The 141,697-nt window shown below is 40.9% G+C and overlaps 10 protein-coding genes across 16 annotated transcripts in view; 7 read left to right on the top strand and 3 right to left on the bottom strand.

Moving 5' to 3' along the window:
- Positions 1-15,199, top strand: part of prkci (protein kinase C, iota) — a 32,463-nt gene extending 17,264 nt beyond the window's left edge. The window contains exons 4-18 of the mRNA XM_067606308.1: positions 58-108; positions 865-950; positions 1,564-1,701; positions 1,850-1,904; positions 3,153-3,208; positions 4,137-4,313; positions 5,977-6,074; positions 7,421-7,507; positions 7,622-7,757; positions 7,880-7,967; positions 9,864-9,989; positions 10,479-10,558; positions 10,933-11,022; positions 13,051-13,166; positions 13,291-15,199. Of these exons, the coding sequence (XP_067462409.1) occupies positions 58-108; positions 865-950; positions 1,564-1,701; positions 1,850-1,904; positions 3,153-3,208; positions 4,137-4,313; positions 5,977-6,074; positions 7,421-7,507; positions 7,622-7,757; positions 7,880-7,967; positions 9,864-9,989; positions 10,479-10,558; positions 10,933-11,022; positions 13,051-13,166; positions 13,291-13,378 (1,472 nt within the window). The 3' untranslated portion in view covers positions 13,379-15,199. The remainder of the gene's footprint in view (positions 1-57; positions 109-864; positions 951-1,563; positions 1,702-1,849; positions 1,905-3,152; positions 3,209-4,136; positions 4,314-5,976; positions 6,075-7,420; positions 7,508-7,621; positions 7,758-7,879; positions 7,968-9,863; positions 9,990-10,478; positions 10,559-10,932; positions 11,023-13,050; positions 13,167-13,290) is intronic.
- Positions 15,200-20,840: 5,641 nt separating this feature from the next.
- Positions 20,841-57,849, top strand: skila (SKI-like proto-oncogene a). 2 transcript variants are annotated; one of them, XM_067606306.1, is made up of 8 exons: positions 20,841-21,253; positions 23,622-24,906; positions 44,154-44,249; positions 45,046-45,131; positions 47,255-47,397; positions 50,185-50,576; positions 51,256-51,486; positions 53,080-57,849. In XM_067606306.1, exons 2-8 carry the CDS (start codon positions 23,785-23,787, stop codon positions 53,338-53,340), a joined length of 2,331 nt encoding a protein of 776 aa, XP_067462407.1. In that variant the 5' UTR covers positions 20,841-21,253; positions 23,622-23,784; the 3' UTR covers positions 53,341-57,849. The 2 variants fall into 2 exon arrangements, with proteins under 2 accessions (XP_067462407.1, XP_067462408.1); XM_067606307.1 differs by having other exon boundaries at positions 20,841-21,257; positions 23,626-24,906.
- A 6,111-nt stretch (positions 57,850-63,960) lies between these two features.
- nadkb (NAD kinase b) lies at positions 63,961-74,546 on the top strand. Its single transcript, XM_067606305.1, has 12 exons — positions 63,961-64,138; positions 65,726-66,019; positions 66,130-66,213; positions 66,863-66,992; positions 67,863-67,971; positions 68,335-68,420; positions 69,130-69,232; positions 69,387-69,616; positions 71,799-71,898; positions 72,027-72,184; positions 73,377-73,459; positions 73,552-74,546. The coding sequence occupies exons 2-12, from the start codon at positions 65,727-65,729 to the stop codon at positions 73,709-73,711; spliced, it is 1,536 nt and encodes a 511-aa protein (XP_067462406.1). The 5' UTR covers positions 63,961-64,138; position 65,726; the 3' UTR covers positions 73,712-74,546.
- Positions 74,547-75,187: 641 nt separating this feature from the next.
- Positions 75,188-87,157, bottom strand: sec62 (SEC62 homolog, preprotein translocation factor). The gene is made up of 8 exons (XM_067606304.1): positions 87,083-87,157; positions 83,136-83,244; positions 82,120-82,225; positions 81,048-81,249; positions 80,202-80,297; positions 80,023-80,083; positions 79,795-79,914; positions 75,188-78,546 (listed from the first exon to the last, which is right to left on the bottom strand). The coding sequence occupies exons 1-8, from the start codon at positions 87,116-87,118 to the stop codon at positions 77,996-77,998; spliced, it is 1,281 nt and encodes a 426-aa protein (XP_067462405.1). The 5' UTR covers positions 87,119-87,157; the 3' UTR covers positions 75,188-77,995.
- Positions 87,158-87,623: 466 nt separating this feature from the next.
- samd7 (sterile alpha motif domain containing 7) lies at positions 87,624-96,184 on the bottom strand. Its single transcript, XM_067606303.1, has 9 exons — positions 94,880-96,184; positions 91,484-91,625; positions 91,039-91,162; positions 90,683-90,807; positions 90,491-90,572; positions 89,639-90,315; positions 89,425-89,540; positions 89,224-89,334; positions 87,624-88,629 (listed from the first exon to the last, which is right to left on the bottom strand). Exons 2-9 carry the CDS (start codon positions 91,584-91,586, stop codon positions 88,393-88,395), a joined length of 1,575 nt encoding a protein of 524 aa, XP_067462404.1. The 5' UTR covers positions 91,587-91,625; positions 94,880-96,184; the 3' UTR covers positions 87,624-88,392.
- Positions 96,185-97,478: 1,294 nt separating this feature from the next.
- LOC137193436 (apolipoprotein D-like) lies at positions 97,479-103,229 on the top strand. 4 transcript variants are annotated; one of them, XM_067604666.1, is made up of 5 exons: positions 97,479-97,584; positions 101,952-102,085; positions 102,257-102,378; positions 102,665-102,753; positions 102,865-103,229. In XM_067604666.1, exons 1-5 carry the CDS (start codon positions 97,560-97,562, stop codon positions 103,104-103,106), a joined length of 612 nt encoding a protein of 203 aa, XP_067460767.1. In that variant the 5' UTR covers positions 97,479-97,559; the 3' UTR covers positions 103,107-103,229. The 4 variants fall into 4 exon arrangements, with proteins under 4 accessions (XP_067460767.1, XP_067460769.1, XP_067460770.1 ...); XM_067604668.1 differs by lacking the exon at positions 97,479-97,584 and adding an exon at positions 97,630-97,860; XM_067604669.1 differs by lacking the exon at positions 97,479-97,584 and adding an exon at positions 100,483-100,876.
- Positions 103,230-104,183: 954 nt separating this feature from the next.
- Positions 104,184-110,224, bottom strand: LOC137193435 (apolipoprotein D-like). Of its 3 annotated transcripts, XM_067604663.1 has the most exons (6): positions 110,105-110,199; positions 105,735-105,840; positions 105,456-105,589; positions 105,166-105,287; positions 104,679-104,767; positions 104,184-104,575 (listed from the first exon to the last, which is right to left on the bottom strand). In XM_067604663.1, exons 2-6 carry the CDS (start codon positions 105,814-105,816, stop codon positions 104,334-104,336), a joined length of 669 nt encoding a protein of 222 aa, XP_067460764.1. In that variant the 5' UTR covers positions 105,817-105,840; positions 110,105-110,199; the 3' UTR covers positions 104,184-104,333. The 3 variants fall into 3 exon arrangements, with proteins under 3 accessions (XP_067460764.1, XP_067460766.1, XP_067460765.1); XM_067604665.1 differs by lacking the exon at positions 105,735-105,840 and having other exon boundaries at positions 110,114-110,224; XM_067604664.1 differs by lacking the exon at positions 105,735-105,840 and having other exon boundaries at positions 110,105-110,214.
- Positions 110,225-113,550: 3,326 nt separating this feature from the next.
- apoda.1 (apolipoprotein Da, duplicate 1) lies at positions 113,551-115,901 on the top strand. Its single transcript, XM_067604662.1, has 5 exons — positions 113,551-113,738; positions 114,135-114,269; positions 114,717-114,838; positions 114,935-115,020; positions 115,220-115,901. Exons 2-5 carry the CDS (start codon positions 114,156-114,158, stop codon positions 115,453-115,455), a joined length of 558 nt encoding a protein of 185 aa, XP_067460763.1. The 5' UTR covers positions 113,551-113,738; positions 114,135-114,155; the 3' UTR covers positions 115,456-115,901.
- Positions 115,902-116,915: 1,014 nt separating this feature from the next.
- On the top strand, positions 116,916-125,325 carry LOC137194417 (COP9 signalosome complex subunit 9). Its single transcript, XM_067606295.1, has 3 exons — positions 116,916-117,127; positions 119,431-119,503; positions 125,115-125,325. The coding sequence occupies exons 1-3, from the start codon at positions 117,032-117,034 to the stop codon at positions 125,150-125,152; spliced, it is 207 nt and encodes a 68-aa protein (XP_067462396.1). The 5' UTR covers positions 116,916-117,031; the 3' UTR covers positions 125,153-125,325.
- A 4,888-nt stretch (positions 125,326-130,213) lies between these two features.
- Positions 130,214-135,939, top strand: and2 (actinodin2). The gene is made up of 6 exons (XM_067604661.1): positions 130,214-130,354; positions 130,942-131,033; positions 132,516-132,560; positions 133,180-133,343; positions 133,865-134,767; positions 134,996-135,939. Exons 2-6 carry the CDS (start codon positions 130,961-130,963, stop codon positions 135,410-135,412), a joined length of 1,602 nt encoding a protein of 533 aa, XP_067460762.1. The 5' UTR covers positions 130,214-130,354; positions 130,942-130,960; the 3' UTR covers positions 135,413-135,939.
- Positions 135,940-141,697: the final 5,758 nt, after the last annotated feature.

Below are 141,697 nucleotides of genomic sequence, written 5' to 3'. Positions count from 1 at the left end.
GATTTAGATTAAATGAAGACTTCCTAAATGTAACGGTGTCTTTGTTTTTCTTCCCAGTGTTCCCATGTGTACCAGAGAAACCTGGCATGCCTTGTCCGGGAGAAGACAGTGAGTTAAATCTTGTTTTTTCATGCTTCGGTTTTTCCTAATTTCGTCAGCTGGGGTCCCAAAGAAACCCACATTTAAATGATATCTTAAAGGGATAGATTGACATTTTGGGAAATACACTTAGTTGCTTTTTGGCAGAGAGTTAGATGAAAATATAGATACCATCCTCATATCTGTCAAACTTTTCTTCTAAATTTGAGTTACTTAAGCAAACTTCTTTAGAAGATTTCACTTTAGCAAACATGTTCAACACTATGTAACGTAAATAGATGTTTATTGGCTGATGAAGATGGTGATTTGGATAAAGTGAGGATTCCTTTTCATGGTGACATTAACATGGTGCCATTGATTTTAGTTTAGTTTGGTATTACAGGTAAGAGATATAGATAAAATCCTATAGATGTAACTTTCTATTGTGATATTGATATTTATCTGATTATAGTCAGTCGAGCAAATTAGATACTCGACAAATCAAGGTATTTCATCACATTTATACAAAAAAAACCGCACAAATTTCCAAAATTTCCTTCCTCATTGATTTGCAACGTTGCCCAAAATTGTCTCATCCAACTCAGAAATATTAAAGGAGAGCTACTACGGTAAAAATGGGATGTCTGACTTTACATATATATCATCAAAATGAAATGGAAAATTGAAGTTCCTGTTGAATCAAAGTCGCAAAATTCTGTACACACACAAATACACAAATGCAGACACACGCTGGTAAAGCAGGGCCTCCTTTTCCTCTCTCCACAGAGTCTATATATCGGCGTGGAGCCCGGCGCTGGAGGAAACTCTACTATGCCAGTGGCCACGCCTTCCAGGCCAAACGCTTTAACAGGGTGAGACATCACAATGAATTTAGTTTATCTGTGTTTGTACTGTAAAGGCCCTGATAGACTTCAAAAACTGATAAAGACGCACTCATGGTTCTACTTCCTACTATAATGGGGCGTATAGACGTGTTCACACATTTGCTGCTGGTGCGTCCATGCTGTTATAAAATTTGGGTATTCCATGTGGTCATGATGGGCGCAATTTACATCATGTAGACCCTCAGGACTAAGTATAAGTCGAGCTTTAGACCCTTCATATATATATTCAATCATCTTTTTCACATATTTTCCATGATGAGTGTTGAAATATTGTAATGGAGAACATTTTTGCTGCATTATCTGCAAAACCTCATCACAGTGCACATTTCAAAGCATTGGTATGTGTATTTAAAGGAGAATGAGGCATTCACTGTCCATGGTAGTTTAGCATTTTATTGATTAATGGCAGAATGACGGATGCTGGTGACACAGAACAATGGCTCTGGTAGGATTTGTTTCTAGACCAGTAAGAGTACACGTTTCTGAAAGCACCTCAGCCGCTGCAGCATCTTTCTGGAATATAATGTGTTTTCGTTCGTGATGATAACTTTTCTCCATCCGCCCCTCCTCCCTCGAGCAGAGAGCCCACTGCGCCATCTGCACTGACCGCATCTGGGGTCTCGGAAGACAAGGCTACAAATGCATCAACTGCAAACTGCTGGTGCACAAGAAGTGCCACAAACTGGTCACAGTGGAGTGTGGCAGACCGATGATCCAGGTGAGGGCTGTGACTGACGGCATTAATTCATTAGCTTGATGGCGTAAAAGTGGATCATTATCATCATCTATGACTCACACTTCAACACATTTTAAGATGGTTTTCTGTTTTGTGTGCCGTGTGTAATTTAATGAATGTTGTTGTCCAGGAACCAATCATGCCCGGCCAACCACCGAGTCAATTAGACCAAACTGAACAGCCAGGTAACACACACACACACACACACACACACACACACACACACACACACACACACACGGTTCTTTACATTGTAATGAGAAGTCAAAAACACTGAAAGCTCCTTGCCTGCTAAAAAAATAAAAATGTGTTGGTTTAAAAGCAAATAGATGAAGAAAAGGCACACAGAAACTCTGCCTTCTGCCTTGAACTGTTGATAATATTGATGATATAACTGTTGATGTATCTCTGAAATATTGGTGCAAGTTTTAACTTTTCGCACCCAATGCTTTTTGAATCTTTTTAATTACACTCCCACACTCCTGAGTCTGTTCCCTATGCTTTTTGACATATTATGACTAATTGCCTGCAGCTTTTGACCGCTGCTCTTTAAAGACGAGGCCAGAAATATTCTATATTTTTGTTTTACTGTCAACAAATACCATGAAAAGACCTGAGCTACTCTGTTCCTGATGTAAAGACGTAAACTTCATGAACATACTGTATATTTTAATTTGTAAAAAAAAAGAAAAATATATAGAATATCATCAGACTAGAATAAATGAACTGAGCTCGGGAGCTTGTTTACACCAGTGTAGCGGCGGCCACCCAGACTACAAACTGGTCTGCTGCGTTTGGGGTTTACCTACAGCACCAGACTTAAGTCCAGTCAGGTGGCTGAGAAGCTGAGTGGAATGAGAGAGCTTAGCATCGTTGTTGCTATTGTCGGTGAGACAGTCGAAAGTCCTCACAGGCCACCTGGGAAGTCGCGAGGTGCCGTCATGGAAACGCTAAGATGCAAATATGTTTTGTTAAAGCCTTTTTTTTTTTTTAATATGCGTCCACATTTAACTAACATGACTATTATAGCTTAAATAATGTTTATATTGTTTATAATGTGAGAAGATGTGTTTCTTCCCTTTATGTGTCTACAAAATAGAGAAACATTATTTTAAATATACTATATATCTTATGTATATATCTTGTTTTGTTATATTGTCAACAAGGATGGATATAAAGGGTTTTTGTTTTTTTTCCCTAACCAAGCAGAGAGAAATGACTCTGGCACTGCAGGGCTGTGAACAAAGCGTGTGACTGTCTCTCACCTACTTTCTCTCCTTCCTTTCTCATCTCTCCTATTTTTTTTTTCTTCCCTCTCCTGCCTCCCCCTCTCCTTCTGTTTGTCTGTCACTCTGTCTGTCACTTTCTCCTCTCCTCTCCTCTCCTCTCCTCTCCGCTCCCTCCCTCGCTCTCTCTCTCTCTCTCTCTCTCAGGCCCTCAGAATAAAGACTCCAGAGAAAGCTTGACTTACGATGGAGAAGAGAAAGAGGTGAAAGAGAAATCTTTTCAAATGCCTCTGATGTGTGACTCATAGTCTGTCAATCTGTCATGTTGTCTTGATGGATATGTGTGCATATTATATTTAGAGAGACAAATCTGTGCTGTTTGTGTAAGCAGGAGGGGGAAAAAAAAGGAGATCACCTGTAATATGCTTTTTTTTTTTTTTGCCATCGTATACATTAGGGTGATCCTTCTTACACCTGCTGTGCATGTGTGATATAGAGAGCATGCAGACGTAGGCACCCTTGCAGTGCTGTGGGTATTGATTTCCTTTGGTGGAGCTAATAAAGTAACCTTTTATCACAGCTCTTAACACCAGAGGCTGATTAATGGCCAGAGATGTAGTTTGGGGTTGGAGGGGGGTTGTTAGATGGAGCAGGAGAGCTGGAGATGGATAAAGAATGGATCTAGTTGGACACAGATAGACGGAGATAAAAGAGAGCAAGCCAAATGATCTTATCTACAGTTCCATGTCTGACTCTGGGGATGGGGGTTGTCAGGTGAAGGGGAGGTTAGATGGATAGGTAGTGGAAACGGTTCACTACAGAACAGATTACAAGAGAGGAGGGAAAAAGAGAGGAAGATAGGTGAGGAAATGGTGAAGGCGGTAGTTGGCTCTAAAGAGAAGTAAGATCGTAATACAGCGATCAAACTGAAGCAGCATAACGGAGTTTAATAAAAACAAGATAGTCGTTACTATGATTTACTGAGCTGGGAGCGGTTTAAACTCACCCGAAGGAAATCACCCGTTTGCACAAACCAAATCACCTCTTAAGCAATGTGTGTTGTTGACAACTTCTATCAACAGTTCATGGGGAAAAATGATCTTGGGAAAGGTTGTGTGTTCATCGCATTATGAACTGTTTGTGTTCCACTCTCACTCTGTCCTTCCTTTCTTTCCTCAACTGCAACCCCAGGCACGGAGCAGTAGAGACACGGGGAAATCGCCTTCCAGTCTGGGCCTGGCAGACTTCGATCTGCTGAGGGTGATCGGCCGGGGCAGCTACGCCAAGGTGCTGTTGGTGCAGCTGAAAAAGACAGAACGCATCTATGCCATGAAAGTGGTTAAGAAGGAGCTAGTCAATGACGATGAGGTGAGCCATACTGAGCCTGATCTACCGTCAGAGATGTTGTTCTGACAGTTGTTGGTCAGCCTTTGCAGGGCATCAACACAGATTTATTGGGTTTTGATTTAAGGGTTATAATACCTTACAGCTGGAGTGTGGGACTTTTACATATAAATGAATGTCTGTTACATTCAAGCCCTTGCCAAACGAGTTCACACAATGCTGATTAAGCGTATCTCTGCCAGGTAAATCGCTGTTTTTCACTGTGTACCAGAGTTTTTAATCTGCCGTCTGTGGTGTCATTCCCACGCTGGCACACTGGTAACAATGTGTTTTACGTCAACCAGCAATGATTGGTTTGCCAGGGCTGAAGGGCACCCATAGAGCATATGCACCAGAGACTTCTGCTGGCCAACTTGAGGGATAAAATAATTGAATCGAGCTTGACTTTCCAAATGTTATCAGGCAGAATGGATCAAATTCTGAGGGGGTTGTGATGCTCAAAACAATTTATTCACTGTTTTACAGCTGCAACAAGAAACCTTTAAAACATCAAGAAACAGCTTAAAATTAATTGATATTAATTAAGAAGTTTTCTACACAGTTTTTGTATAAACAAACAACATATATCTAACATGTTTATTAGTGAGCTTTAGAGATCCTGGAAGCTGATGTTGTGACTTTTGGGCAGAGCATTCTCCAGTCTTTATGCAAAGCTAAGCTAACCAACTGCTGGTGGTAGCTTCATATTTACTGAACATAATTGGCAAAGTTATGAGAGGCAGAACTCAGCTCAAAGGTCTGAAAATACACGTTCCTCAGTGATGAGGTTTGAAGAAATAGTTTCGCAACAACAAACAAAACTGTATGTTTCCGCTGCTGTTAATATAGGCATTTGTAAACAGGAAATTATGAGGATGTTTCATATAGTCTTACTGATTTGTTGTAATTTAGTGAGGCCACCTACTCTCTGAAGAGTTAGCTGTATATGCCGTACCTGGTTAAGTAGAAAAACTGTCCCTTTAAGTCTGTATAGTGTGACAATAACACAATACCTCCATCTGTTTAGATGTAAGAGGGTTAGTTAATAGTGAAGTCATTAGTCGTCAGTCACTGCCATCTATAATTAATCTAATTAGCACAATCAATGGGAGCTGTTATTCATAGCACAACGAACATTTGTCTCACGTGATTGAACATCCGTCTTGTGTATCTGGTCTGAAACGCTTTGAGTTAAGTTGACAGACCTCTTCGAAGCCATCAGTCTGTCTAAGAAGGTGTAGATAAACCATCATGTCATCAAAAATTGATACCGGCGTACACATGTAACAGCACAGCCAGCGGCAATGGGAGTAGTTAGCCTTGATTAGACGCACTTAGCGTGATTGACAAATTGACAAGTGCCTCTCGATCAATGGTGAAGTGTTCTGCTGTCCCTGCCCTGTCAGCGTGAGCAGCATCCGTGTCCAGACATATTATCATCTCGCCATCGATAGAGGCCTGCCTCTGCTTCTACTGGCTCAGCCCTTTTTCTCCCGCCACTGCCCACCGCGCACATGAGCGAGCCCCCAGCTTCTGAAGATAGTCGATTAAGCAGTGTGCTTATTCAGCTTTTATAAGTTCAAGGGTACTCTGTCAGAATGATCTCTGATTGACATTTGGGTGTGTCTTTTGTGTGTTTCTCTTCCAGGACATCGACTGGGTCCAAACAGAAAAGCACGTTTTTGAGCAGGCCTCTAATCATCCCTTCCTGGTGGGCCTGCACTCCTGTTTCCAGACGGAAAGCAGGTGAGAACGGTCCTGTGTATGAATCACACGGTCTCCTCGACGCTCGGGAAAAGTCGGCAAAAATGTGGAAAAATAATCACATTGTGAAAAATTTCACAAAACATCCTTTAGACATATGTTGGGGGAGTGACTGTTTACAGAAGTACTGTACTTACTGTCATAACAAGTCATACCCAAATGACAAATTAAGTATTGATCCATATGAATATTTCAAAGACGTGTATGTCCTGAACTATGATGCCTGTTTTTAATGGATGGTCCTCCAGCATTTTAAAGTTACTGCAATGAACTTTTAACCAGTTATGAAACAGTTTCATAATGCATCTGATGTCTCTATATGACCTACATAAGCAAACGAGACCAACAGAGAGAAGATTTGCTATTTCTGTATAGTTATTCTAAATGCACGCCACTGGGTCGGATTCCCCACAAAAGAGAGAAAGAGCACAAGTAAGCTGAGACCAGCGGTGGTCGAGTGAGCTAGAGAGCGAATGAAGAGAGGGAGCGACGGTGTAGTGAGAACAAAGGATTGAATCTGAGAAAACGTTATTTTCTGTTTGTTTCACAGCAGTTACGTTCTGAAACACAAACACGCCCACACCTCTGGAAACAAGAGAGATTGATCCGACATGTGCAGTAACCATTCAGCTACCAGTGCGCTACAGTAGCATCTTCTTTTCACTCACTTGCACAACAAACGCTGGCAAAGATCTTTTGGACACAACGTGGTGGTGCTCATGGGAAATACAGTCTTCGTTCTGAGAAAAAACTACCGCTTTTGTCCCCAGAGGCTGCTAAAACCAACACATAATGAAAGTTCCTTGTAGTGTGAGTTTAATATTGCACTTTTGTAAAGTTGTGGAACTTGTGAGAGACACTTTAAAAACAAGTAAAAAGAACAGAAGCCGACACATCCTGACTTTTTATCCCTAGTATGGTCGATCTCCAGTCAGAATTGTTTATTTGTAACGTAGGCTTTCTGTTTAAAACAACTTGGGCCGCAAACCCAAACCAAAGTAACCTTGATGACATTATGATTATTATGATTATTTTCTTAGACTTGACAAAACGGCAGAGCCACAGAAGACAATATACAGCTGTTTTCTCAGACTAACAACTACTTCTTATGACAAATAAACTGACCCTCGTGTAAAACCAGCGGAGTTCCCCTGGTTTAAGCTCAGGGGAAGATTGTGGGAATGTTTGATGTTATGGAAAGATACCCATCATGGTAAAAGGGTTGAGACAGGATGCTTTGTCTCCAGTGTTATGAATTATTAAACAAATGATTGATTTAGTTTTCAAGGTAAAAACATAAACTTTATAACATTTTCCTCTTTTCACAGACTCTTCTTTGTTATTGAATATGTGAACGGTGGAGATCTCATGTTCCACATGCAGAGACAAAGGAAACTCCCAGAAGAACATGCCAGGTAGAGTCTGGCTCTCCCTCAGACTTAAAACTCACATCTCATTAAAGAAACAAGATTCATTTCATCCTCTGTTTCTGTTCAGACAACATTTTAATAGTTCAATCTCTCTTTCAGATTCTACTCAGCAGAGATCAGTCTGGCGCTCAACTACCTCCACGAGCGGGGAATCATCTACAGAGATCTGAAACTGGACAACGTGCTGCTGGATTCTGAGGGACACATCAAACTCACAGACTACGGCATGTGCAAGGTGCGGTTCGCCAATTAACATACGATTCGGATAAAAAGCACCTGCAGAGCTGCTCGAGTGTCGGTTTACAGCCGTCAGAGATGATCTCCAGAGCTGATGATGATCACTTTTTGTTTTCACAGGAGGGTTTGAGACCAGGCGATACAACAAGCACTTTCTGCGGCACCCCCAATTACATCGCCCCTGAAATACTCAGAGGAGAGGATTACGGTGAGAATAACGACACACAAACGCTTATCCGAAGTTCTCTCCTGTGCTTCGCTATGATACAGTATACGATGCATTTGTGCAGTAATATCCGAGATGCTGCTCTCAGTTATGATTATGGACTTTGAAGTGGTGCATTATTGGAAAAGTTGTCTTCAATGGAGTACACATACTGCAAAAAAACAACAAAGAAGAAATGAGGAAAATAAGATAGAACTGAGGTGATATAAGAGCCAATAGAAAATGAGTAAAAAGCCTAAAAAATTAGCTAATAGAATAAACAAAGACATAAATTATCAGTGGAAACAATTGTTCCTCAATCTGAATGTGTGCTGTTTCTATCTGAATGTATCAGTATAATGGTTGAAAACAGTGACGTGGTTAAGGATGACATAGAAACGTGTATATGTTAAAGTTAGATTTATTACAGCCATTAAGAACAAATATTAGGTGCAGTCACAAGCGCTCAGTGAAATATGAGTTTCTACATCATAACCGAGTGCTGCAAATACAAGTATTTATAAAGACAAAACAATACAAACAGGAGAGGAAAAAAAAGAGCTCCCTGGTTACCAAAAGAGGTATCATAGCAACAAGTTCCTTTTGTTAAAGGATCATACTAGTGTTTTGCATGTTTAAGCTCATCTAACGTTCTACAAATGAGTACAATAGGCCTTTTCCACAGAAGACATTTTGACATGTCACAGTAAAAAAAACACAGGTGTGAATAATGAAAATAACAATGGTGCGATTTCATTTAGACGCTTTGGTTTCAGGGTTCTGGTATTGTGTGTGTGTGTGTGTGTGTGCTGGCTCACTGTCATAATAGAGCGGAGCCATCGTTGGTGTTATTAGTAACGCCTGTGCTTTTCTCACTGATAAGTCAAAATATCTGATGTGGGAAAAAAAGACACTAGAAAGGGCAAATCATATATTATTTCCACATTAAATGGCTTTATATGCATGGGCATCGGTTTGCTTCTTCATTACTAATCTTAAAAGACAAACTGATAGTCTGATAAATAAAATAATTAAGCTAATTACACTTAATGGTTTTGCTTTGGCTCTGTCTACACACCCAATGATCAATCTTTATCTTCTGAGATGACTGATTAATTTATCATATAAGCAACCAACCTCTTATGTTTGATAAGGTGATGAAAATTAATTATTTGGGCTTATTATATGCACATTTTTTACATGTACATATAGTATAGAGGGTTTTTTTTTTCACCTATAACTGTGAATCAGCTCAAAGGTCCGAAAGTCCACCTTCTCCAGTGCTGAGATTAGAAAAAAACGTCGTCACAAAAATGTTAAAATCATAAGGACTATTGTTTTAACCAAAGTTTCTGCTGTCACCGATGCAGACCTTCTTAAAAGCAAAGTAAGCAACTTCATGCATTACAATGTGTAATGTAGTTAGATGAGCCAGAAAAAAAGATGATGTCAAGCAAAAAAAGGTAGTTTTTCTATCACTGCAGATATTACCACACATATTGAAAGGCTGCGTATATTTATTAAAATGATTCAACCTTTTGAAGTCACAGTGTATCTGTGTACATTTTCAGGATGTTTTATCCCTAATGGCTTGTTTTTAAAGGGGTAAGCAGTAATATATGTATGTGATTTGCACTCAGTGGATGAAAACATGCAAAAACACTTGTGTGATCTTTTCCTTGTTGAACTGGTTTACTAATATTATTACCAAAACACTGGTATTCTTTACAAAATGGTTAACAGTAACGCACACTATGTGTGATTTAAAATAAATGGGCTTAAATATTTAGAAGTACTTTCATATCTGCTTTTGGTTTAATGTAAATGTAACATCCTTGCTGTATCTATGTTGCTGTATTTGTTAGAAATATGATTTGAAACATCCGATGTGTCTCTCAGGGTTCAGCGTGGACTGGTGGGCGCTGGGTGTGCTGATGTTTGAGATGATGGCGGGCCGGTCGCCCTTCGACATTGTCGGGAGCTCTGACAATCCAGACCAGAACACAGAAGACTACCTCTTCCAAGGTAACACACACACACACACACACACACCACTCAGGATTATAACTAGAGGGAAAACATCACGAAGGAAGCAGATAACACCTTCACATCGACACCTTTCTAACGGGGACTTCTTCTACCGAGCTACATGCCATCTGTTACGGGGAAACGTGTGAATACATGAGTGTTTTTGTCTGTCGATATTTCTTTGTAAATACAGTTTTGAAATGTGTCAGTGTTGCCTTTAATGTGTCGAATAGAAGGGAATTACTTGACAGACAAAATCATATTTCAATACACTTCTGCTAAAAGCCGTTGACACCTCATTGAAAGGTTGTTGTGTGTGTGTTCAACATGCGTTTATCCCAACAGGGTTGAACTCATACCTCCAGCAGTGTCACAGTAGTAGCATCCTCTGTCATTTTTTTAGCCTCAAGGGACCGTCTATCTCACCCTCTCCTCTTCTTGTGTACCCTTCCCCCCCATCCCTCCTTCTCCTCTCACCTCCTGCAGTAATATTGGAAAAACAGATCAGAATCCCCCGCTCGTTGTCAGTCAAAGCCGCCAGCGTCCTCAAGGGATTCCTCAACAAGGTAAGAAGGGGTCAGACAAGCCTCGATCAATCTTAAACAGTGTTGGCTCCCTGCAGGCTCCTGAGAATGACATTATTATGGCCTCGATTAGAGTCAAGGTGCCATCTCTCTCATAGTCTTGCATTCTTCTTGTTCCCTTCCCCCTCCCTCTGTGTGTGTGTGTGTGTGTGTCACTCTCTCTCACACACACACACACCTTTTCACCTGTTCATAATACTTTTCTTATTTTAACTCCCCCTCCCCCTTCACCAAAATCCTCTCCTCTTTCTCACCCTCTCTTCCTTTTTTTTTGCCTGTTGCCTGACTTGTTGTCTGTCTCTCCCGCCGTTATCTCTTACTGTCTCTCACCCTCCTTTCACCCTCGTGTCCCACAGGATCCCAAGGAGCGTCTAGGATGCCACCCTCAGACAGGCTTCGCTGACATCATGGGCCATCCTTTCTTCCGAAACGTCGACTGGGACCTTGTGAGTCATTCACTTTTATTCTCTCTGTCTGTTTCTCTTCTCTTCTCGCCATCTCTCTCTCTCCACCTCCTCCTCCTCCTTCCTACATATCTCGATTTCTTCACTCGCTGATCAACTTACTCATGATTTTGATCATAATTTCAAATGAAGGAAATCAGCACTGGTGCATTGCCAAATAGGTCAAAAGCAATCCATATATTGATTGCGGAGAGAAGGAAAAACAGAAAGCTGCTGCTAGACGGCAGGAGGTCAAATCTAAGTGCACGGGGTCGACCTCCCTCTCTTCCGCCCCTGCAGGCGTAGATGCCCTGTCAAAGCTGAGGGTTATTAGCGATGAGATGAGAGTCCTGTCCTTGTGGCCGGCAGGCTGGCAGGCAGAAAGAAAGAAGACTGAAAAAACAAACAGGCCGAGCAGGAGACTGACAACGGCAGATAGGCTGACTAAGAGACGGGCCGAGACGGGAAGCCAAAGGCAGAAAGGAAATGAGTGGCGACAGATCACCGACTGACAGTCACAAACACGGAGGAGCTTTTACATTTGCTACTTATTTTTCTCACAGTGGAAAGATTTTATCAGCGCGAGTCGTTTTGAGTCATCAGATTTTAATATTCGTGGTTCATAAGGAAGTCATTAACCTAATTTCAGATTGTTTTATTATGACTTCCTTCCTAAGCTTCAGTGATTTCCTCGTAATCAAAGTCGTTTGTTTACTTTCTCTGAAGCTGTGATTTGTTGGCTTTGCTCACTTGTCAATGTGTAGTAAACATATATAAATGTTAATGCATTAAAACTCTGTGAGTTATGAATGTGGAGCAGGGTGTTAACATCCGAAGGAACAACCGGGTCTTTATTTATCAAGCGTTTCGGAAATGACCTAGGATAGGAATAGGAATAGAATAGGATAGGATTGCATCCCACTGAAAGTTTAACTCGCACTAAAAATACTTGTACCTCGGTTATTTATGAAGCTTCCTGTTCTCAGTCACAGCAATAAGTAGTAAAATATGTAATTAGAGAGTGAATGACATTCTTGTTTTATGACACCGGAAGTGTAAAATGAAACTAATGTCCTGTAGGTGTCTTGTAGTAGCTGTGACGGCGACTGGCATTCAAAAGACTGACAGGCTGGTCTAGATATAGTTTATGTATATTAAAAGAAAAAAGCACTTAATTTGAATGACAAGCTTGTTGTGTAGAGTAGATGCTGTCTGTATGTTAATAAATATAAATTATATATATAAAAATAAATCCTTACTTTAATTTCTGTGTCAACTGAGTCAAACTGGTAGCTTGTTGGTTCAGTCCAAAAAAACCCCCTACATTATTTTGATTTCCCCAAAAGGGTCTGAAACTCTGTACACGTGTGAAGGATCGGACACGTTTTATCTCTAGAGGCCGACAGACAGACATGACCTCAACAAATGGACAGACAGACATCAGCTGGTGGATGAAGTGACAGACAGACAGACAGGGCAGCTCGCCAGGGATCACCATGACCTCTTTTTCCCTGTTTGGTCTGGAGCAGGCACCTACCAGTCGGTCTGAGTGTCTGGAGGGATCAGCTTACACTTCCCCTCCCCCCCCTCCACCACCACCATCCTTTCCTAACACATGCACATACACATTACCCTGAAAGTTTGCCCTACACTGCTCCTGTCTGCCTGCAGGGGGAGCAGTTGTTGGCTGGCAGATGAGTATTGTAACAATTGAGAGATGTGAGAGAGTTACCTTTATGCAGTGCTAACTGCAATGAGAGGCAGAGGTGTAAATGCCTCTTTAGTGACTATTTTAATATGGCTTTGAGCTTATTTAAAGGAGACTCAGTCACAGTTTTTATTGATGGAAACAGATAGAAATCTTTGCCCAAAGAAAGATTGTGGTGGGTTTTCAATGCATTTTAAATGACTCCAGTCCAGATTATAGTTTACTCTTCTGTCTGAATGTTCAAAAACTGATCACAGGTGTTTTTACTGACAGAAAAGCCATTTTTTTAATTTTCCCACCTGACTCCTGCGTTGTTTTTCCAGCTGGAGCAGAAGCAGGTGGTCCCTCCATTCAAACCCAACATCTCAGGGGAATTCGGACTGGACAACTTTGACGCCCAGTTCACCAACGAGCCCATCCAGCTCACGCCTGATGACGAGTGAGTTTCCATTTCATGAGCTCTTTTTTTCATCTTATTATGATCAATAAAATGTGAAATTTTCAGAGTTGATGCTGCTTTTTTTTTTTAAAAAAAAAAATCTATATCCTTTTTTTCATTGTAGTGACGTGGTGAAGAAGATCGACCAGTCTGAGTTTGAAGGGTTTGAGTACATCAACCCACTCCTGATGTCAGCGGAGGAGTGTGTGTGAGGGACACGACGTCTGCGCTCATACACACCACCCATACACACTCTCATGCACGTGTTACGTGGCGTCTCAGTGTCTTCAAGCTGCATAGTTACGAGACAACCCGACGACATCAACCTTCTGTTCGAGGGCCCGCACATGCACAGTAGAACGCTTATTTGCCAAAACCAGTCTCACACTCTGCCATTTATAACCACTTGCCCTTAAGCCTACCTTCTTTCTTAATTATTTTTATATCATGTAAATCTGCACTGATATCAATTTTCTCATCGGGGGCCTCTTTAAATGTAGCTTGATGAGGCTACGGAGTTCTTCCAAGGTTGCTGTACAAGGGTCCGGGAGGTGATGAGGCACGGTCCCTGTCAGATGAACTGAGCATCCTCTCCTTCCAGCTGGTGGGGTGTTTTCAATGCATATTTTATTTGTATATATATATGAAACTACTATTGAGGATAAATGTTAGACAAGGCCTTTTTAGCTTCAAGCCACAGTTGGACAAAACTGACATCTTAATCATCATAAAGTCATTTTGGAATTAGCTTTGTCGCAACACCCCCTTCCTTCTGTAGAGGAGAGAAGAATCATAACACTAGCCTTTTAAAAAAAAAAAACAGAAAAAGATAAAAATCTATATATTTTTCTCATGTTTTATTTAACAACATAGCAGTCATTATATATGTTGTCCCAAGTGTTAAATGTCCAGCCTGAGGAACAGAACCAAAATAAAAAAAAAAAAAAAAAAGGGTTCAAGTCTTCGTTGTTTAGATGCAACATCTGGCAAACAAGAAGGAGTCTGCATCGAGTCCCTTCTCCCAGAATGAAGGAACTTTAACAGCAGCATCCAACCAACACTAATAACTCTCAAACTGTGAATGAAAGAGCTCGCTGTGCTGGGAAATGGGCTGGAAGAGTAGAACATGATACCTGAACGCTGGAGCACAGGTTTAATTTTGCTGTGCAGACCATCCGTGAAACAGACATTCACACAGGACCAAAAAAACATTTTTCTGAAAAATGTCTTGCTGGTATGTATTAGAAGGTACAGTAAATGTAAGGAAGATGTCCTCTTCTAAATAACAGAAATGATATATTCTGATTTTTTTTTTTTTTGTTGCTCATTTTTAATACTATGCCTTTCTGAGATGTATGGTCTGTTTTCTTTTTTTTTTTCTTTATTTTGTACTTTATCCATTCCATGTATGTCTTTGGTTGTAAATCAAACCACACGACATAATTACTGAAACGAGAGCTCAGTTGGAAGTACGAAGCCACAATACTGTACAGTTTTGGTTCTGAGATGTGGCTTGAAAACTGTAAAGTGTCTGCTGTGCTCCTTTTTTTTTTTTTTTTTTTAACCATATCTAACACACACAGTTCATGTTATGAGTTAAACTGCTGAATTAATACTGCTTTAATGCATATACAAAGCTCTGAGGAGCCACTCTTTACCCCCCCCAGACTGTAACAACACTAAGTGATGGTGCATGAACCTCCAGACTCGTCTCCAGTCAAAGCCTCTTTCTACTCGGAAAAAATGTTTTTGGGCTCACATGGTGACCGGAGGAACACGTTCATCTGTTACACACACGTTATTTTTGCTTTATTGTTACTTTCTTTGTGAATCAGATTTAGGTCTGAATTTTCTTTTATCACCGCATTGATTCCAAGATGTTACTGGGTGAACCCAATGGAAACACTATTTGTTGTATTTGTTGTATTTTGGGGGTGAAAACCACCCGGAGGACTCTGCTGACCTTTATTATTAGTGTGCAAAGAAAAAACACTGACGGTAAAATAAACATTTTATTTCTCTCCTTGTGGTAATATGCGTTTGTGCCAGTGTGGGTCTGTCATTCATTTAAAAGGACACAACTAGTTTTACACAATGCTCAGTAGGAACTTTTTCAGGTATAAAAAAATTACCCCGATGATGTAATGGTGTCATCGGGGTTATTTCTGAATTAGTTGTGGGACTTCAAATATTTGATAAACTGGGGGTGTAGATTTTGAAAGATAAGGGCGTTTTAGGAAGATTCTGTTGAGTTGCATCATGGGAACTGTAGGATCCAAATGTCATGATATCTCGGCCTCGGCTGCACCAAATTTGACCATCCTTTTTTGAATGTTAACTAATATTTAATTAAGATGAACATGTGCTGCATAAGTAGAATTAACTAGTTTTAGTAAATTCAGTTTGCTGATTTTATTTTGAATATAAAAACCTAAATTATTTTATAGTGGAAAAAGTGTTTGTTGTTGGGAGACACTGAGAATGGTAACTGTCTTTATGTAAATTACTTGAATGAAACCAAATCTAATGTCCTTAAACTTCCTGCTAGAAATTCTGTGTATTGTACTTTGAGCTAAATGCTAACATTTGCATACTAACGTGCTCACACTAACAATGCCAACGTTTAGCAGGTATAATGTTTACCCATGTTCACAATCTTAGTTTGGTGTGTTAGCATGCTAACGTTTGCTAACTGGCACTAAACACAAAGTATAGCTGAGGCTGATGAGAATGCCGTTAAGTTTTGCAGGTATTTGGTCATAAACCAAAGTACTGGACATTTTAACATGATGATGGGATGATGAGGAAAAGTTAAGGGATCATCAAAGTTATCAAATTTTCATTGTAAGCCATCCAATAGTCAGACTTAAAGTCTCAAAAGCCAAAACAAATTCTTTTGGGACCATTGCCAAACTTGGAGCCAAATCCAATATTTTAAGTTTTGCGATTCAAAAAAAAAAAATACTGTGAACTGTCAGCATACCATACTGGAGCTGTTTTACAGACAGTCAATCTTGCTAAAAAGTGGAATTTCTTGGCAAAAATGTTGCCCTGTTAAGATCGTGCAAACACACGTCTGGCTGCATTAACTCGCACCATCAGGCTTGTGATAGATTTACTGCTGAGGCCAGACCTGAGCTGCCAGACCCACATGGGTGTCTGGAGAGAAGGGAATTAGGCTCAAATTGTCAAGCCTGAGCTTTTCCACTCCAGCTGCCTGCCTCCCTGCTGGTCACGTGACTCCAGCCCCGGCTTTTAAAGGCCCTCAGCGTCCTCCGGGGGGGTGAAAAGGTCATCGACACCAGACCTCTCCTCTCTGCCCTCACACAGTGCTGAGCGTCGAGAGGTGGGGGGGGGGGGGGGAAAGGGGTCACAGAAATGATGATGTGTCAAAAATAATAAAACAGATTGATTTGTGTGCTGTAATAACTCTCACAATGGCAGATAGAAAACCATTGTGTGAAGCTTATTTCACATCCTGCTCCACTAAACCTTTGTATTAACCGAACCAGATTTTGTGGAAAATTACTCCCCTTGCATGCCCGCACGAGACAAATACAGCATCGCCGCACGCAGGACGAGGATAAATGTCTTTGCATAATTCTGTATTCCCACGACGGTATGTTTGACATTGTTCCTGTGCCCTCTCCGGTGGAGAACCGGGGTACAGCCTCCCCAGGCACTGTGGCTCCACATCACCCTTGTGGAAGACACAGGGAAGACTAACCTTCTATAATTAATGATGTAAAACGGAGGAGGATCCGAAAAAACATCCTGTTTTAATTGCTCTTATCTTGTTGGGTGTTTTATTCCGTCCCTGAAGGGATTAATTAAGCTGCAGAAGAATCCTACTTGCTGCTAAATGCAATCTCTTAGTAAAACACACACTGCACTTTAAGGTGCTCTACTTGGCATGATCTGAACACGCTACGTCTGCCGCTGATCTCGACTGTAGTACTCAGGTGATGAGTTGTGATTTCCAGCATCAGCAGTTAAGTATACTTGTTCCACCTTCCCTTTAAGGTAGCTACAAATTAGTGTGTAAAACTTAAGTAATTGTAATAATATAGTGGTGTCATCTTGAGTAAGAGTGTAATGAGAACATATGTTTCATTAGCAGACACTTGAGATGATTCATGAGCACTGCTTCAGAAACACCTACGTATTTAAATGCATGGGACTTACAGGTGGGAATGATTGCTTTAGAAAGTACAGTGATTACAACAGGAGAGAAACACATGACTCATTTATGCACGTGTAATAAAAAAAGATTTATAGGTGAAACCCAGCCTCAAGAGTAAAGAATATATAAAACGAAAACCCTCTTTGCAAGGAGGAAAGACTAAATAAATACTTAATGAAAACATATTTTGAATCATCATGGCAATCACTCTCATAAAGGTGGGTTAAACAGTATTAGATTGAATGTCAAGTAACAGCATTTGGAAATCCCCCTGTGTGCTATATGTATCATGTTTGTGTCAGACGGTAAGGTTTCAACTGCTGCTCCTCCTTGCTGGTACAGTTTGTGTGTGTGTGTGTTGTTTTTTTTTTTTTTTGGGCAGATTTATTTTTAAAAATTTAATTCAAGTTTGTTGTTACACAGTGCAGAGAAACATAAAAAAGTGTGTTGTGGCTCCTAGGGGATGGTGCACAGGGGAGATACCAAAAAAAAGAGTAAATATGCATGCAATTAAAACATAAAACAATATAAATGTGCAATAACAAAAGAAGGAAACATTATATACATTATATAACACTATATGTAGGTGTGTTTAGGGGAAGAGAGTATTATTAGTTCTCTCCCTCCTAAGTTTTCAAGACTGTTTTCAAGTCTATCTTAATACATTACTCACATACCAGACAGTACTTCTTTGTTGAAAGAGGTACTGGTCTCTATAATAATCCCCCCTCCACATAATAGCAGTGAAGTAATTGGTTTTTTTTTCTCTCCTAAAGCCAATTCTGATACCTAAACTCAGGATATCTGCTCATAACAAATACCAATCTGATACCGCTGGCCTCTTTTTTTCCCCCAGATTTAAAATCTGTGTAACATGTAATGTAGATTGCTGAAGTCTGGCTGATACCTGATCCACTTAATAAAGTCAGCATCAGGGCCTCGCTCCACTGTAAGAGATGGAGAAAATGCATTTCAAAGTTCAACTGAAGTTAACATGAGGCTTTAACAGTCTGAGTTAGTCATACCAAGTGGGGATCTTCCATAGTTTTAGTGTTTTACTACTGAATTCCCTGTTTGTGTTTCCCCAGACTATGGATACGACCACAAAGAGGGAACTATGTACAAAAAACACTGAAGTTGGAAGATTCCCACTTGATCTGTCTTAAAGCAGACTGCTGAAGTCTCATATGAGCTTCAGCTAAACTTGAAATTGACTTAACTGTGAAATTCGTCCCCCTGTGTCTCTCACTGGATTTGCATTATGCCAGATTAGAGGACGAGTCACAGCCACAGTAACTTTCAATGTAGATACACCATGTGAGTTTTTATATAAAGACATACTTGAAGAACCTATCCTTTAAGCATTTTTTTTGACAGTGCACCTGCAATATATGCACGGATGATTCAGTCGGTTGTCTTGTGTGATGCACTAATCTGATACACTGGATCCGTATCGGTGCCAGTAAACACCTCGGCCATGATGGGACCAGTCTATATTAAATACAGTTTCTTTCTCGTTGCATCATAACATTCAGTGTGTCCACTATCTGACTCTGTTTTTTTTTTAGTGACTTCATGTTAACATACATTAAAATAATTCCATGTGGTCTGGTGCAGATTGTAAATTTGGGTCAGAATCTGGACCGGTGCTTCTCTAGTCTCATGCTGAACTGATGCTCACATTATGTTGATCTTTAATTGCTGAAAAATGCTTCTCATTGATGTTCAACATGATCCACTGTTGCAGCAAAACTCTGATTACATCATTTGTCTCCTTCCTGTTTACACACAGTTGATGATGACTACTCTCAAATGAGTAATGAGTTATTTTCCTTGAAAACACAACATCTGCTTTTTTTTTTATTTTTATTTACTGTGACTTCAAGACGAGAGCTGATGCAACCTGCTGACAAGCGTCTGAGTGCAAGAAAAAAAAAAAACTTTGCTTGACTGTCCATCCTGAAACCGTCTGACACCTCCGACTGTGCGGTGAAGGTGTTTGACCTCAGACCAGCCACTTCAGCAAGCATCATTACCCCAAATTACAGATACATCCACCGACTCGACTCATGACATATTTCAATATCTCGCATTGATTTCAGACAAGATGTATGAAAACGACTGTGAGGTGTCTGCCCCCAGGGTCTACTCAGTACTAAGTCCAATAATAGTTAGACAGAGTCTCGGTTAATGTAGAGGCTTATCAATGTGTTAGTCTGTTACACACTGTCTGCGATTCCCAACTCCCCCCCCACCCACACACCCAACACTGTTAATGCTACCTCATCCCTCAGCTTTTTTTCGTTACCCCTCATGAACAATCAGCGCTGGTCACATTATTGCACATATGAGATTAATTTACTCCCTGCAGTACACAGAGTGATGTTATTACAGGAAAATCAATGCCCCTCTTGTTGTTCTCTGGGGCTGGACAGGGTGTACGCACATCTGCTCTCATAATACAACTGCTGACCTTGCTGTCAGAGAGTGAGCCAGAGAGAGGCTGCGGCGAAACGGCCGACGGTGTTGTTTATCAAAAGCTTTATCAAGCCTCTCTGCTCTCACAGACGTGTGACATCAGACTGTGGGTCAGTCAGCCAGCCAGATGAAAAAAAAAAGAAAACAAAACAAAACAGTCTGTTGGCAGAGCGTGATAACCTTTATAGATTAAGACTTCAGCCAAGAGTTATAGATGATAGTGTACATTCAGAGTAAAAGTTCCTGAAAGAATAATATCATAATCTCTCAGTCCTGGTTTGCAGTTGACCTCCTCATACACAGATTTTTATTAACTCCCATCATCACTTAAGGGCTGAATAGACCGCCTGAATGACCTCTTGACCTTTTTGCAGGAGGATGGCTCCATAAAAAGAGTGGGGGAGGGAGAGCTGTGGAAGAAACAGACACCCCCCCCTTTTTTTTGCCCTTTTTTGTCAGTTAATGTCATCCAAGGCCATGTCGATAAAAATTGACCTACAATGTGTTTCAAGCCAAAAAAAGACAGGAGCATAAACATGAATAGAGGTATAGTAATATAATCGTAATAACTTTATTTATATAGCACCTTTAAAAACAGACTTTACAAAGTGCTTAGACAGACAGAACAAAAGCCAAGCACTCAGAAAGCAATAAAAACAAACAGAAGGAGCCAAAACAAAACAAAAGCAAGACAAAATTAAGATAAAGTTAAGACAAGAGACGCAAAAACACAGTAGAGAGAACACAAAAAGATAAAAAACACAGTAATAAAGATACAAAGACGGTAAAAAAAAAAAAGATGACATCACATAACAGGAAGTCTATAAAAATGGGTTATAAGAAGTGATTTAGAAGAAGATACTGGTTAAGTTCCTAAAAAATAAAAATCGAAAGAAAAAAAATCAAAGGTAATATTGGAAATATTGTACAAAAAACATGCTTAAACTGTAGAAGGAATATATAATTTCATTCGCAGACATTCACTCTACATACATATATATATATTTAAATTGAAATAAAGCAAATGTTAACCTATAATGGACCTTTAAAACTCCCCTGCCAAAGCCCGCTGTTGACGTCTATCTCCCTCCTTTCTGCTCTAAGCTTTACCTGCTGCTGGAGGAAACACATCTCCAGACAGACAGACAGACAGACAGTCAGATAAACGACAGACAGGTAGGCAGGCGGTCAGACAGATAGACAGATAGTGAGACAGGCAGGCAGGCAGACAAACAGGCAGATAGACGACAGACACCCCCGCATAGTTTCCGTCAGCCGGGTGACGTCTCCGCCTCTCAGCCCGTGTGCAGTGTGACGTTGCGGGGCTGTAGTGGAGCCTCTAGCTGCATCTTGTTGACGGTCCGCCAGGCTTTTCCAGTACTGAGAAGACCCCGGGCGAGTGAGGACGACCGACAGCAGCGATCAGGCAAGTGTTTACAGGATTTCTAACAGCTTTAAATCGACATGTTTTAAAACGAGTTGAGCACGTTTTTTTTTTGGTTGACAGCGGACCTTTAAGCACGGGACGATTAACGGCTGAGTTTGAATTACTGTGTTTTTTTTAGTCGCAGCCGACGGAGGAGGAGAGGCGAAGCTAACTTAGCCTGCTGTGTCGCTCTCTATCTGGGGTTAGCCTGCTGTGATGTTAGCGCTTTCGGTCCGCTCGTTTAGCCTGCTTTTATCGCTCACTAAGCCGGGGCTTCATGTGAGCTTTTACACCGGCGGGATACGCCGCTCAGTCACTCCGGACGCCGCTGTTTATCTCTCGGTTTGCCGTGTGAGCCGAGGCAGGTCAGTCCGCTTGATTATCGCTCTCTTTGCCGGGGCGACCCGGGGTAAGTTAGCCTGCCTCACAGCCCGCTACGCTGGTTAGACAGCTCTAACAATAGCGGACTTTACCGGGGGTAAACTGGGGTAGCTAAGCTAGCTAGCTAGCGCAGTTGGTACTGAACGTTGAAGATCGCTGTTTCCCAATTGATTTATAGACAAATACGCACATTTAATGCTTTAACTTTATGTTTTTATAGATGCTTGTAGTCAAAACGTAACCTTACTCATAATTTAAAATAATGTCACCGGTTTATTAATGTGTTACTCAAAGCGATTTGACCGTTTGGTGTGCTCGGTATAAGGCACCGTAAGTTACCTGCGTGTTTGACATACGGGCTAAGCCCCCGGTTGTAAGTTAAACCCCCCGTCGTGCCCTCACACCAAACCCGGTGTGTGTAAACGCTTGGACCGCGGTGCCTCCCCAGACCAGACTGTAGTGTGTAGACAGTGAATGTCATTATCAGCGCTGTCTGCATACCAGTGCCGTCGTGGCGAGCCAGCAGAGAGAGGAGGCGAGGTACAGTTTGCAGACTGGGAGAGGAGGAGGGGGGAGATACAGAGCAGCAGGAGCATTATTATACGCGGTGTCCTTGCAGCAGCAGCAGCAAAAAAAAAGGATACCGGGAGTAAAGGGTGACACTTGGATTCATGATTTTTTTTTATAACGGCTGTGAGATTGTTTACAAGAAACAATGTTATGTCGCTAAGCAATGCGGGCGATATAATCTCTGACATACAAACCGATCTGGGGGTTTTAGCAGGCAAACCGGAGTCCCGTAATACACTGAGCAGGCTGCCTCCCTCATTTATTGGTCGCTGATTTGATTTTGCAGTGTTTTTTTTCAATCGGCCCACAGAGATATTTGCCATTAAAAAAAAACGCCCACAAACATCAACCCGCTTCGGAATCGAGCTCAAGGTTTTGCACCGCAGCAGCAGTCGGCGGAAAAAACGGAACATTTCGCAAAAGCCTGCAAATCTGTGGTCAACCAAACAACAAGCTAAACGTTTTTTGTTGTTGTTTTTTGTGGCAAGCTTAAATCCCCATTAATACAGATGTATAAATCTAGAGTATTTCACTTCAACATCAAATGATACTGTATAGATGTTGCATTTTCAAGCTGAAGTGCATCCAATCATCTCTTGGTGTCATACTGCAGCAGTAGCCATTATCAACTACATTGCGTTTAATTGGGAAATACCTGCTAAGTGTTGTTTACCTTATTACGGTCGATTGAGTAATTCCGCAGTAGAGCCAGAGAGTAAAACAGTGGGGAAACACCGCTTTCCACACTGCTGTATGTCAAGCTGTGAAAGGACCGAGAGAAGGGGACGACTGCTGTTAACGCTTTTATCAATTGTTTTTCATGCAGTTGATGGGGTCAGCGTGGGGTAAGCAGACCTAAGGGGAAGGCACAATATGGTTTGGAGGGGTACTTTCACTTGCAAAGTGAAATGTTGTGGACCATTGTGTATCAGCCTTAAATTAACAATGTAATAGAAGAGGGGCAGGGTGGTTTGTTGGGGGGGGGGGGGGGGATTTTGCTTGTTGGGTTGTCATGTCTGGTCAACTGGTTTCGCTTGTTAAAATTCTCACTTTGCGCTGGAAAGTTTGTTTCAAAGACCTTTGGTGAAAACCTTGATGCAAATTTCCCCTGGGGTTCAATTACAAGGGCTGAGAAAGCCTTGTGTTTGTGTGAAGTATGGTAATGGCCATTTGGCTTAGTGGTCCATGCAAACAGCCATTAACCTCTTCAGCCCCCAGCCGGGACAGCGGCCATAAAACATTTAAACTCCTTATGGATATTTCATGCTCAACAACATTTTTTGATGAGATAATTTTCTGTTTGTTTATTCCCCTACAGGAAAGCAATCTATTAGCAATTGTTTAGATAGCGACTGAATGATTTTCCCCCACCCAATGTTCCCGACTGTTTTCTAAATTCCTGTTTTTTCATTCTTAGGAAGCAGATCAGAACATAGAAAACTTCCGTCACCATCATGCATGTGTCTAACTACCAGAAGATTTGTGTCATTTGAAAAGACTTAAGGAGGAAAAAAAAAAGACTCAGAGGAATACAAGAACTCAATCAGCAGACAGAAACGACAATAACACAGTGCTTAGACATGGCCAGCACCCAGACCAGTTTGAAAACCCCTTTCAAAGACTTGACCTCATTCAAGGGCAACATGAAACGGTTGTACAGAGAGCGACTGGAAGACGCGCCCATCAAGAAGCGAGTGATGGCGGAGATTAACCTGAAGCGTCGCAGCTTGGATTCCTTCCCCAAAACTCCCAAGGTGAAGAGGGAGCAGATCGACGACCTGCGCGTTGACTCTGACATGGACGTGGAGGGTCGGGCTGAACTACACGTTGTGGGCTCTGCTAAAGCCCTGGACCTGAGCCCTGGGCTCAAACACACACTAGCTCAGTTCACCCTCAGCAGCCAGAGCTCCCTCGGGGGCCCAGCTGCTTTCTCAGCCCGTACCGGCCACGAGCATTCCCCCGCCGGCATGCCTCCTCTACCCTCCCCTCCTGTTCTGGGAGGGGGCCCTCTGCTGGTTCCCTGCGACAGCTCCACTGAACTCACCCACTCACTGCTGGAAGGAGAGTCTATCTCCTGCTTCGTCGTGGGGGGAGAGAAGCGGCTCTGCCTGCCCCAGGTGCTCAACTCCGTGCTCCGCGACTTCTCGCTGCAGCAGATCAACACTGTGTGCGACGAGCTCTACGTCTACTGCTCACGTTGCGACGCGGAGCAGCTGCACATCCTTAAGGTGCTGGGCATCCTGCCGTTCAACGCACCTTCCTGTGGCCTCATTACACTGACGGATGCACAACGTCTGTGCAACGCTCTGCTGCGTCCTGGGGCGGCTTTGCCTGCCGACCCCAGCGGTAAGCTGTCGGCCCAGGGCCTGCTGAAGGAGAGCGAAGCCAGCTTCCAGGTGGAACACCAGTGTCTGGGGAAGTGCCAGGGTCTCTTTGTGCCCCAGTTCTACACCCAGCCCGAGGCGCCCTGCATCCAGTGCATCGAGTGCCATTTGCTCTTTTCACCACAGAAGTTTGTCATGCATTCACACAAGTCACCTGATAAGAGGACCTGCCACTGGGGCTTTGACTCAGCCAAGTGGCCCTGCTACCTGCAGCTTGCCAGGAAGTACCAGGGTATGCCCGAGGAACCCAAGCTCAAGCAGCTCCTGGACGAGGTCAAAGAGAAGTTTCACTACCAGCTCAAGAGGTCGCTAGACAAAGTAAGTACATCTCTCAATTATACTTTGCGTGTTTGCAGGCTATAAAATGTCAGTCATCATCGTGCTGATAAGAAAGCAATTGAAATGGTGATTTATTATGTTAGATAATGTGCTCTGAATGTCTCCGGCTGGGTCATTGGCCCTTCTTCTTGTCTTTAATACTCTAGTCCCGTGTTGTTGTGTATTCAGCAGTTTGACTAGACTACCTCACCGCTGGTGTTTTCTTAAACCTGCGTTGACCTAGTATGTGTGAGAGAGGTCTGGGACAGGTGGTGACATATGCCTGCTCAGGTCTGATCAGACGAGGTTAGGCCAGCTGGCCACAGCTGAAGGGAAGTGCATCATTTGTCCCCTCGGGTCACCTGGAGGTCACTGGGAATGTCACTGAACAAAAGGCCAATATACGAGGCTCAGGAAGCACCTCTTTAACTCCTGCATTGGAATTACACGCTAGCAGTTACCTTTTAGTTTGACCTTTTAACTGACTTTAAATAAAAAAATAAAATGTCTACTTTGCCCAATTTGTCTTTTTACAAATTAAGAAAATGGAAATAAAAGCTGGTTCAACCCAAAACTTCAGAAATATTATATTGAATGTGTCAGAGAATTGTTTCAAATTGATAGAACCTGTTAAAATCTTTAAGTTGCTCGGCAAGAAGGACAGATACAGGTGCTTCTTGAGTTTATAAAATGTCTAAATGTGGTACCACTGATGGATCCCAGTCCTCCTCATTAGAGGGGTTTTGACCCTTTTTACCTCCAGGCAAACCTGAAAGGGAAATGACTCCATTGCATTACTGGTAGTTATGACTGAAGGCCAGAACACTGCAGAGTCTTCCAAAGAGGATGATTTTGCCGATTCTTTTTGTGTTGTGTTTTTGTGTCAGAGCAGTATCTAAGGCACAAGGGCAGCGAGCCTATTGAAAAGTCAGCATTCAGAGGGAGGGAAAAGCTCTAGATTGTTTCCAAGCCATTGACTGGTTTATGTCTCATGACCTCCCTCTGACCACAGTGGGCTGCCATTTTTGTATTGTTTTCTGGGTAAAGGTGGGGTTGTGTTTTTGTCTGTTTCATGGGTTTGTTCAAACTCAAATCCACCAGTGCAGATAAAGTAAAAAAAAAAATCTTTAAATGATTGATCATTAACCAGCAAACACACATTTAGAAACAGAAAGAGGCTCAACCACAACCTTTGGTAGGCAGATCTAGTTTTGATTGTAGTACAGCCGGCAGCGGAATAAGTGAGAGACTGCGGAGGGTAGAGAGGTCGCAGTGTGTGTTCGGAGTGTTTGCAGGTGTGAGAGTGTGCAACGCTTTAATACAGAGCACAAATTAGTCGTGCATGTGAAATAGAGAGATGCCTTTTTTATTTTCCCCCCGTCTGGTTAACTTTGGGTGTGAATTTGACGGAAATACCGCCTGCTGTCTCGTCTAGCGTCCAGACCGCATTCCTGTCTCGCCTCTTCCCAATTGTCCTCCTCTTCTCCCTCCGCCTCGGTTTAAGGTATGCGTTTTGGAAGATTCAGACATTCTTTCTCAAAGACATAGACATTTCAATACCGCAGAGGAAACATGAATGCAATGTCGGGCACGTACAAACATCAGCTTACACAGACCACAGACGCAACACATGTATAAAAACATATGCTTAAAGAGTCCCACAATTTTTGGTGTGTGTGTGTGTGTGTGTGTGTGTGTGTTTATGTGCTAGACGTTGCCAACCTCAGTGTGTGTAATGAGCTGTTAACTGGAGGCTAGTATGACGCATCTTGGTCTCTTTCTGTCTCACACTTTGCCAGTCTCTCTGGAGCCTCTGTCTCACCACAGTTTCAGGTGTTGTCGTCTCTCTGTGGGGTCATTTCTCAGTTTATGTGTTTTTGTTTTTGTTACTTCTTTTTTTAGTATCGTCTCTTTTTTTTTTTTTTTTTTCCACATCGTTCTGCTCTTTGCGTGACTGTGACTTTATCGGAAATCCTGTTGTCAAATCAATCGTGGAAGTGAATTTTTTTATGCAACAGCTACATCTGTGACACACACTGTCACAAATGGTCAAATTCCTGGAAAGACAGTTGCCTGCGAGTCTACAGGAAGCAGGTGATTTTGGCATTAAAAGAGGATGCCACTCCACCGCCCCCCCCCACCCCCACCCCCACCCCCCTCCTCTTCATCTGAGCGGATGTACGAGTGTGTGAAAGGTCAGTAGCCAGAGAACAAGGTGAGCTGGCAGTGTCCTGCTTCGCTCAGGACACTTGTGTTCCCTTCCAAAGAAGCTACTCTCTGTTTACATATGTGTGTGTGTGTGTGTGTGTGTGTTTGACTGAACAGGAAGTGAGGCAGACGGACATGTCTCTCACCCTGAACATCCTCCAGACTCTGTGTCCAGCCGCCTCCACTGCACTGGCTGTGTGACTCATACTTTCCACATCCCAGTGGATGTTAGTGGAAGAGCAGCTTATAGTTACACACACTTCTTAGAAAGATGGTTCGGCGTGTTGGTCTAAACCCTAACTGCAGATCCTTTTCCCAGTGGTCCTTATTTACACACAGTGTCAGTATGCACATTTACAAGCAGTTCATAGTTTTACCAGAGAGCTCTGGGACCACTGGAGGAGAAGAGACACAAACAAGGGGAGCCTTCTGGAAGTTTTTTTTTTTTTTTCCGCACTTTCTCCAATGGCTACTAGTCCCATATCCTGTTCAGAGTGTTTGGTTTGAGAAGGTGCAGTTAAAAACTCCAGGACTTGCTCTCTATAAACAGCGCTTTGTGCCCACAGGCACAGCTTCTCTGTCTACTGATCCCTGCTGTGTAAATAGAGTTCGCTAGACAGACGCCACCAACAGACAGCAACAAGCTGATGCCTTATCTCAAGAGTTACTTCAGTGTCCACCAGACAATGAGTTCATTCTACCTTTAGGGGTTGTGAAAGGCACACGTACTTTCCGCTGAGACATGATCGTGTATCGTCATTTTCCTTAGGTGATTTTTTTGTTTTCTCTGACAAAGACGGGAAGAAACAGAAATTCCAATTCGATGGTCATCCCCACCACCTTGTGAAATAACCGTTGCTAGAGGGACATTCTGTTTATTTGGGCTGCGTATTGACATGGCATGTCATCAGACGACTTCTAGTGTATTACAAAACATCTGAATGACAAAATCCCCCACTTGTACTCACATCAGGTCAAATTATATTTTAAAACCGATTCCATTTTGCTGTTTTCAAATAAGAAAAAAAAAAAAAAAACCCCAAACCATTATGACCTGATATTTTAGGCATATTCCCCAACCCTTGCGACATGGCAGAGCAACATAGCGAACATGGCTACGTGTTGCTTATTTGCCTCAGCCTTGTTTGTATCGTTGTGCTGGCCCAGAGTCAAAAGTGTCAGACGGAGAGAACAGCCTTCCTCTGTCTGTCTCCCTGGCCAGGCTGACACAGTGGCTGCGGCACAGACGGCAGACAGCTGCATCTCTCTGGCTTCCTCTATTTGCTATTTGGAAACCAGTGACTTCATTACCGCAGACCAGTGCAGCTGCACTCTCTGGCTGTCTCCTGGGCTGTGTGCTCTGTCTGTCTGTCTGCTTGTCAGTCATTCTCTTGGGCTGTATCTAATTGGATTTTGGCGAGCGCGCTAATCGTTCACTGTGTGCTGCCTTCGCTATCCGCTATCTCCTCCACCTCTCCCTCTATCTTGACGTCCATCTTCCATCTGCCTGCTTCTCTCGGGTTCATGTCCTCACACATCTTGACGTATGGCCTTCAGTCTGCTCTTCACTCTTCGCTAACCATCATCCCTTTCCTCTAACCCAGACGGTTCTGCTGTTAGCCACATGTGTCTGTAAACAGTCAATACCCCCCGGGCCCCAATCAGCGGACAGTAACAAAATAAGCAGCCAAATGACCCGATAAGTCGATCGTTACATAAGCAATAAGACCACTTGTGTGGGTCTGCTTGGTGGATGAGAGGAAAGCCAGTGACTATTGATCGGGTCTCCAACCTTGATGGATGTGGCGAGTTGCCGGGTGACACGGACACCGAATAGAGGAGGAGATGGACCGAAAGGGGGAGGCAGGAGGAAATAGAAGAAGAGTGAAATGAGGAGAGTCAGTTACAGAGGCCGCAGCCGGTGTTGCGTAAGTTTCCGTCTGTGTTCAGACATGTGCAACAGCCTCTCAAGTTAACCTCACCTCTGCATCTGCTGTCGCCTTTTGTAATTTTTGTTACTCAGACAGGCTGCCAGACTTAAGTAGCGTCAAGCAGACACAGGAAAAAAAGGTAACTGTTGTCAGAACACAGACCACGTCTGGAGGAGATACTTGAGCAAATGAGGTAAGGGCAGACATGAGAGGTAAAGAGTATGAAAAGAAGACAATGACAGGGCAAGGTAAGGACAGGTGGCTTTTGTCTCGGTCACAAACCGCTCTTCGCTTGTTTCTTATTCTCGCCCTTCCATGAAACAAGCCTTATTCACACAGCCATTAGGTTGTTACAGGGGGGCTCGGGCCCCAGCTCTTCTTTCCTCGGTTGAAAATTAACCTCCCCAAGACCTGAGCTGAACCACACATCTAGCCTGGAACAGCCCTCTTAGCCGGCCAATCACATACCGACTAGCTCGCATTTCCCCAGCCTTTTCCTTTACCCCCCCCCCCCCTCAACCCCACCCCAAAACACCCATACACATATTTCTATGTCTGTTTGTGCATTTCCCAAAGAACAATTATCCACTTATACTGAATACACAGCAGCTTCTTTGAACGCTGGCCCAGAGTAACCTACAGTCTATCACGCCTGTATGTAGTTCGGTGTGGGAGACTGTACGTGTTCCCCGTGCACAACAAGCTGTGCCTTGGCCAGTGTTTGCTGCCTGTTGTAAAGGGCTAAATGGGGCCCCGCAAGGTAGGAGGGGCTGAGCCAAGGGGCCTCTGGTATGTCACCATCAGGTCAGTGCCAGTATCACAGCTCCATAACAGCATTACAGCACACTGGAGGACCGCAAAATTCATTACTTCAGTCTTTTTCTTTCAAGAATCTTTACAATTTTCTTAGAACCAACATTTGGAAATGTTACAAGCTTCAGTTGCAGTTCAGTTGTCCACTTGCGGAGCTCTGCAACCAAGGCAGGGGAGCAAAGCTTTTTCATCCACTGGCATGCCATATTTAAAATTTACCATCGGTTGGATGGTGGCAATTTCCCACCCCAGCTGTAGCTTGTTGTTTTTGACTGTTTCCTCAGCTTGGGTTTCTTTTCCCATCTCACCACCAGTGGAAGAAGATAATGCACAGCGCTGGGACTGATGTGAGCTAGCAACAGCAGCAGGCAGCAGAGATAGGTCAGTCCAGATACAGTGGAACTTCTGCCACGTCTGCCAACAGTCTCATAGACTAAACAAACTGGCTAAGCCCCTCCCAGCCAAATGTCCTCCAGGCTTTAAAAGGGCCCTGGACTGACAGCCTGTTTGCATGTTCACTGTTTTCTGGCTCTTCCCCCCCTCAGGGCGTCAGACCAGTTTGTTGCCTCTAAAGAAAATGAGAGCGAGAACAAGTGAAAGCGAGGGGAATATAATGGGCTACGAGTTCAAACAAGACTGTCAGAAGAGAAAGCGGCTTGGATCGTAACACGTCTGACTACTTTGCCTGGGTTGTTTTGCATGAGACCGGAATAATGAGGAGTCTTGGTATTAATTAATCGATGTGTTGATGAGAAGATTAACTGTCCACTGTCTGGTCTCCCTGGGAGACAGTCAGAAGATCAGGTTGTGTGTGTGTTGGGGGGGGGGGGGCAGGGAGTCGTAGGCGAGGGAGGTATACTGTAAAAGAATTGTGGGAGACTGCCAGTCAGTGCGTGTTGTGTGCAAGCAGAGAGAGCGCGTTTGCATTTGAAAGGCTCTTCTGTGCCGCCTTCCCGGTGGGAACGGTGATTAATGAAGATATAAATGGAGAGACCAGAGACGGCGCTTTCCATAGGAGCACCGTATACACAGCAGACACACACACACACACACACACACAAATACACACCATATAGGCACTTGGACTCACTCTCTTGTATTTTCTCCCACAGCCCCAGCGTCCCAGACAGGGAGATAAACACGAGATATCAAAGGCGTGTCATGAGTCCCGCTGGGCTGCCACCCGGCACATCCACAACACATTAAACCCAGCCACTACACTGATCAATTATGCATGTAGCAAACACAGGGAAATCAAGGGAAAATAGTCGGCCTGTACGATTAAGGGAATCCCCATCTCTCCACTTTGCCAGTAATTTATTTGCATGTTTGGTAATAGCTTATCATTTCCATATGGAAGCGATCCTGCTCTCGTCCTTTGATTCGGTCTCCAAGTTCTTTTGTCAAACGGCCTCACACGCTTAACGGCACAGAACAATGGCAACCAGGTTCAGACTACGTCCACGCTAATACGTTTTCATTTTAAAACAGCGGTCCGTACAAACACCTGAAAACTGATAAGATCCGATCAGGAAGTGAACATGTGCGTCATCACTTGCAAAAGTCTCTGTTTCCTCCCGTCCAGACTAAAACGCAATCCTGGAATTTTCAAACTAAACTTTTAGAGAGTCTCTGTTTTAAGGGTTTGAAAATGTCACAGTAGTGTGGATGCTGGGTGTAAACGTAGCAAAAGTTATGTGTTTTTAAAACTAAAACATTTTGGTGTGGATATACCCTCAGTGTTGCTGTGGCCCATGCTAGTTTTGACCTTCAGCCCACGCACCAGATGAAAGCAGGCGGCACAGCAGACCACTGTCAGATGCAAACCTGCCAAGCTCGGATAGGTGATTACTTGCCCTGAAAGTCCTTTATTTTGCAGCCTCACCTTTGCTCTGCTAACATCAAACGCCCTCCAACAGTTTCTCCCCCCTTCCACTGCTGGCTGCCTCTGTACCCTGTAAATCCTTATCTCACCAGGGGCCTGACTAATGCTGCTCAGGGAAAGGCTGTAAAGTTAGCAACTGGGAAACAGACTGCTTTAGTGAAGGTGAAACAAGTGACATTTTGTGGTTTGCCCAGTCTTCCATTTCTTTCAGACTCTGCCTTACCGAATACTGATGTGTTTATCTCACCGCTATTCCAACCTAAAGCGACGCCGCTCATGGGAATCAACTGTCTCCCTGATATTTCTTAGGGCAGACACACACATGCAAACATACAGTCTTCTCTGCTTCATATCCCTCAGGGGTCCATACTAGCTCATCTACATCCTGTAAATAGAGTACTATTTCCCTCTGGATCCTCTACAGCCCCGCTGCACCTCTTTACATCATAAACTAAGGAGTAGACAATCTTTGAGGTCGTTGACCTCCAGGTGCAATTAATTACCAAATAGCTTTCATAAAATGTATATTGTGTATTTTCATTTGAGCATCCTTAGAAGCTATGGAAGCCCAATTAAGGGCTGCATGTGTCGAGACTGGTGAGTGCACTTCAGCATCATCGCATGCAAGCTAATAGTCAAGTCCTCCTTAACTGTCCCCAAGCAACAGAGTGGTGTGTGTTTGTGTATGCGCCTCTCGTTGAGCATGTGGCACCGATTCTCGGTCTTTGCGTGTCCAGTTCTTTCTCTGGCTTTGCTGTTGGTTCGTCGTATTTAAGCAGCCTTGCTGCTGGGGTGACTTGGCCCACACAGAGCCTTATTGCCCTTGACTTTATCCTTTGAAGACTTGAAGTTTCGCCTTGTGGTTTACAGTCTGGCTACATTTTAACCAGTTCCTATGACAAGTGCACTTTGTTATGCCAGACATTTTCTTTGTCATCACTATCAAAATGAAATCGGCTGAAGCACATCCTGATCCCAGATGAGGCCATATGTACAGTAGTTCTTCAGAGGACTGACTCATCGTGGGGAAAGAAATCTAGCCTCAGGCCAAATGATGGTAAATTCTGGCTGCAGCTGGCAAGGTTGCCCTTTCTGTCTGCTGCCTTGGCAGACAACCAGACAGTCTCATTTTCTATTCTGTGAGGCACCGTGCCTCATAGAGGAATGGAAGTTACAGTCGAAACTTGAAATCCAAAAGTGAAACTTTTTTGTCCTAGCGTCATGAGATCCGAATGACAGATAGCCAGACAGTGACTTCACCCTGACGAGAGCTTCGAATGTGTCCGCATGATGACACAGGTCTCTTATTAGAACGATGACACACGTGCAAATACACACAGTAGCGCATGATAATGTGCCGGTGACACGATTAAAGGAAGTCAAAGGGTCAAACCGAGCCACACACACACACACACACACAAACACACACACAAACACAACCGCCATCAGCCACTTCCTCTCATCACCGCACCAACCCTACTCTGCAGCGTGAGTCACAGTGCTCCATCAGTGCTGCGGTCTGCTCTCCACTCATCAGCGTCACTGTGGAGCCAGGACGAAGATTTATCACTGTCCCAGTCTCTCTCTCTCGCACAGTCTGTTTGATGTACGCCCAGGTGTGTTCACTTAGAGCTCTGACTCAATTGTAATGACATTTACGAAACCCAACCGCGCTTTTCTTGGGCTGTTGTCAAGCCAGCCTCAGACGCTGACTGACTGTTTTGAATTAATGAAGGAAGACTGGTGATGGAGTGTGTGTGGACTGCGGGGTCATAATATCAGTACAGGCGGGATAGAAATGAGTAGCAGCCTCCACTAAAAAAAAAAAAAAAAACACTGTATTGGGACAAACATGAGTAATTTCCTCTGAGCCATATCTTGCCAGATATTTTGTTACATGACTATTTTGGTACAAACATTTACCCGCCAGGTGGACAGCCTTCTGAGATTTGCTCGCCAAACGGAAAAAAAATCTACCTGCATTCGGCGCTCGGCGGGTGTTCATTTCGGACCCTGCATGAGCCATTGTGAAAGTGAAGAGAACGGTCTTCAGAGACTTGTTTTTGAAACCTAGAGCTTGTGACATAGAGAAAGAAAGTGAGAGAGAGAGAAGGAGAGTCATGCTAGTTGATGGATTTGCATTACGGGAGCTATGTGTGTGTGTGTGTGTGTGTGTGTGTGTGTGTGTGTGGGAGAGACAGGCAAGCCCGAGGGGCCCGGACAGCAAAGCCAAGCTGCCCATGCAGAGACGAGCAGTAGAGGCTTCAAACAAGCTCCTGCATGTAATATGGATGAGACCAGAGCTCCCTGCAGAACAGTCAGAGGACCCAGGGCTCGTTTGGATTTAACTCTCTCTCTTTCCATGTGTCTGTGATAGATTTTACCCTGCAGGGTGTTTTGGCCAGGTGGAGCTTTCTCTTTGTAGCGCTGTGACTGTACGGGGTCAACCATCTTACTTTCTCTCCGTCTCTCTCTCTTTCTCTCTCTCTCTCTCTTTCTCTCTTCCTCCATCCTTCCCTCCTTCTTTCTCCATCCTCTTCCCCCCTCTGGCCTCGTTGCAGACAGCGACAACCAACCAAGCACTGACATTTACTGCAGTATTTCACATTACAGCAGAAAAGCCTCCCGTGCTGAGGAAGAAGTAAACAAACCACCGATCAATATATGACCGTATATACCGGGGCTAGTAAACTCCGACTCTTACATTAAAACATTATATTTAAACACTCAACGTATTTAACAGCGGAGCTCATTCTTCTTCGGACTTCATCAGCTAATTATAATGATGTTATAAAGTACATTTTGCTGCTGGATGGCTATGATAAGGAGGCTTCAGCTTTTATTTTCAAGCCTTTATATTTATGGATGCCGTGTAATTTTCTTGCAAAGACAGAGGGTCGGGCAGTGTCTCCATTTTGTGTTTTCTCTCTCTCTGTGTAGCGATAGCAGTGCATTGCTGGCTTGCTGACAGCCTCTCTCGGCTTTCAGTCTGCTTAGCAACGCTCGTCCTCTCTGCAGCTCTCTCACTCTCCTCTGTCTCCAAGCACTCCGAGTTGTTTCATCCCTTCGAATAGTAAGCCGTGTTCCTCCTATGTAGGGGGGAAAAAACCGAGGCAGCTGATTTGGTGTGTTTTTTGGGTGGTGGGAGTTGTGCGTGTTTGTTCCTAATTGGGGGGGATTTGAACCAGTAACCTACCTCCGTAAAGCATCCCATGGCAGCCAGCTTCTCTGGAGACTTTCTCTTTCGTTTTTAGAGACGTTAAAGCACACACACACACACACACACACACACACACACACACGTTGGCCCAGATGAAGCTCATATGATGAGTACAGTCATCCACAGACAAGACAAGGGCCCACTGGCCTCATTCTCAGCCGATGTGTCCTCCTGGGAGCATGAAGTGTGTCTGCTCGTATCTGATCGCGTATGCTTGCAAGACAGTTTGCTTGCGGTAAACTACGTCATCGTCCTCCTACTTTGTCGTTTGATTGGATGTGTGTTTATTTTCGAATGCGTGTGTGTGTGTGTATGTGTGTGTCTCTATCTGTCTCGTGGCCTGGTTGAGTCACATAGGTGAGCCCCGACAGCTTTGGTAATTAACGCTCTGGGGGGCACAGGGGAAGGAAAGTGGAGCACACACACACACACACACACATACACCGAGCTGCTGAGCTGCACAGGCAGCTAGTATGCTCTCTCGCGCATGGATGATTTTTAAATGCCCTTCACTGACTCAAACACACCCTGATTTCCTGGTGCATATGTGTACATGTAGACAGAGCGAACATCACGGTGGGTGTTTTGATAGAGGCCTCGTGTCTAAATGAATGACACAGGTAGGTTAAGAGTCTGAACCCTCATGCCCTCGTAACGCTCCTTTTGATCTCCGAGCGACGAGAAGCGACCGTTCTTCTTTCTTCCTGTGTCACAGCGAGCGGAAGGGTAGATATTATTTGGTTTCTCATAAAACTGCATGATTGTTGCTAAAACAATTATCTTCCTTTGCAATACGAGTTCAACGCGTGGTCACGACCGTTAATCACAGCGTTTGACGTCGATGATTCAAAGAGTGACATAATTCAGTTGTACTTCTTGTCTCTGATACAATGTCTAGACTACAACACGCGTTTGAGTAATGTTTCATCATTGGTATCAGGGAACAACAAACAACAACATCTGGCATTGATTAATCTGGTTGTTATTCCTACTTATTGAGCAATTAATCATGTGGTTTATAAGAAGTTTCAATCAGAAGTTACCAGAATTAAAGAATGACTTTTTTTTTGATTGACTAAAACAAATAGTTTTTCAATTAACGCTGTTATGACATTTGAGAATTTTAACCCAGCAAATATTTTGAAGGCATGTCGAAATGATAAACGACTTCAACGATTAATGATCAGAGTTGTCACGGCATAATTCTGCTAAACAGCTAATCGATCAGCACTAATCGTCCGTGTGATAATGATGGCAACTAGAAGCGTCATATTACTCATTCATGTAGACATAGTAGCGTTTTCAAATTAGGGTTAGAATTAGTCGACTGAGACATAATTATGGACAGAAATGTAAGGATTTTTGAGCTGAGACAATTAGTCAATGAATCAATCATAGAGCAACTGTTTGGATAATTTAGTGATTGTTTAATTCATTTATTTAGCAAAATAATGCGCTGGTTCCAACCTCTCAGATGTGGATTTTTTTTCTGGTTGTCTTCTATGATGTGACATTTAATATCTTTGGGTTGTGGACAAAACAAGACATCTGGAGAGCAACAATCAATCCAGGAAGTAATTGGCAGATTTAATTGATAATGAAAATAATAATAATCTTTAGTTGCAGCGCCAGCATATTTTCTTTCACAACTATAATGTATACTGTGTCATAGATACTTTGTGTGTGTGTGTGTGTGATGCGGGGGTGGGGCTTACCTTAGCCTGTGTGGCCTGCCTAGTGTATTCCAGTCAGACAATTTGTCCATTCATGAGGTAACGTTATTACAACCCTCCCGGTGTACGGCTGCGAATATAGACTGGAAGCCGCCACCTGGGATTTGACTGTGAAACATGAGAAACGGAGGAGGGAGAGCGAGCGAGCGAGCGAGAGGGAGGGAGAGATGAATAGAAAAATTGATCGGGAGAGCTTAAGAGACTGCTTTTTATGTCAAGGATCATAGAGAAATAGCTGTTTCTGGTTTCCAAATTAAACTTCTGTCTGTGGTAAAGCTGCAGTAGGTGGACAGTTGATTGCGCGTTTATTAGCGGGGGGGGGGGAATTCCTCCTGACTTTTATAGCTCAGTCTGAGACGCTACATTTTCTCCCATATAGACTCCCATGAAGTGTTCCTCCTCTGGGTCCCATCGGCTCTGGTTATCAAGACTGTGGTGTTACTTGTGCGGATTGTAAAATGGCTGACTGGAGCTTTAGCTATGGAGGGAGGCGTTCAACACGTTGACAGGGAAGGGAAAGGCTCTATGTGTGTGTGTGTGTGTTTGACGTGCGTGTAATGACTGTCTAGACAGAGTGCCCATGTGGCGCAAAAATGTGCCCGAGGCCCGAAGCCAAAGCTAGTCGGGAATGAACCTGTCCTTATCTGCCCGTGAGTGTGTGTGACTCTGGCATGACTAGTCTGGCTGATGCTTATCAGTGTGCTTGTCTGGCTCTGTTCTTTCTCTTTGTATTTGGAAAGAGGGAGGAACAGGTGTGTGTGTGTGTGTGTGTGTGTGTGTGTGTCTGGGGGAAGGCACAAACAAACAGTCACATGTTTTCTGTTTGTCTCCTCATCTGTCTTGGCTGTCTGCCGATTTTTTTTTTTTTTTTTTCCTTTTTTTTTTTTTTTTCCCTCTTTGTCACCTGTTTATCTAACCGTCCACCTGTCAGACCGGTCCTCATCTGTGTCCTGTTGTGTTTTTACTACCGCTTATCTCTTTGTCCAAGGCTAAAGCGAAAGAAAATAAGTCGTAGTATAAGTCATTTTCTCCCGGGGCGCGTACAGTAAGACGAGACAAAAGATCAGTTTTGACTCTTCGCTTTGGAATTATCAAAGAATATTCAACTTATTGACTCATTGTCTCAACCATTACACAAAACTGAAAAGTTAGCTTTCACACAGTACTAAACAGAGTCGATGGTGAAACTAAATCCAGTCATCTCATTTCACGGTGCTGCTGAGTTAATGAGAACCTCTACCCAAAAAAAAAAAAAAAAAAAAAAAAAAGTGTATTCCTTTAAATGCCCCACTTTGCTGCCTGGTTCCCTTGTGGGCTGTTATTGATTTGGCTGCTGAAACAAAGTGCAGCTCCCAGTCCATGGATAAATGGCTTATTGGATTAAGACCTCCATATAAAGGCCTCTAGTGTCTGTTAGTGTGTGTGTGGGGGGGGGGCCAGGTGGGACCACCAGAGCACTGGATCTGAGTACCTTTTTTCATTTATAAAGCACATACGAACCAGACCCCCCAAAAGACAGACAGATGAGAGGTTTACACGTCAGATCTTCACAGCGAGCAAAAAGGCAACGCCGCGTAGATCGACTGGAGATTTTTAAGGGGGGAAAAGTGACGTTAGAAGACTTTTTAAAAAAAAGGGGGGACGAGAGACGGAAAATGAATTCTGCGACACACACTGTGGCTGCCAAGATGCCTCGATATCTTCGCTGTCGCATTGCTCGGTCAGGAAGTGTATATATCTACGTATCTGTAGCTGATCTTTGACACGGTTGACGACTGCAGCAGAACAGGATGTGGTCTAGAAACAGACAGGGCGTGACTGACTGTCTGTGTATGTGTGTGTGTTCCTCCTTTCCTCCCTCGCTGTCTGAGACAGAATGAAAGCACCCAAATAAAGGCTGTTTACTTCCTCCTGAGAGGAAAAGAGAGAATGAGCCGCATTACTTTCGTCCTACTCCGCTTTGCCCCGCCACTATCCCTCACCCTTTACCCCCTCCTCCCTACTGAATGCCAGGCGCATGAATGGCTCAGAGAGGGGGGGGGGAGGTGGAGGAAGAAGAGGAAGAAGAGGGGAGGATGGGTGGCACACACAATTATGTTTTGTGATCCGCTCTGTTTCTGTCCCCTGAGCCAGATTGCGACGCCGACCGGGGGGGGGGGGGTTTGTTTCGGCTTGCGTACACGACCGCCGATGCCAGGGCTTCAACAGATGTGAAGACAATTGGGCCCAAAGGTGGTTGTTTGTATATCAGGGATTTTAAATTGAATTTAATAACACACACCCAAGTCTGCTGCTCTGGGATGAAAGGTCAGGCCAAGGCTTGCGCACTCTTTATTGTGCCCTAGATAAGATTTGCCATTAGGCTTGTTGAGACTGGTTGCGTTTGTGTGTGTGTTTTCTGTGTCGAGTGTGTGTGGGCAGGGTTTTATAGTTTTATTATTTCAGTAGCAAAAGAATCAACACATGCTACCTGCTCAAAAGGATTATTTTCTACTATCAATGTAATCGTTTTGTTTATAAAATGCCAGAAAATAGTGGAAAAAATACCCAAGGTGACATCATTAAATGTCTTGTTTTGTCCGTCCAACAGTCCAAATCCCCAAAAGACAGTTTACAAAGATACAAAAACAGAGGAAAGCTTGAAATTACTCACATTTCAGAAACTGGCACAAGCAGATGTCTAGTAGTTCTGCTTTAAAAGTGACTGAAACAATTTATCGATAATCAGAATAGTTGCGGATTAATTTTCGACCAATCGTTTCAAGCTCTACTTGTATCTCCTTCACAAGAGCGACACGTTCAGCTTATGATTTAACGGTCGGGACGGTTTTAGTTCACAGATCAGCCTTCTAAACACGTTTCCTCCTGAAGTTTCAGTTTTAATAAAGCAAGTGCCGTAGAAAATGCATCCTTCTAGTGTGTACATGTGTAGTGGGGGGCTAGTGTATGTGTTTTATTATACATGTATGGAGACAGCGTGGGTATTTATAGCCCGAGAGTGACAGTGTGAGTGTGTGTGTGTGTGTGTGTGTTTGTACGCACTGAGACGGCAGTCATCTGGAGTGTCCACGTGACTGGAGCAGAGAGACGGAAGGGAGGAGGAGGAGGAGGAGGAGGAGGAGGAGGAGGAGAGTTTGACCTCGGACTTGTTTGCACTCTGTGTGGCAGTGTGTCAGTGTGTGTGTGTGTGTGTGTTTCGGTGTCTCTGCCCGCCTTCAGCTACAGTACATACGAATTACACCGAGAGCAGACTGATCATAGAGAAAGAAATCTGATTCCTCTGGTCGTCCGTCGGGATGAGCAGAAGACTGGCAAGAGCTGAAAGAGACTCACTTATATCCTCTGCAGTCTTCTGCTGCAAAGAAATTGGGTGGTTGTCAACTTTTTTTTTATAAAGTTGAAAGCCCTTCACCCCAATCAGAAATCAGCTCTTCATGAATGATACGGTGGTGCCTGCGCTAGCACAGCCAATTATGAAATCCAGCGCTCAGAGCAGAATTTCATTTCTTGCTTAAAAATTGAAAAAAAAAAAAAAGAAGCCTAATTTAATTGCAAAGTAAATGCACAGGCTTAAATTTACACTTTTTTTTTTTTAGATTACTGTTCACACAAGCTTATATAAGAGTGTGAGCTCTCCGTTTCGAATGCCCCTCGGCTGTAAAAAATTTCCAGCTAAAAAGAGAAAAGAAGCAACAAGTATTTCTGGTGTAAATTGGATGTTAGTGCTTTGCATTAGGAAAGCACAGATGGAGCTCACAGTAGCAAAAAAAAAAAAAAAAAAAAAAATCCACGGCTGCCGAGTGAAGTGCATACACTCTCCACCTGCATTCGCCAGACTGTGTATGGTAATGTACGGTCATGGATGTCTGTGTAGTAGAAGGGCGCTTGTTATTGTTGGATTTAACAGCACTCAGGCTACACAGACAGAAAAAAAAAAAAAAAAAAAACACTTTCTGCTCCATTAATGCGTCTACTGTAGAAAGTCATGTGTGCTAATGGTCTGGGGACTATACTGAGGCTCTGGAAATGGGTCATTGTAAAAGTTCACATGGCTGTGTGTGTCTAGAGCAGTAAGTTTCATCTAGCTGTATAGTAGTCGGGTGTGTGTGTGTGTGTGTGTGTGTGTGGGGCTGCAGCGGCAGGCAGACTGCTGGTGATTAGGAACAACAGGGCAGAGTTCAGCTGAGCGAGTGTGTGGAATGCTAATCCACATTGTCATAAGGCGAGCTTCAGCCTGACAAAGGGCTGGAGACATAGGGGGCTAGGGACTGTTTGTGTGTGTCCACGTATGTGTGTGTGTGTGTGTGTGTGTGTGTCGCAGAAGCAACCCAGATAGGAGAGGTGCTTCATTACTAGAGATTAGGACAGAGTAGCAGCATGGTGTGTGTGTGTGTGTGTGTGTGTTAATAAAGCAGGGTGAGGTGGGTGGTGGGGGGACGGGCAATAGAGAGAGAGAGAGAGAGAGAGAGAGAGATGGGCAACAGGGGGAAGAGGAGAACAGTTGTTTTGAAATGTGCAAACGCTTGCACCCGCACACATTCATCATTAAGGAATAGAGAGTGTAGAGCAGCAGGAATAATGAGCAGGGGCGTGTGTGTGTGTGTGTTTGTGTGTTTGTGTGTGTGTGTGTGTGTGAGTGAGTGGGTGGTGGGCGTTAGGCTGTCAACTGTCAGGTGAGCAGGAATTACAGGGAGAGACACAGGCAACCATTAGTGGAACACACACATACACATGTGTTTTCTCTATGTGAACACCCCGGCGCACACACACACACACACACACACACACACAGACATACATACATATATATATGTCATGTGCAAACAGTATTTTTTCACTTTTTCTCATTGAGTTTTTGACACAAACACACATAAACCGACACAATCTCACAATTTCTCTCACACACTAAACACACATCTGTCTTTTTTATACTTGTGAGGACCTTTATTGATATAACCTTATTCTAATCTGAACCTTAAATCCACATCTTAACCTTCAAACAGTCCGATGAAGTGGTGGGAACTCATAGTGCGGAAATGTCCTCACAAAGAGAGAAAAACATACACACACGCACACACACACACACACACACACAGACCTACCTTTTTAATGAGCTGTCAGCTGTCTCATCAGCAGAGCATCTGCTGTCATGGGGGTCAAGCAGATGAAAGACCTCTGGATGACCTCATGTTAATGTCAGTTTGGCCTCATGGTCTCTCTCTCTATGTATTTGTCTCTCTCTCTCACTCACACACACACACACACACATATATATGCAGGGGGAGTGACAGATTTGAGATTAAGGGAATTTAGTGTCGAATGCCTCCAACACACTCACACAGACACACACAGACACACACACACACACACACACACACACACACACACACACACACACGGACAACCTTGATATTGGAGGGAATCCAGCTCGCCTCCACACCACTGCAGTGGGTTCATTGTTGTTTCTGTCAATTCTCCCCCCCCCCTACACTCCGTCCTCCTCTATAACTGCCCTGTCCCATCATCCAACTCTCTCTCTCTCTCTACTTCACTCTCCCTCCCTCCCCTCAGTGCTGCAGTGCTGCCTTCTAGAGTAAGAAAAAAAAAAAAAGAGAAAAAAAAAACACCAACCACAAGCGACTCGTAAACGGACGAGCCTTCTTTTCAACACACAAATACGCACACACACACACACACACACACACACACCTGTCTACGCGTATGGCTCCAGTCTTTTACATTTGCATGCACGCGCTCATTCATCCATGCCTTTGTAAACAAGGGACTATCCCCTACATGCAGCTCACACGGATGCACACACAAATGAGGACAAGTAGTAGTTGTTTTTCTGTGTCATAACAGAAGAGATAAATATGCGTAGAGGCAGACAGTACGACGTCCACTACAGAGATATGTGTAATTATGTAAATATTTTGAGGATGTGTGGTTTTTATAGAGCGATATTGATCATCTCACACTTGGCAAGAAAGCAAAGAAGTGTAAAAAAAAAAAAAAATCACAATAATTTTGACTAAAGCTGCTAAATAAAGGCGCTGCTGGACTGGTGGTTAACGTGAATGTCAGGTGGTTAACACCTGGCTGTCACACTAATCTGGCCGTATTGCTCTGAGCTTGTTTAGCCCCAGTAATGACGGCGACTCTTAGCCGATACGACGTAGAAGGAAATCCTTTAGTCCAGCTGATGAAAGGCTGTCTGTTTGTGTTTCACTGTGTCCGACCGTGTGTGCACGCATTCTGGGGATAAATGTTTATAGATGGCTTTAAAAGGCTAGTAAGTCAATTATTGATGCTTGCTTCAACCTCTGTCTCTCTCTTTCTTCCTTCCTTGTACTTTTCTCCTCATTGAATTCTCTTTCTTCCTCCGTCCTCTTTTTTTTTCTTCTTCTTCTTCTTCTTCTTCGTTCTTGCGTCCCCCCTCTCTCCCCTCTACTCTGCACCTCCCCTCTTTCACTCGCTCTCCATCTGTAGATGTGGGCTACCTAGCGGTTCTCACAGCTATGCTGCTCCTCTGGAGCCTTTTCTACCTGTCAGTTTGGTTGAAAGTGTGTAAGTGTGTGTGTGTTTGTGCGTGTGTGTGTGTGTGAACTGCAGGCAGCCGGAGTGTAGCGTCAGGCCTGTCTGCCGCAGATAAGCATCAACTCCATCAGCTTGTGGCCTCTCGCTGAGCGTGTCCTGGATTTGCTCAAAAAAAAAAAAAAAAAAACACACACACACACACACACACACACACAGACACACAAACTACAGGCAGCGCCAGCAGTATTTACTGAACACACAAGGCTCGGAGGGTTTGAAGCTGACACAATAAATCATAAACATACACACAAACACACGTATACGTCTTCGCATCGAGCGAGAGGCTGATTCCAGCCGTGTTGTACAGTATACCGATGAATCACACACACAGAAGAACATAATGACGGGCCCATGTTGTAGCCGTGTTGACTGTCTGCTCGGCGTTTTCTTGTGTTTTATTCATACGCCTTCCTCAGCGGGGCTCATTCAGTCTCTCCTCTTAGTTGATCCGTTTCCCTGCCGCCTTCGTTTTCTCCGACACTGTATCACGGGCCGGCTCAGGCCATAGCTCGTCGTACTGTTCGCTTTTAATGCCATTTGTCTCCATTTTCTATCTCTTGGATGTCATTTGTCTCTATTTCCTATAGTTTAAATGCCATTTGTCTCTATCTTTCCCCCTCTGTGACCACGGTGCCGGTTGTAATTTTTTTTCTCTTCACTTTCTTCCTCTCTTTCCCACGCTCCCAGACAGGGTTCTTGCATCATCTTAATTGTCCCGAATATTCTAACAAATCTTTTCCACATAACTCTATATCTGAGTCCTCTCGGTCTGTTAAACCTCAAGTCTTACTTTCTCTGGTTTCCTGTTTACCCTCGGTGTCTGTTTTAACCGTCGTCTCTTGTCTGTTGGTGTGTTTCAGAAGGTAGTGGAGGAGGAGGAGAGCCAGGTGAGGAAATCTTCGGCAGATCTCTGCTCCCCCAGCGGCAAGTTGGAAGATGCAGACCCAGCGAGAAAGGTCAGTTGTCTGTTCCCTCGAACCCTCCCTGTATCCTATCCGGCCGTCTCTCCGTCGCCTCCTACCGCCCCCCTTCCCCCTCCTCTACACGCAGGTCACCTCTCAGGGTCACCACCCCCACCCCCGCTGACAGACACACCCCCTGTTCACCCATTCATAGCGGCACGCTTCTCCTCTCCACTCTGACCTGTCATGAAACACACACACACACACACACACACACACTAATACAGCTGCTGAAAGTCTCTTCACCTCCCCCTACAGCTGCACACACACACACACCCCCAACCTCTCATGCGCACACACAAGGAAGGAGCTCTTTATCATGATTATCTTTTTTTTCTCCATCTCATGCACACACACACACACACACATACATGCACACACACTTTCTCAGCTGATGCCTGATGGATGATCCCTCATCCACATGTATGCATGCATATATTAGCTTTATTAGATTATGACTCCGAGAGCGCCATGTGCAGTACAGCACATTCCCTTCCCCTCCTGCTGTTGCTCTCCATGTGTGCATGTATATATGTGTGTGTGTGTATGTGTGTGTGTGTGTGTGTGTGTGTGTGCGTGGGCATGCATCTGATTTCCATTGTCATAATTCACCTATTCAACTACAAGATTGTATTCAAAGATCAATACACGTGGATGGAAGAGCTGTCATTCTGAGCCTTTGTATGTGTAAAACAATACAGATACAATACAATACAGAACACAAAAAGACAATATGTTGCTGTGCTGTGTGATATTTATGTGTGTGTGTGTTTTTTTTTATATCCCACAGGGTAAAACTTCACCTACTCTGGTGTTTAACCGACTTTTCTCGGACATCAAGGAGGAGCCAGGACACCCCACCCTGGTCCACCCCAGGTACTACACCATATTAACCTTTTAACAACACAATTACGCCAGTTTAGGGTCACGACTAATGATTATTTTCAAATTTCAGTTGAAAGGATTTTTAAATTAAATGCTGAAATATCTTTAAAATAGTGAAAAACGGCACGTTGATGTCATCAAAGGTCACAGAAAACAGAGAAAAGAAACATCACCTTTTGAGAGACTGGAGGCAGAAGATATTGAGCTTCTTATTAAATGACTAATTGACAATAAAAATGTTTATAACTAATCAATTAACTAAGAGTTTCATCTCTACACTACTGTGATTTGTAGATTTTTATTTTGATTTGATTTGATTATTTTGATTTGATGTAGGAAAAGTATAAATTTGACTACTGGTTACAGGAACAAGATTATTGAACCGACTGGTTAGTTAAAGTTTGTTGTTTTAAGTAGTTTAAGTAGTGTTGTTGTCCTACACATGTAAATGCTTAAACAAAGCGTCCCGTCAATACCTGAAGCGCTGCCAGTTGGACTGCTGCTTCCTGTGCAGCTGTCACGGTGCCAGATAGGCGTGTTCGTGGGGGTTTTTTTTTGCTCTTCTGCTAAGTGCCAAGTAATGTTAAGTTTCATTTTGACCACAGTTTCTCTTTAAGGTGATAAAATCCCCATCCCTAAATCGTCAGTCCTCCTCCTCGTCTTCTATCCTTCATCACACGTGCCACTCCTCCTCCTCCGCCTCCCCCCTCCCTCCTTCTGTTCTCTTCTTCTCAAAGCCCTCGTTTCCTCTCTTTTGGTTCGCCGTTACTCCCTCCATCCCTCCCCCTGAGCCACACCAGTCTGTGTTTGGATATGGCGCTCTGATAGCTCACACGGTAATCTGGCCCAGATTAAAGGCTAGAATTAGATGGTTTATGGCGCCATCACTGCATGTGACTGACTCGACACACTGACTGAGCGGAGGCACGCAGACGTTAGGCCAGACGAATTGGCAGGATTAGAGCTCCGGTCACCTACCAGCGTCACATGACTTGTTATACTCTCAAACCAGTCAGGACTTGCACAGACCAGTTTGTGGCATGTCTGTTGCATCGCAGCGTCAGTAATAATGAATCGTGCAGCACGATAGACATCCGCAGCACTTAACGTCGTATTTGGGTTACTACCAACATCCATTAGCGGTACACTCGTCAAATATATGCTAGGCTTACATTATTCAATCACATGTGAGGCTGTTTTCATGTGAAGGAGTTTCAGATTCCCGTTCGGGCGAGCGAGCGCTGCTTCATTCCTATCCAGAGGAGAGGAAGCCAGGCGCGGTCGGTAGTGCTGTAGTTGTGCAGTCAGAGCCCCACTGAGCTGTCATGCTTAACCTAGTTCACAGCTCCATCCCGAGCTCTGTCTGGAGGGGACTGCTGGTGGGGGAGGGGTTCAAAGCTTCCTCTTCTCTCCTCTCTCCTCTTCTCTCCTCTTCTCTCCTCTCTTCCCCTTCTCTTTTTTTTTCCATCTCTATCTCTCCGTCTCTTTCTATTTCTCTCTCCTCCCTTCCCACTAGTGCAGCCAGGAATAGACAGATAATGTTGGCTCAGTGGCTTCAGTGCATCTCCAGGCACTATCTCTCTCTCAGTTGGACCCACTACCTGGACATTCGTGATAAGCCGAAGGTCTGTTTAGGCTGAGATCCTGTGAACACACGATAAGACATATCCATATTCCGCACTGTGTTTTCGCTCCCGTCCTCCGATGCTGCTAGGCTAAAACAGTCGCCGAATGGCTGTTGTTCTATTGCTCTGATTCATCTAAGTCGTGTCGTTTTGGAAGTACAAGGGCCATTCAGTATGAGTTATTGCAGGCGTATATATGTTGCTTTACGCATATCAGCATTGCAAAGTCCATACCTTGTAACATTTTATGATCTTTACTGCAAAGACAGAAGTATGTGAAAGGTGACATTGACACCATTGTGACTTGAATAACAAAAACAAAGACAAAAACAGATTTAATAAGAAATTTAGCTTCATACCAACCTTAGTTTTGTGTGATAAAACAAAATTAGGAATCGGGATAAATTAAAATTCAGTATTTTTGTGTCAGGGTTGACAATAGTAAGTGTTTAAATGTTGTTTTTCTTTATCTCTTTTTTTCTCTCCCAGTTACTACCTGTACACATACGATAAGATGGTGGCTCCCAACGTGTCACTGCGGAGGGAGGCGGAGATGAGCCCCGAGATGTTTGGAGCGCTCCTCAAACACCACTACAGCCGCAGAGTGCTGGGCCACGACGAGCCACCCATGGGTCAGTAATGACACACATACACACACACACACACACATACATGCATAAACACACAAAGAGTTGACCAAACAGGTAGAAATCCTTTCAGTTAGGATGTTACATACTTCAATAGAAAAATACATTGAATGATACCATTTCTTACTTGACCTTGTTGTGAAAGTGAATGCAACAGCCTACACAGTTTTGTTCATGTAAGTAAAAAAAAAAAAGAAGAAGAAGAGCAGAGCTGGAATGTAATGTGTGAATAGGTGAGAAGTCGCCACCAGTTTATCTATTAAATGGTTACATACATTTAGTCCAGCTACATTATCCAACACTATAGCCCTGTAATGACAATGACAAAAGGCAGGGAATTTAACATGAGTTAATTCAAGAGCTGGAAAAAAATACAAATAGAGTAAATCCAGTTGTACACAACAGTGACTCTATTGTGTGTTTTAAAAATGTCCTGAGAATTACATTTTTGAATAATATTCATTCAGTTTCTGTTTGAAACTTGATTTTTTTTATTTGAAAATGTGTGTGAAGTTCAGTTTTAACCTTGAAGACAGCAGCTTAACAAAAATATCTTACCCCAAGGTCTGCTTACTTGCTTTTTTTTTAAGGGTTGAAAGCTCTGGAAAAAGGACCTTGAGTAAAGATTTTTTTGTCAATTATTTAATTCACTCTGCTCTGAACTCTGCATTGGAACCAATTTCAGTACCCATTAAGAACCAGAGGAGGATAATATTGATAACACTTGATTATTAATATATGAATTTGTGTGTACTGCATGTACAAGCGACGCACAACCACGGCTGACACACGCCTACTATAAATACATGACACACATACAGCAATCATCAGCAGTTTACACACGTACAACATAAGCAGAGGAGACATTCACATCATGTTCATGTAGCTCACTGGAAGAGCAGACACGTGCTTACTGTAAACATACAACCTATAGTAAACCACCATCACACACACACACACACACGGGTTTACTTAAGTCACTTTTGGGGTGTTTACTTACATTCATTTCCTGTAGACTTACTCTAACCCTAACCATAACCGCTACTTGCTCAAACCTAAACCTTAACCATAACCACTGACACAAAACTCATTCATTTTACCAATTGGCGACGTGGCTTTTGTCCCTATTTGCACAAACCGTCCCCAGTCAACTGGTAAGTCTGGTGTGTGTCCCTGAAAGTGACTTAAGTCCCCCCCCCAACACACACACACACACACAGGCTTACTTACGTCACTTTTGGGGTATTTACAGTGACTTAAGCCATACATACACACACACACATACATGCACACACTTAACATTGCAGCCTGCAGCGATGCACATAATCATGCATTGACCTTCACATAAAGACTCTGGGGGTGCCTCACTATTGATGAACAAGAGGGGTGGAAATGGCAGTGACCTCCTCTCTGCACTTGGTGTGTGTGTGTTTTTATGTGCACATTAAAGTGTGTATATTAAGCCTGCATTAATACTATGTGTGTATATATATATATATGTATATATATATATATATATATGAGAGAGAGAGAGGGAGAGGGTGAATCACAGAAATGGTTACTGACTGCCGTTACGCCACGTCTGACTGCCAGGCTGTCTCTCTCTCTCATATCTCTCAGGCATTTTGCTCTCCTTTTCTTTTCTCCAACCAATCTGTCTTCGCTTCTCTCCATCCTCGCTCTCTCTTTTCCTGGCCGCTATCTCCACATCCTCTCTCAGCGCGTCCTCCGTCTGCTCTTGCACTCTTCCATCCATCCATCCATCCATCCATCCATCCATCCATCCTTGTCTCTTTCTTCTCTGGCTCCCTTCATCTCCGCCTCCCTCACAGTCTGCTGTCACTTTCCCCCCCCCCACTCCTCCTCCTCCTCCTCCTCCTCCTCCTCCTTCTCTTCTCTTTCTCTCCTCACTCAATGCTTTTCTCTCCGTCTCCCAGTCTGTCTGTGCGCCTTTCACTCTCTCTGTTGTGGCCCTCTCTCCCCCCTGTTTATTTCCTTTTGATCCACCACCAAATGACTCACTCCTGTTATTTGTGTATTTCTAGTACCGTGTGTGTGTGTGTGTGTGTGCTGCGCAGAGCATATATGTGTGTTAGTGTCTCTCCTGCGCCAGACATGCTGTGTACAGAGCATGCTGTTTCCTGTCACACACATACTGTATGAATACATTAGGCCAGTAAACAACCCAGTGTTCTCAAGCTCTCTCTGTCACTCTCTTTCGCTATTTCACTCTCTTGCTCTGTCAGTGAACTCATAGCTTCAAAAACACTCGTCATAACTAGCGATTGCCTACGCATGCCCCACTGCAGCATCTGTGTACATGTGTATTTGTGTGTGTGATGCTGCCTGTTTGATGTGTTCCCCGTGATGGGCACCTTAAAGGCCGCGTTGAGGGAACCAACCAGAGTTTGAACAGAGGAGGTACCCACGCAGATCAGCGCAGCACCCACACAAGGCCCTTTATCCCTCTCTATTCTCTCTTTCTCCGTCTGAGGGCACACACACAGAATTTGTGGGCAAGTGTTTGGTTCCGCGGCTGTTGCCATGCCGCGCTTGCGCTCGCTCTTGCGCGCGTGTGCTCACGCTGAAAAAGAGGTGTGAGCTTTTATAAGGTTGTTCGAGGGTGTCACTAAGCGTAGGCGGGAGTGTGCACCAGCTTGGCTCGCACTTCCTGTCTTTCAACCACCTCCTCTCCTGTCCTCTCTCTCTCTCCTTTTTTTTTTTTTTTTTTTTTAAACTTCTTCCCTCATCCTCCTCTTCTTCCCTCCTCAGATCTTCACGCGTCGTCTCCCGTTGCTGCTGGCGCCGAGGAGGCCAAATCCCAACGTGCCGCGACTGCCTCGGCCACCGAGCGGGAATGCCAAACCCAGGCAGTTTCCATGGAGACAAGCAGCCCGAGCTGCAAGAAAGCCACCCACACCCCCGCCCACACCCCTCCTCCTCCTCCTCCTCCTCCTCCTCCTCCTGCTCCTCATGCGTCGTTGTTGTCGCCGGTAACGGAAGTAGCGGCTAAGGACACGGGCTGTGCCACGAGCGGTGCTGCAGTGGTGGTGGGGGGGCTGGAGGACGACAAGGACAGGATTGTTGTGGAGATCATGCAGATGTACAGCAGGCAGCAGGAGAAGCTCAACTCCACCCTGCACAAGCAGCTGCAGCTGGAAATGGTGAGTCGGCGGTTGGAAAGAACAAAGACCAAGATAAATGAGCCCACGATAAACTAGACCATAACTGTCCTCGCTTATTAAAAGTGTCCTTGATGTGGACGTGGAGGTGATGTTCACCTTCCAGCGACCCTTCCATCTCTCCCTTCTGCCGCCTGAAACGTTTTGGTATCAGATGGTTCTGCCATTTTTCAAACAAGTCAGCACGCCAGTTCATATAAATCACAGTTTTTTATATTATTAAAACACAGGGCTGACTTACATTATAGTGACATCAGTTCTAAATTGTGACTGTATTTGGAGAGAATTACATGTGTATTCCAAAATTGGATCAAAATGAGAAACCATTGCCTGAAAAAATGTCTGACAGAATAAAATGTGAACAAATTGTGCTTTTTCTGTAAACACTACATAACTTAGATGTAAATACAATGAGCTTTCTTTCCTTTTTTTGCCCTTGACTACATCCCTAATCCCCCGGCTAAAGTGGAAGGTTACATGCAGAGTTTTTGATTCACTTAATGATCTCTACCTGAATTTGGGCACAGGGCATAAACAGTAGAAGGCTTCATTTAAGCTCCTCGTGGAGGGGGCCGAAACGCAAAGACTTTTCCTTACAGGGATCAGTGAAAGTATCATATTATTATTGTTATTTCCCTTGACTTAGTCTTTATGTCTCCAGGAGCTGGAGGCGTTGCGCGGGGGCGAGGCGGCCAGGCTACGGGAGCTGAGCGCCGAGCAGCGAGAGCTTCGCTGCGAGCTGGAGGCGGTGCACAGCGAACAGGCACGGCAGCTCAGCCAGGCCCGCCAGGAACAGCTGGAGCTGGAGACCCGTCTGGAGCAGCTCCGACAGCAGGCCTGCGCCTGCGAGCCAGGGGCACAACGCCAGCAAGAGGCCCACTACGCTGCACAGGTACGAGCTCAGACCGTCACACAAGCATGCATAGGACTGAAATTGGCATCGGAAAACATTCTGAGTGAATCACACTGACATACAGTAAGCACATTGGCTTGAATTACTTAGCATATGCCAGTTTTATCTCCAAGATGGTGCCACGTTCCAGCGGGGATCAAACTCAAACCCGGGAAACATCAGTGCAGCACTTTACATATGAATGCCTCCTTGTATAAACCAAGCATTTATAATCAATTAATTTACTTTCTTTTCAATTTTATGGCCATAAATGTACAATTTTTCTACACGGTTAGACTTACAACATAATATAAACTTTACTCTGAGTGTATTTGATTCTCAGTAAATTCTCTGAATCGCAGGTCAGCACTCACTAAATAGCTTTGACCAGTGGATGCTCAGTAAATGGAAAATATTTTGAGCTCACTCTTTTAAATATGCCCATATTGTGGCAAAGAATTCAGGTTACACACTCTGAGATCACATCACCCACACATTCCCTCAAAGGGTAGTAGACAGTATTTTCTCTTGAACCTTGAGACTGAAGAGGTGGTCAGAATCTCCTCCGTTTCTGTGATTTTTTAGAGTTTCCCGACTAAATTAGTGTGTGTATGTGTTTGTGTCCTATGTAATTCACTATGCTGTTGAGGAGTGTGATAGCACACACACATACACATGCACACACACACACACACACACTCTCAGGGCTGTTGTTTGGGTTTCCACTAGACTTAATCTTGAGATAGGTTCTGTTATGTTGGCCCGAGCTCAGGGCTGCAGAGTCCCCCCCCCCCTCCTCCTCCTGTCTGTTATTGAAGCACCCGCTCCTCTTGCCCTGCACCCCCTTGGCATCAAACTCAGGCTGTCTGCCAGTTAAGAAAGGGGGGGGGTGGTTATGAGACTAATGCCAGTCTCACACTAGACTACACACGTTTCCAACGTCAGTAAAATCATGACACTTTGCTGAGCTCTCGTGTCATGGAATAAAGTATTAGAATCAGTCACAAGTGTCTTTAGACGGTTTTTCTCTTCTTGATCAGAACTAGAAAGGTTCACGACGATCACTAACATCATTTAGAAATCCGTCAGCTGTGAATAACTTGACTGACACCAGCGTATCAGTTGTGACAGTAGGCCGTCACAAAATAAAGTGAACTCTGTGTCAAATTGTCTAAATGTGACCACTGAAATCTGAAAGAGCAAGAAACAGTGAGGGTCAGGGTGTCTCCAATCAGGTTCTGTCACACATTTTGACAGTCACAGAATACAGTGCAACACCAGTAGATAACCTATCTGCTATACTTTACACGGTATGTTATGTAAACCTGCTAGCTCACTCTATCTAGCTGTTTTTGTGTGTTGTGCAGCACCTTGTTTTTTTTAATTTAATGGAAACGGAGGGCTGAGATTGAGAAAATTCTCAGAAAATCTTATTGGAGTCTGGTATTGTGTGAAGATCATCCAGAACTAAACACCACAATGTGTGACAGATATTTGTTAAATGTGAGAATGTGTCAGACTAAATATCTGCTTAAGTGCTGTAGACATAAGTTGACCTCATGTCTCTCTCTCTCTCTCCGCGTCTCCTCCCAGTTGTCGGAGCTGCGTCAGAGGCTGGAGCGGGCGGAGGCGGACCGGCAGGAGCTGCAGGAGGAGCTGCGCAGAGAGCGGGAGGCGCGGGAGAAGCTGGAGCGCACAATTACCCAGCTCAAGCAGCAGATGGCCCAGTCTGGAACGGTGGGAAGCAGCCCCTCTCCTCCACTTACCCCTTCCACCGGACCCCCAAACGCCCACTCCCCGCCCTCCTCCTCCCCTTCCTCCATCTCAGAGGCCCCAGCGGCTGGCCACAAGTAACTGCCGGCCCCTCTAGGCGCCTCCCTCCCTCCCCTTCATTCCTCTCCTCATCACCCGCCAACTCTACAGACACAAACAAATCAGCCTGAAGCAGAAAGGAGCGTCACGTCTCCTCAGGCTGCTTTTTAAGTTGTGCATCTCGCCCTGATCCCTTTTATTTCAGTGTAGGACTGACTTTTTTTGTAATTTAACATGACTTAAAAGACAAGTTTTATGTTGTGTTTTTTTTTTTTTTTTATTATTATTCTTTCTTTTGCTCCCCTCTCCTCTCTTTAAACAGTATTTAAAGATTTTTTGGGCATGTATGTTTGATTTAATTTATAGTTTTTACTGAACAAAACAGCTGCTTTACAGACAGGAGTTTGGTCAAGTTAGAGACCAATTCAACCCATCACTATTTTATTCGTCACCCTCCTTTTCCACCACTTCTTTGCTCTTTCTGGATTGTGGAGCTATAATGACCTGGAGATCACGGACTTCAGTTTAGACTCACGGACTCGTCTCAGCTGCACACGGACGTCACTTTCACGCTACTACCTGGCACAGCAACCCGGCGCCCCACGGACACATAAGTGGCGGCCGGTTTGCGTGCCTCTTCTCTGTCCTTCTGTACGTTCATCCCAAACGCTCAAGTACCAGCGACTGCAGGAAACTGCATGGACATTTTAACACAGTTTCCTTTTTTTTTTTTTTTTTGCTCCTTATAAAATACAGAGAAAGAAAAAGTGTAACATGTTATAAAAACATCAAATCTATATGGAGGAGAAAGACCTTTACTGTACAAAAAAAAGACATTTTGAAGATGTCGTAAAACCTCATGAAAATATGCCAATAGTGATGCTGAACTTGAAATGAGTGTTTTGAGTGTGACAACGCCCCCCCCCCCCCCCTTCCCAAGGTAGCTAGCTAGTCATCTGGCCTGGACTCCAGCTGCTCCTAGCACAGACTAGTTTCCTCTTCACTCTGCTGGGCAGCACCTGGACTCTCTTGTCGTAGACCAAACAGTCTGTTGTTGATCCACCAGCTGCCCCGGTGTCTCTGCTGCCCCTGCACCCCCCCACCCCCTCCATCCCCCCCTCCCTCACAGGAGACCTCACACCTTCCACCGCTGTAGGCTAGCTCCATTGCCCTCTGCTGGGAAACTCTTTAACACTGTGGTTTTCACCCACTTTGGGCTAGACAGGAAACACTGTGCTCTTTTCAGGCTTGGCATGAAGAAGCTCACAAGCAGTGTTATGCACTTAACGCACTCTACTCCCCAGAACCCTCTGGGAAAGGAATGTGTCTGGACACGGGGGATGGTTGAGCCGGTGTAGCTTTTCTAAGAAGAAGAAGAAGAAGAAGAAGAAAGGCAGCGTCTCACATGTGTGGTAGCTGTGCTGTGTTACCATAATACATACGACAACCTTACATGCACCGCACACACTCGAGTGTGTCAGTGCAGTCCAGGCATTCAGGCAGAACAATGGCCCCAGCGTTCCCAGCAGATGATCAAAGCACCCAGTCTGTCCCTGTTTTCTGGGATTTCTTTTGTATCATTTGACTTCATTGTTAGCAGACGGTTTTATCCCCACGCCATTTGTCAGAGCATCATCTAAGAATGTGGGTCGCAGGTGAAAGCAGTTAGTCCAGGGTGGTTTGGGCCTCGGGTCCGGCCCCTGCTTCCCGTTATTCTGCCTGGCTGAACAAACAGCACCGGGCAGGCAGTCAGTCAGGCAGGGAGGCAGGCAGGCAGGGGAGAGGAAGAGGGGAGGCGAGGATTGAGGGGAGCGCTCAGGGGACTGGTGCACTCTCCCCGCAGCAGGCTGGGTGGCCCGGACGCATGGGGTACAGAGGGAGCCCTTTTTTTTTTGTTTTGTGCCGTCAGAATGGGGGCAGCTGTTGTTGTCTAGGGGCCTCCGCCCGCCCGCCCTCGGGTGAGACTGTACAGGATCCCAAGTCTCTCAACATCCTCCCTCCCTCCCCTCGTCTCTCACACACAGAACCGCCGTCACTCTCTCTCTCTCTCTCTCTCTCACACATCCCCGTCCATCCATCTCCAGTTTCAGATCAGCTGGGGGTGTGCAGTGTTTTGTAGATGCCCAGGAGAGCGAGCAGACGTCCAGCCAGAGGAAGAGAGGACTTTTATTGTGTCAGTTGCCAGGCAAAAAGCGCTTTTTATTGCCACTAAGGAGATCCCTGTAAGCGAGTGTGTGTTTGTAAATAATTGTTTAAAAGAGAAGGGGATCGGCCTCGGCTAAACTCTGAGCTTTTTTTATGCATCTGCTCTAAATGCAAATTGATAGACATTCCACTGTGCTCCATCCTGTTCAATGCAGATTTTCTTACACAGCTTCCCTTTACAATAACAGACCTTAAAGACCGGGCAGAGTACAGTTGTGGTTTGTTAATAGTCATAAAAGCAGGTGCAAGCCAGTAAAATCAAACCCGTGCCACAAAATGTACACTCTACTGTTGTTCCATTTAAACCTTTATTGAAATTATGAAAGAAAATATTTAACATATTAACTAAAGATTTATATTCACTTTGTAAATACAGTAGTCATTAATATATTAACTGTTCTTATATGGATAATCTTCAAAAGGTTATATAAATTGGACCAGAAATGAGGCTTCAGACGGCCTAAATGTTTTTGCTTTCTTTTCTTTTTCTTTTTTTTTCTTTTTTTTTTAAAGTGATCTTTTCAGATATCAGAACTTGACTTTTGTCGAGTGATTGTGGGGGATTGAAACGCATGGTTTACTGAGACATGATGCAGGACAAAGGCAAAATAGGAAAAATAATACTTTGTTACACACTTTTCCCCCCTTTCTGAACTGTTTTTTTGTGGATTTCATCTTGACGGACTGTTTAATGTGTAATGTAATGAGATTTTTTCCTCTTTGTTAACCCTTCCCCTGAGCAAAATTTAAAAAGTAAACATTTGTTTAAGAAATTGCATTTTGGAAGAAAAAAAAACAAAACAAAAAATGATTTTTTTGCATGTTTTGCTGCCCCATATGTTTGTGTCACCGGGCCACTCTATCAATCTGTTTATTGTAGGAAAAAAAAAGAAAAAAAGATGTTTCCCCCCCCCCTCCCACGTAACACACAAACTATTGAGATGGCTCATATGCATGAACATTGAACATGTGCAAGTTTTATATCATTAGTGGTTCAGCGGTCGGCTAAATATAAAGTCAAGAGTCAGATTATGAAGAACGTGAAATGTAGACTAATTTGATTTGGAAATGATGTGTGAGAGAGAGAGAGTGAGTGAGAGAGAGAGAGAGAGAGTGTGTGTGTGTGTGTGTGTGTGTGTGTGTTGGCCTCCCACGTCTGACTGAAGCACAGCAGCTATGAAAAGGGAAAGAGAGATGGATGTGTAGTTATGTTTTCTGATTTGAGATCCTTTTATCTTTGTCAAAAGTCTGAATATTTTGACATCCCTCAAATGATAATCAGTATTAGTTTTTTTTTTTATTATTGACTTAATTACCTCTTCAGCAGAACAAAACCTTTAAAAAAAAAAAAAATTAATTCAATTCTACATGTTAGGTGATTTCTAATGGAATCCTGTTCTGTCATTTTGTTTTCTGTGTAATTTGCATTTTATACACAAGGGGCCGCTGTTTAGCTTCTTTAGTCGTACACCATAATAAAAAAGAAAAAAAAAGGACTAAATGATGAGGGGGAAATATCCCTTATAACACGGTGTGCTGGGCCTTTTTGCATTTTGCAGTGTTATGAGAACTTAGATATGCTTTGTACAGAATTTTTACAGGTGTGAAGTTTGCCCAACTTACTAAAGTGAGGTGGAAGGAGCCGGGCTTTTACCACATGAACACATTTGAATACAGGATTTACATGCCCATTGCTTCCTCGCTACGTGAAGAAAAAACTAGTTAACACAATCCCAGGTGACCTTTTGAACTGTCGCAGGTGGTCTGCTTTGTGGTTGGGTGTATAATTTTCAGCCGGTAATTATTCTCTGCCAGTGTGGGAGAAGTAGGAAGTAGGGCTGCATTGGCGATTGATCACACAGATCACTGGTTACTAAGAATAGATACACCATGTTTTCATTGATACACATCCTGTTATAGGAAGTTTAAAAAAAAAAAAAAATTATGGCTTTGCTAAAAAGAAACATTTCTCCCCCCCCCCTCTATGCTGTTCTGAAACATAAAACGCAGTGTCTGTGTATGACCATTGCATACTACGTTGCCAATACTACAGTGTGATGAGACTTTTGTTCTTGCATGAATCGAGACACTGTTCTCCTACCTCATGTTGTGATATAAAAAGATGTTTTTTAAGCAGAAGACACTGCATCTCTAACTGTTAATCATCATTGATATTTACTAGTAAATTACATACCTGTAAATGCTTTTAGCTAATACCTCAGTTGTATCTAGTGTTTGTTTTTTTTTCTGTTTTTTGCCCTTCCCTGATTTCAGATCTTGTAAATATACCCTGTATAGACAATGAACTTGGATCAAATTCAAGTAAAGTTCTGTAGTGTCAAACCAGCCTTGTCTTGTGTCTTTCGTTTTCTGCTCGCACTGCTGGTGTCGTCCTCGTTGTTTCCTTATTGACTTACGATTCACACCTTTGCACAAGATACACATTGAAAGCCACATTGACCCGCTGATGTGGTTTTAATTTCAACATGAATGTAAACTGCAGCAGCACAGAGTCACACAGCTGCTACAGCCAATCAATCAGTCAAACTTTATTTATATGTTGTACCTTTCCTACAAGTCGAATGCAATTCAATGTGCTTTACACGTGACAAACGTACAGAATGGTAAATGGATTTGGAGACTGATGCACACCAAGATACAAGTAAAATGCCAAAATTAAAACAAGTTGACTCTAAATTAATAAATAATTGATTAGACTTAATAAAACCTTCTGTGAAAGGATGAACTGTAAGAGAAGTAAATGGTAAGAGAACAGTTAAAATAAAAGAAACTACAACAACAATATGAACGCACTGAAGTTTGTGATGTGCGCAGACTTTAAAGGTACAGGGACTATTTTCAATTAGTGAGTGTTTACATACATTAAATTTAATGGAAACAAGATGTTTGTGAGGCTCTGTGAGGCTGTTGGCCTACTTAAAGCTGCAGTGTGTAGAATTTAGTGGCATCTAGTGGTAGAAATGGAATATAATATTGTATGATTTAATTAGTGTACAATCACCTGGAAATTAGAGTTGTTGTGTTTTCATTGCCTTGGAATGAGCCTTTTATATCTACACGGAGCCCGCCATGTTGCAGCGCCACGTTACTACAGTAGCCCAGAACAGACAAACCAAACACTGGATCTAGAGAGAGTCTTTTGGCCCATGTAGGTTCTCCTACATGCTTGGAAGGGCTTGCCGCTAGATGCCACTAAATCCTACACACTGCACCTTTAAACACAACAGTACTAAAGTGAACATGCTAACATGCTAATTCTACCATTTTTACCCTCTTGTTTAGCATGTTAGCATTCGCTAATTGGCGCTAAGCAGAAAGTACATCTGGCTTATTGCAAGCAACTGGTCATAAATCAATGATTATTGGACAAATTGATATTTTGATCTGGCGCTAAATGAAAAGTCAGGGGATCACCAAAATTACTACAATTCAGCATGAAGGAAAAACTAATATGTGTACCAGATTTCAGGACAATACACTTAATTCATGGCCATAGTTGAGATATTTCAGTTTGGCCCAAAGTGATGGATATAAATATTTTTTTTCTACAAGACATTTAGGCCTCCACAGCTAATTGTGAAGCTTCAACAGCTTCAACAACTTGTTGTGCTATGTATCACAGTCTTCACTTTGTACTGAAGTCCTTTATGATGTACAATGTTGTACAAAGTCAAGAGGTTGTGATACGCATGCATCTGCCTTACACGTAACTACTCTCCAGAGACTGAAAACGTGATCTCTGTTATTAGTCTTTGAAGCCATCTGTAAATAAACTACCATACCCAAACTCTTAATGATGAAATAACGTGTCAGCCAGTGCAACAGTGCAGCTCATTGACGTGTTTCTAATAGTTTTAAACAGAGGTCGACGGCACAGAGGGATAAGATATATCAGGCTGCGGATACAAACACGATACATGTAAGTAGGATGAGTCTATTGTTGCACACGAGATTTGTTGACAATAACAAAAATATAGAAATTTGCCAGCTTTATCTTTTAATGAGTCAAGTTTGGACAAAAGCATTCAACACATCAGGACTGTGTGGTTTGATCAGATTTGATTGACAACTGTCACTGAACCCTCACACTTAAATCCAGAAATCTCTTGTATAAAATGATCAAAACTGTCATGTGATCATGTAGGACGTTGCTGCTCATAACAAACAAAAAGGGCTTTTAAATAAAACAGACACATCGTGTAGTTTTATTGTATTTTATTGCATTATTACTTGACCCTAACTGTATGTATACGGGTGAGTTTCTGTCAATGTGCGTGTATGACTGTGTCTTTAAGTCTTTATGTATGTGTATGTTTACCTATATTCTATATATAAAGATGTGCATGTGTAAGTAGATGTACTTATATGTGCATTCACTGTGTACTGCTGGAACGTGGCCAGAGCAGCAGTTTTTCATTTCACTGCTTCTGATGAACGAACCTCACAGTCTAAAAACTTGATGCTGCCAATTTCAACTGAACCCATTTTCTCATCATCTTAAACTGTATGAAAATAAAAAAATGAATTACAAAACAAAAAACTCACAGTGGAATTGACCTTAAATAATAAAAAAAACATTTTTTTTTTCTGCTCATACCTTATTTAAACATTTCCTGTGTCTACATGGAGACAGTTTCCCATAGTAACCAGGCTCTTCTTTTCTTTTTTTAAACCTTTCCTCCGCTCACATGTCTCGTGTAGTTGTTTGAGGTCAAAGCAGCTGAAAGAACCGAACCAAACCAAAAGAAATAAGTATTAACGGGTCAAGCTTCCACATAACAACCTAAAAGTTGATATCTTGAATTCTTAGCAGCACTTTTTCACTTCTGCTTTTCCAAACTGTCATTTAATCACCAACGGATTTGACGATTCCAACTCACAGAAACAGATTGATTTACAGCTTCTAGTGGCGGTAATCCCAACCAGGAAATGAGGCACAGATACACAGTCTAGACAGTAGGTCTATATATCAGGTTACTACAGTGATACCTGGGGAAATAAACTGTTATCTATGTGTGCTAGTATATGAATATTACAGTAATATGTGTGAAAAATGTGAAAGCTTCTGCTGCTGTGAGGACACAGAGGTCATGTCCTCTGTATTTTCCTCTTGGAAAATGGAGATCTGAGGTGCAGTTTATTATTCAGAGACAGTGTCCAGGAATTTAGAGAATGAGAAGAAGAGAAATTAATAAATACATAAATATTATAACAAAAAGAATTATCTTGTGAATTTTATATTCATAATTTATTTTGTTACACTTGATTTATCTGTTCTCATGTCTGTAAAGCACTTTATGAATTGTATTTTTAAATTCTGTATAAATGGAAGTGTTAGGTTAATATATTAAGTTAATTTTAGGTTATTACACAAACAAATGAAAAATAACAACATCAAAACATAAAAACCAATATATGACCTGGACATGAGAAGCCAAACTAGATGTTAAAATGAAACACAGTAAAATAAACTATCAATAGCTTGTAACAGAAACAAAATGTTATGCTTAAATTGAAGCGTGACACTGGATAAAAACACTTAAATGTAATCTAACTTATTTCCATACAGAGAAACTGTCTCTGGGACATAAAGTATAACTGATTTAAAACAATTTAAAAAACAGAAATAGAATAGTTTAATGAATTAAACATGGAAGATAAACGTCAAAAGTATTTTCAGGTTTTCTCAGAAGTATCTGGGGCTTGTAGGGACCAATTAGACTTATGACCTCAGTATAAAATCTAAATCTAACATGACTGCTACTCATTCTTGTGAAGGATTATTTTATTGATAAGTAATGAGCATTTTTAACAGAATAAATTCATTCTTTTTGAGTATGCAGAGCAGAACGGGGGCCTAAAACATTACCATTTCTCTCTTTTTCATTAATAACTGAGGCTCCTGTTTGAGGATTCGTTCTCCCTCAACCTGTAAACCCAAGAGTGAAATGTTACACAAATTCACACCTAATAATTTAGATATTATAGTTTTTCTAGTTCTTTTTCAGCGCCTTCTTCTTGACTTGATGCTATAGTTGATGTTACACTTCTCCCTCTGCTGCTCTGTTGTTATTAATTAACAGCCTGCAGGTAAGTTATAAGGTGGAAATAAAGGTGTTTCAATGCTACAAGGAAGCACCAGGAAATAAATTCCCCAGTCAGCTTTAGCACCTCCAGGTTTGACAAAAGAACCACAACACCGTTGCCTGTTCACAACAAAAACATACAAACACACAACTGCCTCTGGATTCATTACCTCTGTCATGCTGTTATCCGATCGATAAATCTCTTCTTGCTTTTTGAAGGTTTGTTTTTGTAACGCAGGCTGGATCCAGCTTCAGTGGAGTCGGTCATCAAAAAGCTTTTGTTTGGAAGACGTGACGCCACTGAAGGCAACACGTCCAACAGCTCTGAACAAGGAAGGTCATAAATAAATTTAAACCCTGCCTTAAAATTAGTATTCTGTCCGGGACTCTTTCTTTCTGACTTTTTTTTTTAAATTACAGTATGAAGTGGAGTTTAAACAACCAAGAAATGCACAAAGTACACACTATTTCATTTCATAGAGCGGATTTATTCAGTTCAGTTTGAAAGCTACAGATTGATCCCACATAAAGAAACTAGACATTAACTGTAATGTAGACCAATGTGCAAACAAGCAGCGGCAGTGAGGAGAAACTCAACTCTCTGTACTCTACTCCATCTTCATTCTGTTTATTTTTAATTCATGGGTTTTAACTTAAATGCAAATGTGTCCTGAAGTCCATTAGAATACATTAATAGCAGCTCAAATATGTGTAATGCTTGTGCTCTGCTGTCTAAACGTGAAAGACTCCAGAATACTCTTTTCTCTTTGTTAAAATATTGTATTATAAAAATGTATTATTCAAGGTTACACACTGACTTGTTTCACATAATGCTTGACAGTTTCAACCCTCCAAGGAAACTCCCTCTCAACACTTTGACTAATTGTAAGAAAAATATGTATTTTGGTTTGTGGGTTCACATCATTGTTCAGTTAGTGGGATTTTTTCTGTTGGCATTATCTTTTCATAAATAAATTTAAAATGGGATTGTGGTGGTTTAAGACACTAATGATATGTTTGCAAACCCCCCTTTTCTCATCTGGCCGAGGATTTATGATTAATGATTAATGATCCTCTCACACAGCATATCCTGTCATCTCTCTAATGTCTACTAAAGACTTAAAATGCCCCCAAATACTAAAAAATAAATTAAATTGGATTAAAATTAAATTAAATTAAATGGAACTATTTACCAGAAGTGAAAAGTAACTAAGTACATTTACTCAAGTCCTGCACTTAAGTACAATTTTGAGGTACTTGTACTTTACTTGAGTATTTTCATTTTGTGCTACTTCATACTTCCACTCTACTACATGTCAGTGGGAAATATTGTACTTTCTACTCCACTACTTTTCAGATGAAGATTTGACACAATGGATAATATAACAAGCTTTTAAAATACAACATATTGTTAAAGATGAAACCAGTGGTTTCCAACCTTTTTGTCTTTTGACATCTTACAAAAAACAGTGTGTAGTCGGGGTCCCATTTCAGATATTTATGAGTTGTTAACAGCTCCACCAAATATGATTTTTCCCTCTAAACTTCTCACATGGTTTCATTTCAATAAATGTTCAAATGATCTAATATTTCACCAAAAATCAAAGATTAGAGAAAAATTCCAAAAACTGAAAACAGATTTGTGTATCAGAACTTTGTTTTTTCTTCTTTCCTCTCCCATTAATCATCTCACGACCCCTCAGATTTATCTGGTGACCCTTTGGGGGGGCCCGACTCCTAGGATGGGAACCACTGGACTAAACTAGCTAACTGTGTATAAAGTAGTTGAAACTAGCTCCACCTCCAGCAGCTACAACAGTAACATGCTGCTTACACATTGATGCTTCAGCATTAATAATCTAATGATGTCATATATAATAATATATCAGTCGGAGGGACGAAATGAGTACTTTTACTTTAATACTTTAAGTAGATATTGCTGGTACTTTTACTTAAGTAGGATTTTTCATGCAGGACTTTTACTTGTAATGGAGTATTTTTACATTGCTGTATTGGTATTGGTATTAAGTAAAGGATCTGAATACTACTGTGTATTTTAAAACTCTCTATCTGCAAACTAGTAATAAGCTGTCAAATAAATGTAGTGGAGTAAAAAAAATCAACTCTCAAATGCGCAAGTGAAGTACAAGTATAAAGTGGCAGAAAATGGAAATATCCAAGTAAAGTACAAATACCTCAAAATGTACTTGAAATGTATTTTCTAAATAACTTTAACAAGGCATGTATTTATTTAATTTTCACCACTGCTGCCACTATCGGTGTAATTCTGCATCTGACCAGCAGGCGTGAACATGGCGCTGTTCCTCTAACTGACGTCTGGTCCTGCGTAACGCGTCATATCACTGTGACGTCCCTCCGGTTGTTACTGCTGCACTGTCTGGTGATATTTCAGCTGTAACAGTTTGACGGCAGTGTGTGACAGTATACACACGTTTGGTAGCAGTGAAACACAATCGAGTCTTGATGATTTAGTGTCACTATGAGCGTGTTTGCTGCTTTCTGACACAGTAAGGCTTGATTTTGTTCAGACCGGTTAGCTAGTCATGAGTTAGCTATTGCTAGGTAACGTTAGCCGTCAACAAACGAGCGTTTTTTTTTCTGACTGTCAGATAAACTCACTTCTGGCTGTTTCTGTGTCAGTTAGCTGCTAATCTGCGAGTAGTGAAAGTTATACAAAGACTGTTATCTCACTCATGTTCGGTCCAAGGTCACTGTGTAACAGCGCAGGGAGGAAACAGTGACATTTACCTTCACTTTACAACTTTTTAGCCAACTGTTTTGAATATAAAGCTACATAGAAAGAGCTAGAAAGAGCTAGTCTGTATAGTTGCAGGTTACATCTCTGGTTTATGTTTTTACATATATCATAATTTGTTCAATTTAGGACTTGTGTTTGTTTAATAATATTATATCAAACATATGACTCCCAGTCCTTTTGTTGTAAGGCTGTGGCTAACCTTTACAAATGTTGATTATTTGTCTTGATTTAATCACTTACTCTATAAATAACAAACAAAAAAGACAGTTCTGGAGAAATGATTACAGAAAATTAATCCAGACTTGTTTCAAGACATATATAAATTACTCTACTTTGAATAATAATCTGTCTGATATGTTTTTTTTCCACAAAAAAGCCCCATTAAATGATCTTAAAATCCTTAAATTTACATCTACACCTTCAACCTCATTAAGAATCAGAATCTATTAATATGCAAATATTTTTCATTCATAAAGTTTATCTGTTGGGCACAGGATGTCTCCTACTTCACTGTAAAGTCCATTTTCAGTGTTGGTGCCCTGCAGGCTTCAAATTTCCACAACACACCTTTCATACTGGACCAGGATTGACTTTCAATCTAGTTGTGATGTCACAAATTGTGTTTACAGGCCCACCATTTAAAATCAGTTTTTCAATGAGCTCAGAGAAACTTTCAACTTTCAGCAGATGAATGTGAAAACAGTCTTCTAGTGTCAAACTCTGCACGTACATCATTCTGCACAGTGAAGCTCAAACATCCAACTGAAGGAACAAGAAAAGCATATTTTTGATTGGAGGAGGGCTTTAAGTCACATTTTCAAGCAAAAATACCCAAAATATACTGGCTTTAAAATATAAATATTGGCTTGATGTCTGACAAGCAAATTAAAAACGTCACATTAAGCTCAGAGAGATTCTGATGGGCATTTTTCAACATTTTCTGAATTTTATAGAACAAATTATTAATCAAGAAAATAATCAACACCTTAATTGACAATGAAAATAATGACTAGTTAGCCCAGTAATTGAACTGCCTGCTTAGTCTGACTAACGTCCAGGTAGATTCATTAATTGACCGATAGAACAATAATGTGGAACTCTGCTTATGTCAAATAATTTCACTACTGTAACTACAGTCAGCTCATAAGTTTTTGACAAATTAACTTCAACGGGTTTCCAAGGTCAAGAATAAACTGTCTTTGTCTTTTGATAAAACAGTTACATTTTTGGGCTCCCGAAGTATTTCCAGACACACAGAATCATCTCATGCTGTTGTCTCTTGTCTTTTAATTAGCTGATTATCTTAAACAGATGTTTCTGCTTTGCTTCCCTACAGAATGGAGAATTCAGACACCAGTCCGGCATCGGGACCCCCGGCAGTGCCGGACAGAGGCATGGCGCGACCCTCGGGCCACCTGGGTCAGCTGTCAGAGTCAGCCAGGCCCTGCAGGCGAAGGGAGCACCCGTCCAAGTCACCAAGGAGACGACGGGAGGCAAAGAGGTCGCAGCGACGGGGGGGTGGTCATGAACAGCTGCTCTGGGAAATTGAGCGGCGGAGGTTGCCAGGCCAACACGAGCACTTGGAGCCATCTGGCTCGGCAAGCGACACAGCGGAAAGTTCACCTAAGAGGTTTGCACTGCAGGTTGCCAGCTGGTCAGCCGTGCCACTGGCACATCTTTGCTGCCCTGGACATGAAGTGATGGTGTCTTGACTTGTCTTCCTCTTTTTCCTCCTTGCAGAAGAGCTCACTTTCTACATGGACCGTATCCAGCCACTCACTTCGGACCCAAAGCCTGTATTCTTCCCAACCCAACTTCAGTCATGTAAGCGTGTTGGTGCTGAATGAGTCTGACTGTGTGTGTACAAACGGACTGAGACACGAGATGAGGAGATACTCTGCTTGTTGGGGCATTGACACAGAAAAGCTTGTGTAATTGTGTGAGATAAGATAAAATGAGAATGCTGTGATTGGATGTTACATGAAATGGGATGGCTTTACCGAACAGGCTACAGATGCTTATTGTCACCTGATCTCAGAACGTTTAACTGGACTTGATCTGAAAACACACAGACCAAATTATCTGCACAATGCCTATCATCTGCCACCGAAAGGACGAGAGAGAGAAACGGTAAAAGGGAGAAAGAAGTGGAGGGTTTTTAGGTTCTTGTGTTTGGAATTTGGACCTTAGTCACTCCTACAGATGTTACAACAGTGTGTCATAACAGTTAATGAATGACTGCTGTTTGTTCAATGTAGCTTTAATGTATTCAGGACACATAGTAAGACATATGATCAAGGTGACATTTGACTTTATTTAGACTCCAGTAAACCGAACTAAAGTCTCAAAACATTGTGATTATGTAACTTATTTTTTCAGTCTGTTCCTGTATGGCAGTGTTGATGTGTGCATGTACATGTACGTGTTTGTTTACTCACTTATGTCTATGCGTGTGTCCGTATCTGTGTCCCAGGCACATCCAGGACCCGGCCAGCCAGCGGCTCACTTGGAATAAACCTCCGGTCAACGTACTCGTCATTAGGAAAATTAGGGATGAGAGCCTGGTCGAGCCTTTCAAAGAGCTCTGCAGGTTTCTAGTGGAGGTACAGAATCACAGGATTTCATCTACAGTATGTTTGAACGTTGAACGTTTTATGACGTTGATGTATGACCGAGGAGGCAGAGTTTGTTATCAGAAGCAACAAAGCTAACTGATCCTGTCATGTCGGAACATGTTTTTGTACATCTTGGGATGCTCTAGATTTTGATTATGACATTTTATTTGCATTTCTACTGACCAGTAGGCCCAATCCACATGTTTTTGATTATTTAAATCCGAGGTGTGTCCACAAGCAACACAAACTATAATTGAAGTTTAATTTATAGAAGAATCATATTTTAGTATATAGGCTTGTTTTGCTTCCATGTGTACAAACATAACAGACTTAAACAAGCTTTTTACAGCATCAGAAGATGTTACAGATTATATTTAGTTGTTTTTGATTGTTAGTCATCCTTAACTTTCACTTAGTTTGAGTTTAACCAGGTGGTATTTTTGTGTTTATTTTTATCAGTGGTGCAACTTTTTGTTTTTTAGAACAGATTATGCTTTTCAATAAAGCACGTCCAAGTGATTTCAGCCACAGTTTTGTCCAGAATGCGCAATGAAACATTTGTGGTACTGAAGGGCAACAGGTCTAAGAAAGAATCTAGGAAATAGTCCAGACATGTAGTTGAAATTTAAGTCTGGTCTCATGCATTTACGACACCTTGCGGCCACATGTTTCCAAAACAAACTGAGCTTTGTGTAACAAGACTGTTGGAGTTGGCCAGCGAACTATTTGCATTCCGTACAAATACCATCATATTAAATTACACATGTTTGGCTCATGCTCAACTTCATTTTGGAAAGCGTACTTTTGAGAAATGTGTGTGTTTTGGCTGTTGTCACTGAGGCGCGTCTTGTGTACCAGGAGAAGCAGATGATGGTGTACGTGGAACGCAGGGTCGCAGATGATGCTACGCTCTCAAAGGATGAGGCCTTCGGCTCCATCCGCAATCAGCTCTGTACCTTCAGAGAGGGTGAGCATAATATAGACTCCATTAATATAGAAATGTTGACCTTTGCTGTCTTATATTGCTGATATTGGCCTGTTAAATGACTCCATTTGTCCAGTTTGAAGTTGTTTCTGAAAGGTCGCACGAAACCCGTGTCTTGCTATCGAAGTAGTTGTTGCCGGAGTCATTTCAAGAGCAGTTATTCTGACTTTTCTTTATTATTTTGGGATTTTGGATGCATTAATGCCCACATACTTTATGTTGGTCTTTTTTATCTTCAAAATTGAAAGCTTGTATTTCCCCTTTGGCCCTCTGGAGCAGAAGAAATGAAAATTTGAATGAGGTATTTTGGGGGGAATTAAGCAGTGTTTTTGTGTCCACCCGCAGGTTATGATGATATCTCGGACTGCATAGACCTGATCATCTGTCTGGGTGGTGATGGGACTCTGCTCTATGCATCCTCTCTCTTCCAGGTAATCACACCTTCAGGTTCACACTGAACTCAGACCTCCCTAGTTAAGATCACTATAAAAGGGAAACAACGTTACGTCTCACTCTCAGTATTTCTTCCTTTACCTCACTTTTTGGGAATTAAAGGTACTGATATGCTCCAAAACAGACATAGAAAATGGACAGTGGATGCTAACGTGATTCTGTTTATACTACATGGGTTTGAGCAGATGACTAAAGTTACGTCATATGGCTTTGTGTTTGCGGAAAATATAATTTGAGCTTCATATTGTGAAATATGTCAATATATATTTGACAAGTTAGAAAGCACTTAACTCAAGATCAGTTAAATCTGCAGTATGATGAACATTTTGATTTTGATGTATTTTATTTCACTTTTACAAAATGTTTTCTTTCTTGCTTTTGAATCCTGCTGTGAGCACACCACAAAACTAAAAACTAAAGTAGGTGGAGGACAGTGGAGCGGGTGGAGACTAAATAAGTCTCAGTTATACACATTGTGTTCCAGTTTAATGTATCCTGAACATTCAGTTTACTGTATAAATCTTAAAATGTCCTCTCTTGTATGACAGATTTTCAAAATAAATGTATAGAATATACATTGCCAAACATACTCAAATTGTCTTGGTATTGAGTACTATATGTAGCTGGTGTCCTGACAGTTGAATCCAGCAGAGCTACTCAGAGAGATTTTTTTTTCTTCTTCTGTAGGGCAGCGTTCCTCCAGTTATGGCGTTCCACCTCGGTTCTCTTGGTTTCCTGACGCCCTTCAAGTTTGAGTCATACAAGACTGAAGTGGCCAAAGTATTTGAAGGTAGAGTTCAGCACTGTATGAAGTCCAATGTCAACTCTTGTGGTCATTTGTATATTAATGTAAAAAACTTGTGATCCTTAAACTCGCTGCCCCTTGAAAGGTCAAACGTAGAAAAGCATCATCTTAAGCTTTGAGTGTACGTCTGCATGTGCAGGGAATGCGGCCATCACTTTGCGCAGTCGTCTGAAGGTGAAGGTGGTAAAGGACATGCTTCAGAGGACGGGCCAGCAGCCGAACAGCCGAGAGCCGCCGCCGCCGCCACCGCTGCCGCAACAGCAGCAGCAGCAGCAGCAGCAGCAACAGCAGGAACAGCAGGAACACAACGGACTCCTTCCTCACGGACACATTAACAGTGAGGCTGGCAAAGTCACCCTGCAGCTACAGGTGAGGACAAACACACACAAGAAGGAGCGTGTGAGCTCTGTAGGAGATGATCAGTGAGCCAATAAGCTGATGGACTGTGAACTTACATCCAGTGAGCTTCTGGTTTGTTCATTGCCTCATAAATGCCACTAGAATCAATATTAGAACGAGAGTCAGAAATTTCTTATATAAAGTTTGTAGATGTTAAAAAGTTTGATATTTTGTCAGCTTCCTGATGAGAAATCTGGAGAACAAAGCAGGTAAATGAGAGAAACGACTGTTAATTTGCTGATTTTCAGACTTGTTTGTCTAATCGTTACTGTTCTTCAGATGCAATGGAAACACAAACAGAAATGCTCAAAGGCTTTTAGTTCCTTGTTTAGTTCCTTTCGCTCTATTAGTTCCTGGAACTGTTTGGTCCAGAAGGTCTGGCGTGATTGCATTTTGTCCTCTTTTCTTTTTCCTGATCACACTCCTAAAATAATGTTGTAAACCCATAAAGAGCATTGAAGCTGACGGTGTGTGTGTGTGTGTGTGTGTGTGTTTGCGTCCATTACGACGTCTTGTTTCCTTTTCATCCCCGTGTGTGTTTGTGTGTGTGCGCGCGTGCGTACGTGTGCGTGGCTGCGTGAGGAAGCATCAGCTGGGTTGCCATGGCGACAGTCATAATAAAACCGCTGGGTGATGATGTGGGAGAGAAAAGTCAGATGTTGTGATGGTTCTGTTGAGCCAGTTGCCGCGGAGACGGTGGCGTCAACAGTGCAGTCGACACCGAATGGATGTTTAATGAGCTCTGACGCTCTCGGTCTGACACACTCTGTAACTAAACAACATGCCACGGTGCTGCAGTCACACACACACACACACACACACACACACACACACACACACTGCTGCAATTTGTCATTTTCAGCGCAGCTCAGTCTTCTTCTTCTCTCTTCTCCCTGGGGTTTTTTCGTCTCACCGATAAAAGACAGTGAAGGATTGTTCTGGTCTCAGAACCTGAGTTTGACCTCACATTACATCACATCTGCTGTGTCCAGCAGGATGTTTGCTCTGTGCTCGACTGACGTCAGTACATCTGCCAGACACCACCGCTCAGCGCTGCAGTATTTGTTGGCCCTGCGACTGACTGAAGTGTGGAACATGATTTGTATGCTGCTTGTTTGCTCTCCAGCATTTTTCTCTCGGTGTAATGTGGGACAGTAATGCCCTGTAACCCTGCGCCCGCCGGCGGATGATTTATTGTTTTTATTGACTGCATCGATTAAATGTTGTCTCATATTCAGTCTGTGAAAAGGAATTACATATTAAAGACCGCCTCCACAGAGCAGGGAGACATGAGCACCATTTAGTATTTCCACAGTATCGAGTGGCTGTATAGAGCTACTCAACATTATGCTGCAGTGAGTTATTTTATCTTTATCATCTCTGCCAGAGAGGTTGTATCCCCAGTTTTTGGTTTGTTTTTTTTATATGGTGGGTGTCTTAAAAAAATGACTTAACATATTTCAATAAATCTGGTGCAGATTAAGGCCACAGGACAGCAACAAACTGATTACTTTTCGGTGCAGATAGCGCCACCATGTGGTCATTGATAAAGCATCTTTTCAATATTTCACCAGCATTCATCTTTTTTAAATTAGCTCCTTGGTTCAAGATCAATATAAGCCCACTGATTTCTACAGAACATATTTTTTTAATTTCATCTAATCTTCTCATTATTGGATAACCCAGAAAAATATGTTTAATTTGTTTCATTTTTTTTTACTGTCTTGTACATAAAGGACACATATAGTATAAGAGCTCAAGTTTTGATGGTATTTTTCCTGTAGATGGCACTACAGTAACATGATTAATTCAAATGGTCATAAGTCAGTGGCCATAAATGTCATTTATGCTTTTATGAAGCTCTAATATTTCCAAACAGTATTGAGGTTTTCTCCAAAACCTAGAAGATGATTTATCACTATACCTATTTAAATTTCTAAATGGCTTTTATAATTTAAATTTCATTTTAAAAATATACATTTTAGATAATTAATCAACATGCTCAGCCCCAGTTTAGATGTATAGATGGGTGATGAATCCTCTGGCAAAAAATCAAATCAAAGCACTGAACGCCACTTAAACTATTTATTCATGCATTGAATTATATATATATATATCTGCTCTCTCTGAGTCAGTGTCTATGTGTGCACAGGTGTTGAATGAGGTGGTGGTGGACCGAGGTCCGTCCTCCTACCTGTCCAACGTGGACTTGTACCTCGATGGACGACTCATCACCTCAGTGCAGGGGGACGGTAAGAGCATCTTTAGTCTTGACGTGTTACAGAACCGTTTACCTGCAGGAGCCAGACCAGGTAACACAGAGATCTACTGTATGTACAAATAAAGCAAATATGGTTCCCTCCCTCTCTGCCTCCCGCAGGTGTGATTGTTTCCACGCCTACAGGCAGCACGGCGTACGCAGCGGCAGCGGGAGCCTCCATGATCCACCCCAACGTACCCGCCATCATGGTCACCCCCATCTGCCCTCACTCGCTCTCCTTCAGGCCCATCGTGGTCCCTGCCGGGGTGGAGCTCATGGTAGGAAGGAAGGGGGAGGAGGGTGGACTCAGTTTAGTGCATAAATACTGTTTACAGCCGGGTGACAAAAAGAAAAAACAGCGTCTTAGTAAGTCGTCGGGCCACAACAGCTGTAATGCTGCTTGTCATAGATTTCTATTTGTTCCTGTTAAGTACACAAACACATTATGTTGTTGATGAGGTGGTTTATGTGCAACAGGTTCAACATTTTCCCTCAGTGTTGGCTGTGAGGTGACAGCATTTTTACCTTGTCAGACCTTGAACCCGGTTATTATCTGACTGAAATTGCCTCCATTTTTCTTGCTCACAGCTCAGTTTTATTCTCCTACAGTCCGGCGGACAACAGCACCTTCATACATTATTCAGTTTCCTGTCGAACTGTAGGTACACATCGTTATCAGGGACACTTTTTGCCTTCGTATCTTAACGTCATGCTGGTGTATGAGGTTTCCATGAACACTTGTTAAAGGAAAGGTTCATAATTTTTCAAGTCTGTCTTAAAATATACTCTACATTTAAGATGTTTTGCTTGCTGGCCAGTAAAATATCGTTTCCTAACTTGTTTTTAATAGAAGTTATGGAGGCTAAAATCCACAATCCTCTGCTGTCCTGTGCAAAAATACATTCCTAAATTAATCTGAAGATGTTATGAAGTCTGAGTTAATCAAATCAAACATCATTTTAGTACAAATGTCCCTCTTTGTGTTTCTCCCAGACAGTGTTTCCATGCTGAACAGTGGAGAGATAGTGACACGATGAGGAAATTTAGTACAAAAAACAGCGTGACTTTGAAAGACTCGATTTATCTAAAGCTCTGAAACTGCTGAAGTCTCATATTAACTTCAGATAAACTTGTATTTGTGGACTTGAAGCGGTACAAACAGGAGGAGAAATTACAGCAAACAAAAACTGTTTTAATGCACATGAGAGGAACTGACTTGTTTTAAGTCAGATGTGAAAAAACTGTGAATCTATCCTTTAATTTATGTACGTGTGTATTTTTACGGGTGATAAAGTGGAGGTCGGACATTAATCTCACATTAACGGGGTGTTTTTTTTTCTGTGATAGGTCACATCACGGGTGGATTTATCTTCTGATATACATCAGATACATTATTATAAAAATCTAAAACATAATAAAATAATAAAATAAGGAAAACTAACAGCCGTCCACGTGTCCCTCACAAAACAGATCACCTTGTCCCCTGATGCCAGAAACACTGCCTGGGTGTCGTTTGATGGCAGGAAGCGGCAGGAGATCCAGCACGGAGACTGGTAAAGCTCATTAGCAGCTGGTCTTTGCTCTGTTCTTCATTATGTTTCCTCAATTTGGGGCTTAATTTGCTTTCTGCTTTTCCTCCCAACAGCATTAAGATCACTACGTCTTGTTACCCCGTGCCCTCTATCTGTTGCCACGACCTGGTGTACGACTGGTTTGAAAGCCTGGCGCAGTGTTTGCACTGGAACGTACGCAAGAGGCAGGCCCGACTGGCGGACGTCTCAGACTCTTCGGACACGGAAAACTGAACCGCTCGACGCTTTTTCTCGGCCTCTGTTAAACACATTCAGGTGACGCTTCTCACAGCAGCTGAGTGAGAAATGAAGGAAGCAAACACTGTGTTACATTAGTTCTATGAATACAGCAGCATGTATAATGAGTACAGTATTTTATACACTGAGTCAAACATTTGCGCGAGCACCTCATTACATTCCAGTACATATACACTGTAGTTTTATCAGTAGCTAACAGAGAGAAAGCATGTTTCTCACCTGGAAATGGAAAAAAAACCCCATTATTACATAATCCTGTGATGTGAAGGTAGAGGATCACCCAAAGCGCCTCATGAATATTCTGTTAACTGTTTGTTTGTTTTTTTTTTTTTGGAGCACTTAATCATCAATGATGATGTTCAGTGTATAGACTCCATGTGTTACTGACATTAACTCGTTAGGATTAGAGGTAGAAATACACTCATAAGGCAGAAATTAAGAAATATAAGACTTCTGATCCTATAAGTGTAAATTTGTACATACAGGATTCTAGGATTCAAATTTATTTAATGTCATATTTATGTGATATTTATATATTTTCAAGACAGGAGCTTTAAAATACTGTATGTGATTGTTTTCTGCTGTACAAACATGTTGTACAATCTTTTAGTCCTTAAGTTCACACTATCTTGGTCTCCTAACTGTTGTTTTAAAGGACATTTTTCAGTTGTTTCAGTTTAATTCTGCAGCAGATTGCATGAATCACAGGAAAACAAGACTGAATGAAGCAGAGAATCATGTCGTTTTCAAGTCAACATGTCAAAGTCTTGTAGCAGAAGGCAGTTTGTGTGAAAATAAAGCTTAAACACTTGCTGTTTTTGTGTCTGATCTTTGTTTGAAGTCGGACTTTAAGAGACCAAATTATCTGAAAATGCATGAAAATAAATGTAAGTACTGACCTGTTAGACTATGATCTGTATGAAACGTTTTACCAGGAAACTGTAATAGTTTAAAACTGAAAAGAATCTTATTCAGAACAATAATCTGGAAATTTGTTAATAAACATTTTAAGATTGTTTCAGGACCTGCGGACATCCAGATGTGTAACTACAGCTGGAACTGACAGTCTGACTGCAGGAGGAGGCAGAAAGTGTTGAACTGAGGGGAAATCCAGCTGTGGTACATTTTTTAAGGCTGCTTTTCATTAAGTAGAAAAAAAGTACAGAAAATATAAGTAAAACTTTTCGCTGTTAGTATATTTTGTGCCTGAGAAACTCACCGACCTGCTGTTAACATTTACGTTAGCAGAAACAATTCTCTTCATATTTACATTTTCAATCCTTTTGATTTGTATTAATATTGTTGACGTTCTCGCAGCAGGTTTCTAGACACAAGCACTGACGTTAGTGATCAAAACATTGTCACACTTGGTTTTCTTTTCTTAAACAAGTAGGGTGAAGACGACATGCTGCGTTTTTGTCCCACCGAGGAGAAAATATCACAATACTCGTGTGCTTTCTATATTTTTATTGCAATTATAAGATACAGATATATTTCCAGACATCCAATTTATTAAATTATACTCCAATATTGCATGAGACAGTCTTCAGAATGATATTGATCCAAATGTGGACAACTAGGCGATCAAAAGACACGTTTTTTTTCCTTTTTTCTTTTTTGACCAGAGATAAAACATGGATGTTTACAATTTCACTTTTATTTCCCCCAGAAATGTGCGATGAGAAGCAGCAGCATAGAGAGAGAGTAATACTACAATATACAACAGACCGATACTGTGCAACAGTCAAGAACAACTGGGAGATTTCTTTTTTTTTTTTTCTCTCTTTTGTGAAATGGTTTTGCCAATATTGAGAGTACAGCGACTGGCACACTGGCAGCCCAGGACACAGAGATGCACTCTGCCCGTTGGGGAAAACAAAACAAAACAAAGATACTAGAAAGTAAACAAGAGCAACAACATGACGTTGTGAGAATTGTAAAGTCAAAGAGCTACAAACGTCAGTGGGATTACAGGAGACAAAACTACTAAATACAGTCGAGGTGACTTCAGTTTTTTAGGCAAAACAAATGGACAACAATGTACAGAAAGCCGAGTGAAGTATATTAAAAATATTCTTTCACTGAACAGAGTTTGCCACATCGGAGAAAGTGGGAAACGGCAGGTCGCTGCTGTCCGTGTTACACAAGCCACTGGTTTCATAACCTCGAGGTTAATGACTGACCAGACTTTGTGAGAGAAATACAAAAGTGGCAGCGCTGAACGCACAACAAACCGACCACATCACACATTCGACGTTACGGTGGCAAACGTACAAAGAAAAAAAATTGACAAAAACAAAAGCAGATACAGTATCTAACAAGTTCCTGCTGCTTATCTGTCTCATCCCAGATGTTACCTTTAAGTAATGAGTACAATCTTGACATTTTGTAACTCATAATCATATAAAAAAAACAAAAATGAGTGTTACAAACACTCTGGGGAATACAAATGATACCTCCTAATACAAAAGAAAAGGGAAAAACAGTTTTACAGTTTCATAGACTGTAAGTATTGTATGTATATATTTGATATATCAATAGAATCCATATATAAATGATACATTTCTGTTTTTATACTTAAATATAATCCTCGCTATGACTAAAAAGAGCACCTAAAACATTTTCTAGCCAGGAGATGATGTGAAGGATCAGCTTGGACCTCGGCTAACCCGCCTGCAGGGTGGAGCTGGACCGCGACCGCCAGCCAACCGTTGAGTCGGCGAGCTGGATTCAAGAAGCTGCTGTTTTCACACGCGACAGCTTGTGCGAGAGACTAGACAGGACAGGTTTCGGATGTTGAGTCAAGTGCGAAAAACACTCTTTTTTTTTTAAACGGTTTCATTGAGACCAAAAAATCTTTGTTTAGCTACACACTAACAACCTTGTGCTGTGCTTTTTTTTTCCCTCCTCTTTATTTATTTAAAGATGTGAAAGGTTTGGAGTTTGACACCACAGTTACAAAATTGATGAATGAACAAATGTACCAAACCCCCCCCGCCCCCGCCCCCTCCCTGCCCCCCCTCCCCTCGCTCACACTCAACTGTCCATATTAAATCAACATGCATAAGATTATTATTAGTCGTGTTTGGCACTAATTTGCTTTACTTTATTATCTGGTTCTGTTTGCAAATAGACAGTTAATCACTGAATGTGTTATCTTCTAGCTTTAATGCAACCTTTTTAAAAAAAAAGAAAAAAAAAAAGAAAAAAAGAAAGAAAATGAAGTATGCCAGCTATGTCCCAGTTGCTCACATTTACTCTTAAAGATGAGTCCCACGTTATTAAACATGAACTAGAAGTACTTCAGACTGTGTGGAGGATTGCACTATGATCATCAGCCATAAAAAAATGCTTTTTTTAAATTTTTTTACTGAAAATGGCAAGTACCTCGTACTGTTCTGCTCTCCGAATACTCTATCCAGCCACAAAATGGTCGATTTGTTGTTTTTTTTTTAGGTTCCTTTTGAGTAAACGACAAGATTTGGTCCATCCGGCTTAGTTCAGGTTTCATTGACAAAAGCAGACGCGCTGCTTTAAGTGCTGCTTGAGAAAGTTATCAGACTCGCTGGCATTTAACAGGATGTGAAGTGTGCTCCTGGCAGAGATGACCAAAAAAAAGGATAAAAAAAAAAAATCAGGTGCCCCAAAATCTCCAAAAACGAATGCGATTGTACCAACAACTTGGGGCTCAAAGACGACAATGAAATGAAATGAAAAGGAGGAGGGACAAGAAACCAGCATGTGTTCTCTTTCTGGTCTGTTTTTAACCAAAGAAAAGGGACATAAATAAAACAAGAGACGTTTTGAGTTGAAATGACACGAGAGATCGAGAAGAAAACAAACAAACAAAAAGAAATGAAAACTCTCCATCAGAGTTCTTGTTGGTCTGATGGGGTTTTTTTTTTTTTTGTGACAACTTCCTCAGGCGAACATGTCCGGTGGCAGTTTGTTTTTTTTTGTTTTTTTTTTACTTAATAGCATAAATAACATTTGGGTGGGAGGAATCAGATCCACCGTAAGGCTTCTATATTTTTTTTTTTATACATTTTTCCCCATTGTCATAGCCGTTTACTTTCACCGCTGTGTCTATCCCGGTACTGGTCTGTCGGTACTGTTTAGTGGAAGATCTCAACAACAAGAGATGGGAGCCTCTCCTCCTCCCGGCGGGCTCAGAGAGACTGGACTAGCAGGTCCTGGGATCACAGGAGGAAGGGAGGGAAGGACAGAGAGAAAAGTAGAGTGTGACAGGATTGTAAGAGTTTATGTTTCAGCAGTCTGGGGTTTAGTCTCACTCCCACCCCCTTCTTTCCTCTCTTGCGTCTCCTCCTCCTCCTCCTCTTCCTCCTCCTCTCCCTCTTCCTCCTCTGTGTGCTGCTCCAGCTCCTCCCTGGTGATCATCTCAAAGTCGTTTCCGTTGCTGTGCTGCGAGCCTTCGTCCTCCCGGCGGTCGCTGTCTGTGTCCGAGTGGCGATCCGCCCCCGTTCCCTCCCCCTCCGCTTCTTTACTCTCCTCCGGCCCCGCCTCTTTGCTCTCGTCCTCTTCGTCGTAGTCCTCGTCGTCGCCGTCTTTCTTCTCGCTGTCCGACTTCTCGTCGCTGTCCGACTTCTGAGCCTTGGTGGAGGCGCCGCTGTCCTTCTCGTCCGACTTGTCTGAGCCCTTCTTGTTGCTGGCTCGAGGACCTTTGTACTCGTGAGTGTAGAGCGGCCTGAACGAGTCGATGAAACCCACGTCCGCTGTCAGGTTGGGCAGGAACCAGAAGTGGTGGCGCCCGCCAGTCACAAGCCAGATGATCAGGAAGAGGATACAGCGGGCTGAGGAGAGAGGCAACAACCAGTGAGATCAATTATAAACTACAGCGTACTGGTACCGCTCACGCAATCTATTACAGCGTTATTTTTTTTGATATGACAACTGAGTGAGCAGTTATAAATCAAAAAGACATTTTAATTTATGAAATCAATGTGAGTCTGCAGCTCTGTGAAATGTGCGGAAATATAAAGGTTTATTTTATAAAGCAGCACATATCTGAACATCTTCACAACTTCGTATATAACGTCCCCGTTTGTAGAATTTTAATGTGAATGATGCATCTTTCAAAATGTTAGTATTGCATGAAGATTTTGTTATAGTGGATACTTTTTTGGTTGCACTACTATTTCCTACATATATAAGACTTTTAATGTGGAATCTATGCTAAAAATGTTTATTTATATTTAAACCTGGTGCTTTAAGACACAAATTACAATGTTATCAATCTTCACAGACCATGAATTCTGACCATGAACGAACGCCTACTCTGGATGATCTTGACGGTCTTGCAAGAACTTTAAAAACTTTTTTAGGGGCTCCGTAAAGTACCATATTGTCCCGTATATATAAGATGGCAACAGCTGTTTTTGTAAAAAATACTTTTTAAAGATACTACCCACTTTCAGACTTGTCCTGTTGGGAACGTTTTCCATTAATCCAAGAGGAAGAGAGTCCTCAACTTTGAAGCCTTTTCTCTTGTAGAAGTGAATTATTATCTTAAAGAAGAATGTAAATCTCAAATTTGTCTATCTTGTTGCACACTCTCCTGTCAGTTTGCATTTTTCAGACTGTTTCTATCTGTTTGACCTCCTCATCATCTATGACAGCAGTAATCGACAGATGCGGTGTGTTTCTGCAGCAAAGACGTCGGGAGACGATGTGGATTCGTTTTCACTCGTCATGAAATTTATTTCCTCTGAGGCAGAAAAACACGTTACATGAGCCTTCAGACGCTCCTGCAGGTTAAACTGATCTAACAAAACACTTTAAGTGCTGACTGACAGACTCACTATAAACAGACTTGAAGACACTTGCTAGCTAGTCGACAATAAGGCTACAAACAACCCATAATGCAACGCTCTCTGTAGGAGCCGGTTACAGCGGTAGACTCTCTATTGAAATAGGACATCTGATCTTGTAAGCATCTAATTGTCTCGTCCTCAAATATAAGACGACCCCCACTTTTTTCAAATGTAATATTCTGAATAAACATTGTCTTATGGGATTATTTATGACGTATGTGTACTTACCAACAGCGAGAAGCAATATACTGGCCACGAAGCAGCCGGCTGCAACACTTAGATAATAAACGCCTACACGCATTTCTGCTGGCCACAGTGGGAACAGCGTGGCTGCTATCACTGCAATGACTGAAAAACAGAAAACAAACGTGGACAGATGTTGTGAGTACAGAGAAGTAAAATCAGCTGCGATCTGCAACAGATTACCGTGCTTATGATTTTCAACCACTGACTCACCCAGTATCAATCCCATGGCAAACGTCTTGAAGTGGACGGGATCGTAAATCCACACGTACACCTGAAGAGGCGAGACAAGAGGTGTATTGTATTTTTATCGTCGTTCAGGTGAACACGCACGCACGCACACACACAGAGCTCTCTCTCTCTCCTATGTGTCATCCTGTAAACCCGCTCACCTCATTTCCATCCAGGAACAGCTGATCCTCATGAGGCTCCAATTTAAACTTCTTCTTCACCTCTTTCTTCTTCTTGGGGCTCCCGGGACTGTCATCCTGTGAGAGTATTCAACGATAGATAATCATATATTGTAAATAAAATGTTTTATATCCTCAAAATATTTTTTGCTGGTGAGAAAACCATGAACTTTATCATTTTCTTTATCCTCGCTGTAAGTTTTTGACTGTTGTTAGTAGAAAGTGAACGCAACATGATCTGGATGATCACACCATTAAAAAAAAAAAAGCATATTGGCCCATAAAATGTAACCTAACCTGATAATCTGTCACTCAGTCATACTTTCTCTTTTCACTGTCCCAGATCTGACACCATGTACACATGACTGAGCTTCTTCTTTCCAAGACTTTTAAAGATCTGTCTCGACATGTACTTTAACCTTAACGTCAATATCCAGCCATTTACTGTCAGGTTAGGAGGCCCGATCAAATCAACTAGGTCAACATGACTCTAGCCGGTCATAAAGCACAGATAAAGAGCTGCAGTCAGTCTGGGGGAGTCGGTGAACTGTTCGACACTGATGACGCCGTTTCAGACTGAGCTCAGCGGAGAAAAATCCATCAAAAGCTGCTGACGCATTTTAAAAAGCTCAAACGTTTTCCAGCCAGTTTTTTGTGCCGTGATCATCAACTAAGTATTTATTGCTTCTCTTATTTTTGCCGTATAACTGTCATTTCATTAGTGGTGTAAAGCCTGTTTGCTCTGTGGAGACATTTTAACCTCCGACTGTGATAGCACTATCTTGTCAGGACATGAGAGTGAAAGTGTTCACACTGGCGGTGACGTACGCTCTTCTCTTTCTTGGTTTCCCCGGCCTCGGACTCTTTCTTCTTCTCTTTCTCCTTCTTTCCTTTTTTCTCCTCCTCTTTGCTGCTGTCGCCCTTGGCCTTCTCTTTCTCTTTCTCTTTCTCCTTCTCCTTCTTGGTGTCTTTCTCTGGTTTTTTCTTCATCACTTTGAGAGCGCGGTGGAAGAACTGCTTCTTTAGGAGTCTGCAGTGGGAGGAGGAGAGCGACTGGTTATAAAACACTGATTAAGATCAGATCGTTACTGTTCAAAGGAATCTCAGTCAGTGTGCACAGATTCAGGGGTCATGTGAAGGATTTTATTCCCAAAAATGCAAAAAATTTGAGCCTTGAGTTTGCAGGTTTCTTCACAGTTAATCACTCAAGTCAAATTTTTGTTTCACGCTAGTAGAGCTTACGATAGCGATCAGTTGATTAATTGATCAAAAGAAAATGAATAAATACTATTTGATTGTTTGATATAACTATTTTGATAGCTGATTAATTGTTCAAATCATTTTCTTACGCATAATTGCCAAAAATGAATTGATTCCAGCTTCTCAAGTGTGACTATTTGTTACTTCTCTTTGCCTTTTGTGGTAGTAAACAGAATTAGAGCTGCAACGATTAGTTGACAGAAAATTAATCTGCGACTATTTTGATGATTGATTGATCGTTTTAATCATTTTTTCAGAAGAAAATGCTAAAATGTGCTGGTTGCAGGTTCTCAAATGTGAGGATTTGAAGCTTTTATGTGTCACACATGACAGTAAACTCTCATTCTTGGGTTTTGGACTGTCGATGAGGCAAAATAAGACATTTGAATACATCTGTTTGGATTGTGGGGAATTATAACAGGCTTTTTTTTTTACATAGACTAAATGAGGAATCAAGAAATAATTGGCAGATACTCAGATAATGAAAATAATCGTTAGTTGCAGCCTTACAAGCCAGTAACTGTATTGTAAGTGTATATGTCACATGCTCAGATACCTTTTCTAATAAAATCCTACATGACACAGTCACACTATCCATCTACAATGTCTGAGGCCCGGCAGCGTGTGATGATCAGCTAACCTGTTGCAATAATCCAACACAGATTCCCTGGTGGTGAAGAGCGCCTCCTCTCCCTTCTTAGCCTTGGCCCATTTGGAGTCCAGCAGACAGTCCACAGCCTTGGAGGCTGATGTAGGGACACAAAGACGGACATTTAAAAAAAAAAAAAACAACATAAAGAGTAGTGCTGGCACTGTATCAAAATGTCATGCTGCGGTTATCCTGGTTAACAGCGTTTTTATAGTATTGATCAGCTGAAAAATTGCCATTAGTGCAAAACATTTTATAGCCTGTGTTGAATTATAAATGCACTCAGTTAATGCACATCCAATCTATTAATTAGATTCTTGATCATCTAAAAACTGCATTCTAGACAGAACTGATGGCAGTAATTTAGATCCAGTCAGATTTCCTCTTTTTTTAACATTAAGAATGTCTCATCATCCCTTCATTTGATAAGTATAAGTATGTTTAAGTATTGAAGTAATTATCTGATTAGAAGAATAATGTAAGAAACTAGAATAAAGGCCTGAGGCAGTGCTATAGGGCTACAGACAGACAAATATGGCTGCCCACAGCAGTAAGCAGTAAGCACTGATAAGGTCTTGTGGTGGTGATGATGATGATGATGAGTAATAGGACTCAGCAGTTATACGCAATTTCACAACTATTGAGTAAACGGCATTTCCTAAAAACTGACAAATGTCTTCTGCTGTGTCACAGGACAAGACAAATCTATCTGTGTGGGACGAGACTGAAGCTGTGTTTAAGAATTTGACAACTTTGCATTAATGTGGCAGATTTTACCCCCCAAAATAATGACTTAAAACCCCCAAAACAGCACTGGTTTAATTTACTGTGACAACATCAAACTGTGATGAATCATCGTTCAGTAAACACGTCCCTTCTGTGTGTTGGACAGCAAACAGAAGGCAGGTTTTTGACAGTCATGTCTTGATTCACGCTCCACCCGTTGCGCAGGTGTCGTGTGTTGACATATCTGCTTGTTGCCTCACATCCCACAGACGAGCACTAACCGATGAAGTAGTCGACCCGGTGGCCCATCATGTTCGTGGACTTGGTGGGGCAGTTGAAACGGAGGTACTTGGCCACCGCCTTCTCCTCCTTGGTGGGCTCGCTCACCTCCTGCGGGGCCAGACAAACACATACAGATGCAGACGGACACAAAGTAAATATTTCATTTACATCCTTGGCTGGATAATAAACCAAATTTAGCAAACTGCCAAATTTAGGGATCTCTTAATTTGAACAAAATGTACAAACCTTATATAATTAAGCTGAGAATAGTTACAGCAGCCAGTGACATCTAACCAGAAGTTTGCAATCAGCTTGCAGTCTAGTTAATATTTTCATAATTTCGTAATCAATCAGTACGAACATATCAGAAATAAGCCAATAGAAGCAAGGAAAAATAATGCATTCATGTATTACAAAGGTCATCATATTACTGTATGTGTTGTTGTCAAGGTAAAAGGTGTCAATTAATCATGAAATAGATTTTAGGTAATATTATCCAGCCGTTACTGCATCACAAGTTACCACAGACATGTACAAACAACACCTGTATTGTATATAAAAATGCAGTAACCCTGTAAAAAACTACTGGTGCTGTCTAATTTGTATTGTTGTACCTGATATTTTGTCAATAAGACACCACAAACTATGTTCTGAATAATGATGAGTGTTGAATCAACACCTCTCAGACTTTTTGACAGGATTTTGGCATTTGTATTGCACAGTTTAAGTGTTGCTTTTATTGTGATCACGCCTTGTAACGGAAAAAGAAGTTAGGATGACCCTCAGTAAACTGCTTCATTTTGGTAAAAGAAAAAAAAAAGTTGCAAACAAGCAACAGGGTTTTAATTTTCACAAAGTTCATAAAACATTTAAAGTTGCAATTAGCAAGATTCAACTGGCACATTATGAATATAACATCTCTACCTGAAGGGTGTGCTGGGATCTCCAGCTCTGAAAACTCACTCTCCCATCAGTACTCCTCACACAACACTCTAATGTTTCCCTTTCTAGTGATTATATCTTAGATTGGTGCCTAAAAATTGTTTATCACGTAAACATGAAATCCCTGAGGCTGAATGAAAGGCTGCAAAGCATTAAGAGTATCTGTTGCAATAAAAGAAGTCCCCCAAATCTTCCTCCAACTCATCCTCGTTTCTCACAACATCTGCACTGTCTGCTCTCCTGCCAGCAGCACTGAACCACATGCCAACACAGGAGGGAATGAGTGCATCAGCTCAATGAGATTCAGTGCAGCTTTATTCGGTCCAGCTGGCTCCGGCCAGCAACACGAGGAAGACGAAGCCCTCAAACAAGCCTTTGTTTAAAGAAGCAGGTATCAGTCACACCGCTCGGTTACATGAAACCCCTAAACGGAAAGCCCCCTGTCACCGTCTATATGATCTACCTGGCTTCATCACGAGGGGATTAGCTTGTGACTGTGTGGCCACATAGAAAATCAACTCTCAGGTTTGGGATGCCTGATGGCTAGAGCGCCACAGCAAGACCAAAGGACTGGCCATATCTAAGTAACAGTTTTGACTAGAAATACACAAAGGTAAGCAGTGCTGAACTAATCAGGAGAAATCATGTCAGAAAACAAGGAGACAACTGTTGTGTAATGTAGAGTGATGATGTTGGGAGGCCTCTTTGGTTGCGGTCCGCTCAGAAATGAGATAACAGTATGTGTTATTATGTAACTGAACTCCAATAGGCAAGAGAACATAACTCAGCTGCCAGTTTGTTAGGTGCACCTGGTGAAAAGTAATGTAGTCTAAAACAACAGCTTGCATTTAACTTGAAGGCTGTAGTTCGTGGTGCTGTTTAATTGTTTTGAATTATCTTGAGAGGTGTTTCTAATATTTTGTCTGCCTGCTTTAGATCAACAACAAAACACTAAGGACAAGGTTAGCTTTAAGTAGGTGGATCTACCTGGCAACTGGGTGGATTTTGCAATACTGGATGGTACGATATCTTGCAACAGGAAAAAACATCATTTTCACCATGCATCTCATGGATTGAAAACTGTTCAGCTTATCTTTGCTTGCAGCTTTATAGCACAATATGTCTGAATGATAACTGCAAGCACATTATCATCCTCAGAGAGGACCCTAATCACAATTTTTGTTAATCTGGATCTTAAAGTACTTCCTCCACTCAAAAATATGTCATTTCATTTGGATGTTTGAGCTTCACTGTGCAGAATGATGTATGTGCAGAGTTTGACACCAGAAGGTTGTTTTCACATTCATCTGCTGACAGTGGAAAGTTTCTCTGTGCTCACAGAAAATCAGAGTTTAAGGTGTGGACCTACGAGAATATTTAGTGACATCACAACTATTTTGGAGCCAAACGTGGTCCAATATGCAGCTTAACACGTGGTATATGGAAACTTGAAGTCTTCAGAGCACATAGACGGAGGATTTTTCAGTGAAGTAGAAAACATCTTGTGTCCAGCAGTTAAACTTTTGAAAAGGAAAATATTTACATGTTCACAGATTCTGGATTTTTAATGAGAAGGGAGAATAAGTACATGTCCAGACATGTTTTAAGACATATATAAGTACTCTAATATGAATAATCATTTTTGTCTACAATGGTTTTTCCACAAACAAAGTCCTTAAAACTACATCTATCCATGCTCCTTCATTCAAATCCAGAATCTATGAAAATGCAAATACTTCTCGTCTCAGAAGTTTAACTGCTGGACACAAGATGTCTCCTTCTTCACTGTAAAGTCTATTCTCAGTGTTTGTGCACTGGAGGCTTCAAGTTTCCAAATCGCACTTGTGTAAGTTGAATACCGGACCGGGATTGGCTCCAAACTAGTTGTGATGTCACAAACCATGCCCGAAGGTCTTCACCTTCAACTCTGATTTTCTGTGAGCTCAGAGGAAACTTTCCACTTTCAGTAGATGAATGTGAAAACAGCCTTCTAGTGTCCAACTCTGCACATACATCATTCTGCACAGAGAAGCTCAAACATCCAACTATAGGAACAAGAAGAAACATATTTTTGAGTGGAGGGAGACTTTAAGAATTTTTAAGGAAGTAACTGAACTTTTTTTGTGGAGCAACCATATCAGACACACATTATTTGTCAAAGCAGAGTCTTCAAACATGTCTGGAGGGGATCTTTCAGCATCATTATCAGTGGACAGCTGAGCTGAGCTTCTGTTCTTGTTTTGGGATATAAACATTATGTTCTCTCTACGTGACTAATAAATAATCAAATTAATGTGGAGTTGTGGTCATCAGTGAATGATTATAATGGTGCTACTAGATCAGAAATGTCTGGGTTTTTGTTGTTTTTTTTTAAGGAAAGGATTTGGGATCCACAGTTCAAACTATTGACATGATTATTACATCCAGTCGAGTGATGCCACTCTATAAACTGTTGCGTTTTACTTTAGCAGCGTTAAATCTTCACTTCTTGACTTAAAAGCGCTCTTGTGTCCTCACTGACTGTCTGATACCTGCACAATAAGGAGCATTATGATGCAACGTATTGACTCATTAATTAAAATTCCCACAGATTGGCTCACATTATGTAAACACGTCTGCTTAGAGCTGACGCAGCTTAGCCACAAAAACGTTTACTGCCAGCTCAATCACGCACAAAACGGTTGACTGGTGGGACAGCTCAGTGGCCAACAATTACAACAGCTTTCCTGCGAAGACCAGCGTGTGTGCTACTAGTGGAAAAGCCGATAACCAGCTACAGAAATGCCTCATCCAAACAGAAATACTGACATTTATTTTCACCAGCCAGCTAATGCTAGCTACCGTTAGCCATCATCTAGATTCATCTGCCGTCTTTTAACGGCTCCTCACGAGGATGCTGCCGTTAACAAACATCCCGCAACAGGTCATAATCCAGCGTGTGATGTTTGTATGTTGTCCTCCACTCAGTAAAGGCAGTAATTTTTAATGAATCAAATTATGTTACCTGGATCCGTTTCTTGTGCCTCCTGCGTTCCGCCATGATCCTCCAACTCAGCTCCTCCGACGTGCGCGAGGCGGCGCGCGCGCATACAGTCGTGTAGTATCGCGAGAATAAGCGCTTAAGGCGATTTCATTCATAACGAGACGCAGACAGACAACATGTTCTTCCTTAAAATATGCAGTGGTGGAAGAAGTACTCAGATCTTTTACTTAAGTAAAAGTAGCAATGACACAATAAGAAAATACTCAGTTACAAGTAAAAATCCTGCATTCAAAATATTACGTAAAGATCCCATCCAGACATGTTTTAGGACATAAAATCCTCTGCTTGCAATAATAATTTTCACAAAAAATGTAAAAATTTTTTTAAATAAATATCACTGTTCACTGATGTGTACATGTATGCAACATTTAATGTTTTCAAGCTAGAGCTAATTTTAACACCTTATAGGCCACTGTTGACAAGTCAAATCTACAACAACACTTATATAACAAATAATTGACATATATAAGGTTTATCTGAAGAGTAACCTGTAACTATAGCTGTGAAATAAATGTAGCAGAGTAAAAAAACAATATATCCCTGTAGTGGAGTGGAAGTATGAAGTGGCACAAAATAGAAATACTCAAGTAAAGTACAGATACCTCAAAATTGTACTTAAGTACAGTACTTGAGTAGATGCACTTACATTAACATTCCACCACTGACAACATGTGATTCTTGGTCTTGACATATTTATTCCTTATGATGAGAGTAAGACAGTACTACAGATTCCTGTGTAGAAAAACACTTTTATTTCCAATCCATTCAACAAACAAACATAACCAAAAAGGTATCAAACATCCAAATCCAAAGGACACACACAAGTATTTCATTATTTGATTATAAAACCATCCCCATATGGTTTCTAAGGTCCTCGTGCAGACCCACTAAGAAAATGACACATAGCAGCTTAACATAAATCCAAACTGAATTTAAAGCTACAATCAGACGTTTGGAGACTTAGGCCCAAAAAAATATATAAGACCTTCTTAGCTCCTCATAACTCAAAATCATCATCAATTTCACTCCACTTTTACAGATACATAAAAATATATGTCAAATACAAATATTTAGCAGACACTTAGGTCTTGTGGACCTGTGTATCATAAGCCCAGGCAGCAGTAGTAAATAGTAAAAAAGCATTTTCAATCCAGTAAATCATCATGTAAACAACACTGGGGCAGCAGCAGTTTATCAGGCAGTGCTGTAGGCGCAGATTCATCCTGGTCAGTTTTGCATGTGTCCTCATATTTCCATAATATCATCACTGATCAGGCTGTCTCACTGCTGGCAGATGGAGGGGAATTGTTTTCTGTTTCATGAAGGTGCTCTGTGGACTTGAGGACATCAGGGTCTCTTGGACTTGCCAACATCTCCTCACTGTTGCAGTTAACTGGGGAGCCGATCTCTGACGAGTGATCCACAGGCTTCTCAGGAGTGGCCTGCAGGGTGGGGGTGGAGAGCGGCAGGTTCATCATGTACAACATGCTGCCCAGGCGCCTGGACACCTGTGGAGCCATAAAGAAAGTTGACACATATTTAAATATGGAACAGTCTGCCAGCTGATTTGTGTGTGTGTATATATATATATCATACATTATCACTCTGTGAAGCACTTTGAATTGCTTATATGATACTGTGCTCTACAAATAAACTCAACTAAACACCACAGAGTATTAATGGTAATGAATATGATTAAGTTAATGAGCTACACAAGCTATCACCCCCTGGAAAAGTGCAACCAGGAAATTATTCCACTGACATATCCTGCTGTTATGTAATGTTCAAATTATGTTGAGACTGTGCCAGAAAGGTGTTAATTCAACTGTATTGTAATTTGTTGATGTATTGGATTACATTATATTGTATTATTAATGGAGGTCCAGTCTGAATATTTCTTTCTTTTATGTCTGAAACTACAACTTTTCAGAGCTCGGCCACAGTCTATGTACATTGTTTTTATGTGAGCTTATGTAGGTACATATTTATGCTTTTATGCATTAAATTATGTTGTATATGTCATATATTAAAATTTGTGTGTTTAATGTTTCACCTGGCTTCAAGACAAATTTCCCTGTGGGGTTTATGAAGTGTTTCTTTACCTGTGAGCGGATCTTAAGAGCCGGCCCAAGTTTGAGCCCCAGTGTGTCCAGTAGATGCTCCTCTGAGAGGAGGGGAAGCGTCTCCCCGTCAATCATGTGGTCCTTGAATGTCTGCAGAGTGAAATTATTTCACATTAACACAACAAAGACACAGCACAAAGAATGGAGATGAAACAATGACAGAAAACCGCAGATACCAACCTGAGCGTATTCTGAACATGTGGGTATACTGTTGATAAAGTTGTAAACATCATTCACTGTCCACTTCCGTATGTCCTCAGGCACCTCATCACCATTTAGAAAGAGATTCGGCGGACCTGGAAAACAAAGAATTTATATTAGTAAAATCATTGCTTAAAAAAAAGGAATTAAAAGTCTTAAAATTAAGCTGTAGATTTTTATTTTTCAAACATACCAGGTGGGAGGAAACCATTTCCAGGGACTGGGAACATGTAAGGCATGCCTGTGAGGGCTCCACCAGCTGAGGGATACATGAATTTGTCCTGGAAAGCTGAACATTGGCTTGTTATGTCTTTGTCATTTGCGCTGCTGTTGGCCACATCTGAGCACCCATCTTGGCTGTTAACACAGGCTTTACGCAGGCCTGGCTCCCCCTCTTTGTAGTTCTTCCTGCTTCCCGTGGCGAGTTCAGAGTCTATTTTGGCTTGATGATGCGTCTTGCTAGCGGCGCACTCCTCGCCCATGTCGCCCTTTGCCTCCACCTCTTTCTCCTCCCCTGATGTGGCCCCTGGGCTCTGCTCTACACTTTTATCTTCAGTTTGGCCCTTCAGGTTGGCCACGTGGCTCTCTGCGCTCTTGTGAGCGGTCGGCCTTCGGCCCGCCCTGCGTCCCCTCTCTCTGTGCAGCGTGCTGATTGGTGGGTAAGGGCTGGCTGACATGAGTATGCTGTTGGAGTGAAGTTCATCCAAGGTGGGACGGTGGACGAAGACGTCGTGGCCGTCTGGCATGCGCTGACGGCCTCTGAACGCCATGGGGTTCGAGGGGTACGACATGGGGTTTTCCATTCCCATCAGTCCCTTTTGGTGGGCGTTCTCCAGCTCCTTCTGATGCAGGATGGCATTCATCTCCATTCTGAACAGGAGCATACACAAATATTTTAGACACATTTGTTCAAAAATAAAGATGGAATAAAAATATCACACTTTGCTAAAGCAGAGGAGGCTAAATACATTTTGAGAAAGCATAAAATGTCTGATGCAGACTCGTGTGTAGGTGGAATGTCAGATGCTGATGTTGCACGCTCTACCTGGCTATATTTTGCTTGTGAATGAGCTCCTGTCGCCGGGCAACTGTTTCCATGGGCTCCGAGGGCAAAAAGCCATAGCCGGCTGAGAAAAAGAAAGAAAAATGGGTTGTTAATCCTCATTCACATTCCTTAAATCTATATGGACAGGCTGGAAATTCTCTCAGGCATGAATGTGCATTGGGCCATGCTCACCTGCTCCAGGGAAAGCTCTCCCAGGCAGGACACTGGCATGTGGGGTAAGAGGTGGACCCAGGTGAGGTGCCATGTGCATCTGTCTGGCATCAGAAGGTACCATCTCATTGGGGGGGACCAACTCCCTGATAGAGAAAGGAATATGATATCAAAGGGCTATTAATAAACAGACAATCAGCAGTTTGCATCTTCAACAGCTGCTATTTTTTTTAATCCACAGAAAAGAGCATCAGAATTTCCTTTCAAGCCTTAAAGTAGCCATGTCTTCTTCCCTCCAGCACCTGTAACTATTCTCAGGGGTGTCTTTTTTCCAGAGAACTATTATTTTGGATTTTAGAGCGAATTCACAAACGCACCTCTCCATGAAGCGTGGTTCAAACTGTGTCGGGACCCCCTGCAACCTCTGCTGCCCCTGGGTGAGGATCTGTGGAGCCATGGCCATCTGGTTTCTCATTATCATCTCTTGCCTGTGCCTCAGCTCTGCAAGAAAAGACATGCTCCGACTGTGAACGCTGGAGACTGCAGGCGTGACTGAGAATCTCATGACTTCAGGTAGCAACACTAAAATCAATGTCACACCACATCACAATGTTTTTTTAACCCATTTGGAGCTCCAGATTAGAGTGAAATTTGCACAATTTAGATGTGTCAAGAAATTTGTAAATTCAAGAAGCGATAAATTTACTTTCACATACATAACTAATATTTTTATTTAAAAATGTAATTTCGGATTCCAAGAAAAAGACACCTGCCAGATTTTATATTGTCATGTCACTTAGTCTTATCTGTTTCCGTTCTCACCTCCAGCCGACATGCCGTTGACCAGACGATACCAGTGCTTCTCATCCAAAGCCCCCTGCTCTCCCAGTGCTGTCATCTTCCTCAGCTGCTCCCGTGGGGTCATGACACACACACACACGACCTTTGACCTCCACGCGAATCACTGTTCAAGTTTAAAAAGAGGTTCAAGTTAAAATCTGGAAAATGGAACGGGTAGCACAAACTTTGACAAATTAGTTACTATAATATCATATTACATATTGTAACTGTGAATTGTAAATTCCTAGAAAATGAAAAAATTAATGAATGTAGGAGTTTTTAATCACTCAGATACCGATATGTTAAAAGATGCAGCAATTGTACCATCTAAGCGCCTCTGTAGGAATTTTGTAATTTCTTATCATTGCCACTAGGGTGCAGCAATGATCTATACATTAAAGAGGTGTTGAAGGTCACTGAACTTTGCGCTAGACTGCCATTGCTCCATAATATATAATTATGCTAAAATATCTCACAAACAGATCATTATGTCTCACAGAACATCGTCATCACATACTACACATTAACAAATGTGGGCAAAACACATGTTTTTATTCTACCAGCAAACTTTAATTCAATGGAACAGAGGATTTCTTCTTGTTGCAGAGCTTTGACATTTATGTCTTCCCAGAGAATAAACTGAAATAGATAACAAAGGGGAGACATATAACCCTAACCACTGCCAATGTGAGATCAATGCACTTGCACCTTACCTTAACCTTTAACCCTCACTCTCACCTCTTACCTCAACCATAGCATTAAGTGTTAATCTTAAACCAACTTTAACCCTCACCGTAAAGTAAACCTAATCCTAAACTTAAATTTAACCCCTAAATCCAAATCCTAACTCTAACACATGAACATGTGAAGACCCGCAAAAGAAGTGCTACATTTAAGGATTTTTCTCATCTATTTATCCTTGTAAACACAGCAGGTCCTCATAAGTATTGCAATAAAAAGACACACATACTGTGCAAACCCCTAATGGCCACATTGCTCTTGGCTGAGCCAGCAGCTTGTGTACACAAGCACAATCGCCTTAGACACCTCCAATTAGCCCTCTACACTGCAGAAATCCCATTACAAAATATGATACTGTAAACGACAGCGTAATAATCCAGTTCTGCTAATCCAAGACCAGTGTGCATTGTGTTTGTGGATAGATGAATCTGAATCAGAGTCGTACAAAAACTACCCAACCAACTTCTCTCATGATATTAGTTTATACTTCTTAAAATTGTAAATTTTATATGACAAAGATATAAATCAAACCAAATTTTTGTATGAAACTTTGTACAATACATGTGTAATCTGTGCACATGTACTTGTACCACATTATTTCTGCTGTCCCCTCCCCCAGCAAAATGCAGTCATAAGATTTGCCCTGAGGCCTTGTGCATTATCCACCGTCCCTCAAGTTCCCTCTGAAGCTCATTTAATCTGAGGGCTGTAATCCCTCTGTTAGTCCTGCAACAGTCTGCTAGCTACATCTGCTGACCTGCCTGCAGACCGCCTTGCTGGTCTGTCCAACCCCCATCCCCACCTTCCCAGGCCCCCGCTACCCCCACGATCCTATTAGCTAAGTCCTGGCTATACAGCACTTTAAAGGGATGTGTTGGAGGTAATCCGCACGTTTAGAGTTTTACCCTCAGCAAACCTTGCCTGTAAGCATCCCGGACAATACACCCTAAGTGCTAAGCCTATTAGCCTCCATTAGCTCCCAGGATGTCCTAAAAACACCTTGGGGATAAATCTGGGGATGCAATCGGTTTATGTGGAGCTATGTGGTGCGAACACATGCACCTTATTTCCACCTCCTTCTCTCCCAATGTCATAACAGCTAGCATCAGCAAACGAGAAGAAGCATATTTCAACATTTATATGCTTGTAATTCCCAAGTGGGCACTAAGCTCTGAGCCTCCGGGCTTTGTGTAATGTATTATCGCCTTTACACACACTCCACTGGGAGTTAATGATTTAGTCTTTCCTATGAGACACTGTGAACAATTGTACATAGTTCAAGATGATTAGGATTTTTCGGCGTTGTAGTTTGAGCGGATGAACAATAGCTCAAACACTCAATGATTACATCTTGAGAGTGAAAAAATAAAGCTGTAAACCAAGAAAAATGTGTTTGATTTCTACAGAAACTGTTCATCAAGTAAAGCAGTGCTCGGGGCTCGTTCAGACAAATTAGTATTACAAACTGTAACAGGATATTGCCCCAAGAAAAGAGACGACTGGAGGAGCCAACTGGAGGAATCCCTTACAAAGTCTGTACACAGCTAACACTTATCAAAGCAACATTCATTCATTCCAAAAGATCTCTTTTCATATTTGGCAACATATAGGGGAAAGCAAACAGAGTTCTCTAAAATCATGTTGTAGCTTGAGACCTGTTGAACCCTGACCCCGCTCAAACATCTTATAGTTACAGAATATGACATGTAAATTTTAAGTGGCTTCAGAATTTTGTGAGTGAAATTGTCACCAAAGGTGAGCTCTAAAACTCCTGTCATATTTCCTTAACAAGCAGAGGCCACACCGCAGCTGCCAAATCCGGGGATTGGACTCCTTGGATTTGCTGTTGCCTAGTTAATCTCATTACAAGAATGAATTAAAGGGAAAAATTGCTGACGACTTAGATGGAGCCCTGAGGAGGTCATATCAGACAAGACAGAAGTATTGTCTGGCCCTTCCTAATCCCCCCATGCAACACATGCATGCTCAAATCATGCATATTCTGTCAGTTACATGTGGTGAGCTGCAGGTAGTGTGGATTTAAGAATTACTTTTGGTGTCATTATTTCACATGACAAAGTGGTGAAAAATGTGGTGATAATAAATTAATATACTGTATATATACTGTATGTAAGTCACATGTAGACATAATTAATCACAGGACAATTCAGCGTGCATTTAACATTATTTTCATTTCCATAAGTACTACTTACAGAATCCGGACTAATTATTAGGTTAATTATACAGATTTCAAGGTTGTTCCTCTAATCGCATTGGCCTCTAGATTAATCATTCACTCAGGGATCAGTCGCCTTTTATTTACATTCTACATGACAAGATTTACCACTTGAAAGTTCTGCATTTTTATAAAATTGTGATGCAAATATTTGGCTGGAAAATCTGCCTGGATTTTAAATTAGTTTCTGTACATTTTGCTCACATACTGAGATGTTAGATAGAATAGACACTTATATTGTTTAAGATTGTACTGTTTAGATTGTGACTTTACAAGAATAACACAGAAGTAAATGTGACTTACAAAACATAAAATATATCCTACACACATCAGTCATAACAGAGGTATAAGAATAATGAAAGGTGAGTAGGGAATATTGAAAAAATTTTTAATTGACTTACCTTCAAGTTCACACCAGTGAGCAGAGTTTGGACCTCGTTTGTCCCAATTCAGGAGGAAACACAAGTCAAAAATATAAATGAAAAACCTTTGGACAGCTCACAGAGTCAGTCTACCTTCTGTAAGCTCTTTCACTTCCAACTAAATGGCCTCCCACCAGCCAACCAACTGGTCCGAGTGCAGTCTGCTGCCAGCTAACTGCCTTAACTAAAAAAGACCTTTTAAATACCGATTCATTTCATCTCCATTAGCTGGCCTTATCTCCTTCGGTAAGCCCTCCCTGTCCTGACATCACTATGATCTCCCATCCAACTACTTGCCGCACCTTGCAACTGATGTGTAATTACTGAAGCAGCACTGGTCCTAAGCATGGAGTGCTAAACCTCTTTCAACGTTTACCTCACTAATCCCTTGTTAGCACTTTAGGCCATAGTTAAGACACCTAAATGCTTAGCTTCCTTTTCCAGTGGCAAAATGGCCAACCCCCCCATAGCTGCTCTAGAGCCACATGCAGAGAAGCTACATGATGCTGAGTGTAGACATTAAAAATCCAAGAGATCAGTCTTGTTTTTGTTTTTCTTCATATGTCTAGTTTGGGTGTCAGAAGTATTGCGCTCCCTAGGGTGCCAGGGGGTTGACCCAAACATGCTTGGTGGTAATTTGCTAGAAATCCGACTAAATGTTGGCTGGATCATCCTCTCAGACCTCTTAATCTGACAGTTTGTGCTCACCAACCGCTTACAGCATGGGCCTGCACTTTGAAGTATGTTTTCTTTAATGCCTTGTGGGCAAATAGGTATGCACAAACAGTGGGCTGAGTGGTTATTTTGCTAAACAGCAGACATGCAGTGGAGGGGGGCAGCGAGGTACTTAGATCTCCCTCTACAGTCTGCAGGATAGTAAAGAGCTTTTGGAGAGTTAGGGGTTACTTACACATATAGACTGGTGGGTACACCTACTGCATGTGGTAACAGATAGGACCTAAATTTTCCTCCATAACTGCCTGAATTCTTTGAGACACACTCAACAACGCATTTGAACTATTCCTTGGCTGAGAACGCAACGCACAAAGCCTGATTATAACCCTGATTAGCAATGATGACTAATATTGAAGTTGAGGAGAGTCTGCACTAATCTGCCAGAACTAGGTTCATGAACAATTGGCACCTGTCATCTTGTAGGGTTTCAAATCTCTTGCGTCTTGAATGAGCCTCTGACCAGCTGGAGAAGTCAAGACTGTATCACTTGTTTAATTTTTATGATTGGAATCTAAAACAAATCCATATGTAAATCTGTTGTTTGAGATGTTTTTTAGTCTCACTAACTGGTTCAGTTGGTCGGTTGACCAGTTTGGTCCAAACTGATCTCGACAACTGTTGGATGGATTGTCATGAAATTTGTTACTGTTATATTCCCCACATTATCTTTTGGTGATGAGCACCATGCAGCTCATTAACCTTCTGGAGCTATCCCTCTCACAAAATTTTGGACATGAAGAGGCGCACCTGGTCAGCAACAAGGCTTGCGTACATTGTGACATCCAAATGATGCTCATATTGAGGGACCTAATGAGTGCCAGCAAAACACTCACCACACCATTACAGGACATAGTCCAGGTTTGGTGATCAGGTGCCCACAGTGCAGCCTCATCCTCTTGTTTTAGTGTGCAGGAATGAAACCTGGAGTGGCAAATGCTGCCGTAGAACAATTTATAGTTGAAGAGTTGTCTGTGGAGAGATGCCATTCTGCACATCAGAGCTGGACAGAGCTGCGATTTGTGTACGTAACAGTGGCCTGACCATTAACTTTAATAAGCTGGACCATTCTGCTGTGACCTCTCAGTGACGTCACTGTTCAGACCTGCTGCTGGATGTCTGTCTGTATGTGTGTGTGTGTGTGTGTGTCTCTAATGTTCTTTCAAATTGTGCCCGAACCTCTCACACTTTCTGGTTATTTAATTTAAATATTAAGTTAAAGCCACATGATTTGTTACTTGGGGACTTTACTGTTCTGTGAACAAGCCCCTTAACAAATGGCCAAGGGTGCACTGGCAGCCTACTGGTTAAGACGCCTGCCACATAATAGGGGTGTGCCTGAATACAAATATGTTATTCAGCAAAGCACAAATAGTGGATTTTTTATTTATATATATATTTGTTTCATACAAATTTTTTACAAAATAATTTGTTTTCAGGAAGAAAAAAAAAACGTCAAATAACAGCCCAGTGGCAACCTCCGGGGCTGAAAAATGAAGCCAATGCGGAAGTGCCAAAAACCTGTATTCTATCTAGTAGCCATCAGGGGGCGACTTCACTGGCTGCAAAAAGAGGTCCGATTGTAACGAAGTCTATGAGAAAATAACCCTACTTCTCACTTGATTTATTACCTCAGTAAACGGTTTCTTAATGAGTTTATGGTCTCAATCGCTAGTTTCAAGTCTTCTTCAATACAGCATGATGTTTATTTTGTAAATTATGGCCCCATTAGAGTAAAATAGATGATAAAGCAGCGTATGCTTTAGGGCGTGGCTAAGATGTGATTGACAAGTCGCTACCATGGCGACAACGTTGCTTACGTAATGTAACCATTGCGTATAGGTGTAGCTGCTGCTATTGCACAGTGTGTTTTCAGTTTACTAAAGTTAATTGTAACATTGTGGTAGTTGTAATAAAATACCAATCAATGAGTCGGATGATTAGCTTTTCCGGTGAGTACATTTTGTTTTAATGGTTTTAGGCCTGTTTTTCGCTAGCGAAAATTAGCATTAGCATTGGCATTAGCACTGTTAACCATAGATTGTAAATGCACCGTGCTAACCAAGCTAGCAGCTAGCGCTATGGTCAGCTCCACCCTCTCGCCCAAATATGGTAACTTCTGGTTCCAAAAATCAAACATGGCGACGGCCAAATCCAAGATGGCGATGGTCAAATCGCTACACTTGAGGCCTCAAAACGGCAGTTCAAAACCAATGTGTGATGTCACAGTGACTATGTCCATATTTTTTACAGTCTATGATACCAGCACATAGGTTGGTTATATCGTTATCTCAGTCTCTCTCCTCTGCTCCACCGTTACGTGTATCAGCAGGTCTCAACGAGGGGAGTCACATCCACCTGCTACATGATGCACATTTCCTAATTTGGACATCACTCCCGGAGTTGGGGTTGTTCTCCAGAGATAAAGCTGAGCTACTGACACACGTGAAGTGCTCCCAAGGGATTCTCTGTAACCTGTTTTTCCCCTTCTCCTTTCCACAAAGTTAGGTGGGAAAAAGTAGGCAATAAATGAAAAGTGCAAAGCAAGAATCACCTTTGAAGTTCTTCCCTTCATGTTACACACTGTGCTGTCTGTGTTATTGCTGTATAAATAGGAAGAGGTCTGTCTGCAATGAGGTGATGACTATAGTTTTAGCTCAGTAGTCAGCGCAGTTGTCTATGGTCTGGGAGACCAGTTCGAGACTCAGTGTGGGGACCTCCTTCGTAAGGTAGTTTGTTCATGGACACTTATTGTAACACTTTAATTCTCTAAAATTAAAAGCGTAATAAAAACAAAAACAAAAACAGGATTTTTAAGCCTCTTTCCACTTTTATTCGAATACAAATACAAATACAAAATAATTTTGCTGCCTCAACAAATACAGATACAAACACAAATACTGGGCCCTCTGCACATCCCTACCACATGACTGCAATGTCCGCTGCATGTCACCTCCCCACCTCGCTCTCCCCTTCTGCTCTCTACTGTCACTTTACTGAACACTAAAAATTTGCCCCCCCCCAAATATACATATGAATAAAAAGACAAAGTGGCCAAGAGGGGACACACATCATCACAAGAACAACTGCATTACTTTCAGCTTTTATGACAATGGGATATGATTGTGGAGAAACTAAAGTCTTTGACTCTTGATGGTGTGTTTTTCTTTGGCTGATGTATGAATACCTTTAACCTATTAATACCTAGGAAAAAATAACTATTACTACTACTAACTAACTACTAATACACCCTTCAAACTAATTTACCGATTAATTCCTATTCAACCAGTCATTTTATCTTCACCTTACCAAACATGTTGCAGAGACAAATTCTCAATCAGATATAGAGGTCCTAATTTATGGAACTCTTTTACCCATTTGTTTAAAATGACATCTTCCTTAAAGTCCTGTCACGCATATTTAACAAAGATTTTAATCTCTACAATCTTGTCATGTCATGTTGTCAGTATATATTATACAGTACACTATTTATACAGCATATATCTTAAACAGTGTGAATTTATTTTGTTATTTACGGTAGGTAGAAGTAATTTTTAACATAATAACATAATACATAATACATGACATAATAATTAAATCCAAAAAGATAAGCTCTTGGGATTTTTTTTGATACATATTAATTTCCATTGTTGTATGTCATTCATTTGATTTCAATCAAATAAACAAAACTCAAACTACAATATACTACATTAATTTACCACTAATGGGTAGTTTATGGATATTTAGTCAGAAACAAGTTAAAAATGACTTTACAAAAATACATAAAACCAAGAAAATGCATGAATGAAAAAATTAAATATAAAATAAGAATAGAATTTTAATAAAGGAAATTAAAAGCACAGATGCAAAATTTAATTGTATTATCATCATCTTTAATATTTTTACGAATGCTATTATTACTGTTAATGTTGCTATTTGTTGGTAGTAGCTATATTAATGGTAGCTGTGACACCGACTAAGAGAAACAGCAGTAACAATGGAAGGAAAATAAACAGTATAATAACATCAGATGATATATGTGCACTATTATTATTATAATATATCTATATCTATCTATCTATCTATCTATCTATCTATCTATCTATCTATCTATCTATCTATCTATCTATATATGTATATATAATAAATGGTATTATATTGGTATTTATACATCTTTAGTTTAATTACAATAATTAGCCATAATCAGGGGAGGAGCCTGTGTTTGTAGGCATCCAGCAGACAAGCAAGGTTGAACATTTTTTACTTAGAAAAAAAAAGACTAATAAAGGATTTAGGAATTAAGGGAACAGAGCATTAGGACATGTAAACCGCTAATTTAGGAATCTCCTGGGTGTAAGCTTTTTATAAGGGATTTCTGTCCGTCTTGTTTGCACCCAGCATTATAGAGTCACAGTGAGGCGAAGGGATAAGAACAGGTTTAACCTCAGGAAACAGGCACTGGCTATAAATTCAATGGGTCAGCACAGGGACGTGTCCATGTTCTAATTAGCCTACAGTAACAATCTGGTGTCCGGATCACCTACTGTACATTTTTTGCCCATCAAATGACTACTGTACTGAATGTTTAATCCCTCTAAGGTTGAAGCTTTTACGCCCTTTACGCCTGATGGAAATCTTGTTTAGGTCTTGATTACCGTGTGATCCTGGGTAGTAGGATTCTTTAGGATCAAGAATCCCTGAAATAACTGAAAAGCCTTAGATCCTAGATTTATGAGGCTACATTCAGTAAATACCTGAAACAATTAATGTCTTTCATGATAACTCGCTCAACAAATACTGTTAACATGTGCTGCTTTTTTTCGTTAGATGACAACCACCAAAGCTGTAAAATACGTAATCCCCCTCCCAGATTGAAGGCAGGTGATTATAAAAACAATTATAGGTCTTAAAGCTCATTTTATCGAGATAGCCTATATTTCTTGGCATGCAATCTTCCTTTCAATCTACTGAAGAAGCACTCATCCCATGTCTGCATCAGTAAAAGAAGAATTGCCTATTTTGACCTCTGTGTGACATCAGTCTCGAGTGGGCTGATCAAACACCTGGAGATCGGAGTCGAAGGGAAACCCTGTAGCAAAATGTTTTTGAGGGCTTTGAAGATGAGAAAAAGCGAGAAAAAGTTGAAATGAAAAGTGAAATGATTTGCAGGACATTTGGTAAAAGATATATATGAATCATTTCACTCAGTTTGACAGAGTTTTGATCTTTCTTTGGATTTAAATGGTAGGCCAACATTCATTGTTAACAACGCTAATGTAAGCTAATATGCTCACAATTATGACAGTGCTAACATGCTGATGTTTAGCAAGTTGTTTACCATTTACCTTAGTTTAGTGTGTTAGCATGCTAACATTTGCTAATTAGCACTAATCACAAAGTACATCTAGGCTAAGGGCTGATGGGAATGTCATTTGTTTCTCAGGTATTTGGTCATAAACCAAAGTATTGGACAAATTAAAACACTGACCAGATGAAAACCTTATTTAAAAAGAAGAACATTTTTGGGATCATCCTATGGGGGATGTGAATGCGTACCAAATTTCATTGCAATCCAACCAATAGCTGTTGAGACATTTCACTAAAAAAAAACAGAAATACCAACCTAATGGTGGCAGTAGAAGAAAGGACCACCAAATTCACTAGCTTACACCCTTTATAAACCTTGAATGTCTGTACCAAATTTTAATGGCAATCAATCCAACAGTTGCTGAGATATTTCACTCAGTGGTGGACTGACCGACCGACTGACCGGCGCTGCCACCTCTGGTGCTGCACCACAAAGGTTGCTAAAAACTACTTGTACACCAACTGTAGACTTATTTTTTGTGATATTACTGTTACCCCATAGCACTGGTATCACCAAGAAAATGTCATAATATGTATCATTATTACCTCTCAAATGATTTGCTTAAATTCATTTGTTCATTTATTCATTCATTCATTTGTTTTTGTGCTTCAGTGTTTTACAGTAATCTCACAATCACACTACTAACCTGTGAATGCTTCTCTGTCACAGGCCTGTTTAAACACAAAATACCTGTGTGGACAGATGCCAATTCTCACACTCCTCAATTTTCTCAAAATAGCTTCACGTGCAAATAGGGAGGAGGGGCTGCAGAACCTAATAACTGATGTAAGCCTATAAATACACCTCAAAAAAATCTGAATTTCACTGCTACCCGGTAATATAGGTAAACAGGTGGCACCTGTGATTCTCCTCTCCTCTCAATACATTAATGATGCTTTTCATTTTTCATGTTTAAAACTGAATAATTGACTTTAAAAAAAATCTCTACAGGTTGTGGAGGAAAGATGAATGCCATCCAGGTGATTTCCCTGACGCTGCTGTCTGTTCTGGCCGCCAACGCTCAGGTCATCATGCCAGGAAGATGCCCCAAGCCTGCTGTTCAGGAGAACTTTGATGCTGCAAGGGTGAATACAAAACCATTTACTATATATATATTTTTTAAACTCGTAAATAAAACAAACCAGGCCTCCCAGGATGGACCATTTGTCTTGCTAAACAAAAACTTGCCTCAAGATGTTCTTCATCAACTGTGAATTTTACTTCATGCCCTTATGTTCTTTGTGCCATCTTTGCAGTATCTCGGTACGTGGTACGATATCCAGAGACTGCCGCATGCCTTCCAGAAGGGTGAATGCAGCACCGCCACTTACAGCCTGTTGAGCCCTGGAGTTGTTGGTGTCCTCAACAGAGAGCTGCTGTGAGTAAAACATCAACAGCTTTTCATTTGGTTATAACCATTTGAGGCATATTCACACATATTCTTGAAGATTTTGATAAATAAAAATTAAAATTTTGGAACTACAACTAAGACCAAGATCAATTTTACTGCCTGTCAAAGATGTTTAATGCTGCTTGTTGATTTAAATAAATGTTTCACTCTTAAAAACTTGAGCTTGAAAGGAGTCAGATGCTGTAGTTTCCGCTGTTTGTGTCACTGTTACTAATTGGCTGTCTTTTGACATTTTACTGTTTATCTTTGTTAGTGCTGATGGGACCATTAACTCCATCAGTGGCTCTGCAGTGGCTAAAGACCCCTCTGAGCCTGCCAAGCTCCTGGTCTCCTTCTTTGAGAGTAAGAACTCCTAATTTAACACAAACCCCCCGTGGGAAACCAGAAACATATTATTCCAACACTGTGGTTGAGCATCATCTTTAAAAATATTGTCTCTCTCCACCTCTCCAGACTCTCCCGCTGCCCCTTACTGGGTTCTGTCCACCGACTACGATAACTACTCTCTGGTCTACAGCTGCACCGACCTCGGTGTGCTACACGTGGAGTTCGCCTGGATCATGAGCAGGCAGCCAACTCTCCCTGAGGAGACCATCGAGGAGCTGCACAGCACTCTGTCCTCCATCGGAGTCAGAGTGGACAAGCTGCTCACCACCAACCAGGATGCAGATTACTGCAGCTCCATGAACCAGTAAACGGACTATGACAGTCTGGATTTAGCCTACAGACTGCTGTGTCCTATGCATTGTGATTGCACACATTATACATCTCACTGTATGCCTAATACAAGGTCAAGGCAATAAAGCTGGTAAAACAGAGGTGCATGTTGTGGTTTCTGTTCTGTGGGTCTCTGTGGATGTACAATATTGATTAAGCACACAAACACTTTTGCTATAATATATTGGCCATGGTCCTGCTTGATGTCTCTTTGGTCCATATAGTAACAACAAAGGTGGATGGCAGTAATGACAGTAATTTGCACATAGTGATCAATGATTTATATGAAATACATGCTGTACTGTGTGCAACATCATGTGCTAACTTACAACTGTCAGTCTGTATCTCCCCAGTTCATCTAGAGATCATTAGCCCTTATCATTTAAAATAACTTGTCATGCTGCAGCTATGAATTAATTGGCTTAAATTCTTAACGCTTTATCTTGTATGTGTGCAGGAGACGTGCGTATGTCTGTGTGTAGAAGCATTATAGCAGACATAAGAGGGGGGAGAGGGAGGAGAGTGTGGGTGGGGGGCATACTGTATAAGACACACCAACCCAAGATGAGCAGATTATGCACTGTTATGTCTTTTTTGCACCCCAGATGTTGAATTTGCAATTGTAAGTTGTGGTTAAAGGGGCTGGTTTTTGTGTATTGTTAGTGATAATTCTTAACCAAGAGAAGAAACTTTTATCCTAAATACATGACCGATACACATTATTTTCCTACTGTATAAGCACATACACTATAACGCATTACTACCTGTAACTTGCTCCTTCATTCTGCAGCTAATACGGCTGTGTGCAAACTCCATAACGCTGATGTGAAACCATGAGGAAAATTTGCATTCAAGAAAAGAGGCGTACAAGAAGAGTACATGAGAAATGAGACCAATAAAAGCAAAGTATTACTGCTGTAAAATAGACAAAATAACAATGTTTTTTAGATATTTATGAATGGGTTTAATAATACCTTGTGGTGCTCCATTTTTTACAGAGTTTTTAAAGAGTAGAATGAGCCCATGGTTAAAAACAAAAGACACATTAACGTGCACTTGTTTCTACAGGTTTATTGCATTAACGTTGCGTAACATCGACAGGGTCAGACATTCCAGATACTGCATACAGTAGTGTGTCATATCTTTAATCCAACAAGTCGTCCTGTGTCTCACAGGCCTGTCGGCTGAGTCAGGAGTATTTCTGTTTACTGGGTCATTGCACTGCAGTATGTGGGATCCTGGTTAGTGGCGACCAGCTTGTTTACATTGACTCCAGCGGCGGACAGGATGCCGTGCAACTGCTCGGTGGTCTCCTCAGACAGTGTGGGCTCTCTGCTCAGGATCCAGGCAAACTCCATGCGGAACAGGCCGAAGTCTGTGCAGCCGTAGACCAGAGAGTGACCCTCGTAGTCGGAAGAAAGCACCCAGTAGGGACCAGGGGGAGATGCTGCAGGAGAGGAGAGTATAAAGGAGTCAAAGCTGCTGGAATATTCTGCACACAAGACTTATCTTAAATGTTACAATTTTTGTAATATGTTAGACATCTTTACTTTCAAAGAAGGAGACCTCCAGCTTGGCAGGCTCAGCAGGGTCCTTGGCCTTGGCAGAGCCAACAATAGAATTAGTGGTTCCATCGTCACTAAATAAAAAAGAAATAAAGACGGTTAAAACTGAAAGGAACAAGACTTTTTCACCATGTGCTTTCATTACATAAATTTGATACTGTACAATTTACAAGATCAGTCTGTGAAGGATATTCAATACACCTGATGAAAATGTGTAAAATGTAGCTTAAAAAACAAACAGAATAGCAATAGACAACCCTTTGTGGAAACACTCATCAGTGCTGTTTTCTGGATTTACACACTCATTTCAAGGAATAAAAGACTTATTTGCTCTGTAAATTTTTATTTCAAGGACTGTGACTGTGTGAGGTGTTATAGTTCCAGAAATCTTAAGAGTTTAAGCAGAACTTTATTCAAGCGTATGCTCAAAACCTGAAGTATAAATTGAGACATTTATGAAGCATGTACTCACAGCAGCTCCCTGTTGAGGACGCCGATGACTCCGGGACTCTTCAGGCTGTAGGTGGCAGTGCCGCACTCACCTTTCTGGAAGGCTGTTGGCAGCTTCTTGATCTCATACCATCTACCGATGTACTGCAGAGTAAACACATCATTTCACACATTGAAAAAAAAAAAGAAATACTGCAGGAGTGAATATTTGGTTATTAGGCATGTTTGTATACTTAAAGTGTATATGTCTCACACTGTACAGATTATTAATTAGTAGCACAGAAAAAAAGATAAAAAAGGTTTAGTACTCACCCTGGTGGCATCAAAGTTGGCCTGAACATCGAGTTTGGGACATTTGCCGAACTTCAAGAGCTGAGCATTGGCTGCGAGAACGCACAGCAGAGTCAAGGAAATCACCTGAATGGCCTTCATCTTATCACCACAATCTGTAGAGAACAAAGCAGACAATTGAAGCAATCAGCTGTACATCACAAGGCAGGACTCAGTTTTTGGTGGTTAGTTGCAGAGTTGAAGTTAGTTGAAGGGAAAAAAAGACACATGCAGAGAGAGCTGCGGCTGCTGTCCGCTCACCTGTATGTAACCAGATACCTGTGTGAGGGACATTCAGATTCTGATGGTCTTTTATAGATCTGTGCACCTGCAGCTTCGCCATTGATCACATTCTTTGGCTCCTCCTCTGTGTTTACATGTAAGAGTGTTGTGATGAAGAGGTGGAGAGAGCGTGAGAGTTGGCACCTGTTCAAATGAATACGCTCTTCAAACAGGCCTCTTTTAGTGATGTAATCTGCTTGTTGTGGTAGTTTACACTGAATCCATCTCATTCATTCATCTTATTCAAATTCATATTTTTTTTTTCAAGAAGGAAGCCTGGTGAAAAGCAGTGTGAATATGACAATTATCAACAAGATCTAAATTGATCTGATGGCTCCAATAGAAAGTAAACATGATCAAAGTGGCAGATTAATGGCCAAGCTAATATTCTGTCAACTAAATAAATAAATGTTTCATTTTGTGCACTTAAGAGGCCATAATTTCCCCTCTTGGGTTTTGTTGATTTTAAAATTAGGAACCGCTTATTTGCAGAGTGTTAAAATGTTAAGATTTTTCCCACATCGGCGTGATCATGGAGGTAATTTGTATGCCATCCTTGCACATGTCTAAATTGTTGAAAGAGGAGATATCTGCACAGTCATCCTAACTTTTATTTAATTATTAAGCAGATACTGAACACCTGCTTGTCACAGAAGAATATCTTAAGGATTTTGCAAGACACAAGGATAAAAGGATCCGCTGGCACAAATTTCCATTTTCAAAGAACCAGAGTTGATGTGTGATAGCAGATAGTTTGACATTGAAAGAGGGTATTCTTGTTTGTATTAACAACAACAAATAAAATACAAATTTTGCTCCACTGTTGCCAGTCTCAGTCTTCCCATCCTTGGACAAAAGTGCAGTCTCAGGTGGATGTTCTTCCTTTTATAACTTCAGATTGTCCTTGCAGTGTTTGCTAAAGCACATAAGTGTAAAGAAAGATTAATTGGGCACAGGTGCATCTGGTTTTCTTGACGTACTGCTCCAAAAATCACTCTCTCTGCCTCTGGACTCACTTTTAATCCCTGCCCTGCTTTTACAGAGAGTGTTAAGGGGCCTTGGAAATGTCTCACACTGGAAATGGGTTGAAGCTGAAGCATGTTTGCGTCAGAAAACAGACTCAGACTAAGAGCCGCAGGACATAAAGTGCTTCATTAAAAACATTTAAATATCATTATGTGCATTAGAGAATCATTAAAACATGCTCAAAATGACAGTATATTGTGATAAACAATTGCTTCCACCCTTGAATATTGATCGCTACTGTTTGTCATTTCTGTTCAATGTGTTATCTACATCCTCAGTTGTCTGTTAATGTGTTAGAATACAACTGTTGTCTCATGATAATTCAAATCTGTTTTCAGTAGTTTCACAGCAAAATTTATGTTTAGTGTTTTTTTCCAAAGCTCACTCGAAAACACTCAGAGCCAGATATGTACTTTGATTCAAAGCCAGTGTTTTACTTGGTCAGAGATGAGAAGATCAAACACTGGAGGATTTATTTTTTGTGATTGAAGCAAAAGGTTTCTTGTTTATTTCTTGGGCCGATTGCGGCTAAGTGTTGGAGCGCTCGACTGTGGTTCTGGCAGCTCTGGCCCGGTAATGGTTGCCAGATTTGGCTAAGTTTTTGGGCGTGCTGATTTTGGCTGAGAATTGGCACATTTGGTTGCATTTGGACTAAATGGCCATAGCGACCTGGATCAGTTTAGGTTGAGTGTTGGGGGTGGAGAGGTCAGGGGGTCAGGCATAGAGGAAAGTGGAGCTGCTTTTTCAAGGTGGGTCAACTCTGGACCAGAATCAGAATTTGTCAGGAAATGGTGCAGGAAATTCCCCCTAAACTTATGACTGTGCAGGAAATTCCCCCTAAACTTATGACTGTGTGTCACATCTTAAGACACACACACAAAATTAATTAATTAATGAATTAATTAATCATCATCTGGGAACCATGAATGTCTCTACAAAATTTTGTGCCAGTCCATCTAGGAGATATTGAGATATTTATGTGAAAACTTTGACCTGCTGGTGGTGCTACAGGATAAGTCATAGGATCATCAAATTCATTAGAATTCACCCTCTGGGGACCATGAATATCTGTAAACATTTTATGCTAATCCAATTTATAATTGTTGAGATATTCTAGTCTGGATCAAAGTGGTTGACCGATCAACACTGCCATTCCTAGAGCCTGCTAGTAAGTTATTTTTATCCTCCCCATTCTTTATTTAATCTATCTTCTTTCAAAACCAGCTCCATTTAGCTTGGTTACAACATAATCTCCTATTGAACTGCATTGTTTTGTATGAATGGAAAGTCAAAAAAGGTCATTCAGCGTTCCTCTTGATCCTTGGTGGCTCACATTGTTGCAGTGGGGTTGAACTCTTACAGTTTCTAGTCATGACAAAGTGGGATTTAACCTGAGAAACGACCTCTGACCCACCAATGTGACACATTCTCAGGCATGTTTGACCACAACCATGAAGACGAAGCCCTAATGATTCTTATCTTTGTTGAAGGATAACCGTGTACTGTATCAGCTTAACCAAACACTCACCTCAGTCAATGTAGTGATAACACTAACCAGCTTATAGGCAATGAATCACTTATCTTTTGTTTCATAAATGCAAAAAGGTTAAATAAATGTAATCATCCAGTTAAAAAGATTTAATTCTTAATCTTCCTTTAAAATATTAAAACATGTTTTGTTTTGTTTGATAAGTTGCACTAAAAGCTTTAAGAAAGAAAGTAAAAATATGTTTGTTTGTTTTTTTAAATCTTCTTGTAATATTAAATTAAAAAAAAAATGAAAAGAAGTTTCATATTTCATTAATCTGATGTCTTCTCTGGACACTGTTGTGTCTGATCAATCCCTGAATGTAATTATTAGTAGGTGCACAGATTCTTATTTTTCATGTTTTCATGAGACCAAATAAAAACAATCTGCACTTTGCTTGAAGGTAAAAAAAGAGACTGAAAAACAATATTTTCAAGGCATTTTTTTAACCTTGCTCTGCTCTCCACAATGTGCAAAAGTGTATTAAAAAAGCAGAACAAGGTCAACAAAATGTCTTGGAGAGACTTTTTACTGCTTTCTTTGATGCTTTTTGGACAGTAAGCAAAGTGCAGACTCCTCGGTTGTTTTCATGAGCAAACAGCAAAGTGACAACAAATACTTTAAAGTCAGTGTATAAGAAGATTTCAGAGATATTTGTCTCTAAAGGATACTGAGCTTAAACCTTTGTTTTTATAGATGATGAAAAAAAAGAAAATAGATGATGATATAATCTTAATTAAGATTTGTTGAGGCGATTTTTTAAAAGAAGTCACATCAAACAGGGTTACTTGCTAACTGTTTGAATGACAGCAGCCTGAGGGAGAGCAGCCATTTGTTTACCTGTGTTTTAAAGTTCGGTGGACACAATAACAGCAACAATATATTGTAATGTCATCCAATACAATAGCCAGGAAACAGATTAAACCTTTAGGAAGCTATGGGAACATTCAGATGTTTTAAGACTTTCAGAATTACATCGATTTTGTGGGAAATTGTGATGGTGGAATGTCAAATGTCAAGAACCGACACACCTGACAAGACCTCTTTAAGTACAGTTAAGCAGCACCGTTTACATTCAGTTCTTCAGTGTGAATTGTTGTCAGTTGAATTTAGGGTGAAAGGTCTCAGATGATGTTGTGACCTCTGTTGTCCCTCAGCAGCAGCAGCAGCAGCAGCAGGATTTATTCTCAAGCTCTGTGTGTGTGTATGTTACAGCACATGTGAAGGCATTTCCACTTCCACACGTTTAACCTACAGTGTGTGTGTACACAGGTGCCAAAAGCCCAAACATGACCCCATGTGTAGTGGCAGGTAAGTCTTGACTGTAGCTGTGACAGAACTGTAGCATCTGTTGAAAGAAAATGTTAAATCTTGACTTGACTTGAGACTATTTTTCAGCATTTTTGAGTAAATTTAAGTCTGTAAAATTTAAGAAAATAGTTAAATTGCTTGACTTATCTGACCAACAGTTTAAAACAAAGATATTTAATTTGCAATTATATAACAAAGAAAAGCATAAAATCCTCCACAGATAATATCCGGCCTTTCTGCTTGATAACTGACCTAAATAATTAATCAATTTAAATTATTATCAAATAATTTTCTTTTGATTGACTTTCAGCTCTAGTGATTTGTCTTTTCAGATTATAATGACAACACTCTTTCTTTCCCAAACAACCACACATTTAAGCATTTTGCACTACGTTTTGGATCAGTTTCCTAAGTCTGGGACACATTGGTTGATTGATAGATTATGTGATTCATTAATTGTATTGTTGGCTTAAAATATACATACTTGTACAACCTGGATGATGATGTGTTTGATGAATACGTCCCTCCAGGAAACCTTCCTCACAGCAAAAGCTCAGGTGTGACTGACAACATTAACGAGGGCTCAGTTTACAACAGCAGGAATAAAGAAAACCTAATTAATGTAATTAGTTACACCTGTTTGTTCAGTCTAAACATCTGCCTTGACGGTCTACAATAATCTGCTGTTTTTGTGCACAAAATCTTGCAAAAACATAACTGTACTAACGTTAACATGCTGACACTCAAGACAGCTGAGGCTGACAAAGCACAACTAATTTGATTTAAAGGATGAGTTCAGCCTCATATAAGCTTCAGATGAACTTTTAAATGCATTTTTGCACTAAATGACTATGTGGACACACTGTGGATTTTGGCTTCCATTACATATGTTGAAAGCACATTTGAAGGGGATCTTTTAATAGCCAGTATGAGCAGGAGGAATGATTACAGTGAGGAAAACCTTTTTTAGTGTTTTATGGGCACCAGATTGTTGTTTTAGGACAGACTTAAAAAAACTGAGCCTATCCTTCCTAGTTTAAAGTAAAACATGACCAACCCTCTGGCGCCACCCTCAGACCAAATGCTACAGTTTTGCACCATAAGGATTAAAGCTGCTCTAATAAAAATTTTTATATTTAAGTGGATCAAACATGTAATGTGAAAGGTTGCTCATAGTAATGAACCCACAGAGAATTATCACCCAGCTCTGTATTTCCCTTCAGCTCTAAAGAGCATTTTAGTGTCTTTCAGTTCATTGTTTTGGTTCACTCCCACTGCGCTCATCTGCATCATTTCTAGACACATCAGGCAGCTGTTTTCAGCAAAATGGCTCTGATAAACTCGCTGAATGCAACCTGTCCAGCGCCAAATGACAGACAGACTAATTTAGTGACTATCTGGTGAGCACAGCGGAGCTGAAAGCAGAGTAAATATTGGACTTACATTCATCAGATGGACACAAAAACGACTCCACATGAATGCTGATATCGCTCCATGTCTGCTACTGGATGTGTAAATAAGGAATTATTAGGTAATACATTCACCATATCAACTTTATGAGGTGATAATATGTCAATGTTGTATTTACAGAACCCCCCCCCTAAAAAAAACAACAACAAAATGCAGATTTAAGAATTTAAGAAGACTACATCCATTTTTTTCAGTGACCTGTGACCAATAAAAGCAATAAAATGTTGGTTTTCCTCAGAAGTGTGTCCACAGAGAGGGATATGTGGGGCAGCTTTCTCACAGTTGGGCTGGTTGATTGGCTAGTTAAGTTAAAGGATGGGCAGTTAACATGAGAAGTGACGTCAATTACAGCTGAAAAGACAAAGAAAAGATTGCCAAATACAGAAACTATAACTTTATAGCAGAAAACAGGACAAAAACATTACTGGACACACAAGTGAACTCTGGGAAATGGAGTGAAAAAATATCACTGCACTGATTTAAGCAGCAAGTCACACAGAAGAGAAACAAGAGTTGTTACAATAACAGACCTACATGTTAAAGAATATTGAAACAATTAAAAGCTATAAGTTACATGCAAGTGACCAAGAAAACCCCTAAAAAACATTTTTTCCCCCTAAATCTGCCCCAAAATATCTTTCATTCTTATCTGCTTATTTAACATTCCTTTGGCGTTTTTCTCTTAGAGCAAGTAAGTGAGTGTAGTTGGTTCCCTTCTTGATCATCCGCTGACCAGTGAAGCTCATAGCCTCCATCCAGGGAAAAGCCCTGTGCCTCTGCTTTAAACAGGCTTTGATGTAGCCGGGTGAAGCAAACAAGTCATTCCTCTCTGAAGTGTATTAGCTGGAAATTGAACCTTTTGATCTTCTTCTTCTTTAATTTAACCTTGTTTGTAGCCAGGGGGCTTTGTCTGGAAGCAGATAGAACTTAATACTATGTGCATTTAATTTACAGTGTTTGGTCTGAGCTGTTTTGAGTGGTTAAAGACATTTTAAATATGTAAAAGTATGGTTAGAAGCAGATACTGATGTTCAAAACTGCTCAGTTTATACAGTTTTATGTCCAAATATTCAGCGAATTGACCCAGCACTTTTCAAAATGTGCTTTTGTTTGTTTTTGTTTTTTTGCAGTTGGATAAATACCATGTATCTTCAACTTTTCATGAATACAGAAGCACTGCTAATTTTCCAAATAGATGATAATGACTTTTTGAATAAATTGATTAAGTTGACACATCTCCAGCACTCACTGATTATGTGCCAATTTGAACTACATGAGCATGTAATTAATCAGAAAATAAGAAAGAAAGAACAAATTTTTTTTTAACATTTTGACTTTTGACAATCACAGGTAAATGGTAAATGGACTGTATTTTTATAGCACCTTTCTAGTCTTGCGACCACTCAAAGTGCTTTATGCTACATGCCAACATTCACCCATTCACACATGCATTCATACACTGATGGCACAGCCTCTTCAGTATCTTGACACTTCGACATGCGGACTGGAGGAACCGGGGATCGAACTGCTTATCTTCTGATAAGTGGACGACCCGCCCCTAATATGTTACTAATAACATTAACAATGGCTCCATTATATGTAAGTGTCCCAGTAAGCCGTGACAATGTGACAGTGAGCCGGCGTGCAACATATCAGGACCCTGAAACCGAAGCAGCTGAATGGGATTCAGGCATCATTCATTTTATTATTTACACTGCTGTGTACTGTGTCACTGTGCTTTTCCTACTGTGACATGTCAACACGCCTTGTGAAAAAGGCCTATTCACAGGAAAATTGTCCACATCTGTACACAACCATCAAAGCTAATGCAACACAATTTGGCTGTATGAGTAACTGTATTACTCTGCAGATTACTGTCACAGAAAAAACTAAACTTGCTGAACATTGTGTGAAAGTTATGCTCTTTTTACGTCGCTGCACAATTTTTTGGCCTGGATCCTCCGTACAGGAAGTTCATCTCCAGTAGCATCACAACCAGACTGACTCATGGCTAAGTCAACACACAGCGAGCAGTGACTCTGCTCACAGGACACTAAGACACAAAATGCCATCCATCACTGAAATATGAGGGCACTGAAATCATGAATGTCAGGGATAAGTATGAATTAAATGTGTAGTAAACAAAGAGACTGAATGTGACGTGAACAGGGGATATTATTATTTAATTATATAAATCAAATTCGTTAAGTGAATTTGTTTGTATAACAAGAAATAGAAAGGACATGTTTTTTAAAAATTTAAAAGTATAATTTCAGTCGGGATCAGTTATTTTCATTAACTTTAAAATGGCTTCCACTTTTTCAGCAGCTGTCAGTGTGTAATCTTTACAACAACATAAAGAAATCTTTAGATATTTTAAAGAAACATTTAAAAAAATCCACATTCCTGCCCATCTAGGGCAGGAGAACATCCAGTCTGTTTTGTAACTTTTCTACTGGTATGTCCCCCATGACTCCAATTTGCTAATAGTTTACTTCAAGTCTGAAATAAAGCTGCCTCAACACAAAGACGCCCATTGATGACACAGAGTCCCAGTGCTGCAAAACCTTGCAGAGAGACGTCTCTAATTCAAATACCAGTATTTGTCTGAGGGAGAGAACGCATCTCTGTAGCACCAGGCCACACAGGTAAGAACACATTTAATGATGTTTGTTGACAATAAAATCACAAAATAGATAACTGAGTCCATTAGAACATTTTGTGTTTCTTTACACTAAATTTATGTTGTGTTTATCTGGTTTTTCTGGGACATTTTGAATATATTGTGTAAAAAAAAATATTTGCTAAGCAAACTTTTCACACAAGTTTAAAATAATAATTTCTTTTGCTTTTAATTTTTTAATTAGGCTGTGAGATTATCATTCTGCTCTTCAGCACTTACCTCTGCTTATATCTTGTTATCTGTATCTTTTTCCTTTCATGTTTCGCTTATCTCTTGCCGAATCTACACGAAAATATAACGCTGTTCTGCAGCCATAGATTTAGTGACCCACTTGTATGATGTGTCTGATAATCTTTTGCAGGTATTGAGGGCTGTTCTCACTATGAAGCTATCTTTAGCTTTGGTTGCATTCATTCTCCCCCTCATCAGGGCTCAGGTGCCCCACTGGGGACCATGTCCAGAGCCAGCCGTTCAACCTGAGTTCACCCTTAAACAGGTACCGGTGGAAAGCTAGTTTGCACAGAACATGTTCAATAAATAGACGACTTTCCTTTATTCTTCCTATGCCATTCAAAAGGAAAAAATGTAGACTACAGATTGTTTTTCAGTGTGAACCACTGCTATGAGTGTCTGACAAATGTCTATTAGTAATTATATAATCCCGTATGTTCAAATTGCATCAAAAATGTACAGTGTGTAGTATATTTTTTATTTATTTATTTTTATTTTATTTTTTATTTATTTTTATTCCATAGCAAGTAAGTTCATAATTGTTAGATCATTAGAGCTTTGTGCATAATTTAATGATGATTTGAGAATAGGTTTGATTGGACTGCTACTGTATGTGTTATGTAGTTTTACTTATATTCTCTGCTCACAGTGTCCTAAATCGTATTTGAATGTGTGTGTATGTGTGTGTGTGTGTGTGTGTTTTCCCTTGCAGTTCATGGGGAGATGGTTTGAAATTGCCAAACTCCCAGCTCAGTTTGAGAAGGGACGTTGCATCGAAACCAATTTCTCTATGAAGGCAGACAACTCCATTCGAGTGGTCAGCTCTGAAATACTGTGAGTCTATCTGCAGTTTCATTGTGCATTGTGATATTTGCGTGGTGTAAATTTCCCTTAAGCCAACATGACATTTGTCTCTTCTGAATGAAACAGAAAAGGAGAGCTGAGAAAAATCGAAGGGACCGGAGTCATAGAGGATCTGAAGAATCCTGCCAAGCTGGGAATAAGTTATTCTTATGGTGAGCATGACTGTGTTCGCTACACTTTTGAGAATAACTACCACTTTTGTGTGTCGCTTAGGGAGTCAGTTGGTAAAGTTTTTAACATTTTCACCAGCAGACATCTTCCCTTAGACCCTCTTTTCAGCAGAAAACATTCTAGATGACTAGAAGACCTTGTGTCTTGATGTATATTCACCACATGTGTATCATCAAACAGTCCTGCCCTATTCCCCTTACTGGATCTTGGCCACTGACTATGTGAACTCAGCCCTGGTGTACTCCTGCACGGATGTCCTGAGGCTCTTCCACGTCGACTTTGCCTGGATCCTGAGCCGAACACGAACCCTGCCGGAGTCCACCATTGAGAAAGCCAGGGAGGTCTTCGCAAGCAACAACATCGATGTGACCCGGATGATTGCCAGCAAGCAGCAAGGCTGTGAAAAAACTCTGTGAGGACGATGAGCAGCGATGGAAATGCAACACAAGATGGCGCTGTTCTTGGCAGGAGGGAAATCCAGAATAATCTTTGACTAATATTTAGATCTGCTGCCTTTTTAAGGCAATATAAATGTTTAAAGCACAAAGTAACCACATGTCTATACTGTTAGGTATAACAGCATGAATGAATACTTATTTGGAAATAACAAATTTTGTTATAAATTATAGATTACCCACCTTTTTATAAAAAACATATAAGATGAGAGTGATGTTCTGTACAGTTTTAACCATTTAAACTGTTGATTTTCTCCTAATAAAATATGGTTGCTGTTTTATTTGCAGTATAAAGGAGTAGAATCATATTGAAATCAAATGATCCTGATCCTCTAATCTGATGTTTATACCACAAAATGGAGACATAAAGCTTCTAATTAGAGTCAATAAAGTTTTGTGAAATTCAATTATTTTGATCATCCTTGATTTATAAGCTTCATCTTTCTGTACCAGTCAAACACAATTTTAAATGAAAAAAATACTGTATGAATATCAGTGCACAGTTTAGAATATTTGCAGAGTCTGGGATGCAAAAATATACACAAAAAACACCACAATGAAAAAAATACTCAAAAGTCCTGCACTCAAAATCTTATATATAAGTAAAAGTATATATGTAGTTGTATTATCAGCAAAATGTACTTAAGGTATCGCAAGTACTCATTATGCAGAATGGCCCAATTTAGAGTGTTAAATTTATCAAACATGTATATATATTATTTGAATATTAAAATTGATTCATTGATGTGTACATGTAAGCAGCATTTTAATGTTGGCAAGGTGGAGCTAAAACTATAGCTGTGAAATAAATGTGTGTAGTGCAGTAAAAAGTACAATATTTCCCTCTGAAATGCAGTGGAGTAGATGTAAAAAGTAGCACAACATGGAAATACTCAAGTAAAGTACAATTACTTCAAAATTGTACTTGAGTAGGTACAGTACTTGAGTAAATGTACTTAGTTACATGACACCACTGCTTTTGCAGAGGCAAAATAAATGAATAAAATTAATCTAAATTATTATATTTACTTGTAGACAAACCGGTTGTGCTTTTACAAGAATATTATATATTGAATATATACAAGAATGATGACACGACTAACTACCAATAGGTGTGTCCGTGAAAGCTTACCTCATGTTTTTTAATCATGTCAATATGCATACACATAGTCTTTATACTTCTATTTATACTCTGCTTTTTTATGCACATACATAGTTTTATCATGTCGGTATGTATGCACATTGTCCATTCTCACTACACAGAGCCTTTGTAAAGTTCCTACACTGATATGTTTGTGTTTATATTTATTGTTTAATGTTCATGTTTATTGCTTTTTTCTGTTGACATCTGGACCACATTGAATTCCTTCTGCTTCTGAAAGTTGTTGCGGAACCTTTGTGTCTTGACTTGACTTTCACATCGGATTTATTTACACGCGGCGCCACTCTGTACGTTAGCTACGTAGCTCATACTGTAGCCTCTCAGGCGAAAAAGTTAATGAAAATCTGACATTAAAGACATCGGTTTTGTTCACTTATGCCACTAAAGGATCAGTCAAACTCAACAGCCATGAAACCAGCCGTGGATGAGATGTTTCCGGAGGGCGCGGGACCATACGTTGATCTGGATGAGGTCAGTTAGCTAACTAGCTGCTAATTAATAACATTACATTTAGTTGTATCACAGTGTGATATTTATGATTTGAAACTAGTATTCTAGCTTGAAGTTGTCGCCTTTTTACAGCCCATTAGCTTCATTGTTTAGTGTCTGTTTTATTTTAATAAGGCTAATTAAGAATAACATAATTTATTTTCTCGACGTACTGATACTCGATATTCACGACTATCTCCCACTTTTAGCGTAACTATAAATTGACTGACTGCGATTTTCTTTTTCTTTTTTCATTTTATTGAATACACGAATGAACATGAGGTACATTCTTGGTAACAAAATGCCACAAACACATAAGAAATAGAGAGAAAATTAAATAAATAAGAAGATAATGAAGAATAAAAATAATGAATGAAAAAAATACATCAAAGGAATAAAACAACAGAATAGAGTTAAATTAAGTCATTAAAGACACTCATTAACAGTTTTTACAGCCCTAGTAGTGCAAGATTTAATGGTCTGTAAATACTAATCAGATTCTTTTTGAAAAATTTACACTTATGCTAAAATAAACCTAGCTAAAATAATTATAAAATTAATGATGTGAGCTTGTTTCCCATTTTTTCTGTTGTAACTTAAAGGTTCAATATACAAAATTCAGCCTCACATGATGTCAGCAAACAATTATTTGCTATGTAAAGATACAGTGGAGTAATGGCAACCTAACCTGACGCATCAGATGGTTTGTTACACAGAACCATCAGAGAAGTCGTCCTCGGAAACTGCACTTTCAAAAAAGTACTTGGCACGTGATTGAATGAACCATCTATCCATCACCGTCTTACCTTGGAGGCAGCTGGATAATCCTCATATGACATTGATTGGTTCGAACCACTGGTGGTTTGGACACAAGCGCATAACTTGAAGCCTGATAAGATGGATTCTCGCATGATGTCGTGAGCATGTGAGTCCCTCCGTGTCCTCCCACGTCTGTTTTCAACATGGCGGCCGGGTCACAAACTTTCTCATATTACGGCTACAAAGTACACTAAAATATGTTTCTGAAAACATTAGAGGCAAGAAATGGGCAATGCAGTAACAGAATCTTGATCTACATTTGATCAGCTCTGCCTAGTTTGACAGTTTGATCTGTGTTTCGTGAGCTGTCTGTTAAGATGCTGCTTTCTTTTTTCCCCCAACTTTATTGAGTAAACGACGTGCACATTTGTGTTTGTCTGAGATGCCGGTGCTACAGTGCAACATCTAGCGGGGCTGAATGTCGTATATTGCACCTTTTAAAAACCCAAACAGTACATGTTTATAGAATAAAACAATAAGTGTATGATTAATGTACTTAGAAACAGGATGTGCTTTTACTCGTCTACGTATCCCAAAATAAATCTTTCTGTGATGTGTAACACTATGAAATTACACTCAGTTGACACCTTTATAAAACTTTAATTATTTTCTCGATTAATCCATTAGCAGTCTTTTAAATGTCAGAAAATGTCGATCGCTGTTTCCCAAAGATGACTTCCTCAAATGTCTTCTTTTGTCTCAACCAACAGTCCACAACTTAAAGATATTCAGTTTACTGTCATAGAGGACTAGAGAAAATATTCACATTTGAGAAGCTGGAATCAGAGAATTTGAACATTTTTTTTCTTAAAAAATGTCTCAAAAGATCAAAATAGTTGGCGATTAATTAAATAGTTGACAACTAATCAATTAAGTGACTAATTGTTGCAGCTGTAGCAGACCTGCAATAAATCCTCCCTTCATAAAGGTTATAATTATAGCTGCAACATTGATTAATTAATTGATAAGTTGTCAACTAAGAAATTAATCTCCAACTATATCGTCTGAGCCATTTTTTAAGAAAAAAAAGTCCAAATTCTCTGATTCCAGCTTCTCAAATGTGAATATTTTCTGTTTTCTTGGGTCTTATATGACAGTAAACTGAATATCTTTGGGTTATGGACTGTTGGTCGGGACAAAACAAGACATTTGAGGATGTCAGCTTGGACTTTGGGAAACAGTGATTGACATGTTTCACCATTTTCTGACCGAACCACTTATCGATTAATCATTAATGAAAATAATCATTAGTTGCAGGCCAAGTTATAATGTTCAGTCTTTGTTGAAATTGTTTGAGGTGTTAAGTCAACTTTATGGTCATGTTGAAGGCTGTACTTTGCTGTTTATATGTGTATCATGCTGTGGTCGTCGCTGGCTGCCGGGTTTCATGTTTCTCAGCCGGTAAACTGTTGGCTGTCTGTCTTGAGTGAAGCTTGTGTCTGAGCTGCATGTTTCTTCTCTGGCAGGCTGGGGGAAGCACAGGACTGCTGATGGACCTGGCTGCCAATGAAAAGGCAGTTCATGCAGACTTCTTCAACGGTAAAGATGTAGAACAATATACATACCACCACCCTCAACACCCATATGAAAAATCTCTTTATAAATGATATATGCTGTAAAATGTACATTGGTTGTGCATGTTTTCTCACATGATTATGGCCCTTAAAAAATAAGTCGTATACTTTGATGAACATGCAATATTTGTCTATGAAAGGAATAATAATCGTGTAAGAAAGAAAAATTGGAACCTAAGATCCATTATTAACCACTCACTGAAATCAAAATATCATTAGACCATGAACATAACCAACAAATAAATTAAACTTTTTTATGTTTTTTTTTTTTTTTTTTTTACCCTTTAGACCCACCATAGACCCAATTATTTAGGGGGAGATAGCAGGTCAAGATTAAATGCCACATAGAAGTGGTATACATCCTCTGAAAGTTGGAAACCTGAAGATTAATTTGAGATGCAGCTCAGTACTGTGTGTCAAGTTTTTGTAATAAACATTGTGTTTTGGTTAGGCACCTATTCAAATTTTGAAAGTTTGAGTGTGTAAAGGCTTAGAACTTTATGATGGAAGTATATAATGGCCGTTCACATGCTCAATTATGTCTCATAAGTTCTTGCAGCAATTTTAGGGTTGATACCATTTGTTACACAGATTTTGTGCAAAATTTAACCATTTTTGACCACTTGAGAATTGATAAAAATGGTCAAAAGTTCCTCCAAAATCCTGCATTAAGACATGAAGACCTTGAGGAACATCATAGAAAAATTCATGCCCAATTTATGCATTTCAAAGACTGTTTAGGGACCCCAGTATGCAGAAATATTCAAATACACCATTTTTAGAATAGGCGAAAATAACACATTCATACTGCATGCAAAAAACTGAGATGGGGATGGGATTAGCATAACGTGGGCATGTCTGTAAAGAGGTGACTTGTGGGTACCCACAGAACTCATTGTCATTCAGATATCTTGAGGTGAGAGGTCAAGGAACCCCTTTGAAAATGACAGTGCCAGTTTTTCCCACACCAAAATCTAGCCTAACTCTGGAGAATTATTTGCGCACTTCCCGACAAGCTAGAATGACATGGTCGGTACCAATGGATGCCTTAGGTCATTTAGTTTCATATGATATCAGTATCTTCACTGTAGCTTGAAAACGAGCCCACTACAGCCTCGTATGTGGCCCCACGGGTCTCAGAGGGTGTATAGTTGTGAACATGCAGGTCCTCTACCATCCTCCAGGGGGTACTGCAGCACCCTCTGCACCCTTACTTCCCACGGCCTCAACAACATAGAACTTGCTGTGCATTATCTTTGACAGCTGAGGAGCAAAACAACTGAATCTATATGAACTGCATATTAAATTATAATATTGAGGAAATATTGATTTTTTGTGCACTGATTTAATTTTTGAAAATGAATTTAAATATTGTAGTTTTGAATCACTAAATAAAAGAAAACCAATATTTCCTCAAGTCTTGAGAGCCAAATGTCCAAAAACTAATGTTTACAGCACCAGACGCCCTAAACAATGAAACTAAACAGAACAACAATTTGGGCAACATTTTGTATCAAAGATACATTTTTCACCAAGTTGCTGCAGTGTTTGTATCCAGCGTTTCAACAATGTTCTTGCAGATAAAATGGTTTATATTAGGACTTACTGTAGATACTAAGGCCTTAATTGTTGTTGCTTGCCTTGGTTTAACTACTCCTCCCAATTTAACTTAACGTCAGTGCTCTTTAAAGGACCAGTGTGTAAGATTTAGAAAGATCTATTGGCAGAAATGGAACATAATATACATAAGTATGTTTAAATTACTGTATAATCACCTGAAAATAAGAGTCATGTTTTTGTTACCTTGAATGAGCCCTTAATATCTACATAGAGAGCAGGTCCTCTTCCATGGAGCCTGCCATGTTGCACCATCATGTGTCTACAGTAGCTCAGAATGGACAAACCAAACATTGGCTCTGGAGATCGCCTTTTGTGTTTTTCATGAGTTTTCCGGCCACCGTAGGTTCTCCTACACTCTTGGAAGGGGAGGGGTATCCAGTTGGATCACTGCTAGATGCCACTAAATCCTACACACTGGTCCTTTAAAGGACTGATTATTATATATCACTGTTGAATGTTCTGGATACAGGAATTGTTCTGTTGAGTTTTTACCTTTTCTGCAAAAGTACTTACAAACTGTAGACCTCAGGTTGGTTGCTGCCTCCGCACAGTTGAGAGTGATATTTTCTATTTGTGTGGATTTTTTTTTTCTCTGGAAACGTATGACTTGATTGGAGGGACTTGGTAGGAGAGGAATGTGTCATATAGACACAGAAACACACACTTAAAAGCAAAGCAGCTCAGTATTGTAGGTAGTTACTTGAAATATGCCAAGAATTGGATTTTGACACCTTCAACAAAATTCTCACTGTTTGAACAGGATCTGTGGTTTTGAATTGACACATCTGTATCTCCCACTTCACCTTCAGCTGTAACGATGCTTTTAAAGAATTTTGCAAATACCAGAATCAATGCACATTATTTCTGCTTGTCAGGTAATTTGAAGTGAACTGAGGAAGAGTCTGTCATCTTCAAATAGTAAATTGTCAGTCGTGGCAGATTGAATCAATTAGCACATGATGTCTTTTCACCCCCGGACATAAGAGCGCTGCTGGTTCCACAGCAGGAAATCTCTTAACTGGCCCCAAAACATTCCTCGTGCCCCCGCCCCCCTTTTACAAACTGTGTTTTATAATGTAGTGTGATCTCTGTCCCGAGGCGCAGCTACATCAAACGACCACGACTTCTCGCCATATGCGACACAGATTCCACGCAGACTTCCCAGCGGGAGCTGTGTGGATGTGCTTTGTATGAGGCTCGTTTAAGGTGGCAGGTTTTATTCCCTTCTGATAGAGATGTGTAGCACTTAGCTGTCTCTGCAGTTATTGAAAGCAGCTGCCAATCCCCCTGGCCTACATTTATAAATGTTTATTCATTGAAACAATCAGCGTCCTACTCGCTCAGCTCTTTCACAGTAAAAAAAAAGTGGAACTGGTGTGACAGATTGCCTTAATTTGTGGTATTTCACATTGCTTAGAAACACTCAGGCTGCAGCAGCTCTGTGGAGAAATAACTTATTTTCTTGTGACTGTTTTTGAACAGTCTTAAGGTTTTGAAAGGTAAAAAAATACGTATTGGTTGATAAATCAGAGTTTTACATTTCAACATTGGTATCAGCCTCAAAAATCCAGATTGTTCAGGCTGTAGCGGTTTTTTAGTTTTATCGTATCAATGCTCATAGTTTTGGAATTCAAGATTCAAAACCACATATGATTGTAATGTTTGGGTGTCCACATACTTTTGGCCATGCTGTCTATGAAGAAAAATACTGTCCCAGCAGTTACAACGTGACACGAGGAGTTGTGTCACCTGATAGTACCTGTCTTTTATTGTAGGTAATGTGTTTTTTTTTCCGGAGGCTTTAATTAGGCTCAAAATATTGTTTTTCTGTCGTTTGTTGTCTAAGATTTCTGTGTTCTGTGTGTCTGATGACATCTTTTAAAACGGCACTTTGTGCACAAATGGGACTTGCAGAAAACACTAATTCTTGTGTGCAGTTGGTACTCGATGTGTGTCGACTGAATACAGACAGACTGTACGATAATAAGTGAGAAAACTTTACATAGCACAATAGACCATTATTTAAAGTTTACATGTAAGTTTAGGCTGATCACTCAAATATTCTTCTCATATTTTTCTTTTTACTAAATCTTTTAGGGCTGCAACTAACAATTATTTTTGTTATTGAATAATCTGCCGATTATTTTCTTGATTAATAGATGAATTGTTTTGTCTATAAAATGTCAGAAAACAGTGAGAAATGTCCGTTATAATTTTGTAGAGCTTATGGTTATGTCTTCAAATGTCTTGTTTTGTCTGATCAACAGTACAAAATCCAAATAAATTCAGTTTACTATCACGTGTGACACAGAAAAGCCTCAAACGCTCACATTTGAGAAGCTGCAACTGGCAAATGTTTGTAGTTTTTGCTTAACCCTTACATACTGCTCACGGTCAAATTTGACCCATTTTTACATTTGAGAGCAGCAAAAACACCCTAAACATATTTTTCTTTTAGCCTGTAATTGGATGACTTCTCCTAATGTGACCCAGAATATACAAAAATGGAAATATTTCAACTTTAACAAAAAATGTGCAGCTGATACACATTTTTGTAGAGTGTTTGACTCATATTTATTCAAATCGCCATTCAAAAACATTGTTGCATTCCTCACATTCATTCTGTTCTCCTCTTTAATGTAACATAGGACCATTATATAATGTGATTGTAAATGTTTTTTCTCCATAAACAAAAAGTGTAAAAACTAAAGAATGAATTCACTCTGCTCTCTGAAAGCTTCATTAAGGATTAATCACTCATTTATCTGTGACTGATGAGGTTTTTATGAATGATTTGATTTGGTATAGAGACTAATTATGAGGGGAAACTGTGGCGGATCACAACATGAACAGTGTGTGATGGTTAAAAAATGACTAAAACAATTATTAGATTATCAAAAGAGTTGGTGATTAATTTTCTGTTGATCAGCTAATCGACTAATTGTTGCAGCTCTAAAACCTTTAAGAACAGTCAACTTACACACACAGACGTTTATGCTCTTTATATTAAGAGACTTAATGTAAAAGGAACAAACCCAGTCCCTCCTTTCTTTCAAAAGTTATTATTAGAGCTGAAATGATTAGTGGATCAAGCTATTAGTCAATAGACAGAAAATTAATCTTTTTTATTTGCATAATTGAGTGATCAGTTCAGTAATTTTTCAAGCAAAAATTCCCCAAAACACTTAAATTACAGCTTCTCAGTTTTGAGGATGTGCTGCTGATTTGTCTTATGTGATTGTAAACTGAATTATTTTGGTTTTTGGACTACTGATCAGACAAAACCAGACATTTTAAGACGCCAGCTTGGGCTTTGTGACGGATATTTTCCACTATACGCTGAAGTTTTGTAGATCAAAAGGTGAATCGAGAAAATGCGGAAAGGGCAGATTAATCGATAATGAAAATAATTGCTAGTTGCGGCAGTAGTTTTCATTTAACCAGGACGACACACAGAGAATATAAAAACAGCCATATCATATCTTAACAGGCGATATCAATATGGATGGAAGCACACATACAATACAACAAAATCTGAATGTATCTCCTCATATGGCAGGAAATGGTTTTATACTGCAGGAGGCACAAACCCTATTAAACAGCATTCTGTTCACAAATCATTCGAAGTGTATTAAGAGAAGAGATCGAGAGTTTAAATTTAGGCTGCGAGCAGAAACGGAGGATGTGGCACATATTCTCATGCATGTTCATACAGTTCTCCTGCTGACCTCTGACCTCACAAACTAACAGACCCACAGGAAGGCCACTCAGCAAGTGCATTCCCAGATCCTTTTTGCTTTTATCACCCCGCGCCCCCTCGACCCACCAACCTCTATAACGCTGCTTTATGGGAAAACGCCTGTCTCGCAGAAACATTTGAAACACAGCCATCGTTTTGTTGTCCGGCTGTTATGTAATATCGGTGTAATAATTGTGTTTTTGTTTTGCCTCCACAGATTTTGAGGACCTGTTCGATGACGATGACATCCAGTGACAGTCGCTAACGTCCTCAGTGTAATGATGGATGATATCAATCCACACCTTTTTTTTTCTTTCGACATTTTTTTTGTGGAAAGCAAACCAGCCATTTACTGTCTAATGACATACAATTTCCTCTCATAGTTGTACTAGTTTTAGGCTTTTTTTTTTTTTTTTTTTTTTTAAAAACATCCTCAGAAAGTCGTCAGTGGCTCCAGATGTTGTGAAATTCTTAAGATCCCAAGGATTCCTTCATATATGGTATGTTGAAATTATGAGCTTGTATCGTGTTCATGTCTTTGACTGGTTCTCAACTGGATTGCAGGTTTGCGTATGCTGGAGAACACCTGTTAGGAGTGTAATTATAGATATGATGGGCAGAGGCTCCTAAGCTGTCGCCCTTAAACATGCTGCAGATGGCATATGATAAATGGCGGTCTGCTAAACTGTCTTAAATTCTTTGTATTACAGTGTATGAGAGTACATTCTGTGTGTTTGGTTTTATATCTCACGGTGTCCTGTTACGTCATGAAATTGTATATATATGTGTACAGGAGTTATGCAACCACACTTATTTTTGTGATAGAAGTCTATATGTGATGTTGGTTGAAAATCAATAAAATGCACTTTATATATATATATGAAGCTGTGTAAGTGTGTGTGATTCTGGAAAGATGCAGACCGTCTTTATTCACCTTTTAATAATTTTCTATATTCATAAAAATGCTTTATGTAACAAGCTGCAGTAGGAAGGTTTTAAAAGACTAAAACTGTTTATATATTTTCACCTTGCATTTAATTCTTTAAAAGCAAATTGAGCAAAGTTACGGCAAGATGATCATTCAATCATATCTGTCAATGAATCCAAGGAAACTGAAGTTAGAAACTAATAGAATGAATCATAAACGTTTTTATTAGTTAAGTGTTACGGTGGAGCACAGTTCAGTGTTTGATCACTTTGTTGAGAAAATGTCACCACCATGTTCATTAAGTTGCTGCTCTGGAGCTTTCAATCATGTCACAGATGTAACAATCATGATTGGAATCATGTAGATCTGCAACGATTAGTCCATTAATCAATTAGTTGCCAGTTATTAAATTAATTGGCAACCATTTTGATAATCACTTGGAGTCATTTTTAAGAACAAAATGTCAAAATTCTCAAGTTTCTCTCTCAAATGTGAATATTTTCTGGTTTCTTTGGGTTGTGGAGTAAGTAGCCTCACAGAGCTGCTAGCAAGGCTGAAGACTTTAGTTTGCTTAAAGTGCTCAGAAGAAAATGAAAATTCCTTGACAACTGGGCAAACTCCATCTGCTGACGAAGATCATGTGATACGATTGAAAGCTCCCGAACAGCTACTACAGTAACTGGACCTTGTGGTGAGATAGTTCTCCTCTGTTTCCAAGGTAAAGAATCAACTTCTCATTTTTCACTTGATTTAGCCCACATTTGCCAAATAGTGACATGGTTTATTCTCAGTATGTGAAATGAATGTCAGTTACACTGCCAGCCCTTTAAAAAAGTTATCAGATTATTGAATTATCCTGTGCTATAAAACTGCAGGATGTATTTCAGTTTATTCCAGGAATATGAAGTGAATGTGAAGAGCCTGGAGCAGCAGCCAGTGCAGAGAGTGACTGTGATAAACTCCAATACTGCAGCCAATAAACAAAATAAGATATGGTAACTTTTGGAGAAGAGCTTTATAAACAGAAACTAATACTTTCTTGCATATGAAAAACCCAGAAAAGTTTTTGGAATAATAATATGTGTCTGTAGATTACATCACCACCGTCTAAAACACTGAGAAACAGCTGCAAAAATCTTTAAGAAAAAGTCTACATAACATGAGAAACAAGCCTTGTTTTTTGCATTGTAACATATTCTTTACTCTCAGTTTGTCAGTGAAGGTTTCATGTAAATCTTAAAGCATTAATATTTAAAGATTATTTCAATATCAGCACCAGTGTGAATGCTGATCCGAAGGTCAATAATATTTTGAGTTTTTGAGCTTTTATTACTATTCAGCACGAGTTGGAGACTGATAAGAAGCTTCTGAAGAGCACAAACTGCAGGTTTTGTAAAAGCACGCTGTACAGAATCAGCAAAACAGAGAACTGTACCGTCAGCACAGAAACGTCCAACAGTTATGTACAAGACAATGGTATTAATTACATCCATAAAAACTCTTGATTGCGCACAGTCCTATCTGATTGGAATTAACAAAATATACCACAGCCTCAGGGATCGGAGCCAATTAACAAAAGTCCCTTTTATGAGAGGAAATTTAAAAAAAAAACTCTATTAAAAAGGTTCAGAAAGTCATGATCAGCCTGTCCAGATCAGACACAATATAACTTCCAGTCTCTAAAGGAACAGAAATAATTCACTCTGCAGAATGAAATACCAATTGTGGAACATTTTTTAAGCAGATTATTTACAGGATGGATAAATTCTGGCTATGAAGGACAATGTGGACGTCAGACAAGATTACGTTATAATTTATATCACATGAACAAAAGAGTCGACTGCCTTGCCAGTGGCTCTGTGAAGCACAGAGCGCTGCTTTAACATTCACTAATTAGCACTGAACACAAAGAGGCTGATGGGAATGTCATATTTGATCACAAACCAAAGTATTGGACACATTTTCATTTTGATCTGAAGATGGCACTTGAGAAAAAGTCAGGAAAAATTGATCCTCTAGAAACCTTAAGCACATTTCCCAGCAATCCATCCAAATGATTGTCAAAATATTTCACCCCGAACCACAAATGTCAACCTTGTCGTCGCAGGATTATCAAAACCATCCTCGGCTGATCATTAAAAAAAATTCTTGGTAATCTATAGTTGCTGGGATATTTCAGTGTGAAAGGACATTGCTATTCACTAGAGGCTACAAACAGATTTAATGTAAGTCCGCAGTCTGTGATGGTATCTGAGATTTTGAAACTGTGTACACAAGCTTTATTTGATGTAAGCACTGTCTGAGCCAGAAAATACACTGAATATCTGAGCTACCTTCACAGCATCCATGATGTCTTTCTTGCACTGGAAGTACCGATAAATTATGTTTAAGATTTCTTACAGGATTCTTTGTTTATCTTATCTTTATCTATCTTAACAACACAACTTTTAAGTATCAATAATCACACAGTAAGTGATTTGCTGCTGATTTTTCTGTGTCTGTGAATTTCTGTCTGAAATTCTTACATAAAAAGTGTTTGACAGGCATCATCAGTTTTACAGGGGTCTGCGTTTTTCACGAGCGTTTTTCTTTCACAAGTAGCACGAGACACTTTATGGGCTCTTTGCCCAAATGTCAGTTGAAGTTGCTGTGAATTGTCCACGCACAGAAAGAGACAGGCATCTCCTGATGGCTGTTCTGCTTTAAACTGAAGAAGACAACCATTTGTCTGCCTCTGTGACAGCGCCAGTTATTCTGAAACGTGTACTGTAAATTGCAGGGATGATGGCCAAGGCTGAGTCATCATCAGTCATGTTAGAGTGACACAGACTGAGGGGACGAACTGTGTGACTGTAGAAAAACAGCTTTTAGGAACTGAGTGACAGATAACGCTTATGGATGAATGATTTGATTTAGTCTGTTTTTTTAATAATATGAATCAAAATACGATACATACACTTAATATTGCACCCATCGATTCTGTACTTCATGCATATCTATGTGTACAAGTATGCTGAAAGATGTGCTTTTAAGCGTAGATATAGCTTCAGAGACTGCCTGTTGTGTTTTTAACAAGTGTTTTCTGGTTTCCATAGCTCCCATACTGTACGTGCATATATGTTCCATTGTTGCAGGCTGCAGGCTGTACAGGCTACGTGGCATTTCCAAGCATCAGGATCCTGTACCAAACAAACAGTGGTGCTATCACGCTGGTGGTAATGGCTCTGCCCTCTACAGCAGCAGCAGCAGCAGCAGCAGCAGCAGCAGCAGCAGTTGGCTTCATTAAGGGCTCAATGTATGAGACCTGCTTCCACTAATGACTCCAGCTTCCCCATGTTGTTGAACAAAAACCCTGCAAGAAAGTGGGCTTTATTTATTTATTTTTTTTATTTTTTAGAAGGGAGGAAAATAATGCATGTTTTCTTACTTGTGTGTTTTTTCTGAAACCTTCTCAGTAATGTGGGAGATCTGAAAATTAGTTTATAGTTGTATAAAACCAGAATAATCTACAGGACAACAGTTACAGTGAGAATAGCTGAATAACAGTGTTCACAGAAGGAGAGATGGGCAGCAAACTATTGACATTACAGGCAGACACCAAGTTGGGGAACATTATCGGGCTTGTGCAACTGCTTCTTCGATGTAATGTTGCATCACTGAAATGAAATGAGTCATGTTCTTATCATCCTGGACAACATAGCTCACACATTTGTCAATATACTGATGCAAGAGAGTAGTTATTTCAGAAATAGCCTTTACTCCTTGCAGTCAATTTCTACAAAGAGATGAAGATGACTAGAGTAAAAACAGATGTTTCTTTACAGTAGCAGAGGAGCTTGTTGCTATTTATTACATGTTATTTGCTACTAGATTCTATTTTATGTATCTTTTCTTTCTTGTGTCATCATCAGGAAAGAACCAGGAATAGCAGGTTGAGCTTTTTGTCCACTGTTTCCACTGAATGTTTTATCAACATCACCTCTGCGATAGCTGCCGGCACTTCTTTGAAAATCTTTACTGTAACAGAGGCCTCAAGCTGTGTGGATTTAACAGCTTACAATTTTGCAGTTCACACCCACAGAGCCGTTTATGTAAATTTCAAATCTCAAAATCAACTAGTGGCTTAGAGGCTGTCACCTTGCATGATGACCTTAAATTCCAAACCCGTGAGGAAAGAAACCCGGCGCTAAATGGCACCTTGTTAATTTTTCCTCCACAAGTCGTGCTGCTCACCTCTCCTAATTACAGGACTCCAATTGGTTGGAAGGATGGCATTGTAGGAGCCAATCCTGGAGCGCTTAACAGCATGCCGGAGCCGTATGACATGCCTTTTTGTTTTTAATGATCAAGGAGGCTCCTTAAAAATGTTTCCCTGCCCGTCCATCCCATACAGGGGAGCAGAGAGGTAGAGGGTTTAGACAGCTGAGGCATCCACAGTGCAGCAAGCCCCCCCCTTCAAGAAGCTCAATCCAGAGAGCCAGTGGCTCCAGAGGTGATCACCGGAGGCCTGAACTTCAGCACCTTTGCAGGTAAGGGTGGATGTGAATGCTACATGTGCTGAAGTTTATATCTTTTCAGTTCAGTGAGCCACTGTGAAACTCCAGCTTGATTTTCTTTGGCTGAAAAGTGCAGAAAGTCCTCTGATTTATGAGCCAGAGTGAAACTGTGGAAGACAATCTCTCTTTTTGAAATATCACAGCAGCTATAATTCAACAGCCATCCATGCCGTAACGCAGAAGAATATTTCAAGCTTTTGGCTGTTTGATTGTTCCATTCACTCGCTTTATTTGATAGTCTGATATTCAGAACTAAAAGCTGATTTCTCACAGTAATCCTTGAAAAGCTCTATTACAGCATGTCCCCAATCCTCTCTATTGTCTTGACATCAGCCAGTTAAATAAAAGCTCTCTCTTTGTTCCGAGTGCATTGTCTTCTCGTGGATTTTCATATCTAACATTTTGCTGAAAAACTAAACAAAGCCAACAAGACTAAGGGATCAATCTGCGTCTGGCTAAATTGCAATATTACAGTATCAAGTTCATACTGTATTAACCATCAGCAAATATGGAACTGTTGCAAAATTCACACTGAATATTGTTACTGTCTTTTCCCTCAGGAAGCACATAAAACAGAAAATGGCACGCGTCGGACGACCATCTTTTTCCCTGATCCACACAGGACTCCTGTTAGCGGTTGTTTTATTACCAGGTGAGAACTTGATTTACAAATTTGAATCGAAAAGACTTTAATTATGACTTTATATCTGAACTTTGTCACAACCATTAAGTTGGCAAATGAATATAAATATACTCTAATGTGATGGTAGTTAACAATGGCACAGACAGGTTTGTTAAATCCCCGAAACACTACTGAGAACATGACTTCATTGCGCTCAATCACTGATAATGAGGTCGTGTTCTCAGTAGTTTTTCAGGGGCTTTCATGTTCCAGACTTACACTCAAATTATACTTGGTGGCTTTTTATCTCTGAAATTTTAATATCAGTATCTTTAAATCTTTCAGACAAAAACCAGGATAAAATAATGATTAAATAATAGTACTAAAAGGAAATTGATATTCCCACTTGATATTTCTGGCAGTGAGTAACCTTGAAATATCATTTAGACCAAGTCAAGTTGAGTCAATTTTTATTTATAAAGCCCAAAATCACAAATTTGCCTCAGTGACCAGTGATTTCCAACCTTGTTTTATGACCCTTTACTACTTACAAACCTGTGTCAAAGGTTATTCCGTAGTGTAGTTTTGCAAAAGTCCAAAGGGTCATTTTTCATTCATTTTTCAGATTGTTTACTTTGATTTTCAGAAGCCTGGAGAGGTAAAAAAGTATGCAAACGGCATCTGTGACCCCTCAGATTTATCATAGGAGGTCTGGATCCCCAGTTTGAAAACCGCCAGTTTACACCATCTTATAGGGAAAAATATGTACAGATCATATGTTAAATGAATATGTTTTTCTGATGGTCAAAAATGTCATGTGAGTCATTGGGTTGCATTAGAGGAATTTGGACTCATGATCTTCTAAAATCTTGGCTGCGGCTCTGCATGCTGGCACAGAGTTAAAAAGACACTATTACCCTTATCTCCTTAATAGAAAAATAACACGTTACTTTAAAATCTTTCCAAAGTTATAAAAAGATATTTGAATGAGATGGAAGTTTCTGCCACAATCAGCTGACTTGGCTGTTTTCTTATAGTCATAAACTTCTGAAGGAAACCCCTGGTGGAGCAGAAGACACTCCACATGTGGAAAATAGGGATGCACACAGACATGTCGCCTCCCTCCTGCCATACATTTTTACAATGTATTGGTAATTGGTTTGTGTGAGGGCCCACTCTTTGTAGTTTTACAGGTTAACTTTAAGGGGGCCCCCAGTAGTTGCATAAATACACAGGCTCCAAAAGTCTGGTTCAAAGCCTGACTGAGCGTGGGGCTGGGTGAGGGGTTTGGGGGAGGAGGAGGAGGAGGAGGAAGAGGAGGAGGGTGTTTAATCTGCAGGATGCTGCCTGTGCCGGGGCGCCAGAGCCCGAGCACCTGCCGTGTTTCACCTAGGGGCTTATTAGCGGGTCAGCGTTTTCCCTGATGTTTTGGGGGGGGGGGGGCTCAACATCTGGTTCTAGTCAGCTAATGTCCCTGTTGCTGCTAATGTGGCTGCTGCTTGTGTTTTACAGAGTTTCTGGGGGCCGTTCCAGTGGAGCAGCACAAGGAGGAGGAAGGTGAGGACCAGTGTCGTGGCATGTGGGACATGTTAGCGGTGGAAGAAAAGTCAGATCCTTTACTTACATTAAAGTACCAATATCACACTATAAAAATACTTATTAGTTAGTTAGTTACTGTCTCATGCACATATAAGACACCAAAATAAAGTTGCAGTAGTGACTCATTTGTCAAACATAGAAAGGAACAAAACATCTTACATGACATTGCAAACAAGGAACTTTGTCTGCTGTACTGTGCTCTACAAATATAATTAGCCAGACAAAAGGTTTCCCTTCCTGACACACAGCTCAAGTTTCTTATAATCATTGTCAATCAATCAAAATTATTATACTTTATCTGATTGTTAATACAGTTGAGTTTCACAGTTGTTAAGTGACTAAAATATCACAATACAAACATTAAATAACATAAAACATTAGGTCCAGACAATATTTCATATATAGTACAATTCTGCTTAATTATGCTCAACCATTACTTGGATTTTGTGAGTCTGACGACATAATATCTCACACATCGTCTACACTCAACAAACGAAAACTATCTTTTGAAATGAACTACATTCAGTACGGCTTCTGGCAGCAGCACATTTAATTTAGCTCACTTTCTCCCTCTCAGTGCCTGCAGTGTCTGACGATGTGAAAGCCGACGCCATGGCCAACCTGAAGAAGCTGGTTCGCAACAGAAGGAACGTCCCCGTCTTGGCTGTGCCCCAGTTTAAACGCCTTCCCGACTTCTGGGGATGGTACAAGTACTTCATGGACAGCCACAACCAGGAGGGAGTGAGTGGAATTTGTTTCATATTCATTATTTAGTTTCTTGCAGTCATAATTATGAAACAGTGCTTGTTCCTTCTTCTGAAAGGCAACAATTTGTGTCACCAGTTTGCATTTTAGGAAGAGTTTTTTTTTTTTAATCATAGAAGCACTCAAAATTTAATGCTGGAAAAAGACTAATTTTAGCAGCTTCTTGATGTAGTTTTAAAAGGTTCCTTATTTTTGCAATTCAGAGTACAACAATAAATTCTTTATTGCTCAGACCATGATTATATAAAATTATTAATATGCCATTTCCCTTAGTACCAGAGAGAGTACCACGTCTTCTTTAACAGTCAGTGAGCTGAAAAAGTGCATGAATACCTCCACAGAGGATTTGTGTGAAAGTGTTTGTCTGTCAAGGCCTTGATTTGAGTGATTTCCTCTTTGTTTTACTTTTATTTGGGTTTTATTCTCTACAGCATTTAAATTATTTTTGATCAGAACAGATTTATTCAGTTTGTCCCTTCTTTTACTCTGTGTTTCAGGTTGAGGATTTGGATCGTCTGTACATGGCTTACCTGCAGAACAAGCACAGGTCAGAGGAGGGTCCCACCTTCAACCACTACCTCAAGCACCTTAGTGAAATCTACAAGACCTGTGCCGATTCTGATGATCCAGAGTGCATTGCAGAGTCCACTAGCAAGCCAAAGGCTGCAGTGGTGATGCCTGCTCCCATCAAGTCTGCTCCTGTCAGGTTGTGCAACCCCTACCTCGACCCCTACTGCCTCTTCCCCCTCGTCCCCAAGGCTGCTGTCCCTGAGCCAGCTCCAGCTCCAGCTCCAGCCAAGGTGCCTGCTCCTATCCTCACCCCCATGCTGCCCATGCCCCTGAAGAGCCCCACTGGTTTCTACTACTACGCCCCCGTCCTGGAGTCCTTCCTGAGCCCTGAGCAGAAAGCTGAGCTGCTGAGGATCTGCAACGCTGAAGATGTGGAGTGTCTGCAGTACCACCTGAGGGCAGCTTATGGCTACCGCCCGGCCCCTGGTCCAGCTCCATCCTACAGCGCCCTCAAATGCGACCCCAAGGACCCCTACTGCATGCCTCTCCTGGTCCAGAAGGCCCCCACTGGCTTCTACCATATGCTCTACCCCAGCTGTGACCCAGCTGTCGATCCTCTGTGTGTCGGCAACGTTGCTGCTCCTGCTCCCCTGGCTGCCGAGGAGGCCCCTAAAGAGCAGCACTGCAACCCTCTCTTTGACGCAGGCTGCAACCCCCTGACTGCCACCAAGCTGTCCGGCCTCACCAAGCCCGTGCTGGAGTACGCCCCCAAAGACGAGCCTGCACCTCCTGCCGCTCCTCTGACCTGTGACCCTCGCTATGACCCATACTGCATACTGGCAGCCGCCGCTGCCCTGCGCAAGCCCCCTCCACAGATCCCCGAGCACCAGGTCTGAATTTGAAGTCCTGCTACTAGGGTTAAATAGTTCAGTGTTTTGACTAATCTATTGTAATCTTGCTTGTTGAATGGTTCTATTAATTGTCTATTCTTTTTCATTTGGTTTATTAAATAATGTAGTGACATGAAATGGGTGTTGCATAATGCTTTCACTTGCTATTTTAAGCTGCTTTGCATCTATTTTGAACCAAAAACACAAATACATCAATCAATCAACCAGGTCCGCTACAAGCTCGGCGTCCCCGGAAAGACCAAGGATGGCCACGACTGTTATGTGCACTATGACAAAGACTGCACCCCGGTGGAGTCTGGCCCCAAAGCCAAAGCTGACATCAAGGCTCCTGCCAAGCCCCTCTGCCATCCGTTCGACCCCAACTGTGGTAAGTTTGCTTCACCCTCAGCTGTTGAGGCCCCAAAACCTGGCAAAGATGGCATAATCCTGCCTGACCCTCACTGCGACCCGGAGTACGACTACAACTGCCGCCTGCGCCGCGCTGAACCCGCCGCTGCTGCTGATGAGCCCGCCGCTGCTGAGGAGAAAGCTGTTGATGAGCCCGCCAAGGAGGCCGCTGTCCCACAGGCCGCTGTCCCACGCTTTGAAGACTTCCTCAGGGGCGTCATGAGCCAGTACAAGTAGATTTAAGAAACAACATGACATCAGAATCAACAGCACCTTCTAGATAATCTACCTGGAAGAAAGGAAGCTCACTCTGTCTGTAGTAGATTTATGGATTTCATGGACCACGACCACACCTCCACAATATCTTTATAAAACTATCAAATAGGAAATGTTGTAGCTTTTAAATAGTGAATCTGATTCTCTCAGACAATCTGAAGGTTTCCTAGTTTTGTTCTGTTTTATAAAGGGAGAACAATTAAAGGGGCCCAATATGTTTACCAGCAGTACAGAACATTATGTGAAACTCGTTGATTGAATACTACATGTATGTATGTTTGTAGAAAAGAGTCGTATGTATAGATGTGTAATAGAGTAGCGTCAGTGGGTCAAAAATTTCTCTCTGTTGTACATTCTCTGTTTCTAATTGAGTTACCCTAAATGTAATTTAATGTTGTTTTCCACAGTTTTCTGTAACTCTAAACCTCATAATGCCTCATCTGTTTAGTTTTTATGAAGTTCTAAATAAAAAAAGATTTGAAAAGGTATTTTCCGTTCTTTCTAAAGGTTAAACCATCAACACACTAAGATTACAGACACATCTGCTTTGCAGCTAAAGATAAAGAAAACTCATAATAGGAGCAAAGCATCACTATTTAAGTTTTTCATAAATATACAAGAACTAATTAAAATGTACACATCATTTTAGTCACCAGCTGTTGCAACTAACATGCAGCACATGGTTGGGCCTCAGTGTCCCAGCTGGCAGGTCGAACCCTAACGCTCCACCATTATGAGAAAAGCTTGCTACTTGTTATGTTTGTCATCACTTAAAATATATTTTTGCATAAAAGCACACAACACTGCCAGGCCCTTCAATTAGAGATGCACTAATATTTTCAAAGATGATACCAATGTCCTATATCTTTCTATTCTGTTCAATATTTTCCAAGATCATATCTTCTTAAAGGAGGAGTGCAGGCTAGGCTAACTGCTAACCCATACAAACCGGCAGTTCCAACAATCATGCTGCCTAATGTTTGTTCTCTGGAGAGCAGAATTGATTATAAACTCCCCCATCAGTGCTGGTCACTCGTTGACATGCAAGAGCTGTCTGTGTCAAACTGGGACATGTACTTTTCTTTCTAAATGCACTTTAATGCACTGTGCTGCTAACTGCTCGTTCTTTTTTTGTTTTGTTTTGTTAGGGTATTTTTAGATATACAGTATATCTTTATCCTTTCTGTTGTTGTTGCACTGCTGTGGGCTGGGAGGAACAGCATTTTGTTTTTTTGTGTTTGCAAATACACAAGAAAATGACAATAAACTAAATCTTGAATCTTAAATCTTAAAAGGTCAGTTCACCCAAATCACAAACAAACAAAAACAACCCAAAGCAGTGTCTAGTCTTACAGACATATTCAGTTACATTTGGAGAAGTTGTGTTATCTTTGCTGCCAATACATCAGTATAAAGGAGGTAGATGGAACTTCAGTGTTGGTATTTAAATATTTGAACAATTACATTTTAAAAACTCAACAGTATCTTATCTTTTCAGAGACATTGTCATAGTTTTCCACATTTGTCTAGTTTATGAGTGATAATGAATAAATAACAAATAATCATTGCGCACTCAAGAATCATGATCAAGCGGTAGAAGAAGTATTCAGATCCTATACTTAAATAAAAATACCAATACAGCAATTTAAAAATACTCCATTACAAGTAAAAGTCCTGCATGAAAAATCCTACTTATGTACAAGTACATAAATATTGTCAGCTTGATGTAGTTAAAGTATTGCAGTAAAAGTAGTAGTTTGGTTCCTCTGACTGATATATTATTATATATATAGCAGCATGTTACTGTTGTAGCTGCTGGAGGTGGAGCTAGTTTGAACTACTGTATACACAGTTAGCTAGTTTAGTCCAGTGGCTCTCAACCTAGGGGTCTGGCCCCTCCAAAGGGTCACCAGATAAATCTGAGGGGTCGTGAGATGATTAACGGGAGAGAAAAGAAGAAATAACAACATTATGATACACAAATCTGTTGATTTTTGGTGAAATATTGGATCATTTTAACATTTATTGAAATGAAACCATGTGAGAAGTTTAGAGGGAAAAATCACTATTTGGTGGAGCAGTTAACAACTCATAAACATCTGAAATGTGACCTCGACTACACACTGCTTTTTGTAAGAGGACGAATGCCAAAAAGGTTGGAAATCACTGGTTTAATCTTTAACAATGTGTTGTATTTTAAAAACTTGTTATATTATCTATTGTGTCAAATCTTCATCTGAAAATTAACTAAAGCTGTCAAATGAATGTAGTGGAGTAGAAAGTACAATATTTCTGTCTGAATTGTAGTGGAGTGGAAGAATAAAGAAGCACATAAGGGAAATACTCAAGTATAGTATAAGTACCTCAAAATCATACTTAAGTACAGTACTTGAGTAAATGTACTTAGTTTCTTTCCACCACTGTGATCAAATAATCCTGAACCAAACCCAACAGTCACAAACTCACACAAACTTCTTTTTGTAACTTGTATTGTATTTGTATTGACTTACATTGGGAGATAGAAGCTAAAACTAACCTCTAATCTCAACTAAAAACCACCTCTTGTCCCTTAAATTAATAGCAGATTTTTGTCCCTAGATTAGAGGTGAGTTCCTACAGTGTGACTGTAAGAACAAGTATTCTTCCTCAGAGTGTGATTAAGACAAGCACACACATCTGTGGTGTTGTAAGAGCGAGCAGATTCATATTTGTATGCCACAGTTCAGTGTAGCGACAGATAAACAGTGAGCAATTTCAGTTCGTGTCCCTGTTAATACTGATTCAGCAACAGCTGGAACCACAAATTCATTCTTTGGTTGATGACTGAAGGCATTTTTACAATGCAGACTATCTTTATTTAAGAAAACCTGAATAATGAACTGTGGTATATTATTTTCCGAAGCTTTTTTTTATTTTAGAAATGAACTGCAGCCGTGGGCTACAAGGACTGCAGTCTGTTTATCAGTTACCAACTTTTCAGCAGCTCCGGTGCACAGCCGTCGCCTGAAGGAGACGAACACCGCTGCTGCTGCTGCTGCTGTACTGACAGTTTTAAAGGCAGCCAGGCTCAGTAATGACTACCTGAACACAACCTGCACTCAAGAAAGCCCCATGGAAGTATGTTCCTAATTGTAGCTGTTGTGCTGTAAAGTTTGGACTTGTGCTGAGTTCTCCTGTCGTACTGGAATTAAAACTACCTGAAGTCAAGATTGCCAGCTGTGCAGTTCACTCTGATGGTTCTGATGTACTCACAAGTTTTGTGTTGCTTAAATTTAGTGTTCAATAAATAAATCACAGGAGGTTTATTTCACCGTTTTGTTCAAAACGTTCAAATTATTTCAGTTTTTCTCTGTTGCTTTGGCACAATCCTCAAGTGAAAATTGTAATTCTCATTTTCTCACATTTGCATGCATGCATTTCTTGTTGCTTTCACAAAAGTGTATAAGCACAAATATCTTCAACTAGCCAAGTGTTGCTCAGACATTCAATTTCTATGAGTTTATCAGCATGTATATTGTAAAATATTTGCGCCAACTGGCATGAAATTTTAAATAGTGATCTGGTGGTGTCATAAAAAGAACTGATGACAGATGAATCTTTAAAATCAAGGAGTAACTTCTCAAATTTTAGTCCAACTTATGAAGCTGTCGAATTTATCTTCAAATCGTAACTCATGTACTCCAGTACTACATGTTTGCACCATATTAAATGTTCTCTTTTGCATGTGAGAGGGCAAATAGTGCATCAAAAGTGCCGTGACCAGATAGACAGGGATGTTTGGATGGCCAGTGGGCTGTTGGAGGGATTGACTTTTTGCTTTTCTTTCCCTGATTTATGTGAATTTGTCATATTGAGACATTTGTTTTTACTGTACTACAGTTTTGGTTTACTGTGTGTAAGTCTCATTGAGAGATGACACAAAGAAACACTTATTTGGGGTGTTTTGTCTTACTGACAGTTTCTTTGACTGTCTTGATCTAAACAATGATACATTTAAGGAAAATTTAATTTTGGTGGTGATGAGGAACTCAATGATAAAGTTATTCGTTTTTGACTTGAGTTAATGTTTTTGTGGTGATGTGGTTTGGTGCTGAGTTTCAGAAAATGTGCTTAAGCAATTGAGAAAAACTGTAAAACTATCTTAAGCAGGACAAACAAGGCAGGATTGTCGGATGTGTTTTTGTGTATATAACTTCTTTGTGTTGCAACTAGACGTGTTACTAAAAGGTACCGTAAAAATGAAACATTCCCATTTTTGTGCAAGATTATTTCAGAACAAATAAAATTTTTAAAGGAAAGTTACAAATCAAGTCTCGCATCTTTAATTTACCTCACTCTGCCTCAGTCCAAGAAATTTCTTTAACAAAGTAAAACTGCATTGAAATAAGATAGAGTACAACATTTCAGAGCTGCTTCCACCAGGTGGCACTGATCTTCCAGTGCTCCCAGTGTGAAGCTGTCATTGCTTACAGGTCTACCATCTGGAAATACCTGCTGTCACAACTGTCTGAGTAAATTCATCTGTCTCCATCACAGTCTGACTGTCAGAGCTGTTTTAATAAACGTCAAAGCTTAGCCAGACTCTTGATAGGAGAGATGTTTCAAGACATCTTAGTATGTAAAACACACAAAAGATTCATAGTCTATAAAGGTCTCGCTCTTAATTTAGCCATCTATCCAATATTGATTGTGTCAGTTAGACTACTTCCCTTTCTGAAACAAGAAAAACATTTTTAATCCAAACTATACAGACCAATTTATCAGAGATGAAACTGATATCTTTAGGTGTGATATGTAAAAGCGGCATAAAGTGCCGTTGTTCAAAATTTAATTTCATCAAAGGTTGTCTCCGGGGAGCAGAGATCAAACAGTGTGAGGAGGAGAAAAAGAAAATGTTTGGAATCAATTTCACGCCTCTGTGAAGAATAATTGCTGTGGATTTTAAACATTATGATAATAAGATAAGCGCCTTTCAGCTTGTCACAGCGGAACGCATTTAGTCTACTGGTTTATCATGACTGCCTGTTTTGTGTTAATTACTAAATAACTGATGGATTTATCTGCTGTGACAACCTTTTCTCTCCTGCTCCTTTAGATAGATAGATAGATAGATAGATAGATAGATAGATAGATAGATAGATAGATAGATAGATGGATAAAGTTCAAATTCATCCTCTAATATGTTAAATTGAATTAAAAGGTCTTAGTAATAATTCAACATTTTGGGAGATACCCTTATTCACTTTCTTTCCCGGAGTAAGATGAGAGGATTGATACCACTCTGATGTCTGTGTATTCACTAGTATAGAGCTGAGGCCAGAGGGCAATTAGCTTAGCTTAGCATAAAGACTGGAAGTAGGGGGAAACAGCTAGCCTGGCTCTCTACATTCAAATAAATTGTAGAGACATAACTCAAAAGTCCATCAACCAGCACCTCTACAGAATGTGAAGCACATTTTTTCCTGGCTTTATTCCCACAGATTTGACTGCTGGGGTGTTTTTTGCAATCTGTGTTTATTCGCCCCAGACAGCAAATGTACTGACTGTGTGTACATTAGCGTGTGGAGTGTGTCTGTGAGTGCTTATGTGATACTCAAACTCTGACTAATCTCTCAGAATTCACAGCACTTGTTATTTTTCTTCACCTCTCACTCCTTTTTCCTCTTGTCTCCGTACGCTCATGAGTCTTGAGATAAGTGTGAGTTTTTGCTGAAAATGAAACATTTTCATCTCGCATTGACTTTATAGGCAATCACGCCACTGCTAAAATTTGCTTCACGTATATTTGAACTCTGGAGAAAGGCAGACTAGCTGTTTCCCCCTGCTTCCCCCATTTCCCTTATTCTGAGCTAATCTAACCACCTCTCACCTCCGCATTTAATGGTTAAACATGTCAATTTTTTATTTGTATAGCCCAATATCACAAATCACAAATTTGCATCAGGGGGGAATGAGATGAGAGCGGTAATATCAGTCGATACATAGGTTCTATTTCTTACTTTCAGTTTTTCCTTCCCTAAACAATTTAACCCAACATGCCTGCCAATGCCCCAATATTCCCCTGACACTCTTTTACTGAATTATTCACATCAGAACATTTATATCCATGTGCAACAGACCCACATGTATACATTATGCACGAAGAGTCCATGGTGAGCTCTTGGTTTTGGGGACATCGGTTTGATGAAAACGCAGTCCAGCAGAAGTTTTACCATCATAAACAAGCATGCAGTTAGCCCTGAGATA

Source organism: Thunnus thynnus, chromosome 12, assembly GCF_963924715.1.
Source record: "Thunnus thynnus chromosome 12, fThuThy2.1, whole genome shotgun sequence".
Taxonomy (NCBI): Eukaryota; Metazoa; Chordata; class Actinopteri; order Scombriformes; family Scombridae; genus Thunnus; species Thunnus thynnus.
The sequence above is the reverse complement of the archived record's forward strand: the minus strand, read 5'-3'. Positions and strand labels throughout refer to the sequence as shown.

What these genes read in the sequence shown, in the direction of transcription:
- skila (XM_067606306.1), top strand. Translation starts at nt 23,785, where the DNA reads ATGGCCAGCACCCAGACCAGTTTGAAAACCCCTTTCAAAGACTTGACC. An exon ending in CCCACCCTGGTCCACCCCAG is followed by an intron (nt 45,132 to 47,254) that starts GTACTACACCAT and finishes TTTCTCTCCCAG; the next exon opens with TTACTACCTGTACACATACG. An exon ending in AGCAGCTGCAGCTGGAAATG is followed by an intron (nt 50,577 to 51,255) that starts GTGAGTCGGCGG and finishes TTATGTCTCCAG; the next exon opens with GAGCTGGAGGCGTTGCGCGG.
- nadkb (XM_067606305.1), top strand. Translation starts at nt 65,727, where the DNA reads ATGGAGAATTCAGACACCAGTCCGGCATCGGGACCCCCGGCAGTGCCG. An exon ending in GCTCTGTACCTTCAGAGAGG is followed by an intron (nt 67,972 to 68,334) that starts GTGAGCATAATA and finishes GTCCACCCGCAG; the next exon opens with GTTATGATGATATCTCGGAC. An exon ending in CACCTCAGTGCAGGGGGACG is followed by an intron (nt 71,899 to 72,026) that starts GTAAGAGCATCT and finishes TGCCTCCCGCAG; the next exon opens with GTGTGATTGTTTCCACGCCT.
- sec62 (XM_067606304.1), bottom strand. Translation starts at nt 87,118, where the DNA reads ATGGCGGAACGCAGGAGGCACAAGAAACGGATCCAG. An exon ending in TGTTCCTGGATGGAAATGAG is followed by an intron (nt 80,084 to 80,201) that starts GTGAGCGGGTTT and finishes TCGCCTCTTCAG; the next exon opens with GTGTACGTGTGGATTTACGA. An exon ending in TGCCATGGGATTGATACTGG is followed by an intron (nt 79,915 to 80,022) that starts GTGAGTCAGTGG and finishes TCTGTTTTTCAG; the next exon opens with TCATTGCAGTGATAGCAGCC.
- samd7 (XM_067606303.1), bottom strand. Translation starts at nt 91,586, where the DNA reads ATGACCCCACGGGAGCAGCTGAGGAAGATGACAGCACTGGGAGAGCAG. An exon ending in AAATGGTTTCCTCCCACCTG is followed by an intron (nt 89,541 to 89,638) that starts GTATGTTTGAAA and finishes TTTGTTTTCCAG; the next exon opens with GTCCGCCGAATCTCTTTCTA. An exon ending in CATGTTCAGAATACGCTCAG is followed by an intron (nt 89,335 to 89,424) that starts GTTGGTATCTGC and finishes TTCACTCTGCAG; the next exon opens with ACATTCAAGGACCACATGAT.
- LOC137193436 (XM_067604666.1), top strand. Translation starts at nt 97,560, where the DNA reads ATGAGTCGGATGATTAGCTTTTCCG. An exon ending in GTCCTCAACAGAGAGCTGCT is followed by an intron (nt 102,379 to 102,664) that starts GTGAGTAAAACA and finishes TATCTTTGTTAG; the next exon opens with TGCTGATGGGACCATTAACT. An exon ending in CCTGGTCTCCTTCTTTGAGA is followed by an intron (nt 102,754 to 102,864) that starts GTAAGAACTCCT and finishes CCACCTCTCCAG; the next exon opens with ACTCTCCCGCTGCCCCTTAC.
- LOC137193435 (XM_067604663.1), bottom strand. Translation starts at nt 105,816, where the DNA reads ATGGCGAAGCTGCAGGTGCACAGATCTATAAAAGACCATCAGAATCTG. An exon ending in AGGTATCTGGTTACATACAG is followed by an intron (nt 105,590 to 105,734) that starts GTGAGCGGACAG and finishes TGTTCTCTACAG; the next exon opens with ATTGTGGTGATAAGATGAAG. An exon ending in GGAGGTCTCCTTCTTTGAAA is followed by an intron (nt 104,576 to 104,678) that starts GTAAAGATGTCT and finishes CCTCTCCTGCAG; the next exon opens with CATCTCCCCCTGGTCCCTAC.
- apoda.1 (XM_067604662.1), top strand. Translation starts at nt 114,156, where the DNA reads ATGAAGCTATCTTTAGCTTTGGTTGCATTCATTCTCCCCCTCATCAGG. An exon ending in CTGAGTTCACCCTTAAACAG is followed by an intron (nt 114,270 to 114,716) that starts GTACCGGTGGAA and finishes TTTCCCTTGCAG; the next exon opens with TTCATGGGGAGATGGTTTGA. An exon ending in GTGGTCAGCTCTGAAATACT is followed by an intron (nt 114,839 to 114,934) that starts GTGAGTCTATCT and finishes TGAATGAAACAG; the next exon opens with AAAAGGAGAGCTGAGAAAAA.
- LOC137194417 (XM_067606295.1), top strand. Translation starts at nt 117,032, where the DNA reads ATGCCACTAAAGGATCAGTCAAACTCAACAGCCATGAAACCAGCCGTG. An exon ending in CATACGTTGATCTGGATGAG is followed by an intron (nt 117,128 to 119,430) that starts GTCAGTTAGCTA and finishes CTTCTCTGGCAG; the next exon opens with GCTGGGGGAAGCACAGGACT. An exon ending in TCATGCAGACTTCTTCAACG is followed by an intron (nt 119,504 to 125,114) that starts GTAAAGATGTAG and finishes TTGCCTCCACAG; the next exon opens with ATTTTGAGGACCTGTTCGAT.
- and2 (XM_067604661.1), top strand. Translation starts at nt 130,961, where the DNA reads ATGGCACGCGTCGGACGACCATCTTTTTCCCTGATCCACACAGGACTC. An exon ending in GCAGCACAAGGAGGAGGAAG is followed by an intron (nt 132,561 to 133,179) that starts GTGAGGACCAGT and finishes TCTCCCTCTCAG; the next exon opens with TGCCTGCAGTGTCTGACGAT. An exon ending in ACAGCCACAACCAGGAGGGA is followed by an intron (nt 133,344 to 133,864) that starts GTGAGTGGAATT and finishes TCTGTGTTTCAG; the next exon opens with GTTGAGGATTTGGATCGTCT.